General features: G+C 39.7%; 1 protein-coding gene across 1 annotated transcript; it reads left to right on the forward strand.

Annotated features, from left to right (window-relative positions):
• Positions 1-8,323: 8,323 nt before the first annotated feature.
• On the forward strand, positions 8,324-101,660 carry LOC133541543 (Na(+)/H(+) exchange regulatory cofactor NHE-RF2). Its single transcript, XM_061884996.1, has 6 exons — positions 8,324-8,758; positions 19,889-20,203; positions 80,742-80,975; positions 96,553-96,706; positions 96,781-96,890; positions 100,995-101,660. The coding sequence occupies exons 1-6, from the start codon at positions 8,552-8,554 to the stop codon at positions 101,151-101,153; spliced, it is 1,179 nt and encodes a 392-aa protein (XP_061740980.1). The 5' UTR covers positions 8,324-8,551; the 3' UTR covers positions 101,154-101,660.
• The last annotated feature ends 42,519 nt before the right edge of the window (positions 101,661-144,179 follow it).

The following is a 144,179-nucleotide window of genomic DNA, read 5'->3' on the forward strand; positions in this document are numbered from 1 at the left end:
TTAGAAACACAATAGGGTCCTCTGTCCAAAAGGGACATCGGTCCTTAATTACTTACAATACATCCTTTCAGCAAAAATATGGCAATATCGCGAAATGATCAAGTATAGAATGGACCTGCTATCCCCGTTTGAATAAGAAAATCTCATTTCTGTAGGCCTTTAAAAAGTAATTTCTACATACATATTTCTGGAAAAAATGTACAAAAACATGTTTACATATGTTCTGAATGTTTGAATGATGTGTGTCATATAGAAGGGGAGCTGTGATTGGTCAGCTTTTACTAGCCCGACTTCTACGGTTTTGAAGCAATGTCCACATTAAAAGTGACCTAATCAAAAAGATTAGTTCCCGCTCAAACATTAACGTGAGTGTCGCTGCTTCCACTTTACTACACGCAGGTGGAAGACAAAATGTAAGTAGGTTCTGCCTGCCTTTACGAAACATAGATTGTTGCTAACTGACAAGAAGCTTTCTCTTTCCACTGTCGAGTAATCACGCACAGGTGCTGAGAGCGATGCACAGACTGAGACCTCTTCTCTCCAATGAAGGAATGAATGGTAAATTAATTTTCATTTATCGTTCAATTAAATGACTTTTTAACTTATGTCTATGAATGTTTTAATGCAGGGGTGCCCACACTTTTTCTGCAGGCGAGCTACTTTTCAATTGACCAACTCGAGGGGATCTACCTCATTTATATATATCATTTATATTTATTTATTTATGAAAGAGACATTTTTGTAAACAAGTTAAATGTGTTTAAGGATAATACAAGCATGTGTAACACATATAGATGTCTTTCTTTCACAAAGACAAGAATATAAGTTGGTGTATTACCTGATTCTGATGACTCGCATTGATTGGAATCAGACAGTAATGATGATAACGCCCACATTTTCAATTGGCGGAGAAAAAAAGTTGTCCTTTCTGTACAATACCACATGAAAGTGGTTGGTTTTTGGCATCTAATTCATCCAGCTTCCATACACTTTACAAGAAAAACATTGGCGGCAAATTCCGTAGCTTGCTTGATTGACATTCACGGCACCCGAGGGTCTTGTGAGATGACGCTGGCTGCTGCCAGTTCATTATTATGAAAAAATGACAGAGAGGAAGGCCAGAAACACTTTTTATTTCAACAGACTTTCGCGCCGTCGCTTCCGTCAAAACTCTAAAGGCCGACTGCACATTTCCTATCTTCACAATAAAAGCCCTGCTTCATGCTGCCTGCGCTAACAAAATAAGAGTCTCGGAAAGCTGGCGTGCACAAGTGATGTGCACGCCAGCTTTCTGAGGGATCGCTTGTGCACGCCAGTTTTCCGAGACTCTGTATTTAGTTAGCGCAGGCAGCATGAAGCAGGGCTTTTATTGTGAAGATAGGAAATATGCAGTCGGCCTTTAGAGTTTTGACGGAAGGTACGGCGCGAGAGTCTGTTGAAATAAAAAGTGTTTCTCGCCTTCCTCTCGGTCATATTTTCATAATAATGATCTTGCAGCAGCCAGCGTCATCTCACAAGACCCTCCGGTACCGTGAATGTCATTTAAGTGACGTCTTGGTGAAGATTGATGATCACTAATTTTTAGGTCTATTTTTTTTAAAAGCCTGGCTGGAGATCGACTGACACACCCCCCGCGGTCGACTGGTAGCTCGCGATCGACGTAATGGGCACCCCTGCTCTAAAGGCTCTAGACATCAAACTGATGAAGTACTGGCTGTCCAGAGTCGAGACCCAGGATGGACCGCTCGTCGGGATCCAGGATGGACCGCTCGCCTGTATCGGTTGGGGACGTCTCTACGCTGCTGATCCGCTTGAGATGGTTTCCTGTGGACGGGACTCTCGCTGCTGTCTTGGATCCGCTTTGAACTGAACTCTCGCGGCTGTGTTGGAGCCACTATGGATTGAACTTTCACAGTATCATGTTAGACCCGCTCGACATCCATTGCTTTCGGTCCCCTAGAGAGGGGGGGTTGCCCACATCTGAGGTCCTCTCCAAGGTTTCTCATAGTCAGCATTGTCACTGGCGTCCCACTGGATGTGAATTCTCTCTGCCCACTGGGTGTGAGTTTTCCTTGCCCTTTTGTGGGTTCTTCCGAGGATGTTGTAGTCGTAATGATTTGTGCAGTCCTTTGAGACATTTGTGATTTGGGGCTGTATAAATAAACATTGATTGATTGATTGATTGATTGATTGCTTTTTTTAAGCCGTTTAGGCCTTAAATGTCCTCAAAATCAATATAATGACCTTTGATGCTTTTTAATGAGCCATGGAGCTCTGTTACAAGTCTTCAACAATAGTACAATTATATGTGTTGTAGTGGTTCAGGGGCGTCCAAACTTTTTCCACTGAGGGCCGCACACTGAAAAATCAACGCAAGCAGGGGCCATTTTGATATTTTTTTAATTTCAAAAACCAATACAATATATGTGTCAAAATATACATTTAGGCCTCCACTCAGGCTTGATCCCAGGGAACCCACAAGATTTTGGTAAAAAAAAAATATTTAAAATGTGTCATTATTTTTGTATAATTGTTATTCAAGGTTTAAATCCCTAAATCAACATTAGGTCTATCTGTCAATATAACGTTTTTAAAGATTTAAGTCGGATGCCCTTTTTGTCATAGAAAACCTGTCACACCGCGGTCACTTGCCCTTCCTTTTTTGTCATCAGTCTGACGTCATCCCTGTTCTCTGATTGTTTCCAGCTGTTCCCTATTACCTTCATGTGTTTTATAAGCTCACTCCTTCCTTTGTTCTGTGCCAGATTGTCTCGTTTATTCGTGCTCTCTAGCGTCCATGTTCTAGATAGATAGTAGTACTTTATTGATTCCTTCAGGAGAGTTCCTTCTTGTCCATGCCTTGCCTTGTCTCGTGCTTATGCCCCTTGATCCTGAACCCCTTTGCGAATATTTTGAGTTTTCCTTTCTTCCTCCTCAGCAGAGTGATTTTGATTATTTCGTTATTCAGCCGCAGTGGTAAGTTTCAGTTAAAAAAAATTGTTTTCGTTCCTCAACTTTTGGAGTGACTATTTTTGTTAAAACTTTATTAGATTAGGTCGTGTAGAAATTTTCACAGCTGTTGTTTTGGTCGTCCTGTTGGAGCGTTTTTTGTTAAATACTTTTTATAGCACATACGGCGTCGATTATAGTTCGTCTTTACTTCTGTGTTTTCCTCCGTTCGGAGTGATTTTCGGTTGTTCCTTCTTTTTCTGGAACCTTTTCGCCGAGTAGTTTTTTTGGTGATTATAGATATTGTTACTTCTTGACTTTGGAGGTAAAAAGGAAGTTGTCAAAATAAAAGCCTGTCTAAAGTCCCAACTCTGCATCTGAGTCCAATCCTTTTACCAAGCGTGACAAAACCCTGTTTTGTTATGGAAAAAAAACACAATATGCAATAGTCCCCCAATGAAATTTTAAAGTGGAATATTTGGTATTATAGAATAATTGGAACCTTAAAAATGTCAACACATAACACCATTGACTTCAATGTATTGTTATTTTTTTTAGCAATGACACACACACAAAAAAATCGCACTAAAATTATTGGGGATCCAAAAGGGTCCTACTCATTAAAAATAAAAATATATTTTTTTTTCCACTGTTTACTTTAAACACAATCGTCTTGAGATCAACTTTATATCCATCCGTCAATTATAACTTTTATTGTTGTTTATTTGTTTGTTCTTATTATCAATCAATCAATCAATGTTTATTTATATAGCCCCAAATCACAAATGTCTCAAAGGACTGCACAAATCATTACGACTACAACATCCTCGGAAGAACCCACAAAAGGGCAAGGAAAACTCACACCCAGTGGGCAGGGAGAATTCACATCCAGTGGGACGCCAGTGACAATGCTGACTATGAGAAACCTTGGAGAGGACCTCAGATGTGGGCAACCCCCCCCCCCCTCTAGGGGACCGAAAGCAATGGATGTCGAGCGGGTCTAACATGATACTGTGAAAGTTCAATCCATAGTGGCTCCAACACAGCCGCGAGAGTCCAGTTCAAAGCGGATCCAAGACAGCAGCGAGAGTCCCGTCCACAGGAGACCATCTCAAGCGGAGGCGGATCAGCAGCGTAGAGATGTCCCCAACCGATACAGGCGAGCGGTCCATCCTGGGTCCCGACGACCGGTCCATCCTGGGTCTCGACTCTGGACAGCCAGTACTTCATCCATGGTCATCGGACCGGACCACCTCCACAAGGGAGGGGGGGACATAGGAGAAAGAAAAGAAGCGGCAGATCAACTGGTCTAAAAAGGAGGTCTATTTAAAGGCTAGAGTATACAAATGAGTTTTAAGGTGAGACTTAAATGCTTCTACTGAGGTAGCATCTCGAACTGTTACCGGGAGGGCATTCCAGAGTACTGGAGCCCGAACGGAAAAAGCTCTATAGCCCGCAGACTTTTTTTGGGGTCTAGGAATCACTAATAAGCCGGAGTCCTTTGAACACAGATTTCTTGCCGGGACATATGGTACAATACAATCGGCAAGATAGGATGGAGCTAGACCGTGTAGTATTTTATACGTAAGTAGTAAAACCTTAAAGTCACATCTTAAGTGCACAGGAAGCCAGTGCAGGTGAGCCAGTACAGGCGTAATGTGATCAAACTTTCTTGTTCTTGTCAAAAGTCTAGCAGCCGCATTTTGTACCAACTGTAATCTTTTAATGCTAGACATGGGGAGACCCGAAAATAATACGTTACAGTAATCGAGACGAGACGTAACAAACGCGTGGATAATGATCTCGGCGTCTTTAGTGGACAAAATGGAGCGAATTTTAGCGATATTACGGAGATGAAAGAAGGCCGTTTTAGAAAGAAAAAAAAAACTTTTTTTTATATGGCAAACACAAAATATGCAACATTTCCCCCAAAAAATATCTCAAAGTGGAATATTTAATATGACATTGATTTTTATTTTTTATTTTATTTTTTTAAAGAAAATAACAGCCTGCATGGCAGCTTTGTGTTATTAGAGTAAACATTTCAACATTTTCTTGTTACATTTCACCTGTTTGCTGTTTTATACCACTTTTTCTGTTTTTTGTTTTTTTTAATCGTATTTTTAGAATGTGCTTAGGGCCGCAAATGGCCCCCGGGCCGCACTTTGGACACTGCTAAGTAGTTTTTTTTTTGTTATAATTGATGTTTAAATACTTAAAAACACTATACATTCACAATTCCTTTACAAGGACCTAAAAATATGTTTTTGTCTGGAAACATGCAAACAAAATCACTTCTATTAGCTAAACATATAGTACTATAAGTTTTTTTTAATTCACACAACAGTCGAGGCACTTTCAACAACAAGGAAAGAAAACAAAAGCAAAAACAGATAGAGTATTAAATGTTAATAAATAATAATAATCCATCCATCCATTCATTTTCTACCGCTTGTCCCTTTTGGGGTGGCAGGGGGTGCTGGATCATATCTCAGCCGCATTCAGGCGGAAGGCGCTGTACACCCTGGACAAGTCGCCACCTCATCACAGGGCCAACACAGATAGACAGACAACATTCACACACTAGGGCCAATTTAATGTTGTTAGTTGTTGATTGATAAATAATAATAAATATTTTAAAAAATGTATAAAAATTTCAAAAAGTGCTACCGAAATCACTTTAAATGTTTTTTTAACAAATATATAAATTCAAGGGGTTTTGTACTCTTTTGATTGATTGATTGATTGAAACTTTTATTAGTAGATTGCACAGTAGATTGCACTCTTAAATCTTTCTCCTAGATTTTAATTAATAATTGTAACGCATTAAGCCAATTGGAAAATGTAGGCCTTACTTACATAAATCGACATTTATTTAGGAAAAAAAACGTTGCCTGGAGCATAATAATTTTGACAGCCGCATTCGGGCGTCGTTTATAAACTTTATATTACCGTACTGTAAGTCCACACCGCAACCCATGAATTGATTAACGTGGACCCCGACTTAAACAAGTTGAAAAACTTATTCGGGTGTTACCATTTAGTGGTCAATTGTACGGAATATGTACTGAACTGTGTAATCTACTAATAAAAGTATCAATCAATCAATCAATCAAACCCACGGCCGTTTAAAAGTTAGGTTTTTTCGCCCCCTTGTGGTTGATATTAACACGTGCAACACTTCAGTGCCAAACGTGCAGTCTTTATGACGTATCGGCCATGGCAACAATAACTCATTATCAAGCCATATTTGTATAATTCTACGAATATTTGTTTTTGTTCATTGCTGGAGTTATAGTTTAAAGATTATTAATCATACTTAAAATTGTTTGTAGCGTTTTAATCATCGTATATGAGATATCTTTTTATACGTGTATCTACGCAAGCTTTTTTTTCTAACGTATCTACGTAAACGATATACTCAATGTACGTATCGGCGCTACAACTTTTCAAATCCGCCAACAATTGCTATTCCGCAGGAATCGAGGTATATATCTTCATATACTACATTATTTGGCTAAGTTTTGGAAACAAAATTTTGAAATTATGAGCACGGCAATAAAAACACCATTTTTTAAAGACTGCTTGTTTGTGGACACGTAGAGTTGTAGTGTCGTATTTTTGCCACACAGCGTCGCTGTTGCAGAAACTTGCAACCATGGCAACAATAACTCATATTCAAGCCTTATTTTTATCATTCTACGAATATTTTTTGTGTCCATTATCGGAGTTATATTTCAAATATTATTAATCATACTTGTACTTTTTTGTAGCGTTTTAATCATTGTCTATATTTTTATGGCTGTTTAGCACAGGAGACTCGGACGTCAACGTGGATCTACGCAAGCTCTATTTTCTAACGCATCTACGTAAACAATATACTCAATGTACGTAACCATGCTACGACTTCTTCAGTCTGTCAACAATTGCTATCCCGCGGGAATCAAAGTATATATATCTTCATATATTACATTGTTAGGCTAAGTTTTGGTAAGAAAATAGTGAAATTATGAGAACAACAATAAAAACACTTTTTTTTAAGACTGCTTGTTTGTGGATACGTAGAAGTGTAGTGTCGTGTTTTTGCCACATAACGTCGCTGTTGCACAAACTTGCAGTCCTTATGATGTGTCGGCCATGGCAACAATAACTCATATTCAAGTCTTATTTTTATAATTATACGAATATTTTGTTTTTGTTCGTTATTGGAGTTATAGTTTAAATATTATTAATCATACTTATACTTGTTTGTAGCGTTTTAAACATTGTATATATTTTTATGGCTGTTTAGCACAAGAGACTCGGACGTCAACGTGGATCTACGCAAACTCTATTTTCCAACGCATCTACGTAAACATGATACTCAATGTACGTAACGGGGTTACGACATTTCCGGTACGTCCACAATTGCTATCCCGCGGGAATCCAAGTATATATCTTCGTATATTACATTATTGGCTAAGTTTTGGAAAGAAAATTGTGAAATTATGAAAGCAGCAATAACAACAGCAGTTTTTTAAACACGGCTCATTTGTGGACACGTAGTTGTAGTTTCGTATTTTTGCCACACAGTGTCGCTGTTTCACGAACTTGCAGTTCTTATGATGTATCGGCCATGGCAATAACTCATTCAAGCCTCATTTTTATAATTGGAGGATTTTTTTTTGTTCATTATCGGAGTTACAGATTAAATATTATTAATCATACTTATACTTGTTTGTAGCGTTTTAGTCAGTGTATATATTTTTTAACACAAGAGACTCGAACGTCGACATGGATCTACGCAAGCTTTATTTTCCAATGCATCAACATAAACATGACACTCAATGTACGTAACGGGGCTACGACATTTCCGGTACGTCCACAATTGCTATCCCGCGGGAATCAAAGTATATATATTCGTATATTACATTATTTGGCAAAGTTTTGGAAAGAAATTGTGAAATTATGAGCGCGGCAATAAAAACACAATTTTTTTAAGACTGCTTGTTTGTGGACACATAGAGTTGTAGTGTCGCATTTTTTGCCACACAGCGTCGCTGTTGCACAAACTTGCAGTCTTTATGATGTATCGGCTATGGCAACAATAACTCATATTCAAGCCTTATTTCTATAATTCTACGAACTTTTTTTTTGTTCATTTTCGACGCTATACTTTAAAGATTATTCACAATACTTAGAATTATTCGTAGCATTTTATTGTATGACTGTTCAGCACAAGAGACTCGAACGTCAACAATTGTTTTGGAAAGATGACTAGTTTGTGGACACGTAGAGTTGTAGTGTCGTATTTTTGCCACATAGTGTCGCTGTTGCACAATGTTGTGTGCTCCCTTATCGCCAGTGAAGGGGTTGGTGCCGCTGGTGCATGAAGCCCCACATTGGCGGTGCGAAACTATTAGTGAGCGGTTGTTTAAAACCGAGGGTAAAGTTAGATTGAAATAACAGTGAGTGCAGCTCCAACATGCTGCACAGGAGACCCTAAGGATCAGATTTTGGAAGAACACCTGGATTACTTTTAAGGTGATTTTTTTTCAAAAACACTTGGTTGTTTCAAACCATTTTTTTTTAACCTGAGGAATTAAAGCTCAAGAAGAGGGACATGGCGAGTGAGAGGAAGCCGAGGCTTTGTGTCATGACAAAAGGGGACAAAGGCTATGGATTTCACTTGCACGGCGAAAAGGGCAAGACTGGACAATATATCCGCAAAGTGGAGCCCGACTCGCCTGCGGAGGAGGCTGGCTTGCGCGCAGGGGACCGGGTGGTCGCCGTGAACGGTGTGAACGTGGAGCGAGAAACGCACCACCAGGTATTCAATAATAACAGTGTACCTGACAGTGATGCATCACTTTTTACTGTTTTTCCTATGTGTTTTTTTTAATTTAGTTTAATTGTATTTACACTGTGTAAACGTGGTTGCCAATAATGAAGTCAACTTAAAGGAGTATAAAATTGAAGGTACAGCCAAATGAAAAGTATGATTTATAGGCTCATACTCACAAAGCAAATAAGCACATACGAAGTTCCCTTTCAGAACCTGTTGATCAGGGAACGCCATGTAAACTGTGTAGTGAGAACACTTGACTTAACAGCCAATTTGTGGACCTTAAGATACACTAAAGCAGTGGTCCCCAACAGACGGTCCGGGTACCGGCACCGGTCCGTGACGCATTTGCTTCCATTAAATACTTTATATACGACCGCACTAAAAAAACTCACCATAATGTTGAATTAGTGGGAGACCCTGGCTTTTTCCCCTTGCAAAAAAGTGCTCCATAAAATTTTGTTTTGCACTCATTTTGCTAGTAGTTAGCTTTGTTTTGGCTTTAGTATCTGATGGGTTATAGGTGATACATCACATTCAAGCACAAGAGCATGGATCTATAAGAAAGCAAGACATACTTGACATTAGTGACAATAGATTCATGTCTGTTTCCATGTGTATTCCAATTTTGTGCAATATTTCATATGTAGATACACTAATGTTGTAACATAGCTCTAGCTTTTTTGCTCCAATTTTCCATGTGTAAATACATTTGTTATTGCTATACTTGCCAACCCTCCTGATTTTCCCGGGGCAACCATTCTACCGAATTTCTCCCGATTTCCCCCCGGACAACAATATCGGGGGCGCTGCCTTTAACGTCATCTACAACCTGTCATCTAGTCCGCTTCTCCTCCATGCAAACAGTGTGCCGGTCCAGTCACATAATATATGCGGCTTTTACACACACACACACACACACACACACACACACACACACACACACACACACACACACACACACACACAAGTGAATGCAAGGCATACTTGGTCAAGAGCCATACAGGTCACACTGAGGGTGGCCGTATAAACAACTTTAACACTGTTACAAATATGCGCCAGACTGTGAACCCACTCCAAACAGGAATGACAAACACATTTCGGGAGAACACCCGCACCGTAACATGACAAAAACACAACAGAACAAATACCTAGAACACCTTGCGGCACTAACTGTTCCAGGACACTACAATATACACCCCGTGCTACCACCAAACCCCGCCCAAGGTTGGCAAGTATGGCCAGTAGTTACAATAGATTTGTGTCTATTTCCATACGTAGTCATATTTTGTGCGATATTTCATACATAGATACACTAATGTTAGCTTTTTTTGCTCCAATTTTCCATGTGTAAATACATTTGTTATTGCTATACTTGCCAACCCTCCTGATTTTCCCGGGAGACTCACAAACTTCAGTGCCCCTCCCAAAAATCTCCCGGGGCAACCATTCTACCGAATTTCTCCCGATTTCCACCCGGACAACAATATCGGGGGCGCTGCATTTAACGTCATCTACAACCTGTCATCTAGTCCGCTTCTCCTCCATACAAACAGTGTGCCGGTCCGGTCACATAATATATGCGGCTTTTACACAAACACACACACACACACAAGTGAATGCAAGGCATACTTGGTCAACAGCCATACAGGTCACACTGAGGGTGGCCGTATAAACAACTTTAATACTGTTACAAATATGCGCCAGACTGTGAACCCACTCCAAACAGGTATGACAAACACATTTCGGGAGAACATCCGCACCGTAACACGACAAAAACACAACAGAACAAATACCTAGAACACCTTGCAGCACTAACTGTTCCAGGACACTACAATATACACCCCCCGCTACCACCAAACCCCGCCCAAGGTTGGCAAGTATGGCCAGTAGTTACAATAGATTTGTGTCTATTTCCATATGTATTCATATTTTGTGCAATATTTCATACATAGATACACTAATGTTAGCTTTTTTTGCTCCAATTTTTCATGTGTAAATACATTTGTTATTGCTATACTTGCCAACCCTCCTGATTTTCCCGGGAGACTCACAAACTTCAGTGCCCCTCCCAAAAATCTCCCCGGGCAACCATTCTACCGAATTTCTCCCGATTTCCCCCCGGACAAAAATATTGGGGGCGCTGCCTTTAACGTCATCTACAACCTGTCGTCTCGTCCGCTTCTCCTCCATGCAAACAGTGTGCCGGTCCAGTCACATAATATATGCGGCTTTTACACACACACACACAAGTGAATGCAAGGCATACTTGGTCAACAGCAATACAGGTCACACTGAGGGTGGCCGTATAAACAACTTTAACACTGTTACAAATATGCGCCAGACTGTGAACCCACTCCAAACAGGAATGACAAACACATTTCGGGAGAACATCCGCATCGTAACACGACCAAAACACAACAGAACAAATACCTAGAACCCCTTGCAGCACTAACTGTTCCAGGACACTACAATATACACCCCATGCTACCACCAAACCCCGCCCAAGGTTGGCAAGTATGGCCAGTAGTTACAATAGATTTGTGTCTATTTCCATATGTACTCATATTTTGTGCAATATTTCATACATAGATACACTAATGTTAGCTTTTTTTGCTCCAATTTTCCATGTGTAAATACATTTGTTATTGCTATACTTGCCAACCCTCCTGATTTTCCCGGGAGACTCACAAACTTCTGTGCCCCTCCCAAAAATCTCCCGGGGCAACCATTCTACCGAATTTCTCCCGTTTTCTACCCGGACAACAATATCGGGGGCGCTGCCTTTAACGTCATCTACAACCTGTCGTCTCGTCCGCTTCTCCTCCATACAAACAGTGTGCCGGTCCAGTCACATAATATATGCGGCTTTTACACACACACACACACACACACACAAGTGAATGCAAGGCAGAATTGGTCAACAGCCATACAGGTCACCCTGAGGGTGGCCGTATAAACAACTTTAACACTGTTACAAATATGCGCCAGACTGTGAACCCACTCCAAACAGGAATGACAAACACATTTCGGGAGAACATTAACTGTTCCGACCTTTTCCATTGCAAAATTACTTGATGGTAATAGCGATTATATTACCGTATTTTTTGGACCATATGGCGCACTGGATTATCTAGTCAGGTCTATTTTATACAAAGGATTGTAGGGCGAATTAAAGGAGTCATATTATTTTTTTTGTATATGTATTAAACTTCCTTGTGGTCTACATAACATGTTATGGTGGTTATTTGGTCAAAATGTTGCAAAGATGATGTTTTACAGATCGTTTTGTGGGCGGGTCTTACTTACGTGGCTCGCCTTCGGCAGCGTCTTCTCCCCGTCATCTTTGTTGTAGCGGTGTAGCGTGCAAGGACGGGAGCGGAAGAAGTGTCAAAAGATGGAGCTAACTGTTTTAATGACATTCAGACTTTACTTCAATCAATAACGGAGCAGCATCTCCTCATCCAGAAACAACAGCAACACAGGAAATGTGTCCCGTGGAAAAAACGTCCGACTTTCTCTAATGACTAAAGTTCCTTGGGTGAATAATGTTAACTCACTACACCGGTATGTTTTAACACTTACTGACGGATATAAGTAAGAACTTTACACTACTTTATATTAGAAATGGCAACAGTGGAGGATGAATGTCACATATCAATCAATCAATCAATCAATCAATCAATGTTTACTTATATAGCTCTAATTCACTAACAAAAAGATAGAGAAAAAGAAGAAGCTTATCGACTACACGGTCTGCACGGACTACAAAGGCAGACGCGTGCAAATTTTCAGGATTCAAGCAGATCCCAAATACAGTTCAGCAGGTACCAGAAGGTAAGAAAAGTTGCTTTTGCATAATATTGCGAAACAAAACGCCAGATAATATGTTTGACCTTATACACAAACCATAATAATACTCCTATGTTGAAGCACAGGGCGCAGTGGCAGAGTGGCCGTACGCAACCCGAGGGTCCCCGGTTCAATCCCCACCTAGTACCAGCCTCGTCACGTCCGTTGTGTCCTTGAGCAAGACACTTCACCCTTGCTCCTGATGGGTGCTGGTTAGCGCCTTGCATGGCAGCTCCCTCCATCAGTGTGTGAATGTGTGTGTGAATGGGTAAATGTGGAAGTAGTGTCAAAGCGCTTTGAGTACCTTGAAGGTAGAAAAGCGCTATACAAGTACAACCCATTTATTTATTTATCAAGCGGTGCGGCTTCATAGAGTACCAAAGTCGTACTAAAACATTTTTGATAGATTTTTGAGCGCCGTGTGTAACGTTCTATATTCTCAATAGAACATATAAAATGTTTGTGTTGTTTGCTTGAGTCATATTGCAGTCTCAAACGTATCTCTTATGTGTGACTGCCATCTACTGATCACACTTATTTCACCGTGTATCAAATGAAATAGCTTTGAGGTCGGTAAGCACAACCAGAATTATTACGTACATTAAGCGCACCGGGTTGTAAGGCGCACTGTCGAGTTTTAATAAAATGAAAGGATTTTAATTGCGCCTCATTGTCCAAAAAATACAGGAATTGCAAGCATTTGCTTGTGCAAACGAGCAGACGGTGTGTGGGGGGGGTTGTGGAATAGTGTGACTCATTGTTTATTTCCATCGAACAAAGTGGTGGGCATCATTCTCAACTGGCAGGAGCCGTGCTCACATTTGTAACAGGACATGTACGTCACACTCGCAAGTGCTCATGTGTGAGAAAACATAACACTGAGCAGGGTTTTACTTTGTGGATTATTCTGAGTGCTTGTTTTTTTTTTGTTTTTTTCCTATTATGTAAGGAGGCAGCTATCGTTAATAACTGGGAGGGGGTGGTCACATTAATATGACAACACGTGTCTATTTGTTTAGGTAAAGCAAACAGTGAGGTTTGACTTTGTGCTTTCTTTCTTACTTTGAAAACTGACAGTTATCATTAATAACTGGCAGAAGTATTACAAGTGCTATTAGAATATCATGAAAAAGTTGATTTATTTCATTAATTCCATTTAGAAAGTCAAACTTGTAGAATGTATACATTCATTCCAAACAGACTGATACATTTCAAGTGTTTTTTTGCCAAAAAGGAGATGATTATAGCTGACAACCAATGAAAACCCTAAATTCAACATCTCAGAAAATTTGAATATGGTGAAAAGGTCAGATATTGAAGACACCTGGTGCCACACTCTAATTAGCTAACTAACTCAAAACACCTGGAAAAGCCTTTAAATGGTCTCTCGTTTTGATTCTGTATGACACACAATCAAGGGGAAGACTGCTGACTTGACAACTGTCCAAAAGATGACCATTGATACTTTAAAGAAGGAGGGCAAGAAACAAAAGGTCATTGGCAAAGAGGTTGGATGTTCCCAGAGCTCTGTGTCCAAGCACATTAATAGAGAGGCGAAGGGAAGACAAAGATGTGGTAGAAAAAAAGTGTACAAGCAAGAGGGATAACCGCGCCGTGGAGAGGATTGTCAAACAAAACCCATTCAAAAATGTGGGGGAGATCCACAAAGAGTGGACTGCAGGTGGAGTCAGTGCTTCAAGAACCACCACGCACCGACGTATGCAAGATATGGGCTTGTGTAAAGCCACTCTTGAATAAGAGACAACGTCAAAAGCGTCTCGCCTGGGCTCAAGACCAAAAGGACTGGACTGCTGCTGAGTGGTCCAAAGTTATGTTTTCAGATGAAAGTACATTTTGTATCTCCTTTGGAAATCAAGGTCCCAGAGTCTGGAGGAAGACAGGAGAGGCACAGAATCCACATTGCCTGAAGTCCAGTGTCAAATTTCCACAATCGGTAATGGTCTGGGGTGCCATGTCATCCGCTGGTGTTGGTCCACTGTGTTTCCTGAGGTCTAGGGTCAATGCAGCAGTCTACCAGGACGTTTTAGAACACTTTATGCTGCCTGCCGCGGACCAATTTTATGGAGGTGAAGATTTCATTTTCCAACATGACTTGGCACCTGCACACAGTGCCAAATCTACCAGTACCCGGTTTAAGGACCATGGTATCCCTGTTCTTGATTGGCCTGCAAACTCACCTGACCTTAACCCCACAGAAAACCTATGGGGTATTGTGAAGCGGAAGATGCCAGACCCAACAATGCTGAAGAGCTGAAGGCCACGATTAAAGCAACCTGGGCTCTCATAACACCTGAGGAGTGCAACAGACTGGCCGACTTTATACCACGCCGTATTGCTGCAGCAATTCCGGCAAAAGGAGCTGCAACTAAGTATTGATTGCCGTACATGCTGAAACTTTCCATGTTCATACTTTTCAGTTGGCCCACATTTCTAAAAATAATATTTTTTGGTACTAGTCGTAACTAATAGTCTAATTTTCTGAGATACTGAATTTGGGATTTTCAGTAATTGTCAGTACTAATCGTCAACATTTAAAGAAATAAACATTTCAAATATATCACTATGTGTGTAATGAATTGATATAATATGTAAGTTTCACGTTCTGAGTATAATTACTGAAATAAATAAACTTTTTCATGATATTTTAATAATATGAACAGCATCTGTATGTATGACTGGCGGAAGGAGTGCTCGCATTGATGGAACACCACATTGCAAGTGGTCATGTGTGAGTAAACCCATAATAGTGTTTTTTTATGCAGGGTGGCAGCTAAATTAATTACTGGTAGGGAGGAGTGGTCGCATTCATTCTATGAAAGCACAGTGTGCTTGCGTCTGAGCTAGCATATTGTGAGGTTTGACTTTGTGCTTCATTTAAAAAACGTTCAATTTATTAATACTATGAAAAGCGGGAGTTGTCATTAATAACTGTCGTACGGAGGAATCTCCATGACCACATAACATGACTGTTACATGCATGCGTGTGCCTGTGCACGAGCAAGGGCACTGTAAAGTTTGACTTTGGGGATTGTTTTATCCGTTTATTTTGATTTTAAATCGTACAAATTAAGAATTTTTAAATTTCTATTATGAAATGTACGATCAGTGCCAGAGCTTGGTCCGCATTGCCGGCAGTAAGTCGAACACGTTTCCAGTGAGGGTTGGACTTTGTCACCGATTCTGTTCATAACTTTTATGGACAGAATTTCTAGGCGCAGTCAAGGCGTTGAGGGGTTCCGGTTTGGTGGCTTCAGGATTAGGTCTCTGCTTTTTGCAGATGATGTGGTCCTGATGGCTTCATCTGACCGGGATCTTCAGCTCTCGCTGGATCGGTTCGCAGCCGAGTGTGAAGCGACCGGAATGAGAATCAGCACCTCCAAGTCCGAGTCCATGGTTCTCGCCCGGAAAAGGGTGGAATGCCATCTCCGGGTCGGGGAGGAGACCCTGCCCCAAGTGGAGGAGTTCAAGTACCTAGGAGTCTTGTTCACGAGTGAGGGAAGAGTGGATCGTGAGATCGACAGGCGGATCGGTGCGGCGTCTTCAGTAATGCGGACGTTGTACCGACCCGTTGTGGTGAAGAAGGAGCTGAGCCGGAAGGCAAAGCTCTCAATTTACCGGTCGATCTACGTTCCCATCCTCACCTATGGTCATGAGCTTTGGGTCATGACCGAAAGGATAAGATCACGGGTACAAGCGGCCAAAATGAGTTTCCTGGCTCTCCCTTAGAGATAGGGTGAGAAGCTCTGCCATCCGGGAGGAACTCAAAGTAAAGCCGCTGCTCCTCCACATGGAGAGGAGCCAGATGAGGTGGTTCGGGCATCTGGACTGGATGCCACCCGAACGCCTCCCTAGGGAGGTGTTTAGGGCACGTCCAACCGGTAGGAGGCCACGGGGAAGACCCAGGACACGTTGGGAAGACTATGTCTCCCGGCTGGCCTGGGAACGCCTCGGGATCCCCCGGGAAGAGCTAGACGAAGTGGCTGGGGAGAGGGAAGTCTGTGTTTCCCTGCTTAGGCTGTTGCCCCCGCGACCCGACCTCGGATAAGCGGAAGAAGATGGATGGATGGATGGATTATGAAATGTGGTCATTAATAACTGGCGGCAGGAGTGATCACATTATTTATTTGACATGGCAGGTTGTGCAGTGTAAGCGCACAACCGTACCGCCGAGTTTGGCTTTGTAAATTATTTGGAGTCTTAATGATCATTTCTACTGTAAAAGGTGGCAGTTGTTGTTAATAACTGGCAGAAGGAGTGATCTACTTGACTACATAGCATGACTATTATATGCAAGCATGTGCCTGTACATGATCCAGAACACTGTGAGGCTTGACTTTGGGGATTATTTTGAGTTTTTATTTACTTCATACGAGGTGGTGGTTATTATGTATAACTGGCAGGAGAAGGGACTATATACATTGTGTGCATGTAGACATTGACTTTTTATTTTTATTTTCTTTGTGGTCATTAATATTGGCATGAGTGATCGTGTTATTTATATTACAGAGCAGCATAAGCAGTGTGTGAGGTTTGGTTTGATTGTGTGGTTTATTTGCAGTCTTTCTGTTCATTTCTAGTGTGGAAGGTGGCAGTTATCATTAATAACTGGCAGGAGCTTTGTATGACATGTCTGCATTCCTCCCATCCTGCAGCTGGTGTGATTTGATTTTGTGGATTATTTGGAGTCTTTCTTTTTATTTCTAGTGTGCAAGGTGGCGGTTATCATTAATAACTGGCAGGAGCTTTGTACAACATGTCTACATTCCTCCCGTCCTGCAGGTGGTTTGATTTGACTTTGTGGATTATTTGGAGTCTTTCTGTTTATTTCTAGTGTGCAAGTTGGCGGTAATTATTAATAACTGGCAGGAGCTTTGTATGACAGGTCTGCATTCCACCCATCCTGCAGGTGGTTTGATTTGATTTTGTAGATTATTTGGAGTCTTGCTGTTTATGTCTAGTGTTCAAGGTGGCGGTTATCATTAAAAACTGGCAGGAGCTTTGTGTGACAAGTCTACAATCCTCCCATCCTGTAGGTGGTTTGATTTAGTTTTGTGATTTATTTCGAGTCTTTGTTTATTTCTAGTGTGCAAGGTGGCGGCTATCATTAAAAACTGGCAGGAGCTTTGTGTGACAGGTCTACATTCCTCTTATCCTGCAGGTGGTTCAATTTGATTTTGTGGATTATTTGGAGTCTTGCTGTTTATGTCTAGTATGGAAGGTAGTGGTTATCATTAAAAACTGGCAGAAGCTTTGTATGACATGTCTACATTCCTCCCATCCTGCAGGTGCTTTGATTTGATCTTGTGGATTATTTGGAGTCTTGCTGTTTATTTCTAGTGTTCAAGGTGGCGGTTATCATTAAAAACTGGCAGGAGCTTTGTGTGACAAGTCTACAATCCTCCCATCCTGCAGGTGGTTTGATTTGATTTTGTGGATTATTTGGAGTCTTGCTGCTTATTTCTAGTGTGCAAGGTGGCGGCTATTATTAATAACTGGCAGGAGCTTTGTATGACATGTCTACATTCCTCCTGTCCTGCAGGTGGTTTGATTTGATTTTGTGGATTTTTTTGGAGTCTTGCTGTTTATTTCTAGTGTTCAAGGTGGCGGTTATCATTAAAAACTGGCAGGAGCTTTGTGTGACAGGTCTACAATCCTCCCATCCTGCAGGTGGTTTGATTTGACTTTGGGGATTATTTGGAGTCTTGCTGCTTATTTCTAGTGTGCAAGGTGGCGGTTATTATCAATAACTGGCAGGAGCTTTGTGTGACAAGTCTACATTCCTCTTATCCTGCAGGTGGTTTAATTTGATGTTGTGGATTATTTGGAGTCTTGCTGTTTATTTGTAGTGTGCAAGGTGGCGGTTATTATCAATAACTGGCAGGAGCTTTGTGTGATAAGTCTACAATCCTCCCATCCTGCAGGTGGTGTGATTTGATTTTGTGGATTTTTTGGAGTCTTGCTGTTTATTTCTAGTGTTCAAGGTGGCGGTTATCATTAAAAACTGGCAGGAGCTTTGTGTGACAGGTCTGCATTCCTCCCATCCTATTTCTAGTGTGCAAGGTGGCGGTTATCATTAATAACTGGCAGGAGCTTTGTACGACATGTCTACATTCCTCCCGTCCTGCAGGTGGTTTGATTTGACTTTGTGGATTATTTGGAGTCTTTCTGTTTATTTCTAGTGTGCAAGGTGGTGGTTATCATTAATAACTGGCAGGAGCTGTGTATGACAGGTCTACATTCCTCCTGTTCTGCAGGTGGTTTGATTTGATTTTGTGGATTATTTGGAGTCTTGCTGTTTATTTCTAGTGTTGAAGGTGGCGGCTATCATTAAAAACTGGCAGGAGCTTTGTATGACATGTCTACATTCCTCCTATCCTGCAGGTGGTTTGATTTGACTTTGGGGATTATTTAGAGTCTTGCTGCTTATTTCTAGTGTGCAAGGTGGCGGTTATTATTAATAACTGGGAGGAGCTTTGTGTGACAGATCTACATTCCTCTTATCCTGCAGGTGGTTTAATTTGATTTTGTAGATTATTTGGAGTCTTTCTTTTTATTTTTAGTGTGCAAGGTGGCGGTTATTATCAATAACTGGCAGGAGCTTTGTATGACATGTCTACATTCCTCCCATCCTGCAGGTGCTTTGATTTCATCTTGTGGATTATTTGGAGTCTTGCTGTTTATTTCTAGTGTGCAAGGTGGCGGTTATCATTAACAACTGGCAGGAGTTTTGTGCGGCAGGTCTGCATTCCTCCCATCCTGCAGGTGGTTTGATTTGATTTTGTGGATTATTTGGAGTCTTTTTGTTTATTTTTAGTGTTCAAGGTGGCGGTTATCATTAAAAACTGGCAGGATCTTTGTGAGACAAGTCTACATTCCTCCCATCCTGCAGGTGGTTTGATTTGATTTTGTGGATTATTTGGAGTCTTGCTGTTTATTTCTAGTGTGCAAGGTGGCGGTTATCATTAACAACTGGCAGGAGTTTTGTGCGGCAGGTCTGCATTCCTCCCATCCTGCAGGTGGTTTGATTTGATTTTGTGGATTATTTGGAGTCTTTTTGTTTATTTTTAGTGTTCAAGGTGGCGGTTATCATTAAAAACTGGCAGGATCTTTGTGAGACAAGTCTACATTCCTCCCATCCTGCAGGTGGTTTGATTTGATTTTGTGGATTATTTGGAGTCTTGCTGTTTATTTCTAGTGTGCAAGGTGGCGGTTATCATTAATACCATTCCTCCCATCCTGCAGGTGGTACTGCGGATCAAGGCCGTGGACAAGGTGACCAGATTACTGGTGGTGGACCAAGAGACGCACGAATGTCTCCGCAACCTGCGCCTCACGCCCACAGAGGAGATGGCCGTCCCCGGGGCTGAGCCTCCGCCCCCTTTCACTCCTCCGCCACCGCCCCAGTCGACTCCTAGCCCATCGCCTTCGGTACCGTCCTCACCTGGCAAGAAGAAGCGGGAGAACGGTTCGGTGTCCTTGCAGTCCATGTTGCAGAGGAGTCAGAGTTGTCAGGCGCAGAAGCCGAGCGGGAGACAAACGTCGCCAGCGGTGAAGAAGGTAACGTGTCCCTCTGTGGATCCTAAACCAGGGGTGTCCAAACTTTTTCCTCTGAGGGCCGCACACTGAAAAATCAAAGCAAGCGGGGGACATTTATGTTAAAAAACAATCCAATATATGTGTAAAAAAATAAACATTTAGTTCTGCGATGAGGTAGCGACTTGTCCAGGGTGTACCCCGCCTTCCGCCCGATTGTAGCTGAAATAGGCGCCAGTCCCCCCCCCCGCGACCCCAAAAGGGAATAAGCGGTAGAAATGGATGGATGGATGGGCCTCCACTCAGGCTTGATCCCGGGGACCCCAAAAGTTTTGGTAAAAAATATATTATTTTTATCATTATTCAAGTTTTAAATCTCTAGATCAGGGGTGTCGAACTCAGATACAGAGTGGGCCAAAATTTAAAACTGATCAAAGCCGCGGGCCAAGATTGAACAAATTAACCGTTTAACAGGAACCCAAACAAGTTTTGCGTTAAATATTAAACAAGCAAGGCTTATAAAACATACAAAATCAAGTTTCAAATCATAATAATAATGATGAAAAAATATCAATGGCATATCAAAGAAAATTTAAATAAAAATTGTGGGGGGAGCGGGGTTTGGTGGTAGCTTGGGTGTATATTGTAGCGTACCCAAAAGAATTAGTGCTGCAAAGGGTTCTGGGTACTTCTTCTGATGAGTTTATGTTGTGCAGATGTTCTCCCGAAATGTGTTTGTCATTCTTGTTTGGTGTGGCTTCACAGTGTGGCGCATATTTGCAAAATGGGTAAAGTTGTTTATACGGGCACCCTCAGTGTGACCCTTATGGCTGTCGATCAAGTATGCTATGCATTCACTTGTGTGTGTTAAAGCCGCATACTGTATATTACGTGACTGGGCCGGCACGATGTTTGTATGGCGTAAAAGCGGACGTGACGACAGGCTGTAGAGGACGCTAAAGGCAGTGCCTTCAAGGCACGCCCCCAATATTGTAGTCCTACTGAAAGCCACTACTACCGACCACGCAGTCTGATAGTTTATATATCATCCATCCATCCATTTTCTACCGCTTATTCCCTTTTGGGGTCGCGGGGGGCGCTGGCGCCTATCTCAGCTACAATCGGGCGGAAGGCGGGGTACACCCTGGACAAGTCGCCACCTCATCGCAGGGCCAACACAGATAGACAGACAACATTCACACTCACATTCACACACTAGGGCCAATTTAGTGTTGCCAATCAACCTATCCCCAGGTGCATGTCTTTGGAGGTGGGAGGAAGCCGGAGTACCCGGAGGGAACCCACGCATTCACGGGGAGAACATGCAAACTCCACACAGAAAGATCCCGAGCCTGGATTTGAACCCAGGACTGCAGGACCTTCGTATTGTGAGGCAGACGCACTAACCCCTCTGCCACCGTGAATGAAATATTAACATTGAACATGCCAATACGGCCTTTTTAGTTTACTAAATTGCAATTTTAAATTGCAATTTTAATTTTTCCGCGAGGTATCCTGTTGAAAAATGATGACGCTTATGTTGACGCTTGTTTGTGACGTCATTGGTTGGAGTGTGAGGACTGGTGGGCATGGGAATGCCGGGTTTGTCCCTCCGTGGATGCGTTGACGTGAACACAACAAAGTTAGGCTCTTAAAAAATATTTATCTAACAAAAAGAGAGCTCTGAACAGAAATACTGGAGCTAATAGAAAGGCAAACCAAAATAGTATGAAAACTAGGAAATACAAACAGAAAACTAAACTTGGCATGAAAGCACAAACGAGAAAACAAATCATCGGTATGAAAACTGGAATAATCAAGTGGCATAGCATGAGAGCTAGCGAGAATAAACGTAGAAAAAGTAGGCAGTCGTCACTTGTTGCATGAGAGCAATTTATGAACCCAGAAAGAATCATGAAAAGGGACGGGCTTCAATAGGGAAGTAATCAAAAGTGACAGGTGTGCAGAAACCGTTATTAGCAACCATGGTGACTGACTAAACAGGAAGTAAGAGGGTAGAACGACGGAGTGATACAACAACTGGAAGTATAAACAATAATATGTGGTGATCCAAGTAGCGGATCGCAACATGGAGCGGACATTTCAGCCCAGCACCACGCACAGCTAAAAGTCATCTCTTTTCATCGCATAACTACACAGTATTTTGGACAACTGTGTTGCTGAATCTTTTTCAATTTGTTCAATTAATAATGGAGACGTCAAAGAAGAATGCTGTTGGTGGATTGCAGCTGCCTTTAGCAACCGAAACACAGCCGGTGTTTCTTTGTCTGTTGTGAAGCTTTAACACAGAGCGGTCAAGAGAACACGTTTCTCTACGGCAACCAGCAAGTTTTTGGATGGGAAATTGTGATATTAAGTCGGCTCTTACCGGAGACATTAGAGGAGCTTTCGTCGTGCTGCAACTACGTGACTTCCCTCAGAGACACTCGCGGTCAACACACCCCTACGACTTTCAGATACTATTTAATCTCACTAAAACACTCGCAACACAATAGCCAGATAAGGGATTTTCCAGAATTATCCTAGTAAATGTGTCTAATAACATCTGAATCGCTTTCACTGCAATCGCCTTTTTTTTCTTTTTTTTTTTCTAGTCCTTCACCCTAAATTTCCTCATCCACGAATCTTTCATCCTCGCTCAAATTAATGGAGGAAATTTTCGCTGTCTCGGTCCGACTAGCTCTTGCTGCTGGAGGCTATGATTATAAACGATGTGAGGATGTGAGGAGCTCCACAACCAGTGACATCACGCGCACATCGTCTGCTACTTCCGGTACAGGCAAGGCTTTTTTATTAGCAACCAAAAGTTGCGAACGTTATCGTGGATGTTCTCTACTAAATCTTTTCAGCAAAAATATGGCAATATCGCGAAATGATCAAGTATGACACATAAAATGGACCTGCTATCCCCGTTTGAATAAGAAAATCTAATTTCAGTAGGCCTTTAAACAAAAACTAGCACTTGGGCAAAAAACTATGAACATGAAACAAATAAACACTTACTGTGACAAGAAGAAACAAAACTTACATGGCAAGGAGCATAACAGTATCAGAGGTAGCATGGCATGAAGAGGACAGAGGTAAAGTAGCCAGGCTGACTTCCTGGCAACTTTCGGTTTTAAATAATACAGTTGATTGAACAGGTGCGTGAGTCAAAACAAATCAGGTGCGTGACATGACAGGTGAAACTAATTGGTTGGCATGGTAACAAAGCAAACAAGGAGGGGCAAAAACAGGAATCAATCAATCAATGTTTATTTATATAGCTCCATATCACAAATGTCTCAAAGGACTGCACAAATCATTACGACTACGACATCCTCGGAAGAACCCACAAAAGGGCAAGGAAAACTCACACCCAGTGGGCAGGGAGAATTCACATCCAGTGGGACGCCAGTGACAATGCTGACTATGAGAAACCTTGGAGAGGACCTCAGATGTAGGCAACCCCCCCTCTAGGGGACCGAAAGCAATGGATGTCGAGCGGGTCTAACATGATACTGTGAAAGTTCAATCCATAGTGGCTCCAACACAGCCGCGAGAGTCCAGTTCAAAGCGGATCCAAGACAGCAGCGAGAGTCCCGTCCACAGGAAACCATCCCAAGCGGAGGCGGATCAGCAGCGTAGAGATGTCCCCAACCGATACAGACGAGCGGTCCATCCTGGGTCTCGACTCTGGACAGCCAGTACTTCATCCATGGTCATCGGACCGGACCCCCTCTACAAGGGAGGGGGGGGACATAGGAGAAAGAAAAGAAGCGGCAGATCAACTGGTCTAAAAAGGAGGTCTATTTAAAGGCTAGAGTATACAGATGAGTTTTAAGGTGAGACTTAAATGCTTCTACTGAGGTAGCATCTCGAACTGTTACCGGGAGGGCATTCCAGAGTACTGGAGCCCGAACGGAAAACGCTCTATAGCCCGCAGACTTTTTTTGGGCTCTAGGAATCACTAATAAGCCGGAGTCTTTTGAACGCAGATTTCTGGAGTCTTAAGCCAAACAGAACATAACTAAACAAAACATGATCACAGAAGTGTAGATAGAACATGTTAAAAGAGAAAGTAAGCAGATATTAACCGTAAATGAACGAGTAGATTAATAAAATCATTTTCTACCACTTGTCTTTAATAATGTTGACCAAATAAAAGGTAGATAAATGACACAATATGTTACTGCATATGTCAGCAGCTAAATTAGGAGCCTTTGTTTGTTTACTTCCTAATAAAAGACAAGTTGTCTAGTATGTTCTGTCATGCCGTAACTGTGGATGTTTGTGCTTCCTCGATGCAAGGATGATGTGGAACGAGTCAGGCATGAATGTAAGTACGTTTTTATTTGTTACTAAAATACAAAAGGCAAAACAAAAAGCACGCTCGATGGCGGATAATAATCTATGCTAAAATGTGAACAAAAACTGCACAATGGTATGGCTATTTATAAATAAACAAAAGATGCTAACAAAGATACTCAATAAACCAAAAAAACAGCACTTAGGCGAAAGAATACATGGATCTTACGTGGCTCGGTCCAAAGGTTTAGCAGCGTGGCAAAGTGTGAAGGTTTTGTACTAGAAATGAAAAATCCCAGAACGATAAACAGAAAGCAAGTGACATAAATAGTGGCCGTGGTAAGTAGAAACAAGTGTGAGAGGCTGATGATCGGGGCGTGACTAGGGGAAACTAATGAGTAGCTATGGTAACAAAAACAAACCAGGAAGTGAAAAGACAGAACCAAATGTCCAAAAAAAAACAAACCGAACATGACCAAAACAAAACATAATCCATAAGTGTGACATGGTCACTATTTTGTTGAAGGACAAACTTGCAATAAGAAACTTAGGTTTAATGTACCATAAGATTTTTGGGTAAAATAAAGCCAATAATGCAATTTTTTGTGGCCCCCTTTAAAGTATCAAAATAATTTTGGTACCGGTACCAAAATATTGGTATCGGGACAACACCAACCTTCATCTTTTCAGGTTATATACAGCATCTGTGCTTGTATAATAAATGTGTCCACTAAATGTGTCCCCGGGCTAGAAAGTTTTTTTTTTTTGCTAAAAACCTTCCAGATGTTTAAGAAAAGGTCAAAAAAAAAAAAAAACATCCAACTGCATGACCCTTTTAGACACAAAAATCTGGCGGCGACTCTGCAAAACTGGAAAGCCACAAAAACATTCAGGGGATATTTTCACAATGTTGCATGTTAATCACTTCGACTTGTATTTCATAGCAGTGTCATGGCGGGGGGAAGGGGGGAAGGGGGGGGGGGGTCGGGGACGCACACACAACATTTATGCAGTTTCATTGTTCCGATTCTGGAGCCAAAAAAGCGGCTCTCTGCTCTTACACAACATGTGTTCTCACTTAGCCTTTCAACAAAAAGCACGCCAATCAGTTGTGTGTGTGTGTGTGTGTGTGTGTGTGTGTGTGTGTGTGTGTGTGTGTGTTCTTGTATTTCATCCCTTCTTGAGACATCAACAAGGAAAAGTAGCTTCCATAAGAGGACCGGTGAACAGTTCAGGACATAAATCATGGTCCCAATACGCAAAACCATTGCATTTAAAAGAGAATGTCTCATTTGCACCCCCTGGTGGTGAAATCTATCAAAATTAGGGTGGTCCCAAAAAGGAGGGAATTTTTTTCAAATTGACTGTGTGTCGCTTTTAAAAGTGCTCCCCCTCTGGTTAACATATGTAATAAAAAGTGTGTGTAAAAATTGGAAGTGTTCCCCCTCTGGTCAACATATGAAATAACAAGTGTGTGTAAACATTTGAAGTGACCTCCCTCTGGCCAACATATGAAATAACAAGTGCGTGTAAGAAATTGAAATGCGCCCCATTTGGCCAAAAGTGATTAAAAAAAAATCAAATAAATATATATAAAGAGACATACTGTGATAACGTGAAGCAAATAATGAAGATTAAAAATTAATTACAAACAAAAAAATCCAAAAAATAAATGAATTTAAAGCAGTCTTTTTTCTCACAATGTGTCAACTTTTTTCTTATAGAATTGGGAACAATGTTTCATGTTCTTCCAGTTTCTGTAATTTTGTTGTATTTTCTCCTAAAATAGTTACTTTTTTCATGTAGAATTACGACTTTTTAATGAAAAATGGTGACATTTGTCACTATATCGCCAAGTTTTTTGGTGTTCTTGTAAAATAGTGAAATTTTTGGTCTAAAATGATGAATTTGGTTATTATTTTGCCAAGTGAAATTCAAATTATTATTATAATATTGCCAAAATTTGAACGTTTTCTTATAAAATTGTCGAGTAAAATTACGACTATTTTCATAAAATTGCCCAAATTTTAAGATTTTCTTGTAAATTTGCGACGGTTACTGAGTAAAATTCCAACTTTTATCATAATATCGCACAGATGGTCAGTTTTTCTCCTAACATTTTAACTTGCGTGGAGTAAAATGACGACTTTTATTATAATACTGCTAAAATTCTACGTTTTTCTTGTGAAATTCCAACAAATTTTACACAACAAGCTTGTTTATATTTACAGAGTTTATATATATTGTTAATGTCGTAAATACACATCTTTATATATCTAGAAAGGCTGGTCCTAAAGAGGTAGGCATTTATCGGACGTCTCAAAAAGGTGTGAAATACAAGTGTGTGTGTGTGTGTGTGTGTGTGTGTGTGTGTGTGTGTGTGTGTGTGTTCTTGTATTTCTATCCTTCTTGAGACATTAACAAGGAAAAGTAGCTTCCATAAGAGGACCGGTGAACAGTTTAGGACATAAATTAAGGTCCCAATAGGAAAACCATTGCATTAAATAGAGAATGTCTCATTTGCACCCCCTGGTGGTGAAATCCATCAAAATTAGGGTGGTCCCAAAAAGGAGGGAATTTTTTTCAAATTGACTGTGTGTCGCTTTTAAAAGTGCTTCCCCTCTGGTTAACATATGTAATAAAAAGTGTGTGTAAAAATTGGAAGTGTTCCCCCTCTGGTCAACATATGAAATAACAAGTGTGTGGAAGAAATTGAAATGCGCCCCCTTTGGCCAAAAGTATTTTTAAAAAATCAAATAAATATATATAAAGAGACATACTGTAATAACTTGAAGCAAATAATGAAGATTAAAAATCAATTCCAAACAAAATATTCCAAAAAAATAAATGGATTTAAATACATTTTCTTATAAAATTGGGAACAAATTTTATTGTTCTTTCTATTTCTGTAATTTTGCAATATTTTCTCCTAAAATAATTGCTTTTTCATGTAGAATTATGACTTTTTAATGCAAAACGGTGACATTTGTCATACAAAATTCAGACTTGTATCACAATATTGCCAAGTTTTTTGGTGTTCATGCAAAATAGTGACATTTTTGGAGTAAAATGATGACTTTTGTCACAATTTTTCCAAGTGAAACTGCAATTATTATTATAATGTTGCCAAAATTTGAACGTTTTCTTATAAAAGTGTCGAGTAAAATTACCACTATTTTCATAAAATTGCCCAAATTTTAAGATTTTCTTGTAAATATGCGACGGTTATTGAGTAAAATTCCAACTTTTATCCTAATATCGCACAAATGTTCAGTTTTTCTCGTAACATTTTGACTTGCCTTGAGTAAAATAACGACTTTTATTATAATACTGTTAAAATTCTAAGTTTTTCTTGTGAAATTCCAACAAATTGTATACAACAAGCTTTTTTATATTTACATAGTTTGTATTTATTATTAATGTTGTAAATACACATTTTTATATATCTAGAAAGGCTGGTCCTCAAGAGGTAGGGCATTTTTCGGAGGTCTCAAGAAGATATGAAATACAAGTGTGTGTGCGTGTGTGTGTGTGTGTGTGTCCTTGTATTTCATCCCTTCTTGAGACATCAACAAGGAAAAGTAGCTTCCATAAGGGGACCGGTGAACAGTTCAGGACATAAATCATGGTCCCAATACGGAAAACCATTGCATTTAATAGAGAATGTCTCATTTGCACCCCCTGGTGGTAAACTCTATCAAAATTTGGGTGGTCCCAAAAAGGAGGGATTTTTCAAACTGACTGTGTCGGTTTAAAAAGTGCTCCCCCTCTGGTCAACATATGTAATAACAAGTGTGTGTAAAAATGTGAAGTGCTCCCCCTCTGGTTAACATATGTAATAAAAAGTGTGTGTAAAAATTGGAAGTGTTCCCCCTCTGGTCAACATATGAAATAACAAGTGTGTGTAAACATTTGAAGTGACCTACCTCTGGCCAACATATGAAATAACAAGTGTGTGTAAGAAATTGAAATGCGCCCCATTTGGCCAAAAGTGATTAAAAAAAATCAAATAAATATGTATAAAGAGACATACTGTGATAACGTGAAGCAAATAATGAAGATTAAAAATTAAGTACAAACAAAAAATTCCAAAAAATAAATGAATTTAAAGCAGTCTTTTTCTCACAATGTGTCGACTTTTTTCTTATAGAATTGGGAACAATGTTTCATGTTCTTCCAGTTTCTGTAATTTTGTAGTATTTTCTCCTAAAATAGTTACTTTTTTCATGTAGAATTATGACTTTTTAATGGAAAATGGTGACATTTGTCACTATATCGCCAAGTTTTTTGGTGTTCTTGTAAAATAGTGAAATTTTTGGTCTAAAATTATGAATTTGGTTATTATTTTGCCAAGTGAAATTCCAATTATTATTATAATATTGCCAAAATTTCAACGTTTTCTTATAAAATTGTCGAGTAAAATTACGACTATTTTCATAAAATTGCCCAAATTTTAAGATTTTCTTGTAAATTTGCGACGGTTACTGAGTAAAATTCCAACTTTTATCATAATATCGCACAGATGGTCAGTTTTTCTCCTAACATTTTAACTTGCGTGGAGTAAAATTACGACTTTTATTATAATACTGCTAAAATTCTACGTTTTTCTTGTGAAATTCCAACAAATTTTACACAACAAGCTTGTTTATATTTACATAGTTTATATATATTGTTAATGTCGTAAATACACATCTTTATATATCTAGAAAGGCTGGTCCTAAAGAGGTAGGCATTTATCGGACGTCTCAAAAAGGTGTGAAATACAAGTGTGTGTGTGTGTGTGTGTGTGTGTGTGTGTGTGTGTGTGTGTGTGTGTGTGTGTGTGTGTGTGTGTTCTTGTATTTCATCCCTTCTTGAGACATCAACAAGGAAAAGTAGCTTCCATAAGAGGACCGGTGAACAGTTTAGGACATAAATTAAGGTCCCAATACGCAAAACCATTGCATTTAAATAGAGAATGTCTCATTTGCACCCCCTGGTGGTGAAATCTATCAAAATTAGGGTGGTCCCAAAAAGGAGGGAATTTTTTTCAAATTGACTGTGTGTCGCTTTTAAAAGTGCTCCCCCTCTGGTCAACATATGAAATAACAAAAGTGTGTAAAAATGTGAAGTGCTCCCCCTCTGGTCAACATATGAAATAACAAGTGTGTGGAAGAAATTGAAATGCGCCCCCTTTGGCCAAAAGTAATTTTTAAAAATCAAATAAATATGTATATAGAGACATACTGTAATAACTTGAAGCAAATAATGAAGATTAAAAATCAATTCCAAACAAAATATTCCAAAAAAATAAATGGATTTAAATACATGTTCTTATAAAATTGGGAACAAATTTTATTGTTCTTTCTGTTTCTGTAATTTTGCAATATTTTCTCCTAAAATAATAGCTTTTTCATGTAGAATTATGACTTTTTAATGCAAAACGGTGACATTTGTCATACAAAATTCAGACTTGTATCACAATATTGCCAAGTTTTTGGTGTTCATGCAAAATAGTGACATTTTTGGAGTAAAATGATGACTTTTGTCACAATTTTTCCAAGTGAAACTGCAATTATTATTATAATGTTGCCAAAATTTGAACGTTTTCTTATAAAAGTGTCGAGTAAAATTACCACTATTTTCATAAAATTGCCCAAATTTTAAGATTTTCTTGTAAATTTGCGACTGTTATTGAGTAAAATTCCAACTTTTATCATAATATCGCACAAATGTTCAGTTTTTCTCGTAACATTTTGACTTGCCTTGAGTAAAATAACGACTTTTATTATAATACTGTTAAAATTCTAAGTTTTTCTTGTGAAATTCCAACAAATTGTATACAACAAGCTTTTTTATATTTACATAGTTTGTATTTATTATTAATGTTGTAAATACACATTTTTATATATCTAGAAAGGCTGGTCCTAAAGAGGTAGGGTATTTTTCGGAGGTCTCAAGAAGATATGAAATACAAGTGTGTGTGTGTGTGTGTGTGTGTGTGTCCTTGTATTTCATCCCTTCTTGAGACATCAACAAGGAAAAGTAGCTTCCATAAGGGGACCGGTGAACAGTTCAGGACATAAATCATGGTCCCAATACGGAAAACCATTGCATTTAATAGAGAATGTCTCATTTGCACCCCCTGGTGGTAAACTCTATCAAAATTTGGGTGGTCCCAAAAAGGAGGGATTTTTCAAACTGACTGTGTCGGTTTAAAAAGTGCTCCCCCTCTGGTCAACATATGTAATAACAAGTGTGTGTAAAAATGTGAAGTGCTCCCCCTCTGGTTAACATATGTAATAAAAAGTGTGTGTAAAAATTGGAAGTGTTCCCCCTCTGGTCAACATATGAAATAACAAGTGTGTGTAAACATTTGAAGTGACCTACCTCTGGCCAACATATGAAATAACAAGTGTGTGTAAGAAATTGAAATGCGCCCCATTTGGCCAAAAGTGATTAAAAAAAATCAAATAAATATGTATAAAGAGACATACTGTGATAACGTGAAGCAAATAATGAAGATTCAAAATTAATTACAAACAAAAAATTCAAAAAATAAATGAATTTAAAGCAGTCTTTTTTCTCACAATGTGTCGACATTTTTCTTATAGAATTGGGAACAATGTTTCATGTTCTTTCAGTTTCTGTAATTTTGTAGTATTTTTTCCTAAAATAGTTACTTTTTTCATGTAGAATGATTTTTTAATGAAAAATGGTGACATTTGTCACTATATCGCCAAGTTTTTTGGTGTTCTTGTAAAATAGTGAAATTTTTGGTCTAAAATTATGAATTTGGTTATTATTTTGCCAAGTGAAATTCCAATTATTATTATACTATTGCCAAAATTTGAACGTTTTCTTATAAAATTGTCGAGTAAAATTACGACTATTTTCATAAAATTGCCCAAATTTTAAGATTTTCTTGTAAATTTGCGACGGTTATTGAGTAAAATTCCAACTTTTATCATAATATCGCACAGATGGTCAGTTTTTCTCCTAACATTTTAACTTGCGTGGAGTAAAATGACGACTTTTATTATAATACTGCTAAAATTTTACGTTTTTCTTGTGAAATTCCAACAAATTTTATACAACAAGCTTGTTTATATTTACATAGTTTGTATATATTATTAATGTCGTAAATACACATCTTTATATATCTAGAAAGGCTGGTCCTAAAGAAGTAGGCATTTATCGGACGTCTCAAAAAGGTGTGAAATACAAGTGTGTGTGTGTGTGTGTGTGTGTGTGTGTGTGTGTGTGTGTGTGTTCTTGTATTTCTATCCTTCTTGAGACATTAACAAGGAAAAGTAGCTTCCATAAGAGGACCGGTGAACAGTTTAGGACATAAATTAAGGTCCCAATAGGAAAACCATTGCATTAAATAGAGAATGTCTCATTTGCACCCCCTGGTGGTGAAATCTATCAAAATTAGGGTGGTCCCAAAAAGGAGGGAATTTTTTTCAAATTGACTGTGTGTCGCTTTTAAAAGTGCTCCCCCTCTGGTTAACATATGTAATAAAAAGTGTGTGTAAAAATTGGAAGTGTTCCCCCTCTGGTCAACATATGAAATAACAAGTGTGAGGAAGAAATTGAAATGCGCCCCCTTTGGCCAAAAGTAATTTTTAAAAATCAAATAAATATGTATATAGAGACATACTGTAATAACTTGAAGCAAATAATGAAGATTACAAATCAATTCCAAACAAAATATTCCAAAAAAATAAATGGATTTAAATACTTTTTCTTATAAAATTGGGAACAAATTTTATTGTTCTTTCTGTTTCTGTAATTTTGCAATATTTTCTCCTAAAATAATTGCTTTTTCATGTAGAATTATGACTTTTTAATGCAAAACGGTGACATTTGTCATACAAAATTCAGACTTGTATCACAATATTGCCAAGTTTTTGGTGTTCATGCAAAATAGTGACATTTTTGGAGTAAAATGATGACTTTTGACACAATTTTTCCAAGTGAAACTGCAATTATTGTTATAATATTGCCAAAATTTGAACGTTTTCTTATAAAAGTGTCGAGTAAAATTACCACTATTTTCATAAAATTGCCCAAATTTTAAGATTTTCTTGTAAATATGCGACGGTTATTGAGTAAAATTCCAACTTTTATCATAATATCGCACAAATGTTCAGTTTTTCTCGTAACATTTTGACTTGCCTTGAGTAAAATAACGACTTTTATTATAATACTGTTAAAATTCTAAGTTTTTCTTGTGAAATTCCAACAAATTGTATACAACAAGCTTTTTTATATTTACATAGTTTGTATTTATTATTAATGTTGTAAATACACATTTTTATATATCTAGAAAGGCTGGTCCTAAAGAGGTAGGGTATTTTTCGGAGGTCTCAAGAAGATATGAAATACAAGTGTGTGTGTGTGTGTGTGTGTGTGTGTCCTTGTATTTCATCCCTTCTTGAGACATCAACAAGGAAAAGTAGCTTCCATAAGGGGACCGGTGAACAGTTCAGGACATAAATCATGGTCCCAATACGGAAAACCATTGCATTTAATAGAGAATGTCTCATTTGCACCCCCTGGTGGTAAACTCTATCAAAATTTGGGTGGTCCCAAAAAGGAGGGATTTTTCAAACTGACTGTGTCGGTTTAAAAAGTGCTCCCCCTCTGGTCAACATATGTAATAACAAGTGTGTGTAAAAATGTGAAGTGCTCCCCCTCTGGTTAACATATGTAATAAAAAGTGTGTGTAAAAATTGGAAGTGTTCCCCCTCTGGTCAACATATGAAATAACAAGTGTGTGTAAACATTTGAAGTGACCTACCTCTGGCCAACATATGAAATAACAAGTGTGTGTAAGAAATTGAAATGCGCCCCATTTGGCCAAAAGTGATTAAAAAAAATCAAATAAATATGTATAAAGAGACATACTGTGATAACGTGAAGCAAATAATGAAGATTCAAAATTAATTACAAACAAAAAATTCAAAAAATAAATGAATTTAAAGCAGTCTTTTTTCTCACAATGTGTCGACATTTTTCTTATAGAATTGGGAACAATGTTTCATGTTCTTTCAGTTTCTGTAATTTTGTAGTATTTTTTCCTAAAATAGTTACTTTTTTCATGTAGAATGATTTTTTAATGAAAAATGGTGACATTTGTCACTATATCGCCAAGTTTTTTGGTGTTCTTGTAAAATAGTGAAATTTTTGGTCTAAAATTATGAATTTGGTTATTATTTTGCCAAGTGAAATTCCAATTATTATTATACTATTGCCAAAATTTGAACGTTTTCTTATAAAATTGTCGAGTAAAATTACGACTATTTTCATAAAATTGCCCAAATTTTAAGATTTTCTTGTAAATTTGCGACGGTTATTGAGTAAAATTCCAACTTTTATCATAATATCGCACAGATGGTCAGTTTTTCTCCTAACATTTTAACTTGCGTGGAGTAAAATGACGACTTTTATTATAATACTGCTAAAATTTTACGTTTTTCTTGTGAAATTCCAACAAATTTTATACAACAAGCTTGTTTATATTTACATAGTTTGTATATATTATTAATGTCGTAAATACACATCTTTATATATCTAGAAAGGCTGGTCCTAAAGAAGTAGGCATTTATCGGACGTCTCAAAAAGGTGTGAAATACAAGTGTGTGTGTGTGTGTGTGTGTGTGTGTGTGTGTGTGTGTGTGTGTTCTTGTATTTCTATCCTTCTTGAGACATTAACAAGGAAAAGTAGCTTCCATAAGAGGACCGGTGAACAGTTTAGGACATAAATTAAGGTCCCAATAGGAAAACCATTGCATTAAATAGAGAATGTCTCATTTGCACCCCCTGGTGGTGAAATCTATCAAAATTAGGGTGGTCCCAAAAAGGAGGGAATTTTTTTCAAATTGACTGTGTGTCGCTTTTAAAAGTGCTCCCCCTCTGGTTAACATATGTAATAAAAAGTGTGTGTAAAAATTGGAAGTGTTCCCCCTCTGGTCAACATATGAAATAACAAGTGTGAGGAAGAAATTGAAATGCGCCCCCTTTGGCCAAAAGTAATTTTTAAAAATCAAATAAATATGTATATAGAGACATACTGTAATAACTTGAAGCAAATAATGAAGATTACAAATCAATTCCAAACAAAATATTCCAAAAAAATAAATGGATTTAAATACTTTTTCTTATAAAATTGGGAACAAATTTTATTGTTCTTTCTGTTTCTGTAATTTTGCAATATTTTCTCCTAAAATAATTGCTTTTTCATGTAGAATTATGACTTTTTAATGCAAAACGGTGACATTTGTCATACAAAATTCAGACTTGTATCACAATATTGCCAAGTTTTTGGTGTTCATGCAAAATAGTGACATTTTTGGAGTAAAATGATGACTTTTGACACAATTTTTCCAAGTGAAACTGCAATTATTGTTATAATATTGCCAAAATTTGAACGTTTTCTTATAAAAGTGTCGAGTAAAATTACCACTATTTTCATAAAATTGCCCAAATTTTAAGATTTTCTTGTAAATATGCGACGGTTATTGAGTAAAATTCCAACTTTTATCATGATATCGCACAAATGTTCAGTTTTTCTCGTAACATTTTGACTTGCATTGAGTAAAATAACGACTTTTATTATAATACTGTTAAGATTCTAAGTTTTCTTGTGAAATTCCAACAAATTTTACACAACAAGCTTTTTTATATTTACATAGTTTGTATTTATTATTAATGTTGTAAATACACATTTTTATATATCTAGAAAGGCTGGTCCTAAAGAGGTAGGGTATTTTTCGGAGGTCTCAAGAAGATATGAAATACAAGTGTGTGTGTGTGTGTGTGTGTGTGTGTGTGTGTGTGTGTGTGTGTGTGTGTGTGTCCATTGGGGAGAAATACCAGCGAGTCAGCTTGAGGGAATTCTTAATGAATTCTTCTTTTGTGTCATGCTTTAACTCAAAGGAACGCTGGAAACGACAACAAGCAGCTCAATTGACTTTCGGTCCTCCACGTTTTATTATTGGACACGAAGGCCAGGGTTTCATGCTGATGCAGCACATTACGAGGAGTGTGAAGTCGTCACTTGTCCAACGCGGCTTACCACAGCGTGATAGTATAAAACTAGAAAAAGCGCATTGATTGCAGAGTTGGCTTGGAACGCCAGACTTCCACTAACTAGTTAGTTAGCTTGAGGAAATGGGGCCCCCCTCTCACATGGGGGGGGGGGGGGGGGGGGCAAAGTATGTGCGTGGTAGTTGAGTCATGCTTTGTGGGGGATAAGTTGATGTTTTTCTCGTTACTTTTCTGTGCACCATTGCACACAATGTTAATTCAATAACAAACGTATCTGCTGAATTTCCCCCAGGGATCAATTACAAACCCCGTTTCCGTATGAGTTGGGAAATTGTTAGATGTAAATATAAACAGAATACAAAGATTTGCAAATCCTATTCAACCCATATTCAGTTGAATGCACTGCAAAGACAACATATTTGATGTTCAAACTCATAAACTTGATTTTTTTTTGCAAATAATAACGTAGAATTTCATGGCTGCAACGCGTGCCAAAGTAGTTGGGAAAGGGCATGTTCACCACTGTGTTACATCACCTTTTCTTTTAACAACACTCAATAAACGTTTGGGAACTGAGGAAACTAATTGTTGAAGCTTTGAAAGTGGAATTCTTTCCCATTCTTGTTTTATGTAGAGCTTCAGTCGTTCAACAGTCCGGGGTCTCCGCTGTCGTATTTTAGGCTTCATAATGCGCCACACATTTTCCATGGGAGACGGGTCTGGACTGCAGGCGGGCCAGGAAAGTACCCGCACTCTTTTACTACAAAGTAATGCTGTTGTAACACGTGGCTTGGTATTTTTGCTGAAATAAGCAGGGGCGTCCATGATAACGTGGCTTGGATGACAACATATGTTGCTCCAAAACCTGTATGGACCTTTCAGCATTAATGGTCCCTACACAGATGTGTAAGTTACCCATGCCTTGGGCACTAATACACCCTGATACCATCACAGATACTGGCTTTTGAACTTTGCGCCTATAACAATCCTGATGGTTATTTTCCTCTTTGTTCCGGAGGACACCACATCCACAGTTTCCAAATATAATTTGAAATGTGGACTCATCAGACCATAGATCATTTTTCCACTTTGCATCAGTCCATCTTAGATGATCTCGGGCCCAGCGAAGCCGGCGGCGTTTCTGGGTGTTGTTGATAAATGGCTTTCGCTTTTCATAGAAGAGTTTTAACTTGCACTTACAGATGTAGCGACCAACTGTAGTTACTGACAGTGGTTTTATGAAGGGTTGCTGAGCCAATGTGGTGATATCCTGTACACACTGATGTCGGTTTTTGATGCAGTACCGCCTGAGGGATCAAAAGTCCGTAATATCGTCGCTAACGTGCAGTGATTTCTCCAGATTCTCTGAACTTTTCAATGATTTTACGGACCGTAGATGGTAAAATCCCTAAATTCCTTGCAATAGCTCGTTGAGAAATGTTGTTCTAAAACTGTTCGACAATTTGCTTACAAAGTGGTGACCCTCGCCCCATCCTTGTTTGTGAATGACTTAGCATTTCATGGCAGCTGCTTTTATACCCAATCATGGCACCCACCTGTTCCTAATTAGCCTCCACACCTGTGGGATGTTCCATATAAGTGTTTGATGAGCATTCCTCAACTTTATCAGTATTTATCACCACCTTTCCCAACTTCTTTGTCACGTGTTGCTGGCATCAAATTCTAAAGTTAATGATTATTTGCACAAGAAAAAATGTTTATCAGTTTGAACATCAAATATGTTGTCTTTGTTGCATATTCAACTGAATATGGGTTGAAAATGATTTTCTAATTATTGTATTCCGTTTATATTTACATCTAACATAATTTCCCGATGTGGCGCATTATGAAGCCTCAAATACCACAACGGAGACCACTCTACCAACCGAGCTATGCCGCCCGGGTTATACTTGTGTAGCGCTTTTCTACTTTCAAGGTACTCAAAGCGCTTTGCCACTATTTCCACATTCACACACACACTCACACACACATTCACACACTGATGGCGGGAGCTGCCATGCAAGACCCTAACCACTACCCAAGGGTGAAGTGTCTTGGTCAACGTCACAACGGACATGACTTGGTTGGTAGAAAGGTGGGGATCGAACCAGGAACCCTCAGGTTGCTGGCACAGCCACTCTCCCAAATACACCACGCCGTCCCAACATTCTACCTTCAGCTAAAAAATCTGCTACATACTTGTCAGCTAGACGAGTGTTTGTTGCCCTAGTTTCGCTCATTGCAGGTTTATTTTTTCTTTGCGTTCCTTTTTAGTGAGCGTGTGGCAGGGTAAGACAGTCGGTCTTTGTCCTGCTGCACATGTCTGCAGATACTTGCAGGGCAGTCTGCCGATACCCGCCTCTGTATCGGTCTCAGGTCTGAGCACATACCTGAGGCGTCACCGCTCTTGTCTTTGCACCCATTCATGTTCACAACATGTTGTGTGGCCGTGTTCTTTTGCTACCAATGAGACATATATCGTCGCTGAAGGATCCCGCGAGAACTACACCGTGTAAAAAGCAGGGGTCTCGAACTCAATTTACCTGGGGGCCACTGGATGCAGAAACTGGGTGAGCCTGGGCCACAAGAGAAGATTTCTTAAAAAAAATCTAAAATGCACTTTTTAATGAATTGGCGTTCTTTAAAAGGCTTTCCCGCCCTAGCAACCTACTTGCCAACTCTCGCGATCTCTCCGGGAAACACCCGAATATCAGAAACCCTCCCGACAATCTCCCGGGGCAATCATTCTCCTGGTTTTCACCCGGACAACAGTTTTAAGGGCGTGCCGTGATAGTACCGGCTTTTGCGTCCTCTACAACCTGCCGACTCATCTGCTTTTCCACCATACAAACAGTATGCAGACCCACGGAAGTGACTGCAAGACATACTTGGTCAACAGCCATACAGGTCACACCGAGGGTGGCCGTATAAACAACTTTAACACTGTTACAAATATGCGCCACACTCTGAACCCTCACCAAACAAGAACGACAAACACATTTTGGGAGAACATCTGCACTGTAACAAAACAGAACAAATACCCAGAATCCAATGCATCCAGGGGCGGACTTGGGGGGGTATATATACAAAAAGTTCTATTTTGGTTTCATCTGACCACATGACATTCTCCCAATCCTCTGCTGTATCATCCATGTATCCATTTTGGTATAAACTCAACTCGTCATGTTTGGAGGAAGAAGAATACTGAGTTGCATCCCAAGAACAACATACCTACTGTGAAGCATGGGAGTGGAAACATCATGCTTTGGGGCTGTTTTTCTGCTAAGGGGACAGGACGATTGATCCGTGTTAAGGAAAGAATGAATGGGGCCATGTATCGTGAGATTTTGAGCCAAAACCTCCTTCCATCAGTGAGAGCTTTGAATGGTTGACCAAATACTTATTTTCCACCATAATTTACAAATAAATTCTTTAAAATTCCGACAATGTGAATTCCTGGATTTTTTTTTCACATTCTGTCTCTCACAGTTGAAGTGTACCTATGATGAAAATTACAGACCTCTGTCATCATTTTAAGTGGGAGAACTTGCACAATCGGTGGCTGACTAAATACTTTTTGGCCCCACTGTATATATATATATATATATATATATATATACAAAAGAGCAGCACAGTGCGAGGGCGGCTGATTAAACGTAACGAAAGCATTGTTACGTTAATCATTCTAAACTGTCCTTCGCCAGGAATCCTTTTGTGTTGATTGACCACATTCTTTCCACCTCGGCAGAGGTTTGCAGCACTTGAAGTAAACGCGAGTAAACATGCATGTTCAGCATATTCTTTAGCCAGACATGTTCCTGGCTCTTATGTTGAAGGTGCTGCACATCTTCTTCCTGGCCTCGTGCTCTCAAAACATATTGTGTTTCTCTCTAGTCGTGTTCCACTTCTAATCCGTCACAGCTACGCCAAGCTTGTTAGAAATTAAACAAAATACTTGTTGCCATGGAAACAATGCGCCGCATCTCAATTAAGCACACTGGAAAGAATGCAAACAGTGGGTAAAAACCACACGTGTCATGTCCAATTTTTGTCAAGGTTAAATTAAGAACATACTCTTGTGGCAATTTATTATACATCCATCCATCCATCTTCTTCCGCTTATCCGAGGTCGGGTCGCGGGGGCAGCAGCCTAAGCAGGGAAACCCAGACTTCCCTCTCCCCAGCCACTTCGTCTAGCTCTTCCCGGGGGGTCCCGAGGCGTTCCCAGGCCAGCCGGGAGACATAGTCTTCCCAACGTGTCCTGGGTCTTCCCCGTGGCCTCCTACCGGTTGGACGTGCCCTAAACACCTCCCTAGGGAGGCGTTCGGGTTTACTTTGAGTTCCTCCCGGATGGCAGAGCTTCTCACCCTATCTCTAAGGGAGAGCCAGGAAACTCATTTCGGCCGCTTGTACCCGTGATCTTATCCTTTCGGTCATGACCCAAAGCTCATGACCATAGGTGAGGATGGGAACGTAGATCGACCGGTAAATTGAGAGCTTTGCCTTCCGGCTCAGCTCCTTCTTCACCACAACGGATCGGTACAACGTCCGCATTACTGAAGACGCCGCACCGATCCGCCTGTCGATCTCACGATCCACTCTTCCCTCACTCGTGAACAAGACTCCTAGGTACTTGAACTCCTCCACTTGGGGCAGGGTCTCCTCCCCAACCCGGAGATGGTACTCCACCCTTTTCCGGGCGAGAACCATGGACTCGGACTTGGAGGTGCTGATTCTCAATCAGCAATTTATTATGAATTTATATAAAAAGTAATGCAATGCATTAAAAAAAATTAGTGCCTTTCTAGAAAAGATAACGGTAATAACATGATGGCAAAATGTGGGAATACGTGAATGAATAAATTAAATAATCTAAATATCCATCCATTTTCTACCGCTTGTGCCTTTTGGGGTTGCCCGGGGACGCTGGAGCCTATCTCAGCTGAATTCGGGCGGAAGGCGGGGTACATCCTAGACAAGTCGCCACCTCATCACAGGGCCAACACAGATAGACAGACAACATTCACACTCACATTCACACACTAGGGCCAATTTAGTGTTGCCAATCAACCTTAAACACCCAGTCAAAGCACAATGAGGACCTGTCATGGAGTTAATGCGATTGCTCCTCCTGTCAGTTATTAAAGATAGCCACCTCCTTTCATAATAAAAACAATAATTAGCAAGAACAAAGCCGCAAAATAATCTACAGCAGGGGTCACCAACGCGGTGCCCGCGGGCGACAGGTCGCCCGTAAAGACCAGAGGAGTCGCCCGCTGGCCTGTTCTAAAAATAGCTCAAATAGCAGCACTTACCAGTGAGCTGCCTATATATTTTTTTAATTTTATGTATTTACTAGCAAGCTGGTCTCAACATTTTTAATTCTAAAATAGACAAAACTCAAATAGAATTAGAAAAACCAAGAAACCATTTTAAAGACTTGGTCTTCACTTGTTTAAATAAATTCATTATTTTTTTTACTTTGCTTCCTATAACTTTCAAAAAGACATTTTTAGAGAAAAAAATACAATCTTAAAAATGATTTTAGGATTTTTAAATACCTTTTTACCTTTTAAATTCCTTCTTCTTCTTTCCTGACAATTTAAATCAATGTTCAAGTATTTTTTTTTTTTTTTATTGTAAAGAATAATAAATACATTTTAATTTAATTCTTCATTTGAGCTTCTGGTTTTTCAATGAATAATATTTGTGAAATATTTCTTCAAACTTATTATGATTAAAATAAAATAAAAATATTCTAGCAAATCTAGAAAATCTTTAGAACCAAATTTAAATCTTATTTCAAAGTCTTTTGAATTTCTTTTAAAATTTTTGTTCTGGAAAATGTAGAAGAAATAATAATTTGTCTTTGTTAGAAACATAGCTTGGTCCAATTTGTTATATATTTTAACAAAATGCAGATTGGATTTTAACCTATTTAAAACATGTCATCAAAATTCTAAAATTAAATTTGATCAGGAAAAATTACTAATGATGTTCCATAAATTATTTTTTTTATTTTTTTCAAAAAGATTCGAAATAGCTATTTTTTCTCTTCTTTTTTGCTGTTGAATTTTGAATTTTAAAAAGTCAAAATTGAAGATAAACTATGTTTCAAAATTTAATTGTCATTGTTTTCCTGTTTTGTCCTCTTTTAAACCGTTCAATTAAGAGTTTTTTTCATCTTTTATTCTCTACAAAAAACCTTCGGTAAAAGGAAAAAAAATGTACGACGGAATGACAGACAGAAATACCCATATATATATATATATATATATATATATATATATATATATATATATATATATATATATATATATATATACATACATACACATATATATTTATCAAAGTTAAATATTTATTTATTAAAGTTAAATTGAGCAAATTGGCTATTTCTGGCAATTTATTTAAGTGTGTATCAAACTGGTAGCCCTTCGCATTAATCAGTACCCAAGAAGTAGCTCTTGGTTTCAAAAATGTCGGTGACCCCTGATCTACTTGTTACATTCCTTAACGAACGACGTGTTCTAAACAAGTAAAACCAATTAGTAGCTATTACCTCCCGCCAGTTATGAATCATAACGGTCACCTTGCCTGATAGAAATAACTCTTAGGAAAAAAAACAGAATGACTCAAAAGAGCCCACATAGTCAAAGCACATGGGTGCACAATGCACAAATAAAGCGATTGGCTCCTCCCACCAGTTATTAATGATAGCCTTTAAACACTTTCAACAATCAATGATTGTATCACGCCTCAACAAAAATAAAAAATAAATGCACCGAGAGAATGAAGTATTGAGGGTGTTACGCTTGTGTGGCATTGTAATGCAGGATTCGGTCCTCCGTGGATGCGTCAGCAAGAACACAGCAAAAAGGTAAGAACTAAGGGATTTATTAAACACAAGGAGCTATGAACAAAAACACTGATACAAATAGAAAAGGCAAATAAAAGCGCTAGCATGGAAAGCTAGGACAAACAAACTGAAACCCAAGGGCACACAAAAGGAAATACAAAACAACTAGCGTGAAAGCTAGGAATAAAAATAAAGCTTAGCGTGAGAGCTAGCGAAAACGAGAGTGAGAGACAAGTCGTAAACAGATGTATGTGAACAAACTAAGATCCGACAATCAGTGAACAGAAAACGCTGGCTTATAAACAGGTGGTGATTAGTAAAGACAGGTGTGCTGGAAAAGAGAGTAGCAGCTGAAACTAATGAGTGACCATGGAAACGAACGAAACAGGAACTAAGTATGTCAAACCGCAGAGTGATATAAAAATGGAACAAAAATAACAATATGGTGATGATCCGACCATCGGATCACAACAGTATCCCCCCCCAAAAGAGACAGATACCAGATGTCCAAAAAAAAAAAAATACAACAAAGAATGCAAAGAAAAACTAGAACCCCCTCCCCACAACAAGAAAATCCGCAGAAGAAGGGAGGGCGGAGGGTCACCAGGTCGCGTGTCCCCGAATCCACCGAGGAATAGCAATGTGGCGGCGGCGGATGGAACGCCGCTGCCGAAAAAGTTTTGGCGGCCGACCTTGAAAAGGCCACATCAGTGGCCGCCTTGCAGGATGAGGTGCACGGCGAGGCGGACGACCTCGCAGAGGCCACACCTGTGGCAGACGTGGAGGAGGCTTGGCAGCAGCAGACGAAGGTGCGGGGGCTGCAGCCGAAGCAGGTGCAGAGGCCGGCGGAGGAGCAGGCGCAGGCTTCAGCCGAGGAGCAGGTGCAGAGGCCGGCGGAGGAGCAGGCGCAGGCTTCAGCCGAGGAGCAGGCGCAGGCTTCAGCCGAGGAGCAGGCGCAGGCTTCAGTCGAGGAGCAGGCGCTGGCTTCAGCCGAGGAGCGGGCGCTGGCTTCAGCCGAGGAGCAGGCGCTGGCTTCAGCCGAGGAGCAGGCGCTGGCTTCAGCCGAGGAGCAGGCGCTGGCTTCAGCCGAGGAGCAGGCGCTGGCTTCAGCCGAGGAGCAGGCGCTGGCTTCAGCCGAGGAGCAGGCGCTGGCTTCAGCCGAGGAGCAGGCGCTGGCTTCAGCCGAGGAGCAGGCGCTGGCTTCAGCCGAGGAGGAGGCGTTGGCTTCAGCCGAGGAGGAGGCGTTGGCTGTAGCCGAGGTGCAGGTGCTGCAGCCGAAGAAGGCGGCGTCGTGGAGTCTGGCGTAGTCGTCGCCGTCGTGGAGGTCGGCGTAGTCGTCGCCGTCGTGGAAGAAGGCGTAGTAGTCGGCGTCGTGGAAGAAGGCGTAGTAGTCGGCGTGGAAACCGCAGTTGTCGACGCAGGTGTTGGAGTGGGTTCCAACTTAAGAGCTGGTGCGAACTCCAGCTTTGGAGCTGGTGCTGGAGTGGGCTCCAGCTCTGGAGCTGGTGATAGAGTGTGCTCCAGCTTTGGAGCTAATGCTGGACTGGGTTCCAGCTTTAAGGCTGGTGCTGGAGTGGGTTCCAGCTTAGGAACAGGTGCTGGTGCGAGGACCAGGAAAGAGTCGATTGCTGGCGTGAGAACCAGACTAGGATTCGGTGCTGGTGTGTGAACCAGGCGAGAGACCGAAGCTGGTGTGGGAACAAGGTTAGGAACCTCTTCTGGTGTGAAAACCAGGCGAGAGTCTACTTTTGGTGTAAAAACCAGGTTAGGGACAGTGCCGAACATCGGTGGTGGAGGACGTGCTGGAGGTAATGACCTCGCAAGTCTGAACACCGGTGGAGGAGGTCTACTTGGTCGTTGTGATTTGACCGGGGGAAACACAGGTGGAGGAGGTCTACAAGGCCGTTGAGACTTGGCCGGGGGAAAAACAGGTGGAGGAGGTCTACAAGGCCGTTGAGACTTGGCCGGGGGAAACACAGGTGGAGGAGGTCTACGAGGAAGAGCTAAGCGGAATACAGGTGGCGGCGGCCTAGGAGGAGCTAGCGGTTTAACGGGCCGAAAAACAGGTAAGGGTGGCCTCATAGGAGGTTGCGGTTTGACAGTTTTAAGAAATGGTAGCGTCTGCGCTACCTCCGCAACACAGCTATAGGCCATAGCCCCCCCCTCCAGACGGGAATCCCAGACCCGTTCCCTGTGGTCAGGGACTGACCATAAGGGAGGGTGGTGGGAGGTTTGGAGGCGGGCAGACTCCTCCCCTCTATATTGTCCAGAGTGTCCCTTTGAAAAGGGAGAAAAAACCTTGGACTTGGGCTGGGAATGAGGTTTTACAGGTGGAGTTGAAAAAGCAGATGGTTGGGATTTACCAGAATAATAAAAAGCAAAAATGTCCTGGAAATTCTGTATTTTATTATTAATGTTATTGTCATTTGAAAATGGATGAGAAAGAGAATCTTCCAAAAAAAATTCCTCATTGATGATGTCATCAACGGAGGACGGGTTTGCGTTACCGGGAGGCGTCGACGAAATGACGTCATCTGCGCGGGACACAAGTTGAGAATTTGCCCAGTCGGTAAAACTGTTAGCAAAGTGTGTTATTGGGTCCCCAAACAATGGTGTAGGGGTTTTGTATGCGGACTGTAGGTTGCTGTGTTTATGAGGAGGGAGGCATGGAGTGGGAAAGTCACTGTCACGGGACGAAGCCATCGTTCGCGGCTTCCGCCTACGCGGACGAGCGCGAGCGCTGCGGGAGGGAAACTCACCGGACCGGGAAACATCGATGGGGATCAGGGTTCCATCCGGACCCCACATGATACTTTCATCCGGGTTGCATCGGAGAGTCTCTGCCTCCATCGCCCGAAACACAATCCATGTACCTTCATCGAAGGCGTCCTCGTGGTTGCCAGACGCGAAGGAACCATTCTTTGGTCGGATCTTACTGTTACGCTTGTGTGGCATTGTAATGCAGGATTCGGTCCTCCGTGGATGCGTCAGCAAGAACACAGCAAAAAGGTAAGAACTAAGGGATTTATTAAACACAAGGAGCTATGAACAAAAACACTGATACAAATAGAAAAGGCAAATAAAAGCGCTAGCATGGAAAGCTAGGACAGACAAACTGAAACCCAAGGGCACACAAAAGGAAATACAAAACAACTAGCGTGAAAGCTAGGAATAAAAATAAAGCTTAGCGTGAGAGCTAGCGAAAACGAGAGTGAGAGACAAGTCGTAAACAGATGTATGTGAACAAACTAAGATCCGACAATCAGTGAACAGAAAACGCTGGCTTATAAACAGGTGGTGATTAGTAAAGACAGGAGTGCTGGAAAAGAGAGTAGCAGCTGAAACTAATGAGTGACCATGGAAACGAACGAAACAGGAACTAAGTATGTCAAACCGCAGAGTGATATAAAAATGGAACAAAAATAACAATATGGTGATGATCCGACCATCGGATCACAACAGAGGGCTGACAAAACATGATAACTTGTAAACATAATGTACTCGGGTTGTCTGAGGATTTTTTTTTTAAAAAGTCAAATCCTACATTTTTGTTCGATTTTGTCGAATTTATGGCATATTTTTTTGGTACTCGTATACGGTCGTGGTCAAAAGTTTACATACACTTGTAAAGAACTTAGAAAAAACTAGACAAAAAAAAAAGGCAAGGGCAGTGGGAGCGATTCAGATGTTATTAGACACATTTACTAGGATAATTCTGGAAAATCCCTTATCTGCTTATTGTGTTACTAGTGTTTTAGTGGGATTATATGTACAACCTGAAGGTCGGCCTCGCACCGTTCTTCAGCACCAGTCAACGGGTGGTGGCGATGCCCATCTCTGCCCTTCGCAAGGGACCCTCTTCGAAACACGATCTTTCGAAATGATCGCTACATAATACACTGTACTTTGTGTGTGTGGTCCAATCCAACCGTGTTCGCTTGACATCTCTGTTCCATTGTAAAGCTTGACTGTCATCTTTCGGGAATGTAAACAATGAAACATCGGCTGTGTTTGTGTTGCTAAAGGCGGCCGCGATACACCGCTTCACACCTACAGCTTTCTTCTTTGACGTCTCCATGATTCATGAAACAAATTGCAAAAGATTCAGCAACACAGATGTCCATAATACTGTGGAATCATGCGATGAAAAGAGACGACTTATAGCTGGGAACGGTGCTCGAACAACATGTCCTCTACAATGCGTGACGTCAGGCGCACGCGTCATTCACACCGCGACGTTTCAGCATGGTACTTCCGCGCGAAATTTTAAATTGCAATTTAGTAAACTAAACCGCCGTATTGGCATTTGTTGCAATGCTAAAATTTCATCATTGATATATAAACTATCAGACTGCGTGGTCGGTAGTAGTGGGTTTCAGTACTACCATAAATGCCATAAATTCGACAAAATCGAACAAAAATGTAGGATTTGACTTTTTAAAAAAAATCCTCAGACAACCCGAGTACATTATGTTTACAAGTTATCATGTTTTGTCAGCCCTCAATACTTCATTCTCTCGGTAGATTTTTTTTTTTTTTTTGTTGAGGCGCGATACAATCATTGATTGTTGAAAGTGAATAGAGGCGTCTCCAAGACGACAGAGAGAAGGAGATGAAGCAGCAACACGGAATATTCTTTCTTTCTTTTCAAAAGGCCATGTCGTGCAGAAAGTGAGATGTGAAGTTCTGGATTAGTCTAATTGCCTGACGTCACGCATTGTAGAGGACATGTTGTTCGAGCACCGTTCCCAGCTATAAGTCGTCTCTTTTCATCGCATGATTCCACAGTATTATGGACATCTGTGTTGCTGAATCTTTTGCAATTTGTTTAATGAATCATGGAGACATCAAAGAAGAAAGCTGTAGGTGGGAAGCGGTGTATCGCGGCCGCCTTTAGCAACACAAACACAGCCGATGTTTCATTGTTTACATTCCCGAAAGATGACAGTCAAGCTTTACTATGGAACAGAGATGTCAAGCGAACACGGTTGGATTGGACCACACACACAAAGTACAGTGTTTCGAAGAGGGTCCCTTGCGAAGGGCAGAGATGGGCATCGCCACCACCCGTCGACTGGTGCTGAAGAACGGTGCAGGGCCGACCTTCAGGTTGTACATATAATCCCACTAAAACACTCGTAACACAATAAGTAGATAAGGGATTTTCCAGAATTATCCTAGTAAATGTGTCTAACAACATCTGAATCGCTCCCACTGCCCTTGCCTTTTTTTTTTTGTCTAGTTTTTTCTAAGTTCTTTACAAGTGTATGTAAACTTTTGACCACGACCGTATACGAGTACCAAAAAAATATGCCATAAATTCGACAAAATCGAACAAAAATGTAGGATTTGACTTTTTTTTTTTAAATCCTCAGACAACCCGAGTACATTATGTTTACAAGTTATCATGTTTTGTCAGCCCTCAATACTTCATTCTCTCGGTGCATTTATTTTTTATTTTTGTTGAGGCGCGATACAATCATTGATTGTTGAAAGTGAATAGAGGCGTCTCCAAGACGACAGAGAGAAGGAGATGAAGCAGCAACACGGAATATTCTTTCTTTCTTTTCAAAAGGCCATGTCGTGCAGAAAGTGAGATGTGAAGTTCTGGATTAGTCTAATTGCCTGACGTCACGCATTGTAGAGGACATGTTGTTCGAGCACCGTTCCCAGCTATAAGTCGTCTCTTTTCATCGCATGATTCCACAGTATTATGGACATCTGTGTTGCTGAATCTTTTGCAATTTGTTTCATGAATCATGGAGACGTCAAAGAAGAAAGCTGTAGGTGGGAAGCGGTGTATCGCGGCCGCCTTTAGCAACACAAACACAGCCGATGTTTCATTGTTTACATTCCCGAAAGATGGCGGTGAAGCTTTACAATGGAACAGAGCGGTCAAGCGAACACGGTTGGATTGAACCACACACACAAAGTACAGTGTATTATGCAGCGATCATTTCGAAAGATCGTGTTTCGAAGAGGGTCCCTTGCGAAGGGCAGAGATGGGCATCGCCACCACCCGTCGACTGGTGCTGAAGAACGGTGCGGGGCCGACCTTCAGGTTGTACATATAATCCCACTAAAACACTAGTAACACAATAAGCAGATAAGGGATTTTCCAGAACTATCCTAGTAAATGTGTCTAATAACATCTGAATCGCTCCCACTGCCCTTGCCTTTTTTTTTTTTTTTGTCTAGTTTTTTCTAAGTTCTTTACAAGTGTATGTAAACTTTTGACCACGACTGTATACGAGTACCAAAAAAATATGCCATGAATTCGACAAAATCGAACAAAAATGTAGGATTTGACTTTTAAAAAAAAAATCCTCAGACAACCCGAGTACATTATGTTTACTTCATTCTCTCGGTGCATTTTTTTTAAATTTTTGTTGAGGCGCGATACAATCATTGATTGTTGAAAGTGAATAGAGGTGTCTCCAAGACGACAGAGAGAAGGAGATGAAGCAGCAACACGGAATATTCTTTCTTTCTTTTCAAAAGGCCATGTCGTGCAGAAAGTGAGATGTGAAGTTCTGGATTAGTCTAATTGCCTGACGTCACGCATTGTAGAGGACATGTTGTTCGAGCACCGTTCCCAGCTATAAGTCGTCTCTTTTCATCGCATGATTCCACAGTATTATGGACATCTGTGTTGCTGAATCTTTTGCAATTTGTTTCATGAATCATGGAGACGTCAAAGAAGAAAGCTGTAGGTGGGAAGCGGTGTATCGCGGCCGCCTTTAGCGACACAAACACAGCCGATGTTTCATTGTTTACATTCCCGAAAGATGACAGTCAAGCTTTACAATGGAACAGAGATGTCAAGCGAACACGGTTGGATTGGACCACACACACAAAGTACAGTGTATTATGCAGCGATCATTTCGAAAGATCGTGTTACGAAGAGGGTCCCTTGCGAAGGGCAGAGATGGGCATCGCCACCACATGTTGACTGGTGCTGAAGAACGGTGCGGGGCCGACCTTCAGGTTGTACATATAATCCCACTAAAACACTAGTAACACAATAAGCAGATAAGGGATTTTCCAGAATTATCCTAGTAAATGTGTCTAATAACATCTGAATCGCTCCCACTGCCCTTGCCGTTTTTTTTTTTTGTCTAGTTTTTTCTAAGTTCTTTACAAGTGTATGTAAACTTTTGACCACGACTGTATACGAGTACCAAAAAAATATGCCATAAATTCGACGAAATCGAACAAAAATGTAAGATTTGACTTTTTTTTTTTTAAATCCTCAGACAACCCGAGTACATTATGTTTACAAGTTATCATGTTTTGTCAGCCCTCAATACTTCATTCTCTCAGTGCATTTATTTTTTATTTTTGTTGAGGCGCGATACAATCATTGATTGTTGAAAGTGAATAGAGGCGTCTCCAAGACGACAGAGAGAAGGAGATGAAGCAGCAACAGGAAATATTCTTTTTTTCTTTTCAAAAGGCCATGTCGTGCAGAAAGTGAGATGTGAAGTTCTGGATTAGTCTAATGCTCACATCTGGGCAAAAAGTGAAAACAAAAAAAACAGGTGTCTTATATCTAAACGTGATGTTATTCTAATGTATTCTTTCCCCCCCCCCCCTCTTGAGGATGGACCACTCTGACCTGAAATTGCTTTTTGCATATTTTCAGACTCAACATCTGGAACTTGTGTTTAGTACCCCCAACTGCCCCCCCCCCCCCTTTTTTTTTTTCCTTGTCGAATACCAACTATGTTACATGGAGTCACAGGGGCTTGGATAAAATATGAGTGGGTTGGATGTAAAAGACATCCTAAGTGTGTGTGACTCCTCGGTAAGGAGTGTAATGTTGTATGATGGAACACAGATGATCGTACGTGTAAATGTGTGTTCAATTTAAACACTAGGGTTGGGCGATATATGGAATATACTCGATATATCACAGGTTTGTCTCCGTGCGATAGAGAAAATGACTACCGTATCTCCTTGAATTGCTGCCAGGTATATAGTTGATGTTTTATTAACATACCGTAGCTGCGTGTGTCAAATATGAGTCATTAAATGACTCCCGCCTCCTGGTGGTAGAGGGCGCAAGTGATCCTTCTTGCCGCTACTCGGCTGCAGAAGAAGTGACAACAAGCAGTTTATTTTTTTTCTCTCGCTTGCACTTTTAACATGGAGGCTTTCATATCTAAAATAAAACAGTTTTCTAAACCGGACATTCAATGGAAGCAGGAGGTAATAAAGGAAGATCTCCATCGAGATAGACAGACTTTTAAAACTGAAGAAAGATAAGGAAGACCTCGGTAAACAAGTTATCGATGCTTTTGATCAAAAGGAGCTGGGCTTGGACTTCATTTATAAGTAAAGGTAAGACCATAATAACTATTTTTTTATTAACTGTGCTTTTCATGATGGTATCTTTACATCACACTCAAATTTATAAGCGCAAGCCTAAATTTACCACATGCCTTTGGGAGTGAGAAGAAGTTTTAAAATTATTAGCGCATGCTTGCCTTTACCGCATGCTTTTAGTGAGAAGAGGTTTTAAATTAATTAGCGCCCCGGCGGCAATTCGAGAAAATACGGTATATCGTGATACTCGAGTATGCGTTCTCACGCAGTTGCTTTTAGCTGCGGGCGTTTCTCACTCTTTTTTGTCTCTCCTCGTCACCGAGACATAAAATTAGCGCGCCTTCTTACATACGTCACATACCGTCAGGCGTGCTGACGACACGCCCTGGAGGAGTAGAGAGGCAGCCACCCGGGTAACATTAGCCGTGGTGCCAACGGTGCGGTGCGAGTGGTAATACGGGAGAAAAAAGGTGCGAATCTGGTAACAAAAGGAGGAAGAAGAATTCATTCCGAAGAAAAACAGCACGGGGATCCATCGTCCGGCGGTGGTTGGGCTTCAAGCGGGAAGATGTTGAATAGACAACCGTGATCAATCAATCAATCAATGTTTACTTATATAGCCCTAAATCACTAGTGTCTCAAAGGGCTGCACAAACCACCACGACATCCTCGGTAGGCCCACATAAGGGCAAGGAAAACTCACACCCAGTGGGACATTGGTGACAATAATGACCCAGTGGGACGTCGGTGACAATGATGACTATGAGAACCTTAGAGAGGAGGAAAGCAATGGATGTCGAGCGGATCCAACATGATACTGTGAAAGTTCAATCCATAATGAATACAACACAGTCGCGAGAGTCCAGTCCAAAGAGGATCCAAGACACAGCAGCGAGAGTCCCGTTCACAGCGGAGCCAGCAGGAAACCATCCCAAGCGTAGGCGGACCAGCAGCGCAGAGATGTCCCCAGCCGATACACAGGCAAGCAGTACATGGCCACCGGATCGGACCGGACCCCCTCCACACGGGAGAGTGGGACATAGAAGAAAAAGAAAAGAAACGGCAGATCAACTGGTCTAAAAAGGGAGTCTATTTAAAGGCTAGAGTATACAAATGAGTTTTAAGGTGAGACTTAAATGCTTCTACTGAGGTGGCATCGCGAACTGTTACCGGGAGGGCATTCCAGAGTACTGGAGCCCGAACGGAAAATGCTCTATAGGCCGCAGACTTTTTTTGGGCTTTGGGAATCACTAATAAGCCGGAGTCCTTTGAACGCAGATTTCTTGCCGGGACATATGGTACAATACAATCGGCAAGATAAGCTGGAGCTAGACCGTGTAGTATTTTATACGTAAGTAGTAAAACCTTAAAGTCACATCTTAAGTGCACAGGAAGCCAGTGCAGGTGAGCCAGTACAGGCGTAATGTGATCAAACTTTCTTGTTCTTGTCAAAAGTCTAGCAGCCGCATTTTGTACCAACTGTAATCTTTTAATGCTAGACATGGGGAGACCCGAAAATAGTACGTTACAGTAGTCGAGGCGAGACGTAACAAACGCATGGATAATGATCTCAGCGTCTTTAGTGGACAGAATGGAGCGAATTTTAGCAATGTTACGGAGATGAAAGAAGGCCGTTTTAGTAACGCTTTTAATGTGTGCCTCAAAGGAGAGAGTTGGGTCGAAGATAATACCCAGATTCTTTACCGTGTCGCCTTGTTTAATTGTTTGGTTGTCAAATGTTAGAGTTGTATTATTAAATAGAGTTCGGTGTCTAGCAGGACCGATAATCAGCATTTCCGTTTTTTTGGCGTTGAGTTGCAAAAAGTTAGCGGACATCCATTGTTTAATTTCATTAAGACACGCCTCCAGCTGACTACAATCCGGCGTGTTGGTCAGCTTTAGGGGCATGTAGAGTTGGGTGTCATCAGCATAACAGTGAAAGCTAACACCGTATTTGCGTATGATGTCACCTAGCGGCAGCATGTAGATGTGCAAAAAAAAAAAAGTAGCATTACTGCTAATGTGTAGCATCATTGGAAAAGACGCCCGCTAGAGCAGGGGTCGGGAACCTTTTTGGCTGAGAGAGCCATGAAAGACAAATATTTTAAAATATATTTCTGTGAGAGCCATTTAATACTAAATGCGTTCCATTTTTAAGTAAGACCAACATTTTTGGAGTATAATACGTATGTTATTCTTTTTTTAATAACATTGCTATTCTGAAGCTAACCAATAAGAAAATAAAATACTTCTACATACCGCCTCTGAAAAGTACTGGTGTGCCACACCGTAAGATTTTTTGTTAAAATAAAGCCAATAACGCAATTTTTTTCTGGTCCACTTTAATTAGAAAAGTATCAGAAAGTAACGAAAAGTATCGAAGTAATATTGGTATCAGGACAACACTAGTCACTAAAATATCATACAAAAGTGCAGGTACCAACCTTTGAAATATGTTACTTACGGTCAATAGAAAACATGACTGCACATCATAACGGCAGCTATCTTAACGATCTAAAAATATTATTCGGGCCAGATTGAAAAGCCTAATGTGGCCCCCGGGCCTTACTTTGCCCAAGTCTGGATTAGAGTGTCCACCCTGGGATCGGTAGGTTGTGAGTTCATAACAAAGACTGTAAAAATGGGACCCATTACCTCCCAAGATGCAGAGAAGGCAGGCTTTGTCCAAGAAAACATGATTTAATGTTCAAAATAAAAAGGTAAAAAACACAAACCAGGAACTAGGTATAGCCATAACTGAAAACAGGAACCAGCAAACAGAAAAACTGGAAACAGCTAATGGCCTACGACGACAGCGACAAGGATGAGTAGTACCACGACAGGTAGGAGCTGTAACGATATCGACACGACACCGAGTGGAAGACAAAGCAGGTTTAAATAGTAACTGGCTGATTGACACCAGGTGTGGTCAGGTGCTAATCCGCCACTAGCTGAGGGGACACGGCACTCGGGGAGACATGAGAGAATGAAGAGTGCTTGAAACTCCTCATGTCAACGTCTCGGCCGGTGCCACACTAACAACCATTTCCACATCATCACCGTATGAAAAAAAAAAATGGTCAAAACAGAAGGAGATGAAGTCCGAAGGAACCTACCACACAGCGAAGGACATACACTATTTGATTTACTATTATTCAGCTCATTTTTATTTGACATTTATTTAAATATCCCGTGTGACCATCCATCCATCCATCATCTTCCGCTTATCCGAGGTCGGGTCGCGGGGGCAGCAGCCTAAGCAGGGAGGCCCAGACTTCCCTCTCCCCAGCCACTTCGTCTAGCTCTTCCCGGGGAATCCCGAGGCGTTCCCAGGCCAGCCGGGAGACATAGTCTTCCCAACGGGTCCTGGGTCTTCCCCGTGGCCTCCTACCGGTTGGACGTGCCCTAAACACCTCCCTAGGGAGGCGTTCGGGTGGCATCCTGACCAGATGCCCGAACCACCTCATCTGGATCCTCTCGATGTGGAGGAGCAGCGGCTTTACTTTGAGGTCCTCCCGGATGGCAGAGCTTCTCACCCTATCTCTAAGGGAGAGCCAGGAAACTCATTTCGGCCGCTTGTACCCGTGATCTTATCCTTTCGGTCATGACCCAAAGCTCATGACCATAGGTGAGGATGGGAACGTAGATCGACCGGTAAATTGAGAGCTTTGCCTTCCGGCTCAGCTCCTTCTTCACCACAACGGATCGATACAACGTCCGCATTACTGAAGACGCCGCACCGATCCGCCTGTCAATCTCACGATCCACTCTTCCCCCACTCATGAACAAGACTCCTAGGTACTTGAACTCCTCCACTTGGGGCAGGGTCTCCTCCCCAACCCGGAGATGGTACTCCACCCTTTTCCGGGCGAGAACCATGGACTCGGACTTGGAGGTGCTGATTCTCATTCCGGTCGCTTCACACTCGGCTGCGAACCGATCCAGTGAGAGCTGAAGATCCCGGTCAGATGAAGCCATCAGGACCACATCATCTGCAAAAAGCAAAGACCTAATCCCGTGGTCACCAAACCGGAACCCCTCAATGCCTTGACTGCGCCTAGAAATTCTGTCCATAAAAGTTATGAACAGAATCGGTGACATAATTGACAAAAGTGCACTTTATTAGTTTAAACTATTGTAGTGGCGTTTTGTACAAAAAGTGCACTTTAATTTAGTGTTGTTTTGATTTGTCATTTTAGTGACATCATGCACAAAAGTGCACTCCTAGCTTGTTTTAAAATGTCTCGGACTGTTGAGATCCGTGACTCGGATCTTCACATATTGTTTATTTTTCCATCTTTGTTCTCATTCTCTGTTTATTTCCCGTTTAGTCCATCACCATGGTTACTTATTAGTTTCAGCTGCTACTCCCGGTTCCTGCACACCTGTTCTCTGTTAATCACCTTCCCCTTATAAGCCAGCCTCTTCGGTTTATTCTTTCTGGGACTCTAGTTTGTTTTCACGCAACGTAACGTCAGGTATGCTTTTCTCGCTAGCTCATTAGCTCAGCCACCTAGTCATCTTTAGCTCACATGCTAATCATCTTTATTTTTACTTTTCGTGCCTTCGTGCCAAGTCTTAGTTCTTTATGTTTCCTAGCTTTCACGCCAGCGTCTTTTGTTTCCCTTTTTATTAGCTCCAGTGTTTTTGTTCAGAGCTCACCGTTTGTTAATAAATTTGTTAGATCCTACCTTTTGTTGTGTTCTTCGTTTGACGCATCCACGAGGGAATCGAACCCGGTACCACGATGCCGAACCGGCGTTATACTGACAATCTGCTCGGCACTCAGTATCAAAGGTTGGAATTGGGGGTTAAATCACCAAAAATGATTCCCGGGGCGCGGCCAACGCTGCTGCTCACTGCTCCCCTCACCTCCCAGGGGGTGAACTAAGGGATGGGTCGAATGCAGAGGACAAATTTCACTACACCGAGTGTGTGTGTGACAATCATTGGAATTTTAACTTTAACTTTAATGAGCTGCCCACACAAACACATTATTTTTGCAGATGTTTTATGATACTACTTTATGTTCTGTCCTTTTCACATTATTTACTTTACTCCTGTGTGCGGTCACAGCTGTGAAGCCAGCACACTTTCCCACACATTGAGGCGATACATGTGTTTTTTTCCCGCTCGATTAGGTTAACATGATTCTGCTGAGAAATTCGTCAAATGGTGAAAAAACTAAGTTGCTGACGGCCCGGCGGGAAGAACATGTGTCACCTACTGATAAGAAGGGTGTGAACGTGAGTTACGTCACTACTCGCTACTGTACTATCCACACATACGAGTACGGCGCGGAAAAACACCGCAACTGAGGGTGGGGACAGAGACAATGAAAATATTATACTGTATCACAAATATCAGTTTTACGTCGGGTTTTGTGAGTTAAATACAAGTGTAAAAGTAAGCTAACCTCTATGACGTATGCTTTTTAACATATAAACCTATTAGTAGTCCTTCATACCCACAGCCATCAGACTGTATGATGCATATGTTCCTTTTGACTGTACTTAAATGTATAATAGACAGTATTTATAGTATTCACATGTGAATAATGCTGTATAATAGACTGTATTTATGTTATTCACATGTGAATAATGCTGTATAAGACTGTATTTATGTTATTCACATGTGAATAATGCTGTATAAGACTGTATTTGTTATTCACATGTGAATAATGCTGTATAATAGACTGTATTTATGTTATTCACATGTGAATAATGCTGTATAATAGACAGTATTTATGTTATTCACATATGACTATTGCTGTATAATGGATTATATATTTTATTCACATGTGAATAATATAAATTTCCCATGTGAATAATGCTCTATAATAGACTAAATTTATGTTATTCACATGTGAATAATGCAGGGTAATAGACTTTATTTATGTTTATGTTGTTCACATGTAAATAATGCTGTATAAGATTGTGTTAATGTTATTCACATGTGAATAATGCTGTATAATAGACTGCATTTATGTTATTCACATGCAAATAATGCTGTATAATAGACTGTATTTGTGTTACTCACATGTGAATAATGCTGTATAATAGACCGTATTTATGTTATTCACATGTGAATATTGCTGTATAATAGACTGTATTTATGTTATTCACATGTGAATAATGTTGTATAATAGACTGCATTTATGTTATTCACATGTGAATAATGCTGTATAATAGACTGTATTTATGTTATTCACATGTGAATATTGCTGTATAATAGACTGTATTTATGTTATTCACATGTGAATAATGTTGTATAATAGACTGCATTTATGTTATTCACATGTGAATAATGCTGTATAATAGACTGTATTTATGTTATTCACATGTGAATACTGTTGTATAATAGACTGTATTTATGTTATTCACATGTGACTAATGCTGTATAATACTGTATTTATGTTATTCACATGTCAATAATACTGTATAATAGACTGTATTTGCTATTCACATGTGAATGATGCTTTATAGTAGACTGTTTTTATGTTATTCAAATGTGAATAATGCTGTATAATAGACTGTATTTATGTTTTTTACGTGTGAATAATGCAGTATAATAGACCGTATTTATGTTTATGTTATTCACATGTAAATAATTCTGTATAATAGACTGTATTTATGTTATGCACATGTGAATACTGCTTTATAATAGACTGTATGCATGTTATTCACATGTGAATAATGCTGTATAATAGACTGCATTTATGTTATTCACATGTGAATAAAGCTGTATAAGACTGTATTTATGTTATTCACATGTGAATAATGCTGTATAATAGACTGTATTTATGTTATTCACATGTGAATAATGCTGTATAATAGACTGTATTTATGTTATTCACATGTGAATAATGCTGTATAATAGACTGTATTTATGTTATTCACATGTGAATAATGCTGTATAATAGACAGTATTTATGTTATTCACATATGACTAATGCTGTATAATAGATTATATATTTTATTCACATGTGAATAATATACATTTCCCATGTGAATAATGCTCTATAATAGACTAAATTTATGTTATTCGCATGTGAATAATGCAGGGTAATAGACTTTATTTATGTTTATGTTGTTCACATGTAAATAATGCTGTATAAGACTGTGTTAATGTTATTCACATGTGAATAATGCTGTATAATAGACTGCATTTATGTTATTCACATGCAAATAATGCTGTATAATAGACCGTATTTATGTTATTCACATGTGAATATTGCTGTATAATAGACTGTATTTATGTTATTCACATGTGAATAATGTTGTATAATAGACTGTATTTATGTTATTCACGTGACTAATGCTGTATAATACTGTATTTATGTTATCCACATGTGAATAATACTGTGTAATAGACTGTATTTGTTATTCACATGTGAATGATGCTTTGTAATAGACTGTTTTTATGTTATTCACATGTCAATAATACTGTATAATAGACTGTATTTGTTATTCACATGTGAATGATGCTTTGTAGTAGACTGTTTTTATGTTATTCAAATGTGAATAATGCTGTATAGTAGACTGTATTTATGTTTTTTACGTGTGAATAATGCAGTATAACAGACTGTATTTATGTTTATGTTATTCACATGTAAATAATTCTGTATAATAGACTGTATTTATGTTATTCACATGTGAATAATGCTGTATAATAGACTGCATTTATGTTATTCACATGTGACTAATGCTGTATAATAGATCGTATTTATGTTATTCACATGTGAATAATGCTGTATAATAGACTGGATTTATGTTATTCACATGTAAAAAATACCAAAGTGTTTATTGTCTATTGTGAGCGAATTGTGGTGCTGAATTTCCCCCAGGGATCGATAAAGTACTTTATATTCTATTCTAATCTCGTAAGTACACCGTTATACTGTACAATGTTGGGGGTCTGGTAGAGTAGGGATGGGCATTTACATTGTAACTCAGACCTGGGCAAATTAAGACCCGTTAAACTTTGCAATCTGGCCCGTCGGACATTCACAAATCATTTTTTTTTAGATATTTAAGATGGAAAGTGTAGCTGCCATTATGATGTGATGTCATGTTTTCTAATGACCGTAAGTCTCGAACCATGCAAAGTATTTCAATGGTTTGTATCTGTGCTGTGTTGCATGATATAATAGTTACTATGGTCATCTAATTAGTTACTATGGTCATATAATTAATTATTATGGAAATTTAAGTCATAGTAGCTGAGACGAGGCATCAGTTTTTTATCCTTCATAGCTAATATTGTAAAACCCACATTCTTTATTTTCATGTACATTCTGGGTGTCTCATTTAGTAAAAAAAAAAATTTAATTCCATAACGTTTTTTAACCTCTTAAGGACCAAGCTGTTTGTTTACATGCTTTTTTATTTCTCTTTGCTCTTTGGGCTTATTGGACCCTAATTAGAATAAAAACCAAGCATCATCTTTCGATATGATGTACTTAGTCCATAAGTACACAAACGTGTACTGCATGTTTAGTGACATGCTAATTCTTATTTTTACACTTTTTTTTTCCAAATTCTATTGTATGTTATACTCTTCTGACACCACCAGATGGCAGTATAAGTGTCCACATAAGTGGCCATAAGACCCCAATTCAGAATTGTACACAATTTTGGAAATAAGAGCTAAAAGGTGCTGTCCACGCATGTGGCCACTAAGCCTTTAGAATAAGGCACATACACTTACCCTAAATTTTCTTACTCTTGAGCAACGTTTTTAGCATGCAATCAGACGTAATCGTGAGGTTTTGTATTAGTGTTCCTAAAAATAGATATACTGGCCTCCAGATACATTTTTTTATAATTATTTTTTTATATTTGTAATAATTATTTGGGTAATTATTTTATTCCCGGAGGAAAATTTAAATTCCACCAGCAGTGTACAGAATTGAGATCGAATTTAAAAAAGTAAAAAGTAAATAATGGGGGTATAAATGGAAACAAAATAGAAAAATATCACAATAAGAATAAAAATAAAAAGCAACAATGAGAATAAAAATACAACAGTAAAATAAGAATATATCAAGAGAAACTAGGCATTAGTGACCATGTTATGAAAAAGTATTGCACTGTTATTGTTTTGCATCCCCTGTACTCCTAGTACCCCCCTAGTTTTTTAGTCCATTAGTCCTGAAAAGACACAGAAAAGAGGAAGCGTGTACCAAAATAACCCCAGTTTTCTGTTCTATGGTTGTCGCTACACTTTTCCTCTTTGCCATCACATTTGTGTGGGAAAAGCTCAACTCTTTCCGGGGAGTATTTTTTTGTTGATGTGCAGCAGTAAATAAATAACAAAAGCAGACTAAACAGATGATGTAGATGTTGTGAGCGTGTAAAACTCCTGGCCTCATATGTCACAGGTGTTGGACTCCTTGTTGTGGACTCCCTTCATTCTCTACAATTCCTCTTTTTCATCTGATGAATGCTTATCTGCTCATTTGTAGCCATCTGTCATTTCCCCACTTAGACTTCCCTTATCTTCTCTTGCTCTTGAGCAACACGAGACAACATTAGATACTTTTTTTTTTTTTTTTTTTTTAAATGTCGTGCATACAGTGGGGCAAAAAAGTATTTAGTCAGCCACCGATTGTGCAAGTTTTCCCACTTAAAATGATGACACAGGTCTGCAATTTTCATCATAGGTGCACTTCAACTGTGAGAGACAGAATGTGAAAAAAAAATCCAGGAATTCACATTGTAGGAATTTTAAAGAATTTATTTGTAAATTATGGTGGAAAATAAGTGTTTGATGGAAGGAGGTTTTGGCTCAAAATCTCACGATACATGGCCCCATTCATTCTTTCCTTAACATCGATCCGTCGTCCTGTCCCCTTAGCAGAAAAACAGCCCCAAAGCATGATGTTTCCACCCCCTTGCTTCACAGTAGGTATGGTGTTCTTGGGATGCAACTCAGTATTCTTCTTCCCCCAAACACGACGAGTTGAGTTTATACCAAACAGTTCTATTTTGGTTTCATCTGACCACATGACATTCTCCCAATCCTCTGCTGTATCATCCATGTATCCATTTTGGTATAAACTCAACTCGTCGTGTTTGGAGGAAGAAGAATACTGAGTTGCATCCCAAGAGCACCACACCTACTGTGAGGCATGGGGGTGGAAACATCATGCTTTGGGGCTGTTTTTCTGCTAAGGGGACAGGACGATTGATCCGTGTTAAAGAAAGAATGAATGGGGCCATGTATCGTGAGATTTTGAGCCAAAACCTCCTTCCATCAGTGAGAGCTTTGAATGGTTGACCAAATACTTAATTTACAAATAAATTCTTTAAAATTCCTACAATGTGAATTCCTGGATTTTTTTTTTCACATTCTGTCTCTCACAGTTGAAGTGTACCTATGATGAAAATTAAAGACCTCTGTCATCATTTTAAGTGGGAGAACTTGCACAATCGGTGGCTGACTAAATACTTTTTGGCCCCACTATATTTCGTCTTCATTTTAAACCAACTGTCTCCATGGCAACCGGCTGCCTCCGGTGACATTTGCCCTGTGTGCTGTTCCTACTGCTGTTTGTTCTCTCTTGCATTGTTGGCAATCCTCCTGCACCTTTTAATTAGCTGGACTTCCAAGCGGTTAGACGCCGGCATGTTTGCTAATGAGGATTCAGAGAAAACAATCAAGTCAGCAATTATTATAATTACGGTATGTTGTACTTGTTTTTGTGCTTTTGACTTTAAAGGCCTACTGAAACCCACTACTAGCGACCACGCAGTCTGATAGTTTATATATCAATGATGAAATATTAACATTGCAACACATGCCAATTCGGCCTTTTTAGTCTACTAAATTACAATTTTAAATTTCCCGCGAGTTTCTTGTTGAAAACGTCGCGGAATGATGACGCATGTTCATGACATCTCGGGTTGTAGCGGACATATTAGCCCAGCACCACACACGGCTAAAAGTCGTTTCTTTTCGTCGCATAATTACACAGTAATTTGGACATCTGTGTTGCTGAATCTTTTGCAATTTGTTCAATTAATAATGGAGACGTCAAAGAAGAATGCCGTTGGTGGATTGCAGCTGCCTTTAGCACCGAAACACAGCCGGTGTTTCTTTGTTTGTTGTGAAGCTTTAACACAGAGCGGTCAAGCGAACATGTTTTCTCTACGTCAACCAGCATGTTTTTGGATGGGAAAATTGTGATATCAAGTCGGCTCTTACCGGAGACTTGAGTGGATTATGCGGCCTCCTCTTGTAGCTCAAAAAGGCAGCTGTGATCTTGGCTCTTCATGTTCTCTCAGAGACACTGGCGTTCACCGCAGCCATCCGACTTTCAGGTATGACTTTATAATCTCACTAAAATACTATTAACACAATAAGCAGATAAGGGATTTTCCAGAATTATCCTAGTAAATTTGTCTAATTACATATGAAACGCTCCTACTGCCGCCGCCCAGGGCTTCACTCTAACTTTCCTCATCCACTAATCTTTCATCCTCGCTCAAATTAATGGGGAAATCATCGCTTTCTCGATCCGATTAGCTCTTGCTACTGGTGGCCATGATTATAAACAATGTGAGGATGTGAGGAGCCCTACAACCCGTGATGTCACACACACGTCGTCTGCTACTTCCGGTAAAGGCAAGGCTTATTTATTAGCGACCAAAAGTTGCGAACTTTATAGTCAATGTTCTCTACTAAATCCTTTCAGCAAAAATGTGGCAATATCGCAAAATGATCAAGTATGACACATAGAATGGACCTGCAATCCCCGTTTGAATAAGAAAATCTCATTTCAGTAGGCCTTTAACAGTGGAAAGTAGGGCTGGGCGATATGGCCTTTTTTTAATATCTCGATATTTTTAGGCCATATCGCGATACACGATATATATCTGGATATTTTGCCTCGGCCTTGAATAAACACTTCATGCTAGGGGTGCAACGGTACGTTTATTCATATTGAACCGTTTCGGTACGGGGGTTTTGGTTCGGTTCGAAGGTGAACTGATCGGGTTTCCACACGGACATATTAAGTAGCGTACTGCACGTTGTGTAAACAATGCACACCGAGGGACAACACAAAGCATGCTAGCAGCGACCGGGCTACGATAGACTCACCATACCTCCTCTTTTCACCGGACATGTCCTCTTTTGCGGGGCTGTCCGGGTGGAGTTTCTTAAATGCCTCAAATGTCCGGCATTTTAAGTTTGGGTTGTGTGTATTTTCAATGTACGTTCGGGGGGGTTATGAAGGGCTTAAAACAAAACAAGTTGTGCACACAGCAACATTTGTGAGGGAGGGGCAGAGACAGAGAGAGCGAGAGAGTTATGATAAACGCGCATGCGTCGCCAGGCTCAGCTTTTTACCCATGGATTTATCAGATTTTAAAAAAAAAATTATCTAGAGCAAGGGTGTCAAAAGTGTGCCCCGGAGCGGAGGCCATTTGCGGCCCACAACTAATGTTTTAAAGGCCCCCTCACATTCTAAAAATACTATTAAAATAAACAAAAACCATAACAAAAGTAAAGTAAAAAAGCTTAAAAGTTAAATGTAATTTGGAAAAAGTTGCAATGTTGACTAAAAAAACAAAGCTGTTTTATTCTTTCAAACTGTCATTGCTCAAAACATAATATTGAATCAAAATCAAGGTTATTATGAATTATTGACCTATCCAAGGTTCCCATTACCTCACATCAAATATTCCACTAAGAAAAATATTTTTGGTGAAAGATTTTGCAAATTTGGTAAATAAATAACCAAAAAATGTATATTTTGTTGTTTTCTTACTGTACTGAAAATGAACTGAACCGTGACCTCCGAACCGAGGTATGTACCGAACCGAAATTTTTGTGTACCGTTACACCCCTACTTGATGCATCTAATCACACCAGTAGGATGATTCTATGTGTCTACATTAAAATATTCTTCTTCATACTGAATGAATATATGCTCATTTTAAACTTTCATGCATATATATATATATATATATATATATATATATATATATATATATATATATATATATATATATATACGTACATATATATATATATACATATATACGTGTATAAATATGTACATATATATATACATATATACATACATATATATGTATATATATATGCATATATATATATATACATATATACACATATATACAAATATATATACATATATATATATACATATATACACATATACATATATACATATATATACGTATATGAATATGTACATATACATATATATACATATATACATACATATATATGTATATATATGCATATATATATACATATATACACACATATATACAAATATATATACATATATATATACATATATACACATATATACATACATATATATACATATATATATATATATATATATACATATATATACATATATATCTATACATACATATATATACATACATATATATACATACATATATATACATATATATATATATACACATATATATACATATATATATATATATATATAACACTAAATTGGCCCTAGTGTGTGAATGTGAGTGTGAATGTTGTCTGTCTATCTGTGTTGGCCCTGCGATGAGGTAGCGACTTGTCCAGGGTGTACCCCGCCTTCCGCCCGATTGTAGCTGAGATAGGCGCCAGCGCCCCCCGCGACCCCAAAAGGGAATAAGCGGTAGAAAATGGATGGATGGATGGATATATATATATATATATATATATATATATATATATATATATATATATATATATATATATATATATATATATATATATATATATATACATATGTATGCTTGCCTTGACCTTAAAAAGTAAAAATTTAAGGTCTGTATTATCAAGGCTTAGGTCAGGCTGATTGTAAAAATAAGTCTTACCAAATATACTACACTCTGCATAAGAAAGGAATCCAAAAATTGATGAAAAATAAATGACATCCAATTAACTTGTACTAAAATAAATACACTAATATAAAATGAAATATGTTTCCTAACTAAATTGCCAATACAATGAAAAACCCAACATCTTCACTTGAAACCATAACCTAATAAATCGTACATTAGATAGTTCAATAGTTTGTAGCGTGAGTCATGAACGTTAAATAACAAATCACAAAAACATAACGGAAAGTAGTCTCACTATTTATTCAGTTTAACAATTTCTCCCCGGGGAAAATTCCTTCAATGTGCACTTCAATTTCCACCTTTGGGACGACCACCTTGCTCTTTACCGCGCCCATTTTTAGCCTTTTTATTGCTTCGTAAAATTTCAGCTTTATAAGAAGCCCGAGTGGAACCTTTCTTGAGTGTTCCAATTGTGCATCGAGAATACAAAAATACATCACGGAAGACGACAAAGAGGACTGTCACGGGACAAAAGATGATTGCAGATAAGTGGACGTCCTATTTATGTCTTTACAAGACGTCCTCATTTCCATTTATTATTATGAGTGCTTTCATAGGAACTCTGCTCCGCGTAATACATGTCACCGGTGTCACAAGACGAGAGATTACCAGACATAACAAACTCAACAGGAAAAACAACATAGTTGAAGTCAAAGGGGGATACACACTTTATGCTGTTGGCTAAAGGCAGACGTGCAGTGATCCATTATAGCATAACATCACAAAGATGCACGAAAATGGCATAAGATGCTTGGTAAAATCAGCTATTGCAAGCATGAAGTGATGGAAGAAGAATTTCATGGACAACACAGACACAAACGTATCACTTCTATTGAAGGTTTTCTAACAAGCATGTGTTATTTTTAGTCCACTAGTAAAGTATGCTTGAATAGTTTTGACAGCTCATCTTATTCAAAAGTTCTTTGTGTTGTGTCACTAAGAAGATGATTATTTTAGTACAGGTTTAAATGTACGCCTTGGTGGATTTCTTGTTTATTTTCTTGTGAGCACATTAATGCAAAAACTAGTGGAAAAAACCCTGAAAGGACTTTTTTTATTGTAAAATTTTAATTCTTTGTTGTATTCATGTACAATGACCGCTTTATTTTTTTCAATTATTTATCATAAAAAGCTGACATGTTCGTGTAATTCTTGGACTTTTTGTAATTTTTTGGAAAAATCAATGTAAGTTGTAGTTTCTTGTTTTTTCCAAGTTTTTTTTTCTCAAATTGTTTTGACATAGGACTCATATTTTTTCTTCATATTTTTAGGGCTATAGCTATTGATTATTCTAGTAATCGAGTGACCTAGCAATTTGTATGTTTGAATGATTGATTAAAACCGACTTTATAGCCTCAAAGCATCAGAATATGAATTGAAGCTTTAATATATGTATATATCCGTACATACACACACACATACATACATATATATATATATATATATACATATATACATATATATATATACATATATATATATATATATATATATATATATATATATATATATATATATATATATATATATATATATATATATATATATATATATAAATAAATGTATAGCTCTGTTGGTAGAGCGGCCGTGCCAGCAACTTGAGGGTTGCAGGTTCGATCCCCGCTTCCGCCATCCTAGTCACTGCCGTTGTGTCCTTGGGCAAGACACTTTACCCACCTGCTCCCAGTGCCACCCACACTGGTTTAAATGTAAAAAAAAATTAGATATTGGGTTTCACTATGTAAAGCGCTTTTAGTCACTAGGGAAAAAGCGCTATATGAATATAATTCACTTCACATATATATATGTATATATATATATATATATATTTTTTATATATATATATATATATATATATATATATATATACATACCGGGCACTCCATGCGGTCTGGATTTTCTCCAGTTTAATTAGTAACGCTCATTAAACGATTGATTGAAGCATCAGAATATAAATTGAAGCTGTAATATATATATATATATATATATATATATATATATATATATATACACATCTGTAGGTGAGATAGGCACCAGCTCCCCCCGCGACCCCCAAAGGGGAATATCCATCCATCCATTTTCTACCGCTTTTTCCTTTTTGGGGTCGCTGGCGCCTATCTCAGTTACAATCGGGCAGAAGGCGTGTACACCCTGGACAAGTCGCCACCTCATCGCAGGGCCAACACAGATTGACCGACAACATTCACAATAAGCGGTAGAAAATGGATGGATGGATATATATATGTATAAATGTGTGTGTATATATGTATATATATATATGTATGTCAGAATATCAATGTATATGTAATAATGTATATAAGTATATATGTATTGTATACAGTATGTATATATATATATATATATATATATATATATATATATACATTTATATATACATATATATATGTGTGTGTGTGTGTGTGTGTGTGTGTGTGTGTGTGTGTACAGCTCGGCCACCGGCTTCATTTTTTCAACCCAATGCGGCCCCCAAGTCAAAAAGTTTGGGGACCCCCCGCTTTAATCAATTTAATAAAATCATCGTTGCATTCTTACTATAAATACTTTAAATAAATACTTTAAATTGATGAATATTATTTTTGCAAGAGTATTTTTAAAAAGTTACTTTTTTTTCTAAAAAATAATAACATTATATATTGACAAAAAAAAATCAAATTATATTTTATTTTTTAATGTTATTTTTGACATTTTTTCCCTTTTTCCCCATAATAGTGTGACAATTTTTTAGTTCCTTTAAAAAAAAATTTTAAAAAATCATATCTAGACTAAATAATTCCATCCATCCATCTATTTTCTACCGCTTGTCCCTTCCAATTATGTTTTGTTTTGTAATATTTTTGACACTTTCTTCCCATAAAAATAAAATATTCTAATGACATTTTGACTTTTTCCTTACAATATTGTGGCTATTTTGTTAGTTACTTTTTTCAAAAAAATAATAACATTATATATTGACAAAAAAAAATCAAATTATATTTTACTTTTTAATATTATTTTTGACATTTTTTTCCCTTTTTCCTCATAATAGTGTGGCAATTTTTTAGTTCCTTTAAAAAAAAATTTTTTTTTAATCATATCTTGACTAAATAATTCCATCCATCCATCTATTTTCTACCGCATGTCCCTTCCAATTATGTTTTGTTTTGTAATATTTTTGACACTTTCTTCCCATAAAAATAAAATATTCTAATGACATTTTGACTTTTTCCTTACAATATTGTGGCTATTTTGTTAGTTACTTTTTTCAAAAAAATAATAACATTATATATTGACAAAAAAAAAATCAAATTATATTTTACTTTTTAATATTATTTTTGACATTTTTTTTCTCTTTTTCCTCATAATAGTGTGGCAATTTTTTAGTTCCTATAAAAAAAAAAAAAATTTAAAAATCATATCTTGACTAAATAATTCCATCCATCCATCTATTTTCTACCGCTTGTCCCTTCCAATTATGTTTTGTTTTGTAATATTTTTGACACTTTCTTCCCATAAAAATCAAATATTCTAATGACATTTTGACTTTTTCCTTACAATATTGTGGCTATTTTGTTAGTTACTTTTTTCAAAAAAATAATAACATTATATATTGACAAAAAAAAAATCAAATTATATTTTATTTTTTAATATTATTTTTGACTTTTTTTCCCCTTTTTCCTCATAATAGTGTAGCAATTTTTTAGTTCCTTTAAAAAAAAATTTAAAAAATCATATCATGACTAAATAATTCCATCCATCCATCTATTTTCTACCGCTTGTCCCTTCCAATTATGTTTTGTTTTGTAATATTTTTGACACTTTCTTCCCATAAAAATAAAATATTCTAATGACATTTTGACTTTTTCCTTACAATATTGTGGCTATTTTGTTAGTTACTTTTTTCAAAAAAATAATAACATTATATATTGACAAAAAAAAATCAAATTATATTTTATTTTTTAATATTATTTTTGACATTTTTTCCCCTTTTTCCTCATAATAGTGTGGCAATTTTTTAGTTCCTTTAAAAAAAAATGTTTTTTTAATCATATCTTGACTAAATAATTCCATCCATCCATCTATTTTCTACCGCTTGTCCCTTCCAATTATGTTTTCCATCCATCCATCCATTTTTTACCGCTTATTCCCTTTTGGGGTCGCGGGGGGCGCTGGCGCCTATCTCAGCTACAATCGGGCGGAAGGCGGGGTACACCCTGGACAAGTCGCCACCTCATCGCAGGGCCCCAATTATGTTTTGTTTTGTAATATTATTTTTGACACTTTCTTCCAATAAAAATAAAATATTCTAATAATATTTTGACTTTTTCCCTTACAATATTGTGGCTATTTTGTTAGTTACTTTTTTCTAAAAATGATAACATCATATTTTGACGAAAAATTCCTATTATATTTTATTTTGTGATACTATTTTGGCACTTTTTTTTCCACTAAAAATAATCATTCTTGTGATAATTTAGACTTTTTTTAGGAGCCTTTCTGTATTTTTCTACAAATACCAACCTTTCCCCCCCCATAATCAGTACTTTTGTACTGCTTGCCTGTGTATCGGCTGGGGACATCTCTGCGCTGCTGATCCGCCTCCGCTTGGGATGGTTTCCTGCTGGCTCCGCTGTGAACGGGACTCTCGCTGCTGTGTTGGATCCGCTTTGGACTGGACTCTCGCGACTGTGTTGGATCCATTATGGATTGGACTTTCACAGTATCATGTTAGACCCGCTCGACATCCATTGCTTTCCTCCTCTCCAAGGTTCTCATAGTCATTATTGTCACCGACGTCCCACTGGGTGTGAGTTTTCCTTGCCCTTATGTGGGCCTACCGAGGATGTCGTAGTGGTTTGTGCAGCCCTTTGAGACACTAGTGATTTAGGGCTATATAAGTAAACATTGATTGATTGATACTTATAACCACTTATGTGTTGGAATTAAAATTGCTGCCAGGTGGCGTGCATCGTGGTGGTTGTTGTGTGTGATGTAAACAGAAGAGGCAAAGAGTCGGGCATGCTTCCACAGTCAGAAAGTGACATAAAGTTAAGTTAATTTAACATTTGTCAACGAGCTCTTTGAAAGTGCATGATGTTGCGTAACAAGTGTGTTTGTTTGTTTGTAAACTGTGGACGTGTAAAATTGCACAAGGAGCTTCTTTTTCCGCCCCATGTGCTTTTTGTTTTCAGTCGAGTTACATGCGTGCGATGTGTTTTTCCGAGCACCTCCAGCTGTTCCTCCGCCTCCTACGTGGAACTTTTGACACAGGGAGTAAAAATGTCCCGATGCTGATAACAATGATGGCTATCTTCTCTGCACGAGCGTGCGTGTTGGGAGAGAAGTGAGCAAAAGGTGACGGGGATGTAACAGATGATGATGATGATAGATGGCAGCCAGACATCAGGGGGTGATCTCGGGGTGCAGAAAGGTTATGTTGCCTTGCATCCCTTCTCCCTCACACACACACACACACACACACACACACACGTAATAACTCCCAGCTGTGGAAGCTAAGAGGAGTTCTGTCATTTTGCCCAATCTTACATTTCTTTTCAATTGTCTCGTTCAATTCTCCTGCTGCATCTAATTAGACGTAACCTCCCCCCGCCCACACACACACTGCCCCTCTTTGCACATTTCCCTTATTTCCCTCCCATGCTCGTTTCTTGCATCAAGGTGGCCCGTTTTAATCAATCATCAATCAATGTTTACTTATATAGCCCTAAATCCACTACGACATCCTCGGTAGGCCCACATAAGGGCAAGGAAAACTCACACCCAGTGGGACGTCGGCGACAATGATGACTATGAGAACCTTGGAGAGGAGGAAAGCAATGGATGTCGAGCGGGTCTAACATGATACTGTGAAAGTTCAATCCATAATGGATCCAACACAGTCGCGAGAGTCCAGTCCAAAGCGGATCCAACACAGCAGCGAGAGTCCCGTTCACAGCGGAGCCAGCAGGAAACCATCCCAAGCGGAGGCGGATCAGCAGCGCAGAGATGTCCCCAGCCGATACACAGGCGAGCAGTACATGGCCACCGGATCGGACCGGACCCCCTCCACAAGGGAGAGTGGGACATAGAAGAAAAAGAAAAGAAACGGCAGATCAACTGGTCTAAAAAGGGAGTCTATTTAAAGGCTAGAGTATACAAATGAGTTTTAAGGTGAGACTTAAATGCTTCTACTGAGGTGGCATCTCGAACTGTTACCGGGAGGGCATTCCAGAGTACTGGAGCCCGAACGGAAAACGCTCTATAGCCCGCAGACTTTTTTTGGGCTCTGGGAATCACTAATAAGCCAGAGTCCTTTGAACACAGATTTCTTGCCGGGACATATGGTACAATACAATCGGCAAGATAGGATGGAGCTAGACCGTGTAGTATTTTATACGTAAGTAGTAAAACCTTAAAGTCACATCTTAAGTGCACAGGAAGCCAGTGCAGGTGAGCCAGTACAGGTGTAATGTGATCAAACTTTCTTGTTCTTGTCAAAAGTCTAGCAGCCGCATTTTGTACCAACTGTAATCTTTTAATGCTAGACATGGGGAGACCCGAAAATAATACGTTACAGTAGTCGAGGCGAGACGTAACAAACGCATGGATAATGATCTCGGCGTCTTTAGTGGACAAAATGGAGCGAATTTTAGCGATATTACGGAGATGAAAGAAGGCCGTTTTAGTAACGCTTTTAATGTGTGCCTCAAAGGAGAGAGTTGGGTCAAAGATAATACCCAGATTCTTTACCGTGTCGCCTTGTTTAATTGTTTGGTTGTCAAATGTTAGAGTTGTATTATTAAATAGAGTTCGGTGTCTAGCAGGACCGATAATCAGCATTTCCATTTTTTTGGCGTTGAGTTGCAAAACAAAGCAAGGACACTTTGAGTGAGGATGAGGAGAATCAGAAGGGATTCGCGGGGCTGGAATGGAACCATATGCACATGCTGTGTTGCATTTGGGGACGTCCACACAGGAAGTTTGGTTCCCGGGTATGGTGGGAACTTTTTATCGATCATTTTTTTTACTCTGAACTTCATCACAGAAGCAAGACCGAACTGCAGAACGGAAGGCTTGTTGTTGAGAATTGTTCAGAGGGAGGTCAAATCGCTCGTGTGCCACCTTTTTCGAGGAGAAATATTAATTCTATTTTGGAATTCAGTTAAAATTACAAAGCCCAAAACCAGTGAAGTCTTCACGTTATGTAAGTGGTAAATAAAAACGGAATACGATGATTTGCGAATCATGTTCAACTTATACTCAATTGAATAGACGGCAAAGACAAGATTGAAACAGATGGTCGGAGTATGGAGGCAGATAGCGAAAACGAAATTGAAGAAGAAATTGAAGCCATTGAGCGAATAGCTATTGACGCTATTCGGGGTGTACCTAATGAAGTGGCCCATAGCATGGCTGCCTTATTAGCATCGCCGCTAAAATGTGCGGACCAAACGATCAGGACTTTCGCATCTTGTGACACTGGAGCAACTTAAATCCGTCGATTGGTAAGTGTTTGTTTCGCATTAAATGTGGGTATATAGTTTCAAATGTACATACAGCTAGCGTAAATAGCATGTTAGCATCGATTAGCCTAGCATGTTAGCATCGATTAGCTGGCAGTCATGCTGTGACCAAATATTTCTGATTAGCACATAAGTCAACAACATCAATAAAACTCACCTTTGTGATTTTCGTTGACTTAATCGTTGCAAATGCATCTGCAGGTTATCCATACATCTCTGTGCCATGTCTGTCTTAGCATCGCCGGTCAAATGTGAAGACACTCTGGTACATTCAATGGGGGTCTGGCGGCAGATTTCTTGCCAGTGGTGCAACTTGAATCCCTCCCTGTTAGTGTTGTTACACCCTCCGACAACACACCCACGAGGCATGATGTCTCCAAGGTTCCAAAAAATAGTCGAAAAAACGGAAAATAACAAAGCTGTAATCTGAAAATGAATAAGGCGGGTGTGTTACCTCGGTGACGTCACGTTCTGACATCATCACTAAAAGACCGATGAACAGAAAGGCGTTTAATTCGCCAAAATTCACCCATTTAGAATTCGGAAATCGGTTAAAAAAATACATGGCGGTTGTCATGATTGGGTATAAGAGCAGCTTCCATGAAATGCTCAGTCATTCACAAACAAGGATGGGGCGAGGGTCGCCACTTTGTGAACAAATGCCTGAGCAACTTGTTTGACGGCAAAGAGTTTAAATTGTTCAAGTGCAAAGAGTTTAAGAACAACATTTCTCAGGGAATTTAGGGATTTCACCATCTATGGTCTGTAATATCATCAAAAGGTTCAGAGAATCTGGAGAAATCACTGCACGTAAGCGATGATATTACGGACCCTCGATCCCTCAGGCGGCACTGCATCAAAAAGCGACATCAGTGTGTAAAGGATATCACCACATGGGCTCGGGAACACTTCATAAAACCACTGTCAGTAACCACAGTTGGTCGCTACATCTGTAAGTGCAAGTTAAAGCTCTACTATGCAAAGCCAAAGCCATTTATCAACAACACCCAGAAACGCTGCCAGCTTCGCTGGGCCCGAGCTCATCTAAGATCGTTAATGATTTGTAAATCATAGTGTTCTATTTTTATTTATATAACGATTTACATAACATGCCAAATTCACTTGGTTTTGGGGTTTGTACATAAGCCTTAGGGTGTATGAAGTGTTTTAAGAGCATAAGAAGTGTTTATACAGCAAGTGTGTGTGAAAGCTGTGCAGAGCGACTGCAAAGACTTAAATGCATATTACATTTATCAAAATCATAAGTGTCCTTACTTAGAGGCGCTTCACCTACTGTGGGGTTTGTGGAATAATAACGGAGGTAACAGATTTTTTTCTTGTACTTATATACTGTTTAGTATTTATATACTATTTGTGTCTTCAATTTAAAAATATTTCAATTTGAAAGCACCCGTTTTTCATGAAATAAGTAAAATTATTACTTTATTCCTATAACAGTTTGACTTGTTTTCTTATAACATTCAGACGTTTTCCATCAAACGATGGCTTTTTATTTAAAAATTGTATTGTTGTAATAGTTTGATCTTTTTTCTGGAAATTTTTAAGCTTTATTCTTGCAAAATCACCACTAGTTTTTAAACCATATAACTTTTTTTTACTCAAAATTACCACTTTTTTCTTCCAAAATAAAAACTATTCTTGTAATAAATCTTGTTGAAGCTATTTTTTATTTTTATTTTTTTTGTAATAAAAAGGGTGTTTCAGTTTTAATGTGACACCTTTTTACTGTTTTAATGTAATATTTTTGGACTTTTTTTTTTTTTTACAGATATTTTTTATATTTTTCTTGCAATATGGCGCTTTTGGCAAATTTTCCTTCTAAATTAGAATTTGTATTGCTATTAAAGACAGTATTATCTAAAAATATTTTGTCATTTTTCTTGTAAATGACAACTTTTTTCTTGCAATATTATTTTCCCTTTAACATTTGGGATAGTTTACACTTTTTCTCATATTATTATGAAATATGTTTCTTTAATTTAGCTGCCTTTGCCTCATAAAATAATTTATTCTTGTAATTTATTCTCAAAGTATTTGGACTCCATGTTCCTAATTCATTGATTTTTCAGTTAGACACAAACTTTATTCATTATTAACTTTATTCTCATAATGGTTTGAATTGTTTTCAAATATTAGGACTTTTTCCTGTGAAATGATGGCTTTGTATGTAAAAATCTTATTCTTCTTTGATTTTTTTCTAAAATATTTAAGTGTTATTCTTGTAAAAAAAACAAAAAAACTTTTTATATCCACTAATGTGAGTAACATTTAAGATATTGTTATATTTTGTAATGTTTGTCAAATTTCTTTGAAATATAATTTTAAAAAATATGGTAATATTTCAACTTTTTTGTCAGAGAATTACCACTTTATTGTAAAAAGTACTTTCTCAAAATAGTTGGACTTCATGTTCCTTATTCATTATTAGTTTTATTCTCAAATGGTTTTAATTGTTTTCCAATATTAGAACTTTTTCCTGTGAAATGATGGCTTTGTATGTAAAAATCTTATTCTTCTTTGACTTTTTTTTTTTAAATATTTAAGTGTTATTCTTGTAAAAAATACCAACATTTTTTCAATAATGTGGCTTTTTTCAACTTATTATACTGTAACTTTTGAATTGACAAATGTTCTTCTAAAATAAAACTATTATTTTAATATATCAATATTTAGCCATTTTTTTCTGCAATATAGGTGTTTTGTTGTAATTTCAATATTTGTGGACTTTTTTTTTGTTTTATAAAAACCCGTTCCTGCAATATAGTGGCTTTTTCATTTAAATGACAATATTTTGACTTTGTTATTTTGAAGACAACTTGTTCTTGCCATAGTGTGAAGTCATTCTCACAAAAATGTCAATAATATTTTCCTTGTACTGTAACATTTAAGATCTTGTTCTTTAAAATATTATTTGAACAAATCATGGTAATATTTCTACTTTTCCATCATAGAATGACCACTTTAATGTAAAAATGACTTATTTTTTCATCATAGTTGGACGTCATGTTCCAAATTCTTTGATTTTTCTGTCAAACACAATCTTTATTCATTATTAACTTTATTCTCATAACGGTTTGAATTGTCTTCCAATATTAGGACGTTTTCCTGTGAAATGATGGATTTTTAAATAAAAATATTATTCTTCTTTAAATTTTTTCTTAAAATATGTATACGTTAAAGCAAAGCGAAAGCCATTTATCAACAACACCCAGAAATTAAATTACCACTTTTTTTCACTAATATGGATTTTTTTCCAACTTTTGATACTGCAAATATGTATATTTTTGAAATGACAAATTTCCTTATTCTAAAATGAAAAATATTATTTTAATACATCAATATTTAGCCTTTTGTTCTGCCATATAGGTGTTTTGTCGTAAAATAACTTAAAAAAAAAAATTATTTCAATATTTTGGACTTTTTTTTATAAAAACATGTTGCAATATGTTGGCTTTTGCAAATTGCTAACCCTCCATTTAAATGAAAAGTTTTCCTTATTAAATCCACAGCATTTATCTGAATATTTTGACTTTTTTTTATTTTGAAGATAACTTGTTCTTGCAAAAAATTGTCACAAAAATGTCAATATTTTCTTTGTACTGTTACATTTAAGATCATGTTATACCTTGTAATATTTGTAAATTTTCTTTCAAATATTATTTAAAAAATCATGGTAATATTTCTTATTTTCCATCATAGAATTACCACTTTAATGTAAAAATGACTTATTTTTTCATCATAGTTGGACGTCATGTTCCAAATTCATTGATTCTTCTGTCAAACACAAACTGTATTCATTATTAACTATATTCTCATAATGGTTTGAATTGTTTTCCAATATTAAGACGTTTTCCTGTGAAATGATGGCTTTTTATATAAAAATCTTATTCATATTTAAATTTTTCCTTAAAATATTTAAATGTCAAAGCAAAGCAAAAGCCATTTATCAACAACACCCAGAAATTAAATTACCACTTTTTTTTCACTAATATGGATTTTTTTCCAACTTTTGATATTGCACATATATATCTTTTTGAAATGGCAAATTTCCTTATTCTAAAATTAAAAATATTATTTTAATACATCAATATTTAGCCATTTGTTCTGCCATATGTGTGTTTTGTTGTAAAATCACTTGAAAAAAAATATTTTATTTCAATATTTTGAACTTTTTTTTTTTATATATAAAAACATGTTGCAATATGTTGGCTTTTGCAAATTGCAAATCCTCCGTTTAAATGAAAAGTTGTCCCCATTAAATCCATAGCATTTATCTGAATATTTGGACTTTTTTATTTTGAAGACAACTTGTACTTGCAATAAAATTCTCACAAAAATGTCAATATTTTCTTTGTACTGTTACATTTAAGATCATGTTATATTTTGTAACATTTGTGCATTTTCTTTAAAATATTTTAAAAAAATAATGATGGTAATAATTCTACTTTATTTATTACTTTACTACCAAACACAAACACATCCAGACCAGTGTTTCGTGTTCCAAACCAAAGTAAGCTAAGATGAAGTGAAGTCCAAGCATACGATCACATTGAAACAATTGACAAACTGTGAATTATATTTATATAGCGCTTTTGTTGCTATTAATAAATATTCCTGCGTGTTGCAGAGAATGTGAAGTAGAGAGCATGTACTACCTGGCAGGTGATAGCAGCTGTGTGTGGGTGGTCAATCACTGTAATTGCACCACCGACATGGAGGCCCAATTATACGAATGCTATAAATATCCTCATCTGTGCTCGGGAAGTGCTGACAGTGATGCGCTGCAAATGGGAAGTCAAATACAACAAATTAAAACAAAAATAGAACAATTGAGGAAACACACACTGAAACTAAGCACCGCTAGCCGTGACTCACACTTTGCCGTTTAACAGAAACGATGAACTCATCGTTGTGTTATATTTGAATGGAACTCTTGAATCGAAGATAATAGAAAAGCAGTGAAGTTGGCACGTTGTGTAAATGGTAAACAAAAACAGAATACAGTGATTTGCAAATCCTTTTCGACTTAAATTCAATTGAATAGACTGCAGAGACAAGATACTTAACGTTGGAACTAGAAAACTTTGTTATTTTTTGCAAATATCAGCTCATTTGGAATTTGATGTCTGCAACATCTTTAAAAAAAGCTGGCACGAATAGCAAAAAAGACTGAGAAAGTTGAGGAATGCTCATCAAACACTTATTTGGAACATCCCACAGGTGAACAGGCTAATTGGGAACAGGTGGGTGCCATGATTGGGTATAAAAGCAGCTTCTATGACATGTTCAGTCATTCACAAACAAGGATGGGGTGAGGGTCACCAATTTGTAAGGAAATTGTTGAACAGTTTTAGAACAACATTTCTCAACGAGCTATTGAGAGGAATTTAGGGATTTTACCATCTGCGGTCCGTAATACCATCAAAAGTTTCAGAGAATCTGGAGAAATCAGTGCACGTAAGCGATGGTATTACAGCACTTCGACCCCTGGGGCAGTACTGCATCAAAAACCGACATCAGTGTGTAAAGGATATCACCACGTGGACTCAGGAACACTTCAGAAAACCACTGTCAGTAACTTTAGTCCGTCGCTACATCTGTAAGTGCAAGTTAAAACCCTACTATGCAAAGCCAAAGCGGGTGAGTGCCAGGATTGGATATAAAAGCAGCTTCCATGAAATGCTCAGTCATTCACAAACAAGGACGGGGCGAGGGGTCACCGCTTTGTCGACAAATGCGTGAGCAAATTGTCCAAGAACAACATTTCTCAACGAGCTATTGTAAGGAATTTAGGGATTTCACCATCTACGGTCCGTAATATCATCAAAAGGTTCAGAGAATCTGGTGAAATCACTGCACGTAAGCGATGATATTACGGACCTTCCATCCTTCTGGCTGTACTGCACCAAGAACCGACATCAGTGTGTAAAGAATATCACCACATTGGCTCAGGAACACTTCAAAAAGCCACTGTCAGTAACTACAGTTTGTCAATACATCTGTAAGTGCAAGTTAAAGGCCTACCAAAATGAGATTTTCTTATTCAAACGGGGATAGCAGGTCCATTCTATGCGTCATACTTGATTATTTTGCGATATTGCCATATTTTTTGCTGAAAGGATTTAGTAGAGAGCATCGACGATAAAGTTCGCAACTTTTGGTCGCTAATAAAAAAGCCCTGCCTGTACCGGAAGCAGCAGACGATGTGTGCGTGACGTCACGGGTTGTGGAGCTCCTCACATCCTCACATTGTCTACAATCATGGCCACCAGCAGCTAGAGCTATTCGGACCGAGAAAGCGACAATTTCCCCATTAATTTGAGCGAGGATGAAAGATTTGTGGATGAGGAAATTTAGAGTGAAGGACTAGGAAAAAAAGAAAAGAAGGCGACTGCAGTGGGAGCGATTCAGATGTTTTTAGACCCATTTACTAGGATAATTCTGGAAAATCCCTTATCTGCCTATTGTGTTGCTAGTGTTTTAGTGAGATTAAATAGTACCTGAAAGTCAGAGGGGTGTGGCCACGGGTGTGTTGACGCCAGAATTTCTGAGGGAAGTCATGGCAGCTGCAGCAGGACGGAAGCTCCGCTGATGTCTCCGGTAAGAGGCGACTTATTACCACAATTTTCTCACCGAAAACTGCCGATTGACATGTAGTCGGGATTCATATTCGCTTGACCCCTCTGATCCATAGTAAAGCGTCATCTTCGGGAATTTTAAACAAGGAAACACCAGCTGTGTTTTTGTGGCTAAAGGCTAAAAGCTTCCCACCTCCATCTTTCTACTTTGACTTCTCCATTATTAATTGAACAAATTGCAAAAGATTCAGCAACACAGATGTCCAGAATACTGTGTAATTATGCGATTAAAGCAGACTACTTATAGCTTGGATCGGGCTGGAAAATAATGTCTGCTACAACCCGAGACGTCAAACGCACGCGTCATCATACCGCGACATTTTCAACACGACACTTTGCGGAAAATTTAAAATTGCAATTTAGTAAAGTAAAAAGGCCGTATTGGCATGTGTTGCAATGTTAATATTTCATCATTGATATATAAACTATCAGACTGCGTGGTGGGTAGTAGTGGCTTTCAGTAGGCCTTTAAAACCCTACTACGTTGATCGAAAGCCATTTATCAACAACACCCAGAAACGCTGCCGGATTTGCTGGGCCCGATCTCATCTAAAATGGCCTGATACAAAGTGTAAAAGTGTTGTGTGATCTGACGAGTCCACATGTCAAGTACTTTTTGGAAACTGTGAGCGTCCTGTCCTCTAGAACAAAGAGGAAAAGATCCATCTAAATTGTTATGGGCACAAAAGTTGAAAAGCCAGCATCTGTGATGGTATGGGGGTATATTAGTGCCCAAGGCATGGGTAAGGCAAGGGTGGAGTGCCATCTCCGGGTTGGGGAGGAGACCCTGCCCCAAGTGGAGGAGTTCAAGTACCTAGGAGTCTTTTTCACGAGTGGGGGAAGAGTGGATCGTGAGATCGACAGGCGGATCGGTGCGGCGTCTTCAGTAATGCGGACGTTGTACCGATCCATTGTGGTGAAGAGGGAGCTGAGCCGGAAGGCAAAGCTCTCAATTTACCGGTCGATCTACGTTCCCATCCTCACCTATGGTCATGAGCTTTGAGTCATGACCGAAAGGATAAGATCACGGGTACAAGCGGCCGAAATGAGTTTCCTGGCTCTCCCTTAGAGATAGGGTGAGAAGCTCTGCCATCCGGGAGGAACTCAAAGTAAAGCCACTGATCCTCCACATGGAGAGGATCCAGATGAGGTGGTTCGGGCATCTGGTCAGGATGCCACCCGAACGCCTCCCGAGGGATGTGTTTAGGGCACGTCCAGCTGGTAGGAGGCCACGGGGAAGACCCAGGACACGTTGGGAAGACTATGTCTCCCGGCTGGCCTGAGAACGCCTCGGGATCCCCCGGGAAGAGCTAGACAAAGTGGCTGGAGATAGGGAAGTCTGGGCTTCCCTGCTTAGGCTGCTGCCCCCGCGACCCGACCTCGGATAAGCGGAAGATGATGGATGGATGGATGGCATGGGTAACTTACACATCTGTGAAGGCACCATTAACGCTGAAAGGTACATACAGGCTTTGGAGCAACATTATCATGGACGCCCCTGCTTATTTCAATGCCAAGCCATGTGTTACAACAGCGTGGCTTCATTGGAAAAGCCTGTAGTCCAGATCTGTCTCCCATTGAAAATGTGTGGTGCACTATGAAGCCTAATCTTAGACTGTTTCACAACTTAAGCTGTACTTCAAGCAGAATTCCACCTGAAAAGTTTCAAAAATTGGTCTCCTCAGTTCCCAAACGTTTACTGAGTGTTGTTAAAAGGAAAGGCCATGTAACACAGTGGCTAAAGTGACAACTTTTTTTGCAATGTGTTGCTGCCATTAAATTTGCACAAATAAATTAAGTATCTCAGTGTGAACATGAAATATCTTGTCTTTGCAGTCTATTCAATTGAATATAAGTCGAAAAGGATTTGCAAATCATTGTATTCTGTTTTTATTTACCATTTACACAACTTCGGTGGGGAAACTATTTCCTGACAATGAACTGGCGATGTCAATCTTGCAGGCGGGGCAGACCCGGCTGGAAGAAGCCCCCGCAACCGTTACCCAAGCCCGGTCGAGGCTCCACGGCGACCCCGCCGAGTTTGCTCCTCGCCTGTGCCACCTGGTGCGGGCGGACACTCGCTACGGCTTCAACCTACACAGCCATCGCTCCAGACCTGGCCAGTACATCCGCCTGCTGGACGCCGGCTCGCCTGCGGACCAAGCCGGACTACGACCTCAGGACCGAATCGTTGAGGTATATAGAAGTTTGGTTTTTTTTTAAAAGACCTATTAAAAAGTGCTAGGCAAAGATCCTCTATAAGGCTGTAATGGTTTCATATTTTAGTTCTGAATATGAAGTCTCCTCCACAAATAAGTGATCATCATGAGCATTTTTTAGCCACACTCCACCCCTCGTTCCCATGACCTTTGCCCTCTCCAGCTGTACGTCAGGCGCCAAACTGCAATAATATTTCATACTGTTGACAGAAGTTGCAAACATGCGACATGTTCTGTGCTATTTATGGCATTCTTAATGAAAACCTTCTTGAGACCTCCGAATAGGGCCTCCTTCTTTAGGACCATCCTTCCATCCATCCATTTCCTACCGCTTATTCCCTTGTGGGTTCGCGGGGGGCGCTGGCGCCTATCTCAGATACAATCGGGCGGAAGGCGGGGTACACCCTGGACAAGTCGCCACCTCATCGCAGGGCCAACACAGATAGACAGACAACATTCACACTCACATTCACACACTAGGGCCAATTCAGTGTTGCCAATCAACCTATCCCCAGGTGCATGTCTTTGGAGGTGGGAGGAGCCTATCCCCAGGTGCATGTCTTTGGAAGTGGGAGGAAGCCTTTCTAGATATGAAAATATTTGCATGTACGACATTAATAATATATACATACTATGCACATATAAAAAAAGCCTGTTGTGGAAAAATCAGTTGAAATTTCACAAGAAAAACTTAGAATTATAATAAAAGTCATAATTTTACTCAAGGCAAGTTAAAGTGTTACAAGAAAAACTGACCATTTTTGGCAATGTTATGATAAAAGTTGGAATTTTACTCAATAACAGTCGCAATTTGACAAGAAAAGCTTAAAAGGGGAACATTATCACAATTTCAAAAGGGTTAAAAACAATAAAAATCAGTTCCCAGTGGCTTGTTGTATTTTTTTTATTTTTTTTTCAACATTTTACCGGTCCCGGAATATCCCTAAATAAAGCTTTAAAGTGCCTTATTTTCGCTATCTTCGAAACCACTATCCATTTCCCTGTGACGTCATACAGTGCTGCCAATGTAAACAAACAATGGGAATACCACAGCAAGATATAGCGACATTAGCTCGGATTCAAACTCAGATTTCAGCGGCTTAAGCGATTCAACAGATTACGCATGTATTGAAACAGATGGTTGGAGTATGAAAATATTGAAGAAGAAACTGAAGCTATTGAGCGAACAGCTTTTGACGCTATTCATAGCCATAGCATGGCCGAATAGCTGCGTTAGCATCGCCGGTAAAATGTGCGGACCAAACGATCAGGACTTTCGCATCTTGTGACACTGGAGCAACTTCAATCCGTTGATTGGTAAGTGTTTGTTTCGCATTAAATGTGGGTGGAAGGAAACGTAATATAGTTGCAAATGCATCTGCAGGTTATCCATACATCTATGTGCCATGTCTGCTTTAGCACCGCCGGTAAATAGCATGTTAGCATCGATTAGCTGGCAGTCACGCCGCGACCAAATATGTCTGATTAGCACATAAGTCAACATCAACAAAACTCACCTTTGTGATTTTGTTGACTTTATCATTGCAAATGCATCTGCAGGTTATCCATACATCTCTGTGCCATGTCTGTCATCGCCGGTAAATAGCATGTTAGCATCGATTAGCGTAGCATGTTAGCATCGATTAGCTGGCAGCAACCAAATATGTCTGAGTAGCACATAAGTCAACAACAAAACTCACCTTTGTGATTTTGTATCGTTGCAAATGCATCTGCAGGTTATCCATACATCTCTGTTCAATGGGGGTTTGGCGGCAGACACTTTGGCATCTTCGGGCCAGTGGTGCAACTTGAATCCCTCCCTGTTAGTGTTGTTACACCCTCCGACAACACACCGACAAGGCATGATGTCTCCAAGGTTCCAGAAAATAGTCGAAAAAACGGAAAATAACAGAGCTGAGACCCGGTGTTTGTAATGTGTAGAAAATGAAAATGGCGGCTGTATTACCTCGCTGACGTCACGTTCTGACGTCATCGCTAAAAGACCGATAAACAGAAAGGCGTTTAATTCGCTAAAATTCACCCATTTAGAGTTCGGAAATCGGTTAAAAAAATATATGGTCTTATTTCTGCACCATCAAGGTATATATTGACGCTTACATAGGTTTGGTGATAATGTTCCCCTTTAAAGGCCAACTAAAAACCCACTACTAGCGACCACACAGTCTGATAGTTTATATATCAATGATGAAATATTAACATTGCAACACATGCCAATACGGCCTTTTTAGTTTACTAAATTGCAATTTTAAAATTCGCGCTAAGTATCCTGTTGAAAACGTCGCGGTATGATGACGCGTGCACGTGACGTCACGGATTGTAGCGGACATGTTCTTCCAGCCCCGATCCCAGCTATAAGTCATCTGCTTTAATCGCATAATTCCACAGTATTCTGGACATCTGTGTTGTTGAATCATTTGCAATTTGTTCAATTAATAATGGAGACGTCAAAGAAGAAAGATGTAAGTGGGAAGCGGTGTATTGCGGCCGCCTTTAGCAACACAAACACAGCCGGTGTTTCCTTGTTTACATTCCCTAAGGATGACAGTGAAGCTTTACTATGGAACAGAGCGATCAAGCGAACATGGTTTCGGTGAGAAAATTGTGGTAATAAGTCGGCTCTTACCGGAGACATGAGCGGATAGCTTGCGTCGTTCCTCATGCACCGGTCAAAGAGGCAGCTGCGGAAACCTCTTGCCTCCACCGACCGGCCGCCCCCGAACGTGGGATGCTTCCACCGTGGAGGAGGGGGGAAAAAAGCTCAGCCCAGCCCCAACGGCTGACTTCGCTTCGCCTCGTCGAGAAACATGGCTTCCCTCAGGGACGCTGGCGGTCACCACACCATGGCCACACCCCTCCGACTTTCAGGTACGGAGTATAATCTCACTACAACACTAGTAACACAATAAGCAGATAAGGGATTTTCTAAAATCATCCTAGTAAATGTGTTTAATAACATCTGAATCGCTCCCACTGCTCTCATCTTTTTTTTTTCTTCTAGTCCTTCACTCTAACTTTCCTCATCCACAAATCTTTCATCCTTGCTCAAATTAATGGGGAAATCTGCGCTTTCTCGGCCCGAATAGCTCTCGCTGCTGGTGGCCATGATTGTAAAAACAATGTTCAGATGTGAAGAGCTCCACAACCCGTGACATCACGCACACATCGTCTGCTACTTCCGGTACAGGCAACGCTTTTTTATTAGCGATCAAAAGTTGCGAACTTTATCATCGATGTTCTCTACTAAAAATGTTCAGCAAAAATATGGCAATATCGCGAAATGATCAAGTATGACACATAGAATGGACCTGCTATCCCCGTTTAAATAAGAAAATCTAATTTCAGTAGGCCTTCAACATGTTGGCAATTTTATGAAAAGAGTCGTAATTTTACCCGACAAATGTCACAATTTTACAAGAAAAATAAAAAATGTTGGCAATATTTTAATAATAATCGGAATTTTACTCCAAAAATGTCACTATTTTACAACAACATCAAAAAATTGGCAATATTGGCAAAAGTCTGAATTTTATATGACAAATGTCACCATTTTGCATTAAAAAGTAAATACATTTTACATAAAAAAGTAATAATCTTACGAGAAAACATTGGAATGCTACAGAATATGAAAATTGTTGCCAATTTTATTGTGACAAAAAAACTGCTTTTAGTCAATTATTTTGGGGGGAGAGATTTTTTGACTGTAAGTGTTTTTTAATCTTCATTATTTACTTCAAGTTATCTCAGTATGTCTCTATATACATATTTATTTATTTACTTTTAATTATTTACGCCAAAGGGGGCCCATTTCAATTTCTTACACACACTTGTTATTTAATATGTTGACCAGAGGAGGAGCTATTCAAATTTTTACATCCATCCATTTCCTACCGCTTATTTCCTTTGGGGTCACGGGGGGCGCTGGAGCCTATCTCAGCTACAATCCGGCGGAAGGCGGGGTACACCCTGGACTAGTCACCATCTCATCGCAGTCAAATTTTTACACACACTTGTTATTTCCTATGTTGACCATAGGGGGAGCACTTTTAAAACAGAAACAGTCAGTTTAAAAAATCCCTCCTTTTTGGGTCCACCTTAATTTTGACAGATTTCACCACCAGGGGTGCAATTGAGATCTAAATTTTTTTTGTTTTTTGTGGCCCCTGTGCCGTACTTTGGGCAACCCGGCTGTAGAAGCTAACTGGGGCGGTATAGCTCAGCAACTTGAGGGTTGCAGGTTCGATCCCCGCTTCCGCCATCCTAGTCACTGCCGTTGTGTCCTTGGGCAATACACTTTACCCACCTGCTCCCAGTGCCACCCACACTAGTTTGAATGTAAAAATTTGATATTGGGTTTCACTATGTAAAGCGCTTTGAGTCACTAGAGAAAAAGCGCTATATAAATATAATTCATTTCATTTCATAACTGTTAATGGCCGCTATTTTCTTAGTAGCGTAGTATATTTTTTCAACCTATGGTCACACAGCACCGGAAGTCGTAAAATCAGCTGTTCACCTGGCGGGATTTTTTCAGGGATGAATAGGGAAGTCCTTCTTTAGATTCCATCTTGTTTTATCATATATTTGCACCTGTCAATGTTTACTTTTGTCATACTTGCCAACCCTCCCGGATTTTCCGGGAGACTCCCGAAATTCAGCACGAGCTGGAAGCCACGCCCCTTCCAGCTCAAACATGCACAGTTCGAAGCTTGAAAAGGAGGATTGCAGGCGAATCTGACGGCATTTAAAGTCATTTTTAAAAACGACTGCTAATCATCCTCCATTTCGGAGAATTAAAGTAGGAACACTCCGGAGGCAGAAGTTCATTAAGAGGGACGGACTCACCGGCTCTCAGCCATGTTTCCGTCATACAGAGTAAGTCAGCGAGAAGTGAAGAAATCCTTCAGGATAAACGTTTTGTTTGTCAAAGATCTTGCGTTCACAAAACCGAACCTGGCGGGGGCCAGCACATCCAAGGGCGCAGCTAATCCAGGTGGGGCCCGACACACAGCCCGCGGGTGGCGGGGGAGAGGACGACAGAGGCGAAAATAGACGCAAACAACACAAAAAAGAACAGCGCTGACAGCGACAGACGCCGGGCCAAAGCACATACTGGCGCCATCTTTTGGAAACTCGGAAGTGACGTTACTCAAATAGTGAAAGGTAAGTGTTGTTGTTGTTTTTTTTTAGTAACCATCAGACACAGTACAGTTAGTAGAAAAACTGTGTTTTTATTACTACTAATAATAATGGATTAGATTTATATCGCGCTTTTCTATTGTTAGATACACAAAGCGCTCACAGAGAAGTTGGAACCCATCATTCATTCACACCTGGTGGTGGTAAGCTACATTTGTAGCCACAGGTAGACTGACGGAAGTGAGGCTGCCAGTTTGCGCATACGGCCCCTCCGACCACCACCAGTCATTCATTCATCATTCATTCACCAGTGTGAGCAGCACCGGGGGCAGAGGGTGAAGTGCCCTGCCCAAGGACACGACGGCAGCGATTTGGATGTCAATAGGTGGGAAGCGGACCTGCAACCCTCAGGTTTCTGGCACGGCCGCTCAACCCACTACTATTTCTATTATTTATATATATAATAAAATGAATATATATAGCTAGAATTCAATGAGAGTCAAGTATTTCATATATATATATATATATATATATATATATATGTCTTGATTGGATTATCCAGAGAATAGTGCTCGATACCGGGATAGAGCGCAATATGTAGGTGTGGGAAAAATCACAAGACTACTTCATCTCTACAGAACTGTTTCATGAGGGGTTCCCTCAATCATCAGGAGATTTTAATGGAAGCATTCACATACAATGGTTTATATAGGGCACAGAGTGGGTGGGTACAGGCAGGCGTAGGGTGTGGTGATTGGCTCATAAGTTACCTAGGAGGTGTTTCCGTCTGTGGCGGCATGTTGAAATTATTTCACTGCGCTTGTTGAGGGATGATAGATCTGGATGATATATAATAAACAGTTTCTCTTTTAAGCATAGGTTGCATCTTTTATTGCCACTGTTGTAAGGTGTGCTGGATGCAAGAATTTGCCATGTTATTGAATATTCAACATTATTGTCTTTGAGGTTCCAAATGTGTTTGCTGAGTTCCGTAGAATTCCGCAAAGTCTGGTTTCTAAAGGAGGCGTTGTGATTATTCCATCTTGTTTTGAACGCTCCTTCGGTTAATCCTACGTACGTGTCGGATGTGTTAATGTCCTTGCGTATTACCTTTGCTTGGTAAACGACTGATGTCTGTAAGCACCCTCCGTTGAGAGGGCAATCAGGTTTCTTGCGACAGTTACATTCCTTATTGGTTTCAGAGTCGTTTAGTCTGGGGGTAGGCAGTCCTTTTGCAATTGCTTTGTTGTGGTTTGAAATGATTTGTTGGATGTTATTCATACAGCTGTAGCTCAATTTAATGTTGTTCTTGTTGAATATTTTTCTTAGGGTGTTGCCTTTGGGGAAGTGTTTGTCGATCAGAGTGAGGAACTTGCGGCCAATGTTGGTTGAGACGTTTTTACTGAATGGCGGATTGTACCAGATGATGTTGTTTCGTTTTCTGCTCTTTTTTTTTGGGTTGGTTTCCTGGAGTGGGTTCATAGGTGAGGGTGAAGTTGTATCCGCTTTCATCAAGTGCTTTCTGGTACGGGGGGGTTGCTTGGTCGAATTCAGCTTTGCTAGATGACAGCATGGATAGCCTTTTATTAATTCCGGTAGGTATTCTTTTCGTGGTGGTGGGTGGGTGGTTGCTGTCATGGTGCACGTATTCACGAAACCCAACACAACACTCCAATACGTGCACCATGACAGCAACCACCCACCCCCCACCACGAAAAGAATACCTACCTTCTACGGAACTCAGCAAACACATTTGGAACCTCAAAGACAATAATGTTGAATACTCAATAACATGGCAAATTCTTGCATCCAGCACACCTTACAACAGTGGTAATAAAAGATGCAACCTATGCTTGAAAGAGAAACTGTTTATTATATATCATCCAGACCTGTCATCCCTCAACAAGCGCAGTGAAATCATTTCAACATGCCGCCACAGACGGAAACACCTCCTAGGTAACACATGAGCCAATCACCACACCCTACGCCTGCCTGTACCCATCCACTCTGTGCTCTATATAAACCATTGTATGTGAATGCTTCCATTAAAATCTCCTGATGATTGAGGGAACCCCTCATGAAACAGTTCTGTAGAGATGAAGTAGTCTTGTGATTTTTCCCACACCTACATATATATATATATATATATATATATATATATACATATATATATATATATATACATATATATATATATATATATATATATATATATATATATATATATATATATATATATATATATATATATATATATATATATATATATATATATATATATATATATATATATATGAAATACTCGAGTTGGGGAATTGGCTGTAAATATAGTCCTCCCCTCTTAACCACGCCCCCCGCCCAAACCATGCCTCCGCCCCACCCCTCACCCCCCAACTCCCGAAATCGGAGGTCTCAAGGTTGGCAAGTATGACTTTTGTATGCACATTAAATCCACAAAAAAATCCCAACTTTGGAGCAATGTTCACAGACTCTAGTATTTGGCTCTCTGTTAGATGCAATGGTTTTTCTGTATTGGGACCATGATTTCGATTCTATCTTGTTCACCGGTCCTCATATGGAAGGTAATTTTTCCTTGTTGATGTCCCGAGAAGGGTAGAAATCAAGAACACACACACACAGCTCAGGTGTTTCCTAAGAGGATTCCCTCGAGAAGCAGACCTGTGCAGCTCATATTAATTATGGCAGAGAAGTCAGTGCATTGTCTTGAGTGTGTTAATGAGGCACAAAACATGACACCTGTTGTTGTTGCGCCCCAAAAAAAAAAAAAAAACATGCTTGTTTGCTCCTGATGCCGTGACAAAATGGAGGCACAAAACATGACACCTGTTGTCACGCTTAAAAAAAAAACCCAAAGAAAAAAACCTGCTGTTGGCTTCTGATGCCGTGACAAAATGGACGACCAAAACGAGCGAGTCATTATTGTCATTTACTTTGTCGCTGAATGCCCTGCTCAGTCTGCACGTGCACCTTTTTACCACCTTTTTTTTATATATATATATATATTAATGACAGCAGCACTATGAAGGTCCACTCCGGGACACAGGACATGTGACACCAGCTTTGAAACCGAGGAACAGACATTAATAATTTGTGTTCATGGGGAACTTTGCATTTGTAAAAGTGCCTGCCACACCGAGGACAAAGTCTAGACAGCAGCACATGTACTGCAGTAGTGTGTACTATGTACTAAATGTAGTTCTATGTTCTGTGACCGACCGCTGAACCGTGCAGTCTTCGGCCTCAGATTCCATGGATAGCCTGAAAAAGATCATCTGTATAAAAGGACGGAGCTTTACTGAATGGAATATTGTAGCACCTGTCACCTAGGCAACATGAAAAGTAAAGGTTTTGGCTTAAAGGGGAACATTATCACAATTTCAAAAGGGTTAAAAACAATTAAAATCAGTTCCTAGTGGCTTGTTGTATTTTTTGAAGTTTTTTTCAAAATTTTACCGGTCCTGGATTATCCCTAAATAAAGCTTTAAAGTGCCTTATTTTCGCTATCTTCGAAACCACTATCCATTTCCCTGTGACGTCATACAGTGCTGCCAATGTAAACAAACAATGGGAATACCACAGCAAGATATAGCGACATTAGCTCGGATTCAAACTCGGATTTCAGCGGCTTAAGCGATTCAACAGATTACGCATGTATTGAAACAGATGGTTGGAGTATAAAAGTATTGAAGAAGAAACTGAAGCTATTGAGCGAATAGCTATTGACGCTATTCATAGCCATAGCATGGCCGAATAGCTGCGTTAGCATCGCCGGTAAAATGTGCGGACCAAATGATCAGGACTTTCGCATCTTTTGACACTGGAGCAACTTAAATCCGTCGATTGGTAAGGGTTTGTTTCGCATTAAATGTGGGTGGAAGGAAACGTAATATAGTTGCAAATGCACCTACAGGTTATCCATACATCTCTGTGCCATGTCTGCTTTAGCACCGCAGGTAAATAGCATGTTAGCATCGATTAGCGTAGCATGTTAGCATCGATTAGCTGGCAGTCAACATCAACAAAACTCACCTTTGTGATTTCTTTGACTATCGTTGCAAATGCATCTGCAGGCTATCCATACATCTCTGTGCCATGTCTGCCTTAGCATCGCCGGTAAAATGTGGAGACACTCCAGCACATTCAATGGAGGTCTGGCGGCAGACACTTTCGCATCTTCGGGCCAGTGGTGCAACTTGAATCCCTCCCTGTTAGTGTTGTTACACCCTCCGACAACACACCGACGAGGCATGATGTCTCCAAGGTTCCAAAAAACGGAAAATAACAGAGCTGAGACCCGGTGTTTGATATGTGTTGAAAATGAAAATGGCGGCTGTATTACCTCGGCGACGTCACATTCTGACGTCATCGCCTCAGGCGCAATAAACAGAAAGGCGTTTAATTCGCCAAAATTCACCCATTTAGAGTTCGGAAATGGGTTAAAAAAATATATGGTCTTTTTTCTGCACCATCAAGGTATATATTGATGCTTACATAGGTCTGCTGATAATGTTCCCCTTTAAAGGGGAACATTATCACAATTTCAAAAGGGTTAAAAACAATAAAAATCAGTTCCCAGTGGCTTGTTGTATTTTTGGAAGTTTTTTTCAAAATTTTACCGGTCCCGGAATATCCTTAAATAAAGCTTTAAAGTGCCTTATTTTCGCTATCTTCGAAACCACTATCCATTTCCCTGTGACGTCATACAGGGCTGCCAATGTAAACAAACAATGGGAATAGCACAGCAAGATATAGCGACATTAGCTCGGATTCAAACCCGGATTTCGGCGGTTTAAGCGATTCAACAGATTACGCATGTATTGAAACGGATGGTTAGAGTATGAAAGCATTGAAGAAGAAACTGAAGCTATTGAGCGAATAGCTATTGACACTATTCATAGCCATAGCATGGCCGAATAGCTGCGTTAGCATCGCCGGTAAAATGCGCGGACCAAACGATCAGGACTTTCGCATCTTTTGACACTGGAGCAACTTAAATCCGTCGATTGGTAAGTGTTTGTTTCGCATTAAATGTGGGTGGAAGGAAACGTAATATAGTTGCAAATGCATCTGCAGGTTATCCATACATCTCTGTGCCATGTCTGCTTTAGCACCGCCGGTAAATAGCATGTTAGCATCGATTAGCATAGCATGTTAGCATTGATTAGCTGGCAGTCAACATCAACAAAACTCACCTTTGTGATTTCTTTGACTATCGTTGCAAATGCATCCGCAGGTTATCCATACATCTCTGTGCCATGTCTGCCTTAGCATCGCCGGTAAAATGTGGAGAAACTCCAGCACATTCAATGGGGGTCTGGCGGCAGACACTTTGGCATCTTCGGGCCAGTGGTGCAACTTGAATCCCTCCCTGTTAGTGTTATTACACCCTCCGACAACACACCGTCGAGGCATGATGTCTCCAAGGTTCCAAAAAATAGTCAAAAAAACGGAAAATAACAGAGCTGAGACCCGGTGTTTGTAATGTATTGAAAATGAAAATGGCGACTGTATTACCTCGGCGACGTCACATTCTGACGTCATCGCCTCCAGCGCGATAAACAGAAAGGCGTTTAATTCGCCAAAATTCACCCATTTAGAGTTCGGAAATGGGTTAAAAAAATATATGGTCTTTTTTCTGCACCATCAAGGTATATATTGACGCTTACATAGGACTGGTGATAATGTTCCCCTTGGAACATTATCACAATTTCAAAAGGGTTAAAAACAATTAAAATCAGTTCCCAGTGGCTAGTTGTATTTTTTGAAGTTTTTTTCAAAATTTTACCGGTCCCGGAATATCCCTAAATAAAGCTTTAAACTGTCTTATTTTTGCTATCTTCGAAACCACTATCCATTTCCCTGTGACGTCATACAGTGCTGCCAATGTAAACAAACAACATGGCGGTTACCACAGCAAGATATAGCGACATTAGCTCGGATTCAGACACAGATTTCAGCGGCTTAAGCGATTCAACAGATTACGCATGTATAGAAACAGATGGTCGGAGTATGGAGGGAGATAGCGAAAACGAAATTGAAGAAGAAATTGAAGCTATTGAGCGAATAGCTATTGACGCTATTCGGCCATAGCGTGGGTGTACCTAATGAAGTGGCCCATAGCATGGCTGCCTTATTAGCATCGCCGGTAAAATGTGCGGACCAAACGATCAGGACTTTCGCATCTTGTGACACTGGAGCAACTTAAATCCGTCGATTGGTAAGTGTTTGTTTCGCATTAAATGTGGGTATCTAGTTTCAAATGTACATACAGCTAGCGTAAATAGCATGTTAGCATCGATTAGCGTAGCATGTTAGCATCGATTAGCTGGCAGTCATGCCGTGACCAAATATGTCTGATTAGCACATAAGTCAACAACATCAACAAAATTCACTTTTGGGATTTTGTTGACTTAATCGTTGCAAATGCATCTGCAGGTTATCCATACATCTCTGTGCCATGTCTGTCTTAGCATCGCCGGTCAAATGTGAAGACACTCTGGCACATTCAATGGGGGTCTGGCGGCAGATTTCTTGCCAGTGGTGCAACTTGAATCCCTCCCTGTTAGTGTTGTTACACCCTCCGACAAAAAACCGATGAGGCCTGATGTCTCCAAAGTTCCAAAAAATAGTCGAAAAAACGGAAAATAACAGAGCTGAGACCCGCTGTTTGTAATGTGAAAATGAATATGGCGGGGGTGTTACCTCGGTGACGTCACGTTCTGACGTCATCGCTAAAAGATCGATAAACAGAAAGGCGTTTGATTTGCCAAAATTCACCCATTTAGAGTTCAGAAATCGGTTAAAAAAATACATGGTCTTTTTTCTGCAACATCGAGGTATATATTGACGCTTGCATAGGTTTGGTAATAATGTTCGTGTCAAAATCTGTCCCGCGGGCCAAATTTGACCCGCCGTGTATTTTCATTTGGCCCTTGAGGCAATATCAAATTAACATTAGAGCTGGCCCGCCGGTATTATACAGCGGCGGTGTCGCTGTAACACTGCATTCACCGTTAATACTCATACTAGCTAACCCCCCCCGCCCCCTCGATTTTCCAAGGAGACTCCCAAAATTCAGTTCCCCTCACGAAAATCACAGGGGGCAACCATTTTCCCAAATTTCTCCCGATTCCCACCTGGACAACAAAATTGGAGGCGTGCCTCAAGCGTCCTCTAAACTAAAACCCTTCGTCACGTCCGCTTTTCCTACGTAGAAACAGCGTGCCGGCTTAGTAACATGATATATGTGGCTTTTACACACACACACACACACACACGCTAATGCAATGCAAGCTTGGTCAACAGCCATACAGGTCACACTGAGGGTGGCTGTATAAACAACTTTAAGACTGTTACAAATATTCGCCACACTGTGAACCAACACTAAACGAGAATGACAAGCAAATTTCGGGAGAACATCCGCACTGTAACACAACGGAACAAATACACAGAACCCCTTGCAGCACTACCTCTTCCTGGACGCTACAATATAAAAAATTATTATTAGCCTGTGGGAAAGGTTTATTTTGATATTTACCTGAGAAGGCTGCAAACAGAAAAGAGGCATTCAATTTCTATTTAAATTTGATTTGATATGCCATTGCTATTTTTAAATTAATATTATTTGAAACTGGATTTTGCATGTCACTATAAAGTTATATAAGTCTCGATTGTTCAATATTCCATGCAAAACTTGTTTGGGTCCCTATTAAAAGGTTAATTTGTTCAATCTTGGCCCGCGACTTTGTTCAGTTTAAAATTTTGGCCCACTCTGTATTTGAGTTTGACACCAATGGCTTAAAGAGTGTGTATCGACTCCAAGATCCTCTATTTGACAGAAGCGCTCTGCTGTTTTTTTAATTCTCTGTCAAATATCCTCGAAATATCAGGATAAATCTGTTGTTTTTTTGAAGAGCTACTGCAACATTCTTTGTCAAAGATCATCTATGTGACAGGACCGCTCTGCTGTTTGAATCGAAGATAATACAAAACCCAAAACCAGTGAAGTTGGCACGTTAAGGGTAAATAAAAACAGAATACAATGATTTACAACCTATATTCTATTGAATAGACTGCAGGACAAGATATTTAATGTTTCTACTGAGAAACTTGTGTTATTTTTTGTACATTTTAGCTCATGCCTGCAACATGTTTCAAAAAAGCTGGCACAGGTGGCAAAAAACACTGAGAAAGTTTAGGAATGCTCATCAAACACTTATTTGGAACATCCCACAGGTGAACAGGCTAATTGGGAACAGGTGGGTGCCATGATTGGGTATAAAAGCAGCATCCGGGGAATGCTCAGTCATTCACAAACAAGGATGGGGCGTGGGTCACCAATTTGTAAGGAAATTGTTGAACAGTTTTAGAACAACATTTCTCAACGAGCTATTGCAAGGAATTTAGGGATTTTACCATCTACGGTTCGTAAAATCATCAAAAGGTTCAGAGAATCTGGAGAAATCACTGCACGTAAGCGATGATATTACGGCACTTCGATCCCTCGGGCGGTACTGCATCAAAAAACAACATTGGGGTGTAAAGGATATCACCACATGGGCTCAGGAACACTTCAGAAAACCACTGTCAGTAACTTTAGTCTGTCGCTACATCTGTAAGTGCAAGTTAAAACCCTACTACGCAAAGCCAAAGCCATTTATCAACAACACCCGGAAACGACACCGGCTTCGCTGGGCCCGAGCTCATCTAAAATGGACTGATGCAAAGTGTAAAAAATGTTCTGTGGTCTGACGAGTCCACATTTTCAAATTGTTTTTTGGAAACCGCGGACGTCAAAGAGGAAAAGTACCATTCGGACTGTTAGTCTGAAAGGAGAGATCTGCTGTTTTTTAAAACCGATTGCTCTTTTAGTAGACCTACTGCATTTATGCCCGTCGAAGATACAAACCCCGTTTCCATATGAGTTAGGAAATTCTGTTAGATGTAAATATAAACGGAATACAATGATTTGCAAATAATTTTTAACCCATATTCAGTTGAATATGCTACAAAGAAAACATATTTGATGTTAAAACTGATCAACTTTTTTTTTTTGCAAATAATCATTAACTTTAGAATTTGATGCCAGCAACACGTGACAAAGAAGTTGGGAAAGGTGGCAATAAATACTGATAAAGTTGAAGAATGCTCATCAAACACTTATTTGGAACATCCCACAGGTGTGCAGGCTAATTGGGAACAGGTGGGTGCCATGATTGGGTATAAAAAGCAGCTTCCATGAAATTCTAAGTAATTCACAAACAAGGATGGGGTGAGGGTCACCAATTTGTAAGCAAATTTTCGAACAGTTTTATAACAACATTTCTCAACGAGCTATTGCAAGGAATTTTGGGATTTTACCATCTACGGTTCGTAAAATCATCAAAAGGTTCAGATAATCTGGAGAAATCACTGCACGTAAGCGATGATATTACGGCACTTCGATCCCTCGGGCGGTACTGCATCAAAAAACAACATTGGGGTGTAAAGGATATCACCACATGGGCTCAGGAACACTTCAGAAAACCACTGTCAGTAACTTTACTCCGTCGCTACATCTGTAAGTGCAAGTTAAAACCCTACTATGCAAAGCCAAAGCCATTTATCAACAACACCCGGAAACGACACCGGCTTCGCTGGGCCCGAGCTCATCTCAAATGGACTGATGCAAAGTGTAAAAAATGTTCTGTGGTCTGACGAGTCCACATTTTCAAATTGTTTTTTGGAAATGTGGACGTCAAAGAGGAAAAGAACCATTCGGACTGTTAGTCTGAAAGGAGAGATCTGCTGTTTTTGAAAACCGATTGAAAAATTCCTTGTCAAAGGAATGAGGGCTCGGCTCTTTTAGAAGACCTAAATGCATTTATGCCCGTCGAAGATACTTAACATGACAGAAAAATGGCTATTTCTGTGGATCCACAGAAATAGCATGCTGTTTTTGAAGACCTACTACAATTATACTCATCAAATCAACCATGAATTGATTCATGTGGACCCGACTTAAACAAGTTGAAAAACTTAAATTGGGGTGTTACCATTTAGTGGTCAATTGTACGGAATATGTACTGTACTATCTACTAATAAAAGTTTCAATCAATCAAAATATACTTTACATGACAGGAAAGTAGTGCAGTTGATGTGGATCGGCTCTAGTGTGTGAATGGTTGTCCATCCGTGCGGGATTGGCTCCAGCCCTCCTTTGACCCTGAAAGAGACAAGCGGTAGGAAAAGGATGGTTATTGCAAAAAAATTAAAAATAGTCATCAAAAGAGCCTGGAGTGTTCTGCTGTTTTTGACGATCTGCTGCAAAAAAAAACTAGAAAAGTGTAATTTCTCTCAGCTTTACGCCATTGTCAATTTCATGCCGTCGTGGTCAGGTCAACGGCGTGAACGTGGAGGTCATGCGTCACAGCGAGGTGGTGGCGTTCATAAAGAAGGGAGGGGACGAGACCTGGCTGCTGGTGGTGGATCCCGACACGGACGAGTACTTCAAGATGAAAGGGATCACGCCCACCGTCAGCCACATCAAAGGTGAGTCGAAGGGGGCTCGGATGAAGTTCTTCCACACGTCGTCTTACTTGTTGTTGTTGTTGTTGTTGTGACAGACTACAGCGGTCCATACGTGTCGAAAAGCTCGCCGAACCCGCTGATGAACGGCAGCTCCTCGCCGCATTCCTTCAGGTCAAAGAACTCTGTCCGTAGTAACGGCAGACAGGTGGGTGTGGTCTTTGCTTCCTGTCACCGTCTACAAACCCCGTTTCCATACGAGTTAGGAAATTGTGTTAGATGTAAATATAAACAGAATACAATGATTTGCAAATCCTTTTCAACCCATATTCAGTTGAATATGCTACAAAGACAAGATATTTGATGTTCAAACTCATAAACTTCAATTTTTTTTTTTTTGCAAATAATAATTAACTTAGAACACGTGCCTAAGTAGTTGGGAAAGGGCATGTTCACCACTGTGCTACATCCCCATTTCTTTTAACAACACTCAATAAACGTTTGGGAACTGAGGAAAGTAATCGTCGAAGCTTTGAAAGTGGAGTTCTTTCCCATTCTTGTTTTATGTAGAGCATGGGTGTCAAACTCTGGCCCGCCGTGTAATTTAATTTGGCCCTTGAGGCAATATCAATTTAGCATTAGAGCTGGCCCGCCGGTGTTATACAGCGTCGGTGCCGCTGTAACACCGCATTCACCGCTAATACTCATACTTGCCAACCCTCCTAATTTTCCCGGTAGTCTCCCGAAGTTCAGTGCCCCTCCCGAAAATCTCCCGGGGCAACCATTCTTCCGAATTTCTACCGATTTCCACCTTGACAACTATATTGGGGGCGTGCATTTAAGGCACTGCCTTTAGCGTTCTCTACAACCTGTCGTCACGTCCGCTTTTCCTCCATACTAACAGCGTGTCACTTAATATTTATGGCTTTTACACGCACGCACAAGTGAATGCAAGGCATACTTGGTCAACAGCCATACAGGTCACACTGAGGGTGGCCGTATAAACAACTATAGCACTGTTACAAATATGCGCCACACTGTGAACCCACACCAAACAAGAATGACAAACACATTTCGGGTGAACATCCGCACCGTAACACAACACAACAAATACCCAGAACCACTTGCAGCACTAACTCTTCCGGGAAACTTCCAGCAAACTGACCAATAATAAATAAATATTAATTGGTGAAGTAAGTCATATTTTCTCATATATGATGAAATAAGTAAGATTATCTCACAATACGAAGTTCCTGCAGTCCTGGGTTCAAATCCAGGCTCGGGATCTTTCTGTGTGGAGTTTGCATGTTCTCCCCGTGAATGCGTGGGTTCCCTCCGGGTACTCCGGCTTCCTCCCATCTTCAAAAACATGCACCTGGGGATAGGTTGATTGGCAACACTAAATTGGCCCTAGTGTGTGAATGTGAGTGTGAATGTTGTCTGTCTATCTGTGTTGGCCCTGTGATGAGGTGGCGACTTGTTCAGGGTGTACCCCGCCTTCCGCCCGATTGTAGCTGAGATAGGCGCCAGCGCCCCCCGCGACCCCTAAAGGGAATAAGCGGTAGAAAATGGATGGATGGATGGATTTTGAGAATGAAAGAATGGATGGATGAAATAAATTCAGAATGTTTTCTCCTCCAAACATATTGCTGGGTATTGTTGCCAAACAGCTGGATTATTCTTTTATCTGACCACAGAACTTCCCTCCAGCAGGTCTTATCTTCATCCATGTGATGTCAGATGAAACAAAAATTGAGCTGTTTGGCCACAATACATTATATGTTCAGAGGAGAAAAGGGAACTTTTTTTTAAATCCCAGGAACACTATCCCTACCGTCAAGCATGGCGGTGGTAGTGTCATGCCTGTGATCATGTTTAGTTTAAGTCGTGTTCTGTTTGGTTTTTGGACACTCAGTTCCTGCTTTTCCACTCTCTTGTTTTAGTTTCGAACTGTTTCACATTTTGAGTCACGCACCTGCTTTCGCTAATCATGTCACTATTATTCAAACCGATAGTTGCCAGGAAGTCAGCCTGGCGACATTACCTCTGCTCACTTCATGCCATGCTTCTTCTGATACTCAGGCCTGTTCGTAGGTATGCTTCTTGCCATGCCACGTCACTTTTGTTTTTTCTTGTCACAGTTAACGGGTTTTGCTTCACGTTCATAATTTCTGCCTTTGTGCAAGTTTTTGTTTCATTAGCCAAGCTTTAGTTCCTTTTTCATAGTAATAAATCAAATCAACTTTATTTATAAGGCACATTTAAAATGTACCACAGGGGTAGCCAAAGTTCTGTACAATGCGCAGGTTAAAAGATAATACGAGGACCGGGGCAAACAACACAACACAACATGATAAAAAATAAATAAATAAAACATAAAAACAGGTTCACAGCAGGTGTATAATGGGGCGCCATTGCAGGATGGATATCACTTAGTGTTCAAAGCCAAGGAATAAAAGTATGTTTTTAAGAGAGATTTAAAAACAGGAAGAGAGGAGGCTTGTCTAACACTCCGAGGTAGGTCATTCCAGAGCTTGGGAGCAGCAGCGGCAAAAGCTCTGTCACCTCTAAGCTTCAACCTTGTGTCAGGGACCGTCAGTAGCAGCTGATCGGCTGATCTTAAGGATCGGGTGGGGCAGTAAGGCTTGTTCAGACATTTAAAAACAAATAGAAGGAGTTTAAAATTGATTGGGTAACGCACAGGGAGCCGGTGAAGGGACGCTAATATAGGGCTGATGTGCTCAAGTCTGCGGGTCTGTGTTAGCAGACGAGCAGCAGAGTTCTGCACCAGCTGCAGGCCTGGCTAATGCCGACATACGGGGTATTGCAGTAGTCTAAACGATTCGAGATAAAGGCGTAAATTAATTTCTCGAGATCATGTCCTGGCAGAAGCGGTTTGACTTTCGCTATTTGTCGTAATTGATAAAAGCTTTTTTGAAGGACGCTGCTGATTTAAAATCGGAGTCAAACTTTACCCCCAGGTTTGTGACCCAGTCGCTGAGATACGGGGTCAGAGTGCCGAGGTCAACGTTGGGGTTAGGGAGAGCGACTTGGACCGAACAACATAACTTCTGTTTCGTCTTCATTTCGACTCAGGAAGTTAGCTGAAAGCCCGGCTTTGATGTCGTGCAGGCAGTCAATGAGACGTTGAACTGTGTTGTTTTGTGCAATCATCGGCATAAAAATGAAATGCAATACCATACTTCCTGAAAATGGAACCAAACAGAAGCTAAAGCGCAAATAGGATTGGGGCAAGGATTGAGCCCTGGGGGACCCCGTGTGGAAGACATAAAACTGTCTATTTTTACACAAAAACTCCTGTCGGCTAGGTACGACCGGAACCAGTTGAGGGCGGCGCCCTTAATATCCACACAGTTCTCAAGACGAGTTATTAAGGTGGCGTGGTCGACAGATCTAGAACCACCAGGACGACATGGTTGCCAGAATCAGTTGACAGGAGGACATCGTTAAAGACTTTTAGAAGCGCTGTGGAGGGCTTTAAAACCGGACTGAAACAGCTCAGTGATACCATTATCCTCTAAGAAGGGCGACAACTGACTGTAGACAACCTTCTCTGATATTTTGGAAATGTATGGAAGATTAGAGATAGGTCTAAGGTTAGTCCTTAACTTCACGCCTTGCCCGCTCCAACTTTCCTTTGCATTCCGGGAAAACAAACCCAATGACAGGTAGTTTAATGCTCTGGGCCTGTTTTTTCCGCCAATGGAACTGCTGCTTTACAGAGAGTAAATGGGACAGTGAAAAAGGAGGATCACCTCCAAATTCTTCAGGACAAGCTAAAATCATCAGCCCGGAGGTTGGGTCTTGGGCGCAGTTGGGTGTTCCAACAGGACAATGACCCCGGAACACGTCACAAGTGGTAAAGGAATGGCTAAATCAGGCTAGAATGAAGGTTTTAGTCCTGACTTAAACGTGTGGACAATGCTGAAGAAACAAGTCCATGTCAGAAAACCAACAAATTCAGCTGAACTGCACCAATTTTGTCAAGAGGAGTGGTCAAAAATTATATCAGAAGCTTGTGGATGCGCCTTTTTGCATTGAAACTTGCCAAGGGACATGTAAGCAAATAATAATTGCTGTATGTATACTTTTGACCCAACATTTTCAGTAGACCCATAATAAATTCATAAAAGAACCAAATTTCATAAATGTTCATAAAAAGTATGTGCTATCACAAAAAAATAAGAGTAGTAGAAATGATTGGAAACTCAAGACAGCCATGACATTATGTCCTTTTAAGAAATGTGTATAAACTTTTGACCATGACTGTACGCCCTCTTCGTGTTTCTAGGCCGCCGGCAAAGAGCGAGGCCGTTATTCGGACCCTTTCGCCGACATCGGCCTGAACGCCACGGCGGCGGAGGTCAAGCAGAAGCTCACCGCCAAAGAGAAGAGGAAGGCGCCAGAGATGGACTGGATGAAGAAATACGAGCTTTTCAGCAACTTCTGAGAAGAAAAAGAAGCAAGATCGCAACCCAAGGATGGATTTTTCTCTTGAAAAAGCTACTTTAAATATTTACTTAAGTCCTTTTATTGTATATTTAAAGTGTTTGAACGGATAGAAAAAGCAAAAACCACTCACTGATGAACGTGACAAGCTGGTTCAAGGACAGGTGATGCTGAAAGTGTCCAGCAGAGGGCAGCATTGCACCACAAGTACGAGCAATGTGTTGTTTATTCCCATCAGAATCGGCTTTATCGGCCAAGAATGCTTAACAGACGTGGACTTGGTAGCCAGCGCTCTTTGTTCAATGTGAAACACTTACTAGTTTAGCAGAAGTAAAAAGTGGAGAATGTATTTTTGAGGGCAGTGTTACATTGTAAATATGATCAAGAGGGGACTGCAAAGCACTGACACGAAACAATGAACTCTTGCGCAATAATTAACATACTGGTGTTCGAAAACTATCCACCATAAAATGATATTTACATACCTGAATAAAGGATTAGTTACAGAGTTTCTAGTCTTACGATACACGGCAATATCGATATTTGATAGTGGGTGCTGCCTCCGTGACCCCGAGAGGGACAAGCGGTAGAAAATAGATGGTGTTTTGCAATATGGATCGTGGATGCCAATGCCAATAGAGATAACGATACCATACTTTTCGACATCAGCGTGTTGATACCATAATGCAGGGGTGTCAAAAGTCAAGGCCTACGGGGCCAGATCCGATTTGATTAGTATTAGAACCGTCAAAGTTAGTTGGTGACGAACCCCAAGATGCAGAGATGGAGGCCGGCATGGAGTGAGAAAACATGATTTAATTAAATACTAAGACAAAAACAAAACCAAAAGGGTACAAACACGAAAGCGCGCACGAGGCGGATAACAAACAAACAGAGTTAGCAGGGAAACTAGAAAATAAACAGAGCTTAGCATGGAAGCTAGCAAAAAACTTAAAGGCCTAGCGTGGAAGCTAGCAGGTATTGAGCAGGAAACAGAAGTCGTACATGTAATATAAAAACAAACTTGGAAGCAGGGAACAAAAAGCAGTAAGCTAGAAACCGCAATCAAATATAGCTTACCGCAACGCTGCATTGACAAGACATGATACGACACGACAGGTAGCAATGACAAGAGCAACAATAATCCAGCACTGACTGGAGGAACAAAGCAGGTAAAATAGGAGCGGGCTGATTGACACCAGGTGTGGCCAGGTGCCAATCAGCCGCAGTTTAGGGAAAACAGCGCACGGGAAAAAAACAGGAAACAGACAAAATAAGAGCGCTGACAGGAACTTAAAAACAGGAAATACTAAACACACACAGAGGAAAAACTAAAATACAAACAGTCAGTGGCAAGCCTGACGAGAACCTGGGGATAGGTTGATTGGCGACACTAAAACACTAAATTGGTCCCTGGTGTGTGAATGTTGGCCCTGTGATGAGTTGGCGACTTGTCCGGGGTGTACCCCGCCTTCCGCCCGAATGCAGCTGAAAGGCACCAGCCCACTCTCACCCCCGAGAGGGACAAGCAGTAGAAAATGGATGGATGGATAGAGCCAGCCCTTCAAGCCACAGCCGCCTGCTGCTGTTTTGCAAGTATCAATACTCCATCAGTGTCGGGGCTTGGAATTTTCCAAATGGGCTCACCAGGACCCCATCAAGTCATGAAAATGGGGTCCCACAGTTCATTTTTGGGGTCCCGTCCCCACTTTTTTTATAAGAGATTTTTGAAAACGGATGATAAATGTATGCATTATCCTGTTATATCTCACATTCTATATTGTGTTTTGGAAAAAAGGTTGTCATAAACGTTACTTAAATCATGAAAAAAGATAATACAAAAGAAAACACATTTTTATGAATATATAAATTTATGCAGTAATAAACATTCATTCACTTTCTTCTTTCCTTCATGGTAAACTTCAACGCTGTCTGTAGTTTTTTCTATATTTTTATCGTATCATTTTCAGAATGTGTTTGTTCTATTTTTGGTTAAAGAAAACAATCTGAAGTTGTCTTTATTTTTTTCGTTTTCATGCCAAGATTTTAATAGTCCGGCCCGCCTGTGCACAAATTTTCCTCCATGGGGCCCCTGAGCTAAAATTACTTTGACATCCCTGCCCTAAGGTAACGATCCAGTGATATTGATATTTGGTGCTAAATTCTCAATATTGCTGCATCATAAGACACCACACAACCTAGTGCGATAGAGATGTTGATCATAATAAACCATACCATATAATGAGATATCACAACTTGACAAAGTGTTGATATTGGATGGGAAGAGCTACAAACACGATACATTTTGATGACGGGAGGTTGATAGCATACCTTAAAAGGCAAATTTGATATTCAGCAACGACGTGTCAATATTGCACCGTAAGAAACGTGCGATACATGATAATGTGTCGATACAGTATCGTAAGTCACAAAATATGACACTCGCATGTCAATACCGTATCATAGGACATACTACAATATACTGCAATGTAATCACTGATAATGTATCGGAAGAGATACCAAGAGGATACATTCCGATGTCAAAATCTGATGGCGGTGTTTAAATACCATAACTTAAGCGGTAAATGTGAGCATAATCGATAGAAACCACGACGTGTCAATACTAAGACAAGGAAACGATACATGTTTTTCGCTGCCATGTCAATACCGTATCATGTGACATAATACAACACATTGGGATATCAACATTTGATGCAATTGTCTGATACGGAATTGTAGGAGCAATTGATTGATTGATTGATTGAGACTTTTATTAGTAGATTGCCACAGTACAGTACATATTCCGTACAATTGACCACTAAGTCGTAACACCCGAATAAGTTTTTCAACTTGTTATATATATATATATATATATATATATATATATATATATATATATATACACACAGATGCATATATACATATATTAATATATATATGTATATGTATAAATATATATGTATGTATATATGTGTGTGTATATATAAATACATATATGTATACAGATGCATATATACATATATTATTATATATGTATGTATATGTATAAATATATATGTATGTATGTATGTATGTATGTATGTATGTATGTATGTATGTATGTGTGTGTGTGTGTGTATATACATACATATATGTACACAGATGCATGTATACATATATAAATATATATGTATGTATGTATGTATGTATATATATATATATATATATATATATATATATATATATATATATATATATATATGTGTGTGTGTGTGTATATACATACATATATATATAAATGCATACATACATATATATGTATGTATATATATACATATATATATAAATGCATACATATATATATATATATATATATATATATATATATATATATATGTGTGTGTGTGTGTATATATACATCTATATACACAAATATATATATATATATATATATATGTATACACATACATATATACACACACACACACATACGTGTGTATGTATGTATGTATATATATATATATATATATATATATATATATATATATATATATATATATATATATATATTTATTAAATCGGGGTCCACGTTAATCAGTTCATGGTAATATTATGATACAATAATAATAATATATAATAATTTATGTGACATATTGTTGAATATGAGCTGATTTTATGTCAATAGCACAAGCCACGATAAGATCGCATTTGCGATACCGTCTCTTAAGAGAGAATGATAATTTAATATTAACACATGACATTTGACTTCAAAACCAACAACTTTATATCGTATCAGAAAAGTTCAAAATGATGATAATGCTAATCGGAGCCTGCATGGATCACAAGACTTCTACCAAGAATGTTTTAATAAGTCAATCCATACAAAGTGCAAATATACTGTTTGTCTGCATTACTGTGTAAATAATCCAAGTATCTGTATGACAAAATCCTGAACGCGTATGAAGGAAATGTATTTATGAGGATTGCTTGGCCTTGGTGGAGGTCAACTTGTAAACATTTACTACTTGCATACATTTAACATGCTTTCTAGTCTGTGCAAGTTCACATTTGTAGGAGCAAAATGCATGCAGCGACCCTCTGGTTCTTTTTCTCAATCCCAATTTTTGTATCGTGAAATACATGTGCAGTACATAAACGTCCTATAAGACATTATTATTGTGGATTCATGCATATCTCTCCTAACTTATCTACAAAACCCTAAAACCAGTGAAGTTGGCACGTTGTGTAATTGGTAAATAAAAACAGAATACAATCATTTGCAAATCATTTTCAATTTACCGTATATATATATATATATATATATATATATATATATATATATATATATAGGGGCTTCACGGTGGCAGAGGGGTTAGTGCGTCTGCCTCACAATACGAAGGTCCTGCAGTCCTGGGTTCAAATCCAGGCTCGGGATCTTTCGGTGTGGAGTTTGCATGTTCTCCCCGTGAATGCGTGGGTTCCCTCCGGGTACTCCGGCTTCCTCCCACTTCCAAAGACATGCACCTGGGGATAGGTTGATTGGCAACACTAAATTGGCCCTAGTGTGTGAATGTGAGTGTGAATGTTGTCTGTCTATCTGTGTTGGCCCTGCGATGAGGTGGCGACTTGTCCAGGGTGTACCCCGCCTTCCGCCCGATTGTAGCTGAGATAGGCGCCAGCGCCCCCCGCGACCCCGAAAGGGAATAAGCGGTAGAAAATGGATGGATATATATATATATATATATATATATATATATATATATATATATATATACACACTGCATTTTACTGATAACACAGAATACAATTGTCATCAAAAACGTTGTGCCATCGTCGAGTCCCTCTCCCGTTATCGTGGACAAAAAGGGAAGTTGGAGGGCGTGTCCAACGCATATAAAAAGGACAGGTGTCACAGTTATTATTGCAGTAGGAGGGACAACGAGACAATGGTTCCACAATGACAAAACATCAAACAATATCCAGGTATTTACATGTAACTTACATATTTTGTGTGATTATAACAATAATAAAATATTAGAAAATACATTATTTACAAGACGTAATTGACCCTTTTACATATATATATATATATACATATTTAGGTGTATATATATATACACACACATACATATATACATATATGTAAATATATGTACATATGTATACATATACACACACAGTGTATATAGTTATTTTACTTTTTATTCATAGCTGTATGTAGAAGTGTCTGGTTGTATCTGCTGCTTTAATGTCTTTAATGTCCTCTGATTTCTTTGATGTTTGACTCTCACACACATGTAAGAGGGATGTGTACTATGGCTATGAGTCGTTTTTTTTTTTTTTTTTCCCCTTGGCCTCAGTCTGCACCCCCACTCCAGGGCCCAGGCTAAGACCGATTTTTTTTAAATTTTATTTTAATCTTCCATTCTTTTCTCCCATTCCCCCCCCCCCTTGTTTACCTGTATGTCATCTTTTTTTTAAGGGGCGCTGGAAGCCGGCAGACCCGTCAGCGATCCTGTTCTGTCTCCCTTTAATGTTTGTCTGATCTTGAATGGGATTGTGCTGAAAATTGTAATTTTTATGAAGGAACTCTCCTGACGGAATAAATAAAGTACTATCTAATCTAATCTAATATATACACATATACATATGTACATATATACATTTATATATGTCAGGCTTGGACTTGGTCTTGGGTTGTTTTCCCGAGGTGCAAAGCGACTGGAGTGGAAACGGCGTGAAGGAAGGTACATCTTTAGTTTAACTCTAAAACTAAAAACAGGAACCAACAAAAAGCGCGCACAATGGCGGTACAAAAAACTGGGCTATGAAACAAAAGATTAACACAAAGGCTATAAACTACAAACATGAAACAAAAACACTTGCCCAGTGGCATAAATAACAAAAACTTACGTGGACGAAATCGACAGCGTTGCAAGGCATGAAGCAGATCATCAAGGGCGTGAATGAGGTGATGTTGCCAGACTGACCAACTGGTAACTGTGGCTTAAATAATGAACATAAGTGAAAACAGGTGTGAGACAAGACAGGTGAACTGATTGGTTGTCATGGTAACAAAACAGGGAGTGGAAAAAAAAGTAACTTAGAGTCCAAAGGGTCAAAAGCACCTGGTATTCCTAGGCAGTCTCCCATCCAAGTACTAACCAGGCCAGACAACTGCTTAGCTTTGAGAACAGATAAGATTGGGGATGCTCAGGGTAATATGGCCGTACAAAAACTCATGATCAGACATGACAGAAAACTAAATCAGTTGGCCTGGTAAGACAAACAAGGAAATGCAAAACAAAACTAAATGTCCAAAAAAACTAAACATAGTATGACCAAAACAGAACATGAACCATAGGCGTGACAATATACACATATGTGTGTATGTATATATATATATATATATATATATATATATATATATATATATATATATATATATATATATATATATATATATAAGTAAATGTCATGGATGCAAAGGATTCTGGGTATTTTTTATGTTGCGTTTATGTTGTGTTACCATGAGGATGTTCTCCCGAAATGTGTTTGTCATTCTTGTTTGGTGTGGCTTCGCAGCGTGGCGCATATTAGTAAGACTGTTAAAATTGTCCTTTTTTTTTTCTTTTTTTCCTTCTTTGTCATGAAAAAGGGAAGTTTTTGTCATGAATAAGGGAGTTTTTTTGTGGTCGGTGCACTATTTGTAAGTGTATATTGTGTTTTTTTATGTTGATTTAAAAACTTTTATTTTATTTTTATTTTTTTTATAAAAAATTCTTCTGCGGCCCGGTACAGGGCCGCGGCCCGGTGGTTGGGGACCACTGGTTTAAAAGACTACGCAGATAGCTTTGACGGTCTCATTCAAAAAGGAAGCATAAACATACTACGCCACTGGGGGGCGCCAGATTAGCAGGTAGGACAAGTCACTTCTGTATTTGACCTTTGTCAAGATGCTGCATTTCGTCTCCTTCCCTGCAGGTGGCGGCAGAGTAAAAGCTCCAGTTTGAAGCGTGGTGCAATTCCGGTAGAACCAACAACAACAACAACAAAAAAAAGAAAGTGTGGAAAGAAGCAAAAGAACCACAGGTGGTCGCTGTCCTCTTGTGTTTAACCCGCTTCAACCCCGGCAGACATTTCTGTTTACAACTGATGACACATGGTCGCCGCTTCTTAAAACACATTTTCACCATTTTTTTTTTTTTGGGGCGTTTGCTGCTGCATGCGGTCTTTGTTCTCAGGGCGTGTAAGCAATGTTGGCGTTGCCAGCCAGGGCTGCCCAGGATGCACCGGTGCCCGCAAAAAAAAAAAAAAAAAAAAAAAAGGAGGCCCAACAGGGAGGGGAAAGAAGGGAAACTGAGAGCGGGCGAGCGTCGCCATGGCAACGGTATGTTTTTGTTAGCGCTCGTGAGTCAGACAAGTAGTGAGTCACAGTCAGGAGGAAACACACACACACACACACACACACACACACACACACACACACACACACACACACACACACGTCCATACTAAGGGAAGCCAAATAAGGACAACATCGAGGGCAGAAACAAACTATCCAGTTGAGTAATTTGCAGGACAAAAAAAAAAAAAAAAAAGAACATGAAAGAAAGAAGTGGAGAAAAGAGGGCACCAGCGTACCCGCCTCAAGGGTGGGGCTAACGGAAATACACACAGAAACGCGCCCGCTTTGTGCACACCTTGACTTGGCTTACTCAAACACGTGCCGAGTGACGCCTGTGTGCCGTTCATAGAGTAGGGAAAGGCACCTGGTTGGACTCAAACAATGCACCTATTTGATTTGGGAGGCAGCGACGCTGACTAGAGAGAGCAGGATTATTATTAATACAATATTAGTCATCTTTGTCCCCGGGGGGGGGGAAAATACACAGCCAATCAATAAATAGAAGAGCTTGCCTTTGAAAATAACTTACAACCCCCAAAGCCAGTGAAGTTAGAAGTTAAAACTCATATTTATCAACAACACCCAGAAACGGTTTCCCATTATTGCTTAATGTACAGCTTGAGTTGTTCAACGGTCCGGGGTCTCCGTTGTGGTATTTGCGGCTTCATAATGCGCCACATCGGGAAATTATGTTAGATGTAAATAAATACGGAATACAATAATTAGAAAATCATTCTCAACCCATGTTCAGTTGAATATGCTACAAAGACAACATATTTGATGTTCAAACTGATAGACATTTTTTTTTTTTTTGCAAATAATCATTATTAACATTACAATTTGATGCCAGCAACACGTGACAAAGAAGTTGGGAAAGGGGGCAATAAATATTGATAAAGTTGAGGAATGCTCATCAAACACTTATTTGGAACATCCCACAGGTGTGCAGGCTGATTGGGAACAGGTGGGTGCCATATTTGGGTATAAAAGCAGCTTCCATGAAATGCTAAGTCATTCACAAACAAGGATGGGGTGAGAGTCACCAATTTGTAAGCAAATTGTCGAACAGTTTTAGAACAACATTTCTCAACGAGCTATTGCAAGGAATTTAGGGATTTTACCATCTACCATCTACGGTCCGTAAAATCATTAAAAGGTTCAGAGAATCTGGAGAAATCACTGCACGTAAGCGATGATGTTACGGACCTTTGATTCTTCAGGCGGTACTGAATCGAAAACCGACATCAGTGTGTAAAGGATATATCCACATGGGCTCAGGAACACTTCATAAAACCACTGTCAGTAACTACAGTTGGTCGCTACATCTGTAAGTGCAAGTTAAAACTCTACTATGCAAAGCGAAAGACATTTATCAACAACACCCAGAAACGCCGCCGGCTTCGCTGGGCCCGAGATCATCTAAGAAGGACTGATGCAAGGTGGAAAAATGTTCTGTGGTCTGATGAGTCCACATTTCAAATTATATTTGGAATCTGTGGACGTGGTGTCCTCCGGAACAAAGAGGAAAATAACCATCAGGATTGTTATAGGCGCAAAGTTCAAAAGCCAGCATCTGTGATGGTATGGGGGTGTATTAGTGCCCAAGGCATGGGTAACTCACACATCTGTGAAGGCACCATTAATGCTGAAAGGTCCATACAGGTTTTGGAGCAACATATATTGTCATCCAAGCAACGTTATCATGGACGCCCCTGCTTATTTCAGCAAAACAATACCAAGCCATGTGTTACAACAGCGTTACTTCGTAGTAAAAGAGTGCGGGTACTTTCCTGGCCCGCCTGCAGTCCAGACCCGTCTCCCATGGAAAATGTGTGGCGGATTATGAAGCCTAAAATACCACAGCGGAGACCCTGGACTGTCGAACGACTGAAGCTCTACATAAAACAAGAATGGGAAATAATTCCACTTTCAAAGCTTCAACAATTAGTTTCCTCAGTTCCTAAACATTTATTGAGTGTTGTTAAAAGAAAAGGTGATGTAACACAGTGGTGAACATGCCCTTTCCCAACTACTTTGGCACGTGTTGCAGCCATGAAATTCTAAGTTAATTCTTACTTGCAAAAAAAAGTTTAGGAGTTTGAACATCAAATATCTTTTCTTTGTAGTGCATTCAATTGAATATGGGTTGAAAAGGATTTGCAAATCTTTGTATTCTGTTTATATTTACATCTAACAATTTCCCAACTCATATGGAAACGGGGTTTGTAGATCCACTATGGACTGGACTCCCACTATTATGTCAGATCCACTATGGACTGGACTCCCACTATTATGTAAGATCCACTATGGACTGGACTCTCACTATTATGTTAGATCCACTATGGACTGGACTCTCACTATAATGTTAGATCCACTATGGACTGGACTCCCACTATTATGTTAGCTCCACTATGGACTGGACTCTCACTATTATGTTAGATCCACTATGGACTGGACTCTCACTATTATGTTAGCTCCACTATGGACTGGACTCTCACTATTATGTTAGATCCACTATGGACTGGACTCTCACTATAATGTTAGATCCACTATAGACTGTACTCTCACTATTATGTTAGATCCACTATGGACTGGACTCTCACTATTATGTTAGATCCACTATGGACTGGACTCTCACTATTATGTTAGATCCACTATGGACTGGACTCTCACTATAATGTTAGATCCACTATGGACTGGACTCTCACTATTATGTTAGATCCACTATGGACTGGACTCTCACTATTATGTTAGATCCACTATGGACTGGACTCTCACTATTATGTTAGATCCACTATGGACTCATAAACATTTGAATCTACGTGATTTAAGCGGCGTGTTTTTTTTTTTTTTTTTACGGACTCGCTGCTTGTCAAAGACTGTTTGCTTATCCAAGCAGAGATAAAAACATCACCTGTCCTCCAACCGCCATGAGGCACGCCTTGTTTCAGGACACAGCAGGTGAGGACTCGGCGCTGTGTGTGTCTGAGGAGGGGTGGATGAATTTCACGCTTGTAACTTTTAGGGGGTGCCAACGACGAGGGGTCAAAGGTCGGCGTTAAGTGCCCGGACGGCTGGGAAGCGGCGTCAGCGGCCCGCCGTCGGAGTCGGGAAGCTGGCAGAATGTCGTGCAGAGCTGTAAAGTACGTAGGATCGGGGAGTGTGATTAAAGGGGAACATTATCACAATTTCTGAATGATTAAAACCAATAAAAATAACTTCCCAGTGGCTTATTTTATTTTACGAAGTTTTTTTTTTAATTTTACCCATCATGGAATATCCCGAAAAATGGCTTTAAAGTGCACATAGTGATGCCAATACAAACAAACATGGCGGATAGAAGAGCAAGATATAGCGACATTAGCTCGGATTCAGACTCGGATTTCAGCGGCTTAAGCGCTTCAACAGATTACGCATGTATTGAAACGGATGGATGGAGTATGGAGGCAGATAGCGAAAACAAAATTGAAGAAGAAACTGAAGCTGTTGAGCGAATGGCTATTACAGCTATTCGGCGATCGCCTTCTAACCGACGATTGCATCTTTTGACCACTGGAGCAACTTAAATCCGTCGATTGGTATGTGTTTGTTTGGCATTAAATGTGGGTGGAGGGAAAGGCTGGATGCAAATATAGCTACAAATGAGGCATAATGATGCAATATGTACATACAGCTAGCCTAAATAGCATCTTAGCATCGATTAGCTGGCAGTCAGGCCGTGACCAAATATGTCTGATTAGCACATAAGTTAATAACATCAACAAAACTCACCTTTGTGATTTTGTTGACTTTATCATTGGAAATGCATCTGCTTTGAGTGTCGCGGGATATCCACACATCTCTGTCATAGCATCGCTATCTAGGGTAAAATGTGCAGAACAAACGAGGGACTTTCGCATCTTGTGACACTGGTGCAACTTAAATCCGTCGATTGGTATGTGTTTGTTTGGCATTAAATGTGAGTGGAGGGAAAAGCTGGGCACACATATAGCTACAAATGTACATACAGCTAGCCTAAATAGCATGTTAGCATCGATTAGCTGGCAGTCATGCTGTGACCAAATATGTCTGATTAGCACATAAGTCAATAACAACAACAAAACTCACCTTTGTGATGTCGTTGACTTTATCGTTGGAAATGCATCTGCTTTGAGTGTCGCAGGATATCCACACATCTCTGTCGTAGCATCGCTATCGTCGGTAAAATGGGAAGAACAAACAAGGGACTTTCACATCTTGTGACACTGGTGCAACTTGAATCCGTCAATTGGTATGTGTTTGTTTGGCATTACATGTGGGAGGAGGGAAAGGCTGGATGCAAATATAGCTACAAATGTACATACAGCTAGCCTAAATAGCATGTTAGCATCGATTAGCTGGCAGTCAGGCCGTGACCAAATATGTCTGATTAGCACATAAGTCAATAACATCAACAAAACTCACCTTTGTGATTTCGTTGACTTTATCGTTGGAAATGCATCTGCTTTGCGAGTCGCAGGATATCCACACATCTCTGTCGTAGCATCGCTATCGTCGGTAAAACGTGCAGAACAAACGAGGGACTTTCGCATCTTGTGACACTGGTGCAACTTGAATCCGTCGATTGGTATGTGTTTGTTTGGCATTAAATGTGAGTGGAGGGAAAGGCTGGATGCAAATATAGCTACAAATGTACATACAGCTAGCCTAAATAGCATGTTAGCATCGATTAGCTGGCAGTCAGGCCGTGACCAAATATGTCTGATTAGCACATAAGTCAATAACATCAACAAAACTCACCTTTGTGATTTCGTTGACTTTATCGTTGGAAATACATCTGCTTTGCGTGTCGCAGGATATCCACACATCTCTGTCGTAGCATTGCTATCGCCGGTAAAATGTGCAGAACAAACGAGGGACTTTCGCATCTTGTGACACTGGTGCAACTTGAATCCGTCGATTGGTATGTGTTTGTTTGGCATTAAATGTGGGTGGAGGGAAAAGCTGGGCGCAAATATAGCTACAAATGTACATACAGCTAGCCTAAATAACATCTTAGCATCGATTAGCTGGCAGTCATGCCATGACCAAATATCTCTGATTAGCACATAAGTCAATAACATCAACAAAACTAACCTTTGTGATTTCGTTGACTTTATCGTTGGAAATGCATCTGCTTTGAGTGTCGCAGGATATCCACACATCTCTGTCGTAGCATCGCTATCGTCGTTAAAATGTGCAGGACAAACGAGGGACTTTCGCATCTTGTGACACTGGTGTACTTGAAACTGTTGATTGGTATGTGTTTGTTTGGCATTAAATGTGGGTGGAGGGAAAGGCTGGATGCAAATATAGCTACAAATGTACAAACAGCTAGCCTAAATAGCATCTTAGCATCGATTAGCTGGCAGTCATGCCGTGACCAAATATGTCTGATTAGCACATAAGTCAATAACATCAACAAAACTCACCTTTGTGATTTCGTTGACTTTATCGTTGGAAATGCATCTGCTTTGAGTGTCGCAGGATATCCACACATCTTTGTCGTAGCATCGCTGTCGAGGGTAAAATGTGCAGAACAAACGAGGGACTTCCGCATCTTTTGACGCTGGTGCAACTTGAAACCGTCGATTGGTATGTGTTTGTTTGGCATTAAATGTGGGTGGAGGGAAAAGCTGGCCGCAAATATAGCTACAAATGTACATACAGCTAGCCTAAATAGCATGTTAGCATCGATTAGCTGGCAGTCATGTTGTGACCAAATATGTCTGATTAGCACATAAGTCAATAACATCAACAAAACTCACCTTTGTGATTTCGTTGACTTTATCATTGGAAACGCATCTGCTTTGAGTGTTGCAGGATATACACACATCTCTGTCGTAGCATTGAGGGTAAAATGTGCAGAACAAATGAGGGACTTTCGCATCTTGTGACACTGGTGCAACTTGAATTCGTCGATTGGTATGTGTTTGTTTGGCATTAAATGTGGGTGGAGGGAAAGGCTGGATGCAAATATAGCTACAAATGAGGCATAATGATGCAATATGTACATGCAGCTAGCCTAAATATCATGTTAGCATCGATTAGCATACCGTGATCATTGATATGTCTGATTAGCACACTCCACTTAAGTCAACTTGAATCCGTCCCTGATCGTGTTGTTACAGACATGATGTCTCCAAGTTACGGAAAACAGTCGAAAAAACGGAAAATAACAGAGCTGATTTGACTTGTGTGTAATGTGTTTGAGAAAATGGCGGGTCGCTTCCTGTTGTGACGTCACGGGTGAAAGGTCATCGCTCCGACAGCGAACAATTAAAAGGCGTTTAAAGGGGAACATTATCACCAAACCTATGTAAGCGTCAATATATACCTTGATGTTGCAGAAAAAGAACCATATATTTTTTAACCGATTTCCGAACTCTAAATGGGTGAATTTTGGCGAATTAAACGCCTTTCTATTATTCGCTCTCGGAGCGATGACGTCAAAACGAGACGTCACCTAGGTAGTCAGTCCGCTTTTCCGTACCTTGGAGACATCATGCCTCGTCGGTGTGTTGTCGGAGGGTGTAACAACACGATCAGGGACAGATTCAAGTTGACTTACGTAGAATGTGCATCGATTAGCACACCATGCTAATCGATGCTAACATGCTATTTAGGCTAGCTGTATGTACATATTGCATCGTTATGCCTCATTTGTAGCTATATTTGCATCCAGCCTTTCCCTCCACCCACATTTAATGCCAAACAAACACATACCAATCGACGGATTCAAGTACACCAGTGTCAAGAGATGCGAAAGTCCTTCGTTTGGTCCGCACATTTTACCGGCGATGCTACGACAGACATGGCACAGAGATGAATGGATATACTGCGACACTCAAAGTAGATGCATTTCCAACGATTAAGTCAACGAAATCACAAAGGTGAGTTTTGCTGATGTTATTGACTTATGTCTTAATCCGACATATTGGGTCACGGCATGACTGCCAGCTAATCGATGCTAACAAGCTATTTAGGCTAGCTGTATGTACATTTGTAGCTGTATTTACATCCAGCGTTTCCCTCCACCCACATTTAATGCCAAACAAACACTTACCAATCGACTGATTCAAGTTGCGCCAGTGTCACAAGATGCGAAAGTCCCTCGTTTGTTCTGCGCATTTTACCGGCGATAGCGATGCTACGACAGAGATGTGTGGATATCCTGCGACACTCAAAGCAGATGTATTTCCAACGATAAAGTCAGCGAAATCACAAAGGTGAGTTTTGTTGATGTTATTGACTTATGTGCTAATCAGACATATTTGGTCACGGCATGACTGCCAGCTAATCGATGCTAAGATGCTATTTAGGCTAGCTGTATGGACATTTGTAGCTATATGTGCGCCCAGCTTTTCCCTCCACCCACATTTAATGCCAAACAAACACTTACCAATCGACTGATTCAAGTTGCACCAGTGTCACAAGATGCGAAAATCCCTCGTTTGTTCTGCGCATTTTACCGGCGAGAGCGATGCTACGACAGAGATGTGTGGATATCCTGCGACACTCAAAGCAGATGTATTTCCAACGATAAAGTCAACGAAATCACAAAGGTGAGTTTTGTTTATGTTATTGACTTATGTGCTAATCAGACATATTTGGTCACGGCATGACTGCCAGCTAATCGATGCTAAGATGCTATTTAGGCTAGCTGTATGTACATTTGTAGCTATATGTGCGCCCAGCTTTTCCCTCCACCCACATTTAATGCCAAACAAACACTTACCAATCGACGGATTTAAGTTGCTCCAGTGTCAATGCGAAAGTCCAGATCGGTTGGTCCGCACATTTTACCGGCGATGCTAAGGCAGACATGGCCGAACAGCGTCAATAGCTTCAGTTTCTTCTTCAATTTCGTTTTCGCTATCTGCCTCCATACTCCGACCATCTGTTTCAATACATGCGTAATCTGTTGAATCGCTTAAACCGCTGAAATCCGAGTCTGAATCCGAGCTAATGTCGCTATATCTTGCTTCGGTATCCGCCATGTTAGCATCACTGGATGACGTCACAGGAAAATGGACGGTGGCTTCGCAGATAGCGAAAATCCGGCACTTTGAAGCCTTTTAGAGGGATATTCTGGGACGGGTAAAATTTTGAAAAAACTTCGAAAAATAAAATAAGCCACCGGGAACTGATTTTTATTGGTTTTAACCCTTCTGAAATGGTGATATTGTTCCCCTTTAAATCGCCGAATTCACCTATTTAGAGTTCGGAAATCGGTTAAATAAACATATGGTCTTTTTTCTGCACCATGAAGGTATATATTGACACTTACATAGGTCTGGCGATAATGTTCCCCTTTAAAGGCAGGGAGGAGGAAGTCATCCCCCCCCACCCCCATGTGTCACTCCATGATGATGATGTCAGCGGGCTTGAGCGGAGGAACAGAAACACTACGTGGCCGCAGATAGGCTTCCGCTATTTCTGACCGCCGGAGAGAAAACACCCCGTCCAGAATGAAGGTTTTCCGGAGAGCCAAACCGGTCTAATGGCTTCCTGACACGGGCGAGAAGCAGTTGAACATCTTGAACTCGTTGCCAGTAGTTAATCCTGTTGATTCATGACGGTTCTTCTTGTCTTGTTGCAACACGGCGAGCGGCATCGTCAATCCCTGCAACAGCAGGTGTTGGCGTTATCGCCCTGAAAAACACGTTTTTTTACGCTCCCTCGGTCTTCTTTCATCTCCTGACAACCCTCCCCTGGTAAAATTCAAGTTAAAGGCCTACTGAAATGAGATGTTCTTATTTAAACGGGGATTGCAGGTCCATTTTATGTGTCATACTTGATCATTTCGCGATATTGCCATATTTTTGCTGAAGGGATTTAGTAGAGAACATCGGCGATAAAGTTCGCAACTTTTGGTCGCTAATAAAAAAGCCTTGCCTGTACCGGAAGTAGCAGATGAAGTGCGCGTGACGTCACGGGTTGTGGAGCTCCTCACATCTGAACATTGTTTACAATCATGGCCACCAGCAGCGAGAGCGATTCGGACCGAGAAAGCGACGATTTCCCCATTAACTTGAGCGAGGATGAAAGATTTGTGAATGAGGAAAGTGAGAGTTTCTGTAGCCGAGGATCGGACCGCCAAGTGCCCTGTGCCTTCGGCTGCCTCCCAGCTCACATTGCACCCGACCTCTATGGCCCCTGCTATGGGTGGTGAGCCCATTGGAGCGGTGACCCACGTTGCCTCTCCGGGCTGTGCCCGGCCGGACCCCATGGGAACAGGCCCGGCCACCAGGCGCTCGCCATCGTGCCCCACCTCCGGTGACAAAGTTGAAACTCTACCAAGCAAGGCAAAAGGGACGGCGTGGCGCAGTGGGGAGAGTGGCCGTGCGCAACCCGAGCGTCCCTGGTTCAATTGCCACCTAGTACCAACCTCGTCATGTCCGTTGTGTCCTGAGCAAGACACTTCACCCTTGCTCCTGATGGGTGCTGGTTGGCGCCTCGCATGGCAGCTCCCTCCATCAGTGTGTGAATGTGTGTGTGAATGGGTAAATGTGGAAGTAGTGTCAAAGCGCTTTGAGTACCTTGAAGGTAGAAAAGCGCTATACAAGTACAACTCATTTATTTTAAAGCCATTTATCAACAACACCCGGAAACACCGCCGTCTTCGCTGGGCCTGAGCTCATCTAAGATGGACTTATGCGAAGTGGAAAAGATTTCTGTAGTCTGACAAGTCCCCATTTTCAGATTGTTTTTAGAAACTGTGGATCTTGTGTCCTTCGAACGTTCAGTATCTTATCTTTGCAGTCTGTTCAATCGAGTTCAAAAAGATTTGCAAATCATTGTATTCTGTTTTTATTCACCATTTACACAACGTGGCAACTTTCCCGGTTTTGGGGTTTGTAAGGTTGGACCACAGTCAACAAATATAATAATGTGATCATTTTAGTCACAGTAACCGTGATGATAAATGTACGTCCCGAATGTGTGCTCAAAGTTATGTTTTTAATCCGCACAAAGCTATCCTACAAGCGTCAATATTAATTGAATTGAATGAAAAATGAGTAACAGATGTGATGTGGCGTGTGGTTTTTACTATTTTCTTTCTCTGCTCAAGAGAAGACTTTTCAAATTGTAAGTAAAAGAGAAAAAAAAGATATAAAGTTAAGTAGGTTCTTAATTTCTGTTTTTGTTTAAGTTAATCAGCTGCCATATGATAGTGTTGATGCTGATTTATTATTTAAGTTACCTGTATATTTATTTAAAATAAGTTTTAGTATTGCAAAACATGATCAATTCTATTTAACTGCATATTGTTTGCCTTTTTCTTTGGCTTTGACTGTGGTTAAAGGACTGTTGTCCGGAAATTGCCATGACGTTTAGCGCGGATAGCGGATATATTTTTACAAGTTTCTACTTCCTGTTTTTGTTCTTTTGCTGTTGGCTTGATGGGAGTTTAGCTGAGCATGTTTTTTGTGTACTAAGGTGTTTTTTTTTTAGTTAAGGGTTTTTTATGTGTTTTATTAAAAGTGAGTGTGTTTTTCCTCAACTTTTGACAGGTTTCTACCTGCTGTTTTAACGTTGGTATGACAGGACTCTGGTTGAGCATGTTTCGATTGAAGGGTTTTGTACAAACCCCGTTTCCATATGAGTTGGGAAATTGTGTTAGATGTAAATATGAACAAAATACAATGATTCGCAAATCATTTTCAAGCCATATTCAATCTAATGCACTACAAAGACAACATATTTGATGTTAAAACTCAAAAACTTTTTCGAATTTCATGGCTGCAACACGTGCCAAAGTAGTTGGGAAAGGGCATGTTCACCACTGTGTTACATCACCTTTTCTTTTAACAACACTCAATAAACGTTTGGGAACTGAGGAAACTAATTGTTGAAGCTTTGAAAGTGGAATTCTTTCCCATTCTTGTTTTATGTAGAGCTTCAGTCGTTCAACAGTCCGGGGTCTCCGCTGTCGTACTTTACGCTTCATAATGCGCCACACATTTTCCATGGGAGACAGGTCTGGACTGCAGGCGGGCCAGGAAAGTACCCGCACACTTTTACTACGAAGCCACGCTGTTATAACACATGGCTTGGCATTGTTTGCTGAAATAAGCAGGGGCGTCCATATTAACGTTGTTTGGATGACAACATATGTTGCTCCAAAACCTGTATGGACCTTTCAGCATTAACGGTGCCTTCACAGATGTGTAAGTTACCCATGCCTTGGGCATTAATACACCCCCATACCATCACAGATGCTGGCTTTTGAACTTTGCGCCTATAATAATCCTGATGGTTATTTTCCTCTTTGTTCCGGAGGACACCACGTCCACAGTTTCCAAATATAATTTGAAATGTGGATTCGTCAGACCACAGAAGACTTTTCCACTTTGCATCAGTACATCTTAGATGAGCTCGGGCCCAGCGAAGCTGGCAGCGTTCCTGGGTGTTGTTGATAAATGGCTTTCGCTTTGCGTAGTAGAGTTTTAACTTGCACTAACAGATGTAGCGACCAACTGCAGTTACTGACAGGGTTTTTATGAAGTGTTCCTGAGCCCATGTGGTGATATCCTTTACACACCGATGTCTGTTTCTGATGCAGCACCGCCTGAGATATCAAAAGTCCGTAAAATCATCGCTTACGTGCAGTGATTTCTCCAGATTCTCTGAACCTTTTGATGATTTTATGGACCGTAGATGTTAAAATCGCTAAATTCCTTGCAATAGCTCGTTGAGAAATGTTGTTCTAAAACTGTTTGACAATTTGCTTACAAAGTGGTGACTCTCGCCCCATCCTTGTTTGTGAATGACTTAGCATTTCATGGAAGCTGCTTTTATACCCAATCATGGCACCCACCTGTTCCCAATTAGCCTGCACACCTGTGGGACGTTGCATATAAGTGTTTGATGAGCATTACTCAACTTTATCAGTATTTATTGCCACCTTTCCCAACTTCTTTTTCACTAGTTGCTGGCATCAAATTCTAAAATTAATGATTATTTGCAAATAAAAAAAAAAGACTATCAGTTTGAACATCAAATATGTTGTCTTTGTAGCATATTCAACTGAATATGGGTTGAAAAGGATTTGCAAATCATTGTATTCTGTTTATATTTACATCCAACACAATTTCCCAACTCATATGGAAACGGGGTTTGTGTGTTTTTACTTAAATCTGTTTTGGATTTTATTATATACTTGGGGAGGGTCAATGACTCTTGAGACAAATGAGATGGGTAATTGTGTGACTTGTGTGTTTGAGAGTGTTTATTCAACTTGTTAGCTCTTCTTCGCATTTGCATGAGAGTTAATGATGTAAAAAAGTAACTCAAAACCCTCAAAACCCTTGGTTAAGGTTCTACTACAGACTCGGGGGGGGGCACATTGAAAGAAAAAAAAAAGTGCCTCGGGACCGGTGTGCATAAAATATATGTGAATAAATATAAATACATGTATATGCCTGTAAAAGAATGCTGTACAGAATGTGCGCTTGGGTCCTTTTTTTGACGAACACAAACAAAAACTCACACTAATGTCTGATAAAAAGCTATAAACGTTAACACAGATATCTCCAAAAATCATAATGGAATTATTTTTCTTTTTACGGAATGACACACCCAGAAAGGATATCACCACATGGGCTCAGGAACACTTCAGAAAACCACTGTCAGTAACTACAGTTTCTCGCTACATCTGTAAGTGCGAGTTAAAACTCCACTATGCAAAGCAAAAGCCATTTATCAACAACACCCAGAAACGCCGCCGGCTTCGCTGGGCCCGAGCTCATCTAAGATGGACTGATACAAAGTGGGAAAATGTTCTGTGGCCTGATGAGTCCAAATTTCAAATTGTTTTTGGAAACTGTGGACATTGTGTCCTCTGGAACAAAGAGGAAAACCATCCGGACTGTTCTAGGCGCGAAGTTGAAAAGCCAGCATCTGTGATGGTATGGGGGTGTATTAGTGTCCAAGGCATGGGTAACTTACACATCTGTGAAGGCACTAATAATGTTGAAAGGTACATACAGGTTTTGGAGCAACATATGTTGTCATCCAAGCAACGTTATCATGGACGCCCCTGCTTATTTCAGCAAGATAATGCCAAGTCATTTGTTACAACAGCGTGGCTTCATAGTAAAAGAGTGCGGGTACTGGACTGTAGTCTGTAGTCCAGACCTGACTCCCATTGAAAATATGTGGCGCAATATGAAGCCTAAAATACCACAACGGAGACCCCGGAATTTGAACAACTTAAGCTGTCCATAAAGCAAGAATGGGAAAGAATTCCACCTAAAAAGCTTCCAAAATGTTTCTCCTCAGTTCCCAAAGGTTTATTGAGTGTTGTTAAAAGAAAAGGTGATGTAACACAGTGGTGAACATGCCCTTTCCCAACTACTTTGGCACGTGTTGCAGCCATGAAACTGTAAGTTAATTATTATTTGCAAAGAAAAATAAAATTTATGAGTTTGAACATCAAATATATTGTCTTTGTAGTGCATTCAATTGAATATGGGTTGAAAAGGATTTACAAATCATTGTATTTTGTTTATATTTACATCTAACACAATTTCCCAACTCATATGGAAACGGGGTTTGTATATGCCTGTAAAAATATGCTGTACAGAATGTGCGCTTGAGTCCTTTTTTTGACGAACACAAACAAAAACTCACAATAATGTCTGATAAAAAGCTAGAAACGTTAAAACAGATCTCTCAAAAAATCATAATGGAATTATTTTTCTTTTTACTGAATGACACACCCAGAAAGGATATCACCATATGGGCTCAGGAACACTTCAGAAAACCACTGTCAGTAACTACAGTTAGTCGCTACATCTGTAAGTGCGAGTTAAAACTCCACTATGGGATGGCGGTGGAATTTGGAAGCACTGCTGCACAAGCTAAGAGACGAAAGGCCCGAGGCCAGCAACCCGGGGAGAGAGAGTAGCGTAAGCAAGTTATGGGGGGACGCTGGGGGGTTGGAAAGGTGGTCCTGGCCTGGCTATTTTTAGCATGTGGACTGGGAGAGGACGGTATCTATTCAAGGGTTTTTTTCCAGGGGAGTAAATTTAGAGCTGGGGTCTGTACAAAAGACACTGGAGGCTTGTTGTGGACACTAAAGCCACTCTGGTGTAAAAAAGTCTTCGCCAGGACCACACGCATTCTTGCCTCCGTCTTACCGGCTCACCTGTCGACTCGCTTTTATCGTACAAAGCATCGCGGTTGGTAGTGCCGCCGCCTGTGTTATGACTAGCCGCTTGCACACACACACACACACACACACACACACACACACACACACACACATTCTTGTATTCGTTGCCTTCCTGAGACCTCCCAAAAATGCCTCCCTTTCTAGATATATAAAGATGAGTATTTACAACATTGATAATACATGCATACTATTAAAAATATAAAAAAGCTTGTTGTGAAAAATGAGGTAGAATTTCACAAGAAAAAGGTCACAACTTCACAAGAAAAACAAAAATCCAGACTTTGGAGCAATGTTCACAGACTGTAGTATTTGGCTCTCTATTAGATGCAATGTTTTTTTCTGTATTTGGACCATGATTGGGGTCCTAACTTGTTCACACCTTCTCCTATGGAAGGTACTTGTCCTCGTCGATGTGTCAAGAAGGGTAGCAACACAAGAACACACAAACACAAACACACACACACACACACATACACACATTCTTGTATTCGTAACCTTCCTGAGACCTCCCAAAAATGCCTCCCTTTCTAGATATATAAAGATGAGTATTTACAACATTGATAATACATGCATACTATTAAAAATACAAAAAAGCTTGTTGTGAAAAATGAGGTGGAATTTCACAAGAAAAACAAAAATCCAGACTTTGGAGCAATGTTCACAGACTGTAGTATTTGGCTCTCTATTAGATGCAATGTTTTCTCTGTATTTGGACCATGATTGGGGTCCTAACTTGTTCACACCTTCTCCTATGGAAGGTACTTGTCCTCGTTGATGTCTCAAGAAGGGTAGCAACACAAGAACACACAAACACACACCCACACACACACACACATTCTTGTATTCGTTACCTTCCTGAGACCTCCCAAAAAGGCCTCCCTTTCTAGATATATAAAGATGAGTATTTACAACATTGATAATACATGCATACTATTAAAAATATAAAAAAGCTTGTTGTGAAAAATGAGGTAGAATTTCACAAGAAAAAGGTCACAACTTCACAAGAAAAACAAAAATCCAGACTTTGGAGCAATGTTCACGAACTGTAGTATTTGGCTCTCTATTAGATGCAATGTTTTTTTATGTATTTGGACCATGATTGGGGTCCTAACTTGTTCACGCCTTCTCCTATGGAAGGTACTTGTCCTCGTTGATGTCTCAAGAAGGGTAGCAACACATGAACACACAAACACAAACACACACCCACACACAAACACACACATACACACATTCTTGTATTCGTTACCTTCCTGAGACCTCCCAAAAATGCCTCCCTTTCTAAATATATAAAGATGAGTATTTACAACATTGATAATACATGCATACTATTAAAAATATAAAAAAGCTTGTTGTGAAAAATGAGGTGGAATTTCACAAGAAAAAGGTCACAACTTCACAAGAAAAACAAAAATCCAGACTTTGGAGCAATGTTCACAGACTGTAGTATTTGGCTCTCTATTAGCTGCAATGTTTTTTTTCTGTATTTGGACCATGATTGGGGTCCTAACTTGTTCACACCTTCTCCTATGGAAGGTACTTGTCCTCGTCGATGTGTCAAGAAGGGTAGCAACACAAGAACACACAAACACAAACACACACACACACACATTCTTGTATTCGTTACCTTCCTGAGACCTCCCAAAAATGCCTCCCTTTCTAGATATATAAAGATGACTATTTACAACATTGATAATACATGCATACTATTAAAAATATAAAAAAGCTTGTTGTGAAAAATGAGGTGGAATTTTACAAGAAAAACAAAAATCCAGACTTTGGAGCAATGTTCACAGACTGTAGTATTTGGCTCTCTATTAGATGCAATGTTTTTTTCTGTATTTGGACCATGATTGGGGTCCTAACTTGTTCACGCCTTCTCCTATGGAAGGTACTTGTCCTCGTCGATGTGTCAAGAAGGGTAGCAACACAAGAACACACAAACACAAACACACACACACATTCTTGTATTCGTTACCTTCCTGAGACCTCCCAAAAATGCCTCCCTTTCTAGATATATAAAGATGAGTATTTACAACATTGATAATACATGCATACTATTAAAAATATAAAAAAGCTTGTTGTGAAAAATGAGGTGGAATTTCACAAGAAAAACAAAAATCCAGACTTTGGAGCAATGTTCACAGACTGTAGTATTTGGCTCTCTATTAGATGCAATGTTTTTTTTCTGTATTTGGACCATGATTGGGGTCCTAACTTCTTCACACCTTCTCCTATGGAAGGTACTTGTCCTCGTCGATGTCTCAAGAAGGGTAGCAACACACAAACACAAACACACACACACACACATACACACATTCTTGTATTCGTTACCTTCCTGAGACCTCCCAAAAATGCCTCCCTTTCTAGATATATAAAGATGAGTATTTACAACATTGATAATACATGCATACTATTAAAAATATAAAAAAGCTTGTTGTGAAAAATGAGGTGGAATTTCACAAGAAAAACAAAAATCCAGACTTTGGAGCAATGTTCACAGACTGTAGTATTTGGCTCTCTATTAGATGCAATGTTTTTTCTGTATTGGGACCATGATTGGGGTCCTAACTTGTTCACACCTTCTCCTATGGAAGGTACTTGTCCTCGTCGATGTCTCAAGAAGGGTAGCAACACAAGAACACACAAACACACACCCACACACACGCACAAAAAAAACTTAAAATGTTGGCAATTTTAAGAGAGTCGTAGTTTTACCCGACAAAAGTCACAATCTTATAAGAAAACTTTAATATGTTGGCAATATTTGAATTATTATCGGAATTATATAATAAAAGTCGTAATTTTACTCAGCGCAACTCAAAATGTGATAAGAAAAAGTAAACATTTGTGCAATATTATGATAAAAGTTGGAATTCTACCCAATAACAGTCACAATCTTACAAGAAAAGCTTAAAATGTTGTTAATTTTATGAAAAGAGTTGCATTTTTCCACGACAAAAGTCACAACTTTATAAGATAACTAACATTTTGGATATTTTAACAATAATCTGAAATTTTACTTGATAAAATGGTGATTTTTGTCGTCATTTTACCAAAATATTTACTTTTGTATGCACATTACATCAACAAAAAATCCTGACTTTGGAGCAATGTTCACAGACTCTAGTATCAGGCTCTCTGTTAGATGCAATGTTTTTTTCTGGATTGGGACCAAGAATTATGTCCTAACTTTTTCACCCTATATCATATGGAAGGTACTTTTCCTTGTTGATGTCTCAAGAAGGGTAGAAAAATACAAGAACAAACACACGCAAACACACTTTCTTGTATTTGTTACCTTCCTGAGACCTACAAAAAATGCCTACCTCTTTAGGGACCAGCCTTTCTAGATCTATAAAGATGTGTATTTACAACATTAATAATATATACATACTATGCAATTATAGAAAAGCTTGTTGTGAAAAATGAATTGGAACTTCACAAGAAAAAGGTCACAATTTCACAAGAAAAACTTGGAATTTTGGCGGTATTATAATAAAAGTCGTAATTTTACAAGAAAAGCTTAAAATGTTGGCAATTTTCTGAAAAGAGTCGAAATTTTCCTCGACAAAAGTCACTACTTTATAAGCTAATTAACATTTTGGCAATATTATAATAATAATCTGAAATTTTACTCAAAAATGTTTACTTTTGTATGCACATTACATCAACAAAAAAATCCTGACTTTGGAGCAATGTTCACGGACTCTAGTATTTGGCTCTTTATTAGATGCAATGTTTTTTTTGTATTGGGACCAAGAATTATGTCCTAACTTGTCCACCTTATAACATATGGAAGGTACTTTTCCTTGTTGATGTCTCAAGAAGGGTAGAAATACAAGAACAAACACACTTTCTTGTATTTGTTACCTTCCTGAGACCTACAAAAAATACCTACCTCTTTAGGGCCAGCCTTTCTCGATATATAAAGATGTGTATTTACAACATTATTAATATATACATACTACGCAAATATAAAAAAGCTTGTTGTGAAAAATGAGTTGGAACTTCACAAAAAAACTTTGAATTTTGGCGGTATTATAATAAAAGTTGTAATTTTACAAGAAAAGCTTAAAATGTTGGCAATTTTCTGAAAAGAGTCGAAATTTTCCTCGACAAAAGTCACAACTTTTAAAAGATAACTAACATTTTGGCAATATTATAATAATAATCTGAAATTTTACTCCAAAATGTTTACTTTTGTATGCACATTACATCAACAAAAAAATCCTGACTTTGGAGCAATGTTTACAGACTCTAGTATTTGGCCCTTTATTAGATGCAATGTTTCTTTTGTATTGGGACCAAAAAATATGTCCTAACTTGTCCACCGTATAACATATGGAAGGTACTTTTCCTTGTTGATGTCTCAAGAAGGGTAAAAATACAAGGACAAACACACTTTCTTGTATTTGTTACCTTCCTGAGACCTACAAAAAATGCCTACCTCTTTAGGATCAGCCTTTCTAGATATATAAAGATGTGTATTTACAACATTAATAATATATACATACTATGCAAATATAAAAAAGCTTGTTGTGAAAAATGAGTTGGAACTTCACAAAAAAAACTTTGAATTTTGGCGGTATTATAATAAAAGTCGCAATTTTACAAGAAAAGCTTAAAATTTTGGCCATTTTATGAAAGAGTCGTAATTTTCCTCGACAAAAGTTACAACTTTATAAGATAACTGACATTTTGGCAATATTATAATAATAATCAGAAATTTTACTCAAAAATTTTTACTTTTGTATGCACATTACATCAACAAGAAATCCTGACTTTGGAGCAATGTTCACGGACTCTAGTATTTAACACGATGTTAGATGCAATTGTTTCTCTGTATTGGGACCATGAATTATGTCTTAACTTGTTCGCCGTATATCATATGGAAGGTACTTTTCCTTGTCTCAAGAAGGGTAGAAATACAAGAACAAACACACACAAACACGCTTTCTTGTATTTGTTACCTTCCTGAGACCTACAAAAAATACTTTAGGACCACCCTTTCTAGATATATAAAGATGTGTATTTACAACAATATTATACATACATACTCTGCAAATATAAAACAGCTTGTAAAAAATGAGTTGGAATTTCACAAGAAAATGGTCACAATTTCAAAAGAAAAACTTGACATTTTGGCGGTATTATAATAAAAGTCGTAATTTTACTCAACGCAAGTCAAAATTTTACAAAAAAAACGAAAATTTGTGCAATATGATAAAAGTTGGAATTATACTCAATAACAGTTGCAATCATACCAAAGAAGCTTAAAATGTTGGCAATTTTATGAAAACAGTTGTAATTTTACTTGACAAAAGTCACAATTTTTTAAGATAAATAACATTTTGGCAGTATTATAATAATGATAATTGGAAATTTTACCTGGCAAAAATGATGACAAAAGTCATAATTTTACTCAGAAATATTTACTTTCTTATGCACATTAAATCAACAAAAAATCCTGACTTTGGAGCAATGTTCATGGATTCTAGTATTTAGCTCTCTTTTTAGATGCAATGGTTTTCCGTAATGGGACCATGAATTATGTCCTAACTTGTTCACCGGTACTTGTCCTTGTTGATGTCTCAAGAAGGGTAGAAATACAAGAACACACACACACACACACACACACACACACACACACACACACACACACACACACACACACACAAACACACTTTCGTGTATTTGTTACCTTCCTGAGACCTACAAAAAATACCTACCTCTTTATGGCCAGCCTTTCTCGATATATAAAGATGTGTATTTACAACATTAATAATATATACATACTATGCAAATGTAAAAAAGCGTGTTGTAAAAATGAGTTGGAATTTCACAAGAAAAAGGTCACAATTTCAAAAAAAAACTTGGAATTTTGGCGGTATTATAATAAAAGTCGTAATTTTACTCAACGCAAATCAAAATTTTACAAGAAAAACGGAAAATTTGTGCAATATTATGATAAAAGTTGGAATTATACTCAATTACAGTTGCAATCATACCAAAGAAGCTTAAAATTTAGGCAATTTTATGAAAACAGTTGTAATTTTACTTGACAAAAGTCACAATTTTTTAAGATAAATAACATTTTGGCAGTATTATAATAATGATAATTGGAAATTTTACCTGGCAAAATGATGACAAAAGTCATCATTTTACTCAGAAATATTTACTTTCTTATGCACATTAAATCAACAAAAAATCCTGACTTTGGAGCAATGTTCACGGATTCTAGTATTTGGCTCTCTTAATGGATGCAAGGTTTTTTCTGTATTGGGACCATGAATTATGTCCTAACTTGTTCACCGGTACTTGTCCTTGTTGATGTCTCAAGAAGGTTAGCAATACAAGAACACACACACACACACACACACACACACACACACACACACACACACTTTCTTGTATTTGTTACCTTCCTGAGACCTACAAAAAATACCTACTTCTTTAGGGCCAGCCTTTCTCGATATATAAAGATGTGTATTTACAACATTAATAATATATACATACTATGCAAATGTAAAAAAGCGTGTTGTAAAAAATGAGTTGGAATTTCACAAGAAAAAGGTCACAATTTCAAAAGAAGAACTTGAAATTTTGGCGGTATTATAATAAAAGTCGTAATTTTACTCAACGCAAGTCAAAATTTTACAAGAAAAACGGAACATGTGTGCAATATTATGATAAAAGTTGGAATTATACTCAATAACAGTTGCAATCATACCAAAGAAGCTTAAAATGTTGGCAATTTTATGAAAACAGTTGTAATTTTACTTAACAAAAGTCACAATTTAAGATAAATAACATTTTGGCAATATTATAATAATAATAATTGGAAATTTTACCTGGCAAAATGATGACAAAAGTCATAATTTTACTCCAAAATGTTTACTTTTGTATGCACATTAAATCAACAAAAAAATCCTGACTTTGGAGCAATGTTCACGGATTCTAGTATTCGGCTCTCTTAGTAGATGCAAGGTTTTTTCTGTATCGGGACCATGAATTATGTCCTAACTTGTTCACCGGTACTTGTCCTTGTTGATGTCTCAAGAAGGTTTGCAATACAAGAACACACACACACACACACACGATCCCAACACTGGAAAAGGCTTTCCAGCCAGACACCACCGCAAGAAAGAAATCAGGCAAGAGACGGCAGCGAGGAGGGTGACAGCTGAAAAAGCAATGCTAATAATAATGAGAGCGATGGAAAGAAGAGAGCAGCGGTGTGGTCTCCCCTGCTCAGGATAATAGCATCATGCACGCCGGCTCGAGCAGACTGGAGAGCCAGGCGAGCGAGCGCAAGAGCCGCACTGACGCCATTGTGGTTCCACAGCACTTCCTGTCTACCGCCACAGTGTTTGTGTGTCTTGTCTCCACGGCAACTGCCGACACATAAATACCAGAGAGAGAGAGAGAGAGAGAGCGTGAGGACAAAGTCAAGTGAGCCTTCCAGACGCTTCTTTTCGAGCACTTTATGAGCCGGCGTATTAAAAGTTGTGACCTCAAACGTCCCGAAAGTGATCGGGGGAAAGTTCAGGGCCGTGAGGAGGAAGACAGTTGAGAGTCCTGAGACCACCCTATGAAGCGGGCAGGTTGTTGGCGTGCAAAGGCGACGACTAAAAAAGAGATGCTAACACGCCGGGAATGGCACTCGCAAGTTGCTAGGCTAACGGCCGCCTGAAAGTCAAATATGTCCTGCCAAAAGTCTTGAAATGTAAACGATTTCAGTCTCTTTCATCAGCTCAGAGAGTGACGCACACGCATCTGCTCAGTGACACAATGCTTATGTAAACTGTCGGCTAGGTTCACTTTATTCCGACTCTAGAAAAAATAATTGTACAACTTTGCGGATTAATAGTTTTTAGGTAACCATGCTTACAAATAATTTTTAAAATTGTTTGCCCGTCTTTCATTTGACTTTGGAGCATTTACAATTGAGCTTTATGAAGTTAAAAATGGCCACTTTAAAAATATGGCTACTTGTTGCCAGGCAGAGTTCATGGAGCTCGGTCATAACTGCCCCACAGACCAGTTAAAATTGCCACTTTAAAAATATGGCTACTTGTTGCTAAGCAGAGTTTGTAGGGTTCCCAAAACTCAATGACCAAAAAAAAAACAAGTCCCTTGTTGTTAGATTGTTCATAGGGCACATTCATAGCTGCCCTAACACCCAATTAGAAAACATGTCCGCTTGTTGCCAGGCAGACTTCATGGGGCTCGATCATAACTGCCCCACAGACCAGTTAAAATTGCCACTTTAAAAATATGGCTACTTGTTGCTAGGCAGAGTTTGTAGGGTTCCCAAAACTCAATGACAAAAAAAAACAACAAGTCCCTTGTTGTTAGATTGTTCATAGTGCACATTCATTGCTGCCCTATGACCCAATTAGAAAACATGTCCGCTTGTTGCCAGGCAGAGTTCATGGGGCTCGATCATAACCGCCCCACAGACTAGTAAAAAATGGCCACCTTAAAAGATGGACACTGGTTGCCAGGCAGAATTTGTAGAGATCCCAAAACTCCAATGACAAAACAATAGGAGGTCACTTGTCAGATTGTTCATTGGCCCCAACAAGAAAAAATGTTTCATGAAGAACAATCGTGTGCCACTTGTTGCCAGGCAGGATTTGTGTCGGACACATTTCTTTGGGTCATTGAGTTTTGGGAACCTTACAATCTCTGCCTAGCAACAAGTGGCCATCTTTTTGAGGAGGCCATTTTTAACTAGCCTGTGGGGCAGTTATGATCGAGCCCCATGAACTCTGCCTGGCAACAAGCGGACAAGTTTTCTAGTTGGGTTATAGGGCAGGTATTATGTGTGCCATGTGAACAATCTAACAAAAAAATTACTTGTTTTTTGTCATTAGGTTTTGGGAACCCTAAAATATATCTGCCTAGTAACAAACTGACATACTTTCTTGCTGGATTATGGGGCCGACATAAATGTGCCCTGTGAACAATCTGACAAGTGACCTCCTCTATAGTTTTGTCATTGAGTTTTGGCATCTCTACAAATTCTGCCTGGCAAAAAGTGTCCATTTTTTTAAAGTGGTCATTTTTAACTGGTCTGTGGGGCAGTTATGATTGAGCCCCATGAACTCTGCCTGGCAACAAGCGGACATTTTTTCTATTTGGGCTATAGGGCAGTTATGAATGTGCCCTATGAACAATCTAACAAAAAAATGACCTGTTTTTTGTCTTTAGGTTTTGGGAACCCTACAATCTCTGCCTAGTAACAAACTGACATACTTACTTGCTGGTTATGGGGCTGTTCTAAACGTGCCCTGTGAACAATATGACAAGTAACCTCTTATTGTTTTGTCATTGAGTTTTGGGATCTCTACAAATTCTGCCTGGCAACAAGTTTCCATCTTTTTTTCAAAGTGGTAAATTTTAACTGGTCTGTGGGGCAGTCAGGTTTGTGCCCCATGAACTCTGCCTGGCAACAAGCGGTTATGTTTTCTAGTTGGGCTATAGGGCAGTTATTATGTGTGCCCAATGAACTATCTAACAACAAGGGACCTCTTTTTTGGTCGTTGAGTTTTGGGAACCATACCATCTCTGCCTAGCAACAAGTGGCCATCTTTTTGAGGAAGCCATTTTTAACTGGTCTGTGGGGCAGTTAGTATGTGTGCCCAATGAACAATCTAACAACAAGGGACCTCTTTTTTGGTCGTTGAGTTTTGGGAGCCATACCCTCTCTGCCTAGCAACAAGTGGCCATCTTTTCGAGGAAAACTTTTTTAACTGATCTGTGGGGCAGTTAGGTTTGTGCCCCATGAACTCTGCCTGGCAACAAGCGGTTATGTTTTCTAGTTGGGCTATAGGGCAGTTATTATGTGTGCCCTATGAACAATATAACTACAAGGGACCTCTTTTTTGGTCGTTGAGTTTTGGGAACCATACCATCTCTGCCTAGCAACAAGTGGCCATCTTTTCGAGGAAGCCTTTTTTTAACTGGTCTGTGGGGCAGTTAGTATGTGTGCCCAATGAACAAACAACAAGGGACCTCTTTTTTGGTCGTTGAGTTTTGGGAGCCATACCTTCCCTGCCTAGCAACAAGTGGCCATCTTTTCGATGAAGCCTTTTTTGACTGGTCTGTGGGGCAGTTAGGTTTGTGCCCCATGAACTCTGCCTGGCAACAAGCGGTTATGTTTTCTAGTTGGGCTATAGGGCAGTTATTATGTGTGCCCAATGAACTATCTAACAACAACGGACCTCTTTTTTGGTCGTTGAGTTTTGGGAACCATACCATCTCTGCCTAGCAACAAGTGGCCATCTTTTTGAGGAAGCCATTTTTAACTGGTCTGTGGGGCAGTTAGTATGTGTGCCCAATGAACAATCTAACAACAAGGGACCTCTTTTTTGGTCGTTGAGTTTTGGGAACCATACCATCACTGCCTAGCAACAAGTGGCCATCTTTTTGAGGAAGCCATTTTTAACTGGTCTGTGGGGCAGTTAGTATGTGTGCCCAATGAACAATCTAACAACAAGGGACCACTTTTTTGGTCGTTGAGTTCTGGGAGCCATACCCTCTCTGCCTAGCAACAAGTGGCCATCTTTTCGATGAAGCCTTTTTTAACTGGTCTGTGGGGCAGTTAGGTTTGTGCCCCATGAACTCTGCCTGGCAACAAGTGGATATGTTTTCTAGTTGGGCTGTAGGGCAGTTATTATGTGTGCCCTATGAACAATGTAACTACAAGGGACCTCTTTTTTGGTCGTTGAGTTTTGGAAACCATACCATCTCTGCCTAGCAACAAGTGGCCATCTTTTCGAGGAAGCCTTTTTTTAACTGGTCTGTGGGGCAGTTAGTATGTGTGCCCAATGAACAAACAACAAGGGACCTCTTTTTTGGTCGTTAAGATTTGGGAGCCATACCTTCTCTGCCTAGCAACAAGTGGCCATCTTTTCAAGGAAAACTTTTTTAACTAGTCTGTGGGGCAGTTAGGTTTGTGCCCCATGAACTCTGCCTGGCAACAAGCGGTTATGTTTTCTAGTTGGGCTATAGGCCAGTTATTATGTGTGCCCTATGAACAATATAACTACAAGGGACCTCTTTTTTGGTCGTTGAGTTTTGGAAACCATACCATCTCTGCCTAGCAACAAGTGGCCATCTTTTCGAGGAAGCCATTTTTAACTGGTGTGTGGGGCAATTAGTATGTGTGACCAATGAACAATCTAACAAAAAAAATGATCTGTTTTTTGTCATTAGGTTTTGGGAACCCTGCAAACTCTGCCTGGTAACAAGCTGCCATACTTTCTTGCTGCATTATGAGGCTGTTATAAATGAGCCGTACAAACTATTTTCATCTATCCATCCATTTTTCTACTGCTTGTCCCTTTTAGGGTCGCGAGGGGTGCTGGAGCCTAACTCAGCTGCACATGGGCGGAAGGCGGGGTCCACCCTGGACAAGTCGCCACCTTATTATCAGATTTTGCACCTAAATCGCAGATCATTCAAAATTTTGTAACTATTTGGTCATAAACCAAAGTATTTTAATTATAATGCCAAAAATGACCATTACGGCTATACTTTTTCTTTAACCATGGAAGTATTAATGAATTAACATGTACAGTACAGGCCAAAAGTTTGGACAATGTGGTTTTTTTTTTTTTTTACGACTATTTACATTGTAGATCGTCCCTGAAGACATCAAAACTATGACGCCTGTCAAGTCAAAACCATTTCAGGTGACTACATCTTGAAGCTCATGAAGAGAATGCCAAGGGTGGCTATTTTGAAGGAACTAGAATATAAAGCATGTTTTCGGTTATGCTCGTTCATAATTTTGATGCATTCAGGGACAATCTACAATGTAAATAGTCGTGAAAATAAAGAAACCACATTGAATGAGAAGGTGAGTCCAAACTTCTGGCCTGTACTATACATCTGTAATATAATCCTGAAGATATATATTCACTATCTTCCTCGCTTAGCAGTAAAAAAAAAAAAAAAGTAAGACTCTTCGATACATAATTTGGTCTGACGCCGCATGACAAACTGAGAGGAAGTGTTGTGTTTTTTTTGTCTGGCAGACATTGTGGCTGAAAATAAAGAGTGGCATACTTTTCTGTGACTCACAAACTAAAAGAGTGCACGTGACGGGCCGACCTATTCTCATCCAGACTGGCATACAGAAACACTGAAGGCATTACCATGCAAATAATGTACAGTAGCAAAATGAATGATAAAATAATATTTACATGACTGCCGTGTGAATAATAAAAGAGGCCATTGGCCCTCAATGGGACGCTTGTGTACAAGTCTAATGGGCACCATTGCCTCCAAAAGAAACATAAGTCCATTGCAGGAGACATCCTTTTTAGGAGGATATACACCAAAATCTTGCCTCGTTTAAAGAAATAGTACAACACTTAGGTACAAAACCCAGAACCATTGAAGTCGGCAAATTGTGTAAATGGTAAATAAAAACAGAATACAATGATTTGCAAATACTTTTCAACTTATATTCAATTAAATAAACTGCAAAGACAAGAGATTGTATTGTACCATATGTCCCGGCAAGAAATCTGCGTTCAAAGGACTCCGGCTTATTAGTGATTCCCAAAGCCCAAAAAAAGTCTGCGGGCTATAGAGCGTATTCCGTTCGGGCTCCAGTACTCTGGAATGCCCTCCCGGTAACAGTTCGAGATGCCACCTCAGTAGAAGCATTTAAGTCTCACCTTAAAACTCATTTGTATACTCTAGCCTTTAAGTAGACTCCCTTTTTAGACCAGTTGATCTGCCGTTTCTTTTCTTTTTCTTCTATGTCCCACTCTCCCTTGTGGAGGGGGTCCGGTCCGATCCGGTGGCCATGTACTGCTTGCCTGTGTATCGGCTGGGGACATCTCTGCGCTGCTGATCCGCCTCCGCTTGGGATGGTTTCCTGCTGGCTCCGCTGTGAACGGGACTCTCGCTGCTGTGTTGGATCCGCTTTGGACTGGACTCTCGCGACTGTGTTGGATTGAACTTTCACAGTATCATGTTAGACCCGCTCGACATCCATTGCTTTCCTCCTCTCCAAGGTTCTCATAGTCATCATTGTCACCGACGTCCCACTGGGTGTGAGTTTTCCTTGCCCTTATGTGGGCCTACCGAGGATGTCGTAGTGGTTTGTGCAGCCCTTTGAGACACTAGTGATTTAGGGCTATATAAGTAAACATTGATTGATTGATTGATTTTTATGTCTATTTTTTAATGCCTGGCTTGAGATCGACTGACACACCCTTAACGTTGTTATTTTTGGCAAATATTTCAAATGTTTCAAAAAAGCTGGCACAATTGTCAAAAAAGACTGAAAGAGTTGAGGAATGCTCATCAAACACTTATTTGGAATATCCCACGGGTGAACAGGCGGGTGCCATGATTGGGTATAAAAGCAGCTTCCATGAAATGCTCAGTCATTCACGAACAAGGATGGGGTGAAGGTCACCACTTTGTCAACAAATGCGTGAGCGAATTGTCCAATAGTTTAAGAACAACATTTCTCAACCAGCTATTGTAAGGAATTTAGGGATTTCACCATCTATTGTCCCTAATATCATGAAAAAGTTCAGAGAATCTGGAGAAATCACTGCACGTAAGCGATGATATTACGCACCTTCGATCCCTCAGACGGTACTGCATCAGAAAGCGAAATCGGTGTGTAAAGGATATCACCACATGGGCTCAGGAACACTTTAGAAAACCACTGTCAGTAACTACAGTTTGTTGCTACATCTGTAAATTCAAATTAAAACATTTCTATGGAAAGCGAAAGCCATTTATCAACAACACCCAGAAACGCTGCCGGATTCGCTGGGCCCGAGCTCATCTAAGATGGACCGATGCAAAGTGGGAAAGTGTTCTGTGGTCTGACGAGTCCACATATCAAATTGTTTTTGGAAACGTTGTGTCCTCCTGACCAAAGAGGAAAAGAACCATCGGGATTGTTCTAGGCGCAAAGTTGAAAAGCCAGCATCTGTGATGGTATGGGGGTGTATTAGTGCCCAAGGTATGGGTAACTTACACATCAGTGAAATCACCATTAATGCGGAAAGGTACATACAGGTTTTGGAGCAACATATGTTGCCATCCAAGCAACGATATCATGGACGCCCCTGCTTATTTCAGCAAGACAATGCCAAGCCACGTGTTACAACAGCGTGGCTTCATAGTAAAAGAGTGCAGGTACAAGTCTGGCTTGCCTGTCTCCCATTGAAAATGTGTGGTGCATTATGAAGCCCAGAACACAACGGAGACCCCAGACTGTTGAACAACTTCAAAAATGTGTCTCCTCAGTTCCCAAATGTTTACTGAGTGTCGTTAAAAGGAAAGGCCAAGTAACACAGTGGTAAAAAAAAATGCCCCGTGACAACTTTTTTGCAATGTGTTGCTGCCATTCAATTCTAAGTTAATGATTATTTACAAAAAAAAAAATAGGTTTCTCAGTTGGAACATGAATTATCTTGTCTTCGCAGTCTATTCAATTGAATATAACTTTTAAAAACTTGTATTCTGTTTTTATTTCCGAATTACACAACGTGCCAACTTGGGCTGTGCAGAAGCATAGTCTATAACGAGTGCAACCAGTCTACATCGGGAGTGGCCTTCCCTCATGTTCCCGTGAAGTCCGCCTTTTGAGGTCATTGTTCAGACTAATCTCGCATCTGACTAATTACACTTTTGACTCTGCTAATTGTCCTCTCCGCCAGGCTAAATTAGAAGGGAGTGTACACAGCTTGCATACGAGTCCCGACCGCAAATAGAGAGATGAAAAGTTTTTTTTTCTACCCCCCCACCCCCCCCCACCCCCCACCCTCAATTCAGCTTATATGGAGTGGTGATAGTGACGGTTAATATACATACACATCATTATAAGTAATGCACACATACCGTATGAATATAAATGGTGCTGTGGTCATATGTGTGTGTATTACGGGCAGAGTCATTTCACTTGGCCTCGATGCATGTGTTGCTAAGGAACGAGTGTGTGTGTGCGTGTGTGTGTGTGTAAGTGGAATGCGTGACGTCTACAGGGGCGTAGTTGTCTGTACAAGACTTAGTTGTTCTCTCACACACACAGATGCACAAAGGCTTGAGGGGAAGTTGTAAAGCCTCTAATAGCGCCTGTTAGAAGATTGTGTGCGTGTGTGTGTGTGTGTGTATTGGGGGTAGGGGAGTCCAACTCATGACAGGTGTGGATTAGTACATAGTGCACGAATATGACTTAAAACAGGGGTCAGCAACCTTTTTGAAACCAAGAGCTACTTCTTGGGTGCTGATTAATGCGAAGGGCTACCAGTTTGATACACAGTTAATTTGCTGAATTTACCTTTAATAAATAAATCTATGTATACAAAAAAAATGGGTATTTATGTCTGTCATTCCGTCGTATATATTTTTTTCCTTTTACGGAAGGTTTTTTGTAGAGAATAAATGATGAAAAAAACACTTCACTGAATGGTTTAAAGGAGGAGAAAACAATTAAATTTTGAAACATAGTTTATCTTCAATTTCGACTTTTTAAAGTTCAAAATTCAACCGAAAAAAAATGAAGAGAAAAAATAGCTAATTTGAATCTTTTTGAAAAAAATAAAAAAATAATAATTTACGGAACATTATTAGTCATTTTGCCTGATTAAGATTAATTTTTGAATTTTGATGACATGTTTTAAATAGGTTAAAATCCAATCTGCACTTTGTTAGAATATATAACAAATAGGACCAAGCGATATTTCTAACAAAGACAAATCATATATTTCTTCTAGATTTTCCAGATTTTTTTTTTTTTTTAAGAAATCCAAAAGACTTTGAAATAAGATTTAAATTTGATTTTACAGATTTTATAGATTTGCCAGAATATTTTGGGGGAATTTTAATCATAATAAGATTTAAGAAATATTTCACAAATATTCTTCGTCGAAAAAACAGAAGCTAAAATGAAAAATTAAGTTAAAATTAATTTATTATTCTTAACAATAAAAAAAAAATTACTTGAACATTGATTTAAATTGTCAGGAAAGAAGAGGAAGGAATTTAAAAGGTAAAAAGGTATAATGTGTTAAAAAATCCTAAAACCATTTTTAAGGTTGTATTTTTTCTCTAAAATTGTCTTTCTGAAAGTCATAAGAAGCAAAGTCAAAAAATAAATGAATTTAGTCTTTAAAATATTTTCTTTGATTTTCACATTCTATTTGAGTTTTGTCTCTCTTAAAATTAAAAATGTTGAGCAAAGCGAGACCAGCCTGCTAGTAAATAAATACAATTTAAAAAAATAGAGGCAGCTCACTGGTAAGTGCTGCTATTTGAGCTATTTTTTAGAACAGGCCAGCGGGCGACTCATCTGGTCCTTACGGGCTACCTGGTGCCCGTGGGCACCTCGTTGGTGACCCCTGACTTATAACATACATGAAGTGCGAAGATGGCTACGACTAGTGTGCTCAATGGTAAATTCCCCTTCAAAACACACCCTGATAGGACTTTAAAGGCCTACTGAAAGCCACTACTACCGACCACGCAGTCTGATAGTTTATATATCAATGATGAAATATTAACATTGCACCCCACGACAATACGGCCTTTTTAGTTTACTAAATTGCAATTTTAGTTTTCCCGCGAGTTTCTTGTTGAAAACGTCGCGGTATGATGACGCGTACGTGTGACGTCACGGACTGTAAGGAAATATTAGCGCTGCACCAAACACGGAAAGTCATCTGCTTTAACCGCATAATTACACAGTATTTTGGACATCTGTGTTGCTGAATCTTTTGCAATTTGTTCAGTTAATAATGGAGACGTCAAAGAAGAATGCCGTTGGTGGATTGCAGCTGCCTTTAGCACCGAGACACAGCCGGTGTTTCTTTGTTTGTTGTGAAGCTTTAACACAGAGCGGTCAAGCGAACATGTTTTCTCTACGTCAACCAGCATGTTTTTGGATGGGGAAATTGTGATCAATATCTTACCGGAGACATCAGTGGATTATTCGTTGTCCTGCAGCAGCTGTTTAAAAGGCAGCTGTGAGCTTGGATCCTCGGCTTAGCTCTGAGACACTGGCGTGTTCACCACAGCCATCCGACCTCGAGGTATGTCTTTACAACCTTTAAAATCTCACTAAAACACTATTAAAACAATAAACAGATAAGGGATCTTCCAGAATTATCCTAGTAAATGTGTCTAATTACATCTGAAACGCTCACACTGCCGCCGCCCGGGGATGTCGCTTTTTTTTTTTTCTTGTAGTCCTTCACTATCAATATCCTAATTCACAAATCTTTCATCCTTGCTCAAATTAATGGGGAAATTGTCGCTTTCTCGGTCCGAATTGTTCTTACTGCTCGTGGCTACCATTAAAAACAATGTGAATGTGTGGTAAAGGCAAAGCTTTTTTAGTAGCGACCAAAAGTTGCAAACTTTATCGTCGATGTTCTCTACTAAATCCTTTCAGCAAAAATATGGCAATATCACGAAATGATCAAGTATGACACATAGAATGGACCTGCTATCCCCGTTTAAATAAGAAAATCTCATTTCAGTAGGCCTTTAAAGCAGTTTTGAACAACTAAATGATGTGCATTCAAGTAAAACATTTAAAAATGGTCCTGTATGACAATGTCAACAACATTTGTGTCAAAATGTTGGGAGTCTTTTTAAAATTTTCATTTAATCATGCATGCAAGTAATTTGTTGCAAATAATACAAATTTAACTAATCTGATTTAAAAAGTGTATCATTTGACAGCATATATATGTAATATATATATATAAACACGACGAGTTGAGTTGGTATAAACTCAACTGGTCGTGTTTGGAGGAAGAAGAATACTGAGTTGCATCCCAAGAACACCATACCTACTGTGAAGCATGGGGGTGGAAACATCATGCTTTGGGGCTGTTTTTCTGCTAAGAGGACAGGACGATTGATCCGTGTTAAGGAAAGAATGAATGGGGCCATGTATCGTGAGATTTTGAGCCAAAACCTCCTTCCATCAGTGAGAGCTTTGAATGGTTGACCAAATACTTATTTTCCACCATAATTTACAAATAAATTCTTTAAAATTCCTACAATGTGAATTCCTGGATTTTTTTTTCCACATTCTGTCTCTCACAGTTGAAGTGTACCTATGATGAAAATTACAGACCTCTGTCATCATTTTAAGTGGGAGAACTTGCACAATCGGTGGCTGACTAAATACTTTTTTGCCCCACTGTGTATATAGATATATATATATATATATATATATATGTATACATGGATGATACAGCAGAGCATTGGGAGAATGTCATGTGGTCAGATGAAACCAAAATAGAACTTTTTGGTATAAACTCAACTTGTCGTGTTTGGAGGAAGAAGAATACTGAGTTGCATCCCAAGAACACCATACCTACTGTGAAGCATGGGGGTGGAAACATCATGCTTTGGGGCTGTTTTTCTGCTAAGGGGACAGGACGATTGATCCGTGTTAAGGAAAGAATGAATGGGGCCATGTATCGTGAGATTTTGAGCCAAAAAAACCTCCTTCCATCAGTGAGAGCTTTGAATGGTTGACCAAATACTTATTTTCCACCATAATTTACAAATAAATTCTTTAAAATTCCTACATTTTTTTTCACATTCTGTCTCTCACAGTTGAAGTGTACCTATGATGAAAATTACAGACCTCTGTCATCATTTTAAGTGGGAGAACTTGCACAATCGGCGGCTGACTAAATACTTTTTGGCCCCACTGTAACTTCCTAAAAGCACTTTTAAATCATCTAAAATCCAGCACGAAGGTTAAAAACACTTCCCAGCCACTATTGTGGGACCTCTGAGAGTTAATTAAAACTCGTGACAAATTCCATTATATGGATCTTTTTGTAGTTGTGCGCAAGAGCTGGCGGCGAAGGAGGCCTCTCGCTCATTTCTGCCGCCGCTTCCAACAGAAAGAACACCTCCGGTCTGTTCGGCACATTTCCTGCCTCCGAGCGCCGTTGCTCATTTATTAGCGGCTGTGTGGCCAATTAGCTCCCTGCCCCCCCCTTTCCTGTGGCGGCGCAGGAAAGGACCGAAAAAAAGGGGGAGGGGCCTCCCTCCTCTGACATCGTCATAAAGGAATCCCCTGGACCGGGCTGGGACCCGCCCACTGGCTTACTCTCACCCCACGTCTGGCTCCCAGACACACTCGCGTTCTCACACACGCTGCCGGAGGACCAGGACTACACAAAGGGTGACACATGTGGACCAGGAAAAGGAGTATCCCCCCCCCGGTTCTCTCAGGTAGGTGCGACGTGGCGGCACGGGTAGGAAAGAGTGTTTTGGGTAGACTTCCTGTCGCAACCTTCAGACTCCGAGTCAAGTCGTGTTGTCTCCAGCCGTCGCAAAGGTCAGACTAGTCGCGTGGATGTGTGCCGTTGTGACATAATTGGCCCTCTTTAACCTGTTTGTCCGCCTTCTTCACGTTCGCCTCGACTAACTAAATAACACGTTTGCCGCAAAAGAGGTCACGGAAAGTCTTTGGGAAGGAGAGGTGAGATGTCCCCGGGACGTTCCCCTCCTTGTTCCGAGGCGGGGTACTAATCACCCAAACTTTTTAGACTAAAAAAAATGATTTGATTTCCTTCAAATTTGACCTGTTTATTCAACACTGAGAGAGTAGAGATGTCTGATAACATCAGACTGACGATATTATCGGCCGATGAATGGAAATTATCGGTATCGATTTAAAAAAGTAAAATGTAACACGGACGTAGGAAGTACAGAGCGCCAATAAACCTTAAAGGTACTTAAAATCACATAATACCTACAGCTTTTCACACACACACAAGTGAATGCAATGCATACTTGGTCAACAGCCATACATGTCACACTGAGGGTGGCCGTCCAAACAACAAAAATTTTCGCCACACTGTGAACCCACACCGAACAAGAACCACAAACGCATTTCGGCAGAACATCCACACTGTAACAAAAACATAAACACAACAGGACAAATACTTAGAACCCCTTGCAGCACTAACTCTTCCAGGACGCTACAATATACACCCCCCCCCCCCCCCAACCTCCTCAAGCTCTATGAAGGAGAGCATGTCCTAAATTCCAAGCTGCTGTTTTGAGGCTTGTTTTAAAAAAATATATAAAATGCACTTTGGGACTTCAATAATAATTAAAGCTGCAAGCAGCGTTGGTCGGGTCCGCCTTTGGCCGCTGCCGCCGCTACACAAGCCCTGGTCTAAGTCAGACCAACATAGAGGTTTTTATTTCATGTCTCTACGACATTTCTAACAGAAGTTACATACAGTTTTGTCTGGGTTTTTTCCAAGGGGGCGCTAAGCGCAATTTTGACTTTTGGGGTTGGTTTTTTTTATTACATGGCAATTTTCGCCAGTCCTGATGTGTGTGTAAAATTTGGTGAGTTTTGAAGCATGGTAAGGGGGTGAAATTACAGATCGGCGATTCTGGATGTTGTTGATAAATGGCTTTTGCTCTGCATAGTAGAGCTTTAACTTGCACTTTGAAGCATTTTAAGAGGGTCAAATTACAGTTTAAAGAGGCAAAAAATACATTTTTTAGGAAACTTTGCGCAGGCGTTTTTTGAAGGCGCGTAAAATCCAAACCGGAGCAGTAATCAAAACTTTGTTGGACCACTTTTATCAAAAGGGTTCAATCTCTCTCCTCTGCGAGTTTGAAGCCGAAACGACAAACGCATAACTTGAGGTGATTTATTTTGTAAAACTTGTTACATTGTTTAATGCATCCAGTGGGGCATCACAACAAAATTAGGCATAATAATGTGATTCCACGACTGTATATATCGGAATTGGTAATTAAGAGTTGGACAATATCAGATATCGGCAAAAAAAGAGCCATTATCGGACATCTTTAGTTGTGAGTCATACCAACGACTATAAAAATGGGACCCATTGTCTCCCCGCTTGGCACTCGGCATCAAGAGTTGGAATTTGGGGGTTAAATCACCCCCAAAAATAATCCCGAGCGGGGCCACTGCTGCTGCTCACTACTCCCCTCACCTCTCAGGGGCTGGAACAAGGGGAGTGGAAATGCAAAGAGTAATTTCACCACACCTACTCTGTGTGAACGATCAGTGATACTTTAACTTGTTCCTAACCGACAAAAAATGGAAGAACACCGCAGCCGATTTTGCACCCTTCAAATTTTACCCGTTTATTCAACCCTGAGATCGGTAGGTTTTGAGTTCAAATTACGGCCAAGTCATACCAAAGACTATAACAATAGGACCCATTACTTCCCTGCTTGGCACTCTGCATCAAAAGTTGGAATTTGGGGGTTAAATCACCATAAATAATCCCGAGCGCGGCCACCGCTGCTGCTCACTGCTCCCCTCACTTCCCAGAGGGTGGAACAAGGGGAGTGGAAATGCAGAGAGTAATTTCACCACACCTATTGTGTGTGTGTGAACTATCAGTGATACTTTAACTTGTTCCTAACCG

The sequence above is a fragment of the Nerophis ophidion genome, linkage group LG23 (assembly GCF_033978795.1).
Source record: "Nerophis ophidion isolate RoL-2023_Sa linkage group LG23, RoL_Noph_v1.0, whole genome shotgun sequence".
Classification (NCBI taxonomy): Eukaryota; Metazoa; Chordata; class Actinopteri; order Syngnathiformes; family Syngnathidae; genus Nerophis; species Nerophis ophidion.

Bases quoted from the DNA above. Each gene is read 5' to 3' on its own strand.
- LOC133541543 (XM_061884996.1), top strand. From the start codon at position 8,552: ATGGCGAGTGAGAGGAAGCCGAGGCTTTGTGTCATGACAAAAGGGGAC. The intron at 80,976-96,552 runs GTATATAGAAGT...CGTCGTGGTCAG, and splicing joins CTCAGGACCGAATCGTTGAG to GTCAACGGCGTGAACGTGGA. The intron at 96,707-96,780 runs GTGAGTCGAAGG...TTGTTGTGACAG, and splicing joins CACCGTCAGCCACATCAAAG to ACTACAGCGGTCCATACGTG.